General features: G+C 42.1%; 9 protein-coding genes across 10 annotated transcripts in view; 5 read left to right on the top strand and 4 right to left on the bottom strand.

Moving 5' to 3' along the window:
- Window positions 1-18,716: 18,716 nt before the first annotated feature.
- rimkla (ribosomal modification protein rimK-like family member A) lies at window positions 18,717-32,099 on the top strand. Its single transcript, XM_061075606.1, has 5 exons — window positions 18,717-18,879; window positions 27,078-27,308; window positions 29,166-29,252; window positions 30,531-30,734; window positions 31,576-32,099. Exons 1-5 carry the CDS (start codon window positions 18,717-18,719, stop codon window positions 32,097-32,099), a joined length of 1,209 nt encoding a protein of 402 aa, XP_060931589.1.
- Window positions 32,100-36,331: 4,232 nt separating this feature from the next.
- zmynd12 (zinc finger, MYND-type containing 12) lies at window positions 36,332-43,745 on the bottom strand. The gene is made up of 8 exons (XM_061074632.1): window positions 43,618-43,745; window positions 41,327-41,456; window positions 40,265-40,436; window positions 39,605-39,774; window positions 39,296-39,418; window positions 38,800-38,893; window positions 38,038-38,183; window positions 36,332-36,523 (listed from the first exon to the last, which is right to left on the bottom strand). The coding sequence occupies exons 1-8, from the start codon at window positions 43,743-43,745 to the stop codon at window positions 36,332-36,334; spliced, it is 1,155 nt and encodes a 384-aa protein (XP_060930615.1).
- Window positions 43,746-44,547: 802 nt separating this feature from the next.
- LOC133005705 (epithelial membrane protein 3-like) lies at window positions 44,548-46,020 on the bottom strand. The gene is made up of 4 exons (XM_061075474.1): window positions 45,943-46,020; window positions 45,727-45,829; window positions 45,463-45,603; window positions 44,548-44,845 (listed from the first exon to the last, which is right to left on the bottom strand). Exons 1-4 carry the CDS (start codon window positions 46,018-46,020, stop codon window positions 44,670-44,672), a joined length of 498 nt encoding a protein of 165 aa, XP_060931457.1. The 3' UTR covers window positions 44,548-44,669.
- Window positions 46,021-49,486: 3,466 nt separating this feature from the next.
- ccdc30 (coiled-coil domain containing 30) lies at window positions 49,487-63,518 on the top strand. The gene is made up of 29 exons (XM_061074631.1): window positions 49,487-49,490; window positions 49,712-49,871; window positions 50,862-50,866; window positions 52,253-52,455; window positions 52,672-52,792; window positions 53,024-53,214; window positions 53,461-53,547; window positions 54,010-54,087; window positions 54,527-54,680; window positions 55,104-55,175; window positions 55,451-55,563; window positions 55,661-55,782; window positions 55,891-56,083; window positions 56,177-56,275; window positions 56,806-56,934; window positions 57,030-57,167; window positions 57,378-57,556; window positions 58,043-58,310; window positions 58,558-58,671; window positions 59,551-59,721; window positions 59,953-60,162; window positions 60,448-60,605; window positions 60,717-60,882; window positions 61,310-61,431; window positions 61,604-61,745; window positions 61,869-62,005; window positions 62,212-62,329; window positions 62,966-63,030; window positions 63,224-63,518. Exons 1-29 carry the CDS (start codon window positions 49,487-49,489, stop codon window positions 63,429-63,431), a joined length of 3,927 nt encoding a protein of 1,308 aa, XP_060930614.1. The 3' UTR covers window positions 63,432-63,518.
- A 4,711-nt stretch (window positions 63,519-68,229) lies between these two features.
- znf362b (zinc finger protein 362b) lies at window positions 68,230-76,179 on the bottom strand. Its single transcript, XM_061074976.1, has 9 exons — window positions 76,157-76,179; window positions 73,857-73,920; window positions 73,351-73,606; window positions 72,425-72,529; window positions 71,702-72,020; window positions 70,276-70,500; window positions 69,607-69,685; window positions 69,296-69,454; window positions 68,230-68,346 (listed from the first exon to the last, which is right to left on the bottom strand). Exons 2-9 carry the CDS (start codon window positions 73,917-73,919, stop codon window positions 68,230-68,232), a joined length of 1,323 nt encoding a protein of 440 aa, XP_060930959.1. The 5' UTR covers window position 73,920; window positions 76,157-76,179.
- A 1,827-nt stretch (window positions 76,180-78,006) lies between these two features.
- Window positions 78,007-86,886, top strand: si:ch211-112c15.8 (tumor necrosis factor receptor superfamily member 1A). Its single transcript, XM_061075334.1, has 10 exons — window positions 78,007-78,376; window positions 78,982-79,063; window positions 79,162-79,287; window positions 79,623-79,754; window positions 79,882-79,930; window positions 80,756-80,847; window positions 81,187-81,333; window positions 82,395-82,432; window positions 82,700-82,811; window positions 85,933-86,886. The coding sequence occupies exons 1-10, from the start codon at window positions 78,362-78,364 to the stop codon at window positions 86,250-86,252; spliced, it is 1,113 nt and encodes a 370-aa protein (XP_060931317.1). The 5' UTR covers window positions 78,007-78,361; the 3' UTR covers window positions 86,253-86,886.
- Window positions 86,887-95,732: 8,846 nt separating this feature from the next.
- On the bottom strand, window positions 95,733-104,823 carry alas2 (aminolevulinate, delta-, synthase 2). 2 transcript variants are annotated; one of them, XM_061075049.1, is made up of 10 exons: window positions 104,721-104,823; window positions 102,841-103,170; window positions 102,622-102,717; window positions 102,275-102,497; window positions 101,399-101,583; window positions 100,844-101,023; window positions 99,789-99,953; window positions 98,151-98,419; window positions 97,125-97,287; window positions 95,733-96,383 (listed from the first exon to the last, which is right to left on the bottom strand). In XM_061075049.1, exons 2-10 carry the CDS (start codon window positions 103,148-103,150, stop codon window positions 96,220-96,222), a joined length of 1,755 nt encoding a protein of 584 aa, XP_060931032.1. In that variant the 5' UTR covers window positions 103,151-103,170; window positions 104,721-104,823; the 3' UTR covers window positions 95,733-96,219. The 2 variants fall into 2 exon arrangements, with proteins under 2 accessions (XP_060931032.1, XP_060931033.1); XM_061075050.1 differs by having other exon boundaries at window positions 102,847-103,170.
- An 820-nt stretch (window positions 104,824-105,643) lies between these two features.
- Window positions 105,644-124,070, top strand: LOC133005461 (N-terminal EF-hand calcium-binding protein 1-like). Its single transcript, XM_061075144.1, has 12 exons — window positions 105,644-105,873; window positions 109,466-109,490; window positions 115,141-115,249; window positions 116,296-116,321; window positions 116,640-116,737; window positions 119,857-120,115; window positions 120,235-120,314; window positions 121,421-121,474; window positions 121,912-122,024; window positions 122,215-122,292; window positions 122,464-122,555; window positions 122,892-124,070. Exons 1-12 carry the CDS (start codon window positions 105,757-105,759, stop codon window positions 122,918-122,920), a joined length of 1,080 nt encoding a protein of 359 aa, XP_060931127.1. The 5' UTR covers window positions 105,644-105,756; the 3' UTR covers window positions 122,921-124,070.
- Window positions 124,071-131,442: 7,372 nt separating this feature from the next.
- Window positions 131,443-139,984, top strand: part of LOC133005170 (large neutral amino acids transporter small subunit 1-like) — a 9,300-nt gene continuing 758 nt past the window's right edge. Inside the window, exons 1-11 of the mRNA XM_061074764.1 lie at window positions 131,443-131,766; window positions 132,324-132,857; window positions 132,957-133,082; window positions 134,930-135,035; window positions 135,158-135,202; window positions 135,589-135,712; window positions 135,822-135,925; window positions 136,240-136,336; window positions 136,811-136,960; window positions 139,189-139,363; window positions 139,588-139,984. The exon at window positions 139,588-139,984 is cut by the window's right edge and continues 758 nt beyond it. Of these exons, the coding sequence (XP_060930747.1) occupies window positions 131,691-131,766; window positions 132,324-132,857; window positions 132,957-133,082; window positions 134,930-135,035; window positions 135,158-135,202; window positions 135,589-135,712; window positions 135,822-135,925; window positions 136,240-136,336; window positions 136,811-136,960; window positions 139,189-139,363; window positions 139,588-139,664 (1,614 nt within the window). The 5' untranslated portion in view covers window positions 131,443-131,690 and the 3' untranslated portion in view covers window positions 139,665-139,984. The remainder of the gene's footprint in view (window positions 131,767-132,323; window positions 132,858-132,956; window positions 133,083-134,929; window positions 135,036-135,157; window positions 135,203-135,588; window positions 135,713-135,821; window positions 135,926-136,239; window positions 136,337-136,810; window positions 136,961-139,188; window positions 139,364-139,587) is intronic.

The raw sequence follows: 139,984 nt of genomic DNA, 5'->3' as shown, positions 1-139,984 counted from the left end.
TGTTAACTTGCACATTATTTTCCACACACAGTCTAGCTTTGCATAATGGGAAACTAAATATTTTGGCATGTTCATCACTTGATCCTCAACAATGCACATAACATGATCTACAATGTGAGCTGTGGATACGAAGCAGGTTGAAACAAACTGTTTTATTCCATTAATTACACAGTGGGAGGCAAAGCAGTATGGGGTAGGAGGTATGTGTTTTAGTGTCTTACTTTTCCCATTCCTTTCCATCTTTCTTTGGGCCAGCGCATCTGGGCAAGTCACCGAAGTGAAAGGTAGAGTCCTTGCCTCGTGCATGTTCACAAGTTCTTCATTTAGCCACTGCAATGGCCGCTGCTGCAACACACAAACAGAGAAAAAACCACACAAGACGATGAGCTTGCTCTGCCAGACTGCCTTCATGAGATATTAATATCACACAACCGCTCAACTGGCCTCGGCATCTGTCCAACCCGATTAAAACTCGTCTCCCTTTCTCTCTCTGTTCCCCGTCTATCTGGATTGCCTCCTCACTCTCGTTCCCTCCAAAGTGGAAATGGCAATTGGATCTGCGGAGTGACTAAAAGCTGGGGAATTGTTTTCACAAGTGCCTGCCAAATGGGGGGAACAGCTCGAGAGGAATTCCAACCCTCTGGAGGAGCTGAAGACTCGTCCCCTTTCCCTCTCCATGTAACCCCCCCCCCACCCCCCCGTCCCTCCCAACGTCTAGTTCCCATTCTCTGACTCCAAACGTCTAGTTCACCCCAATATACCCCCCCAACACACACACGCACACACACAACACTCGTATCCTTCTCAGACAGACACAAACAATGAAGAGACTCAAGAAGCCTGAACATTTTCAATTGGTAGCTATTTTTAGATTGTCGGTGAACTTGTGCAACTTGTCGGAACAACTTTTTATTTGCAATTGCAAACTCGGGACAAAACAAAGGCAATTGGGAGTTTTGGTGAGAGAAATTACTCACCAATTGTTCTTGTACTTCACTCATTAACAGAACATTTGTACATTTGTCACTACTGGGCTGAGAATATTGTGTAAATGTTACTCATCACTAACACACAAAGAAAATTGCACTCCTTTAGTGGCCAGTGCTTCCAGAAGACAAAAGGCATAATACGTTCCAGGAAAAGCAGGTAAACCGAGGAGTTTTGATAAAGCCTCAAGACAAAGTGAAGAGTAAAAAAAACTGGATGATTTTAGCCTCACCCTAAAGAGAAATCTACATCTAAACCTACATCTATCATCGCATGCAGTAACCTTCGGGTGTCCTTGAACAACAAAGAGTCTATTGGCCCACGCATTTTCCATTCATGCTCACTGTATATAATCAAGGTGGGAGAACATCAATGAGTCTGCTTACCAGGAGGAGCAAACCCCCCCCCCCTTCATTGTCTCTCTTTCCACAAATTCCCCTGGAGAGTCCAGTACACCAGGATGAAAAGGAGGAAGGGAAAAAATACACTACTGTAAAAAGAAAAAACCTTGCTTAATTACGAGTAGAAAAAAACTAATTTCTAGCAGCAGACTCATCACGCCAAACAAGCCGGGGAGAGGAACTACGGGAAAGGAAGAGGAATCCAGAGAAGAGACCTACCCAACGAGGCCTCTTTCACAACAGCACCCCCATCCCCTCCTCAAGGCCCTGCCACTGTGGGAGAAACCACACCAAACCCCCCTCTTCCAAATCCCAGGAAGCCATCTTAATTAGTGCACCTTTGTTTTTCGCTAAAGGGAAGGTAACATTGCTCGTTGTGGTGGTGGTGGTGGGTAGTTGGGGATGGGGGTGGCGACACACAAGACACAGAACAACAAGTACTTATTTTCCCCTCATTAAAAAGGAGGCACAAGCTGCAAATCATCCTGCCACAAGCCCCAACCTGCTGTGCTGCCACGGCTGCTTTTGTTGAGAAGTTTGAAAGCGTGGGCTGGCTGCATGGCGGCACGGTGTAGCTTTGCACTGGTAGCCGGGCGAGCCGTTGGGATGATGAGTAATAGAACAGAGCAGAGGAAGAAGAGGAGGAGCTTGACTTCGAGCTTCTGGGGATGGGAGCCCCCGCTGGGCGGGTAGACGCAACCAATTACCTCGTGGACTCAGTCAACTGGTCCCACAGTGACTGGGCTAACCTCGCCACAGTCTCTTTTGTTTCTGGTGTCTGCTGTGTTTCGCATTCGCCTCAGAGGCCCGAGTGGTACCAGGGGAGAGAAATGATGACTGCAGGGAAGACAGCTTGTAGTATACCACTTCTTATCGTAGGGCAATCAGTTTTCTACAGGAATCCATTGTACTATATGCATAGATCCTCGAGTGCTGCTCTCTCTAAACTGAGGGCTGCATGCTTTCCGGGAAAAAGGCTGTTTGTTTCTGTCTGGTAATTGTTCATGGTTATCAGAGTATACAGACACAGCGATAGGCCTATATACAATGTCATCTGTGTATTTGAGTCTGTGCTGATGTTCGTTCACTTCACGTTGTTCATGTCAGGGAAATGAAATAGGACTGGGAGCATCCATGTGGTCTGTCGTCATACTCCACTTACGTAGCCTAGAGATGACGACATCATACTCCATCATAACAATAGTATCAGAAGTGGTACGGCATAAGAAATCACTTTTCAGCCATTTCGAGGAGTAGTGGCTTGATGTTACAAAACAGCAAAGATGTTAGGATTTTATCTACTATGGATTTAAACATCCAAACTGTATGTTGTTTTTGTTTTTTCCACCGATTCATTAAATTATGTCCCTTTTTATAATTACCTCCGCCAAGAAGGGTAAGTTTTCCCCCCAGTCCCTGTGTCGGTCCGTGTTGCCTTTTTAAACAATTTTTAAAAAAGGCACCTGACATAAAAAGCAATTTGAAAGGGACAATGCAACTAACATATTAATATGTATGAGAACTTAAATATACGCCTTCCTTTAACCTTGGTTTTTATAATCTTTTAAATATCATGTATTGCTGTCTTTTCCTATTTTTGATTGCACTGTTCATGCTTGTGAGGCACAACATTTAGTTTTTTATGTGTATGACAATGAATAGAATCTTGAAAGTGGCGTCTGCCTGAATCACTAAAAACTCTTGAATCTCATCATCTTTTCAGACGTTTTCGTTGCCGTCCTCTATGTGTACAGCCCCTCTTTTCCATCCTGCGATATTTGTATTCTCTTAATTTTTTTGGTCTGTGTTGAACCGTCAACAACACTCCCATTCGCTTGTGGTGAATCCTCCAGAGGTTTACATTCATAGGGACTTGGCTGAGGTATGCACTCTGAGTGTCATTCTAGTTAACTGATGTTATGACAGCAATTAAAATTCTAAATAGGTGCCTGCAATTTGTTAAGAAAACCAATTACCAGATACATGTCAGTATTCTATGATATAATTATGACAAAAGAATAAAAATAAACAATTATCTGCATGTTTAGAAATAAAACTAAACAGATACTGGACATTTAATGGCACTCTCCCTGACACAGGATTTCTTTGTTGCAGGGCAGGAAATAAACTAATTCAAATGCATTGACTGGGGGCTCTTGCACTAACGACCCGATATAATACCTGAGAAACTAGATTCAGCTGCGGTTCATTGATCAGAAAGCTTAACTGACATTTCAGAGAGCTGTACTTCAATAGGATATAAACGTAGTGTAGAGGGGAAATTCTGGCAGCTGATCATACAGAGAAGCAGTTTTTCATTTAATAGTGGGAATGCGTGTAGCATATATCTGTAGAGATAGATATTTGACTAGTATAATACGGTATCAAAGGAAGTTCCCAATCTGACATCTTTTAAAGCATGTAAAAAGTTAGCTTTAGTAACTTGAGAGTTGTTAGAGATTAGCCGACACTTCCATAGAAGATTACAAGCGTAAAATGTAAGAAAAAAAAATAGGAGCAAGAATTTGCCCTTTTGTGAACAAGAAATCTTTCTCCTTCAAAGAATTTAAATACATCACTCTCCGCACTGTGGACAGAGCTTTCATGACTGGGAACATTGTCCCTTTAATAGAGTTGAGGGTCTGTGTGTGATTGAATGTATTCACCCATTAGACTTTGTGGATGTGATGCACACACTCAGCTGTGTGCATCAACCAACAGTCCCCTGCTGCTAGCAGGCTTTTAGACTGAGAGAGGGGCTTTACAGTTCTGCATTTTAATAGAGAACTTTGAATGGAAAGACGGGGGGATGGGCGAGAGGAGGGTGGGTTTGGGGGCGCAAAGGAAAGAGGCATCAAAATATTTTCAGAGGAAAATGAAGTAATGACAAAATACCCACCCGGAGTGTGCCGAGCAGAGGGGGATTCTGGGAGGAACTGCCTTGGTGAGGGGAAGGCTAATGTGTCAAAAGAAAGTCTGTCGGCGTACTGAGTGCTGTCATGTCTAGAAGTGTGAGCCATTGAAAAGGAAGGAGGAAAAGGTCCAAAAAGTAGTATTGAATGTCTTAATTACTTTCTGCTTCAGCACCAGAAAACATACCCCTGAAAAGGTTCAATTATAAGATATCAAGGCAAATCAGCTGCCCTTATAGAGGCTGCTTGCTCATCTCTCAATGGAGCCGGGTTAAGCAATTATCGTTTGATACCGTCTTATTTTGAAAGAAGACCTGCAGGGACATCGATGTAATGCACCGTTTCAAACGGAGACACATTTTGTGGACTTAGTCCGTAAAGCGAGTGGTCAGGCAAACAATTTTCTGAAAGGAATATTTAGAAGTAAAAAAAGAGTACTAAAAAGAGAGGATAATAATATATCCATGGCAGAACAACACTTCCTCCGGGGGCTTGTTTGCTGGCCCACATCCACCAAGTCAATTCAGTGACATCTCAACTGTAACAGAATGTACTGATTCACACCATTTTCCTCAGGTCTGAAAGAAAATCTGATTGAAAGAAGGCAAGAAAATCAGTCGGCTCCCCAGAATCCCCGAGGGCCTGGAATAAAATATTAACTCACTAAGCCCACACAGAACATAACACCTGAAAACATCTGCCAAGGTAGAGGGAGTTAGCGACCCAGAAGACTTACCACTGCCGACAAGGTAAAAGCTATCACAATTCCAGATTCTGACAACGGCAAACTTAAAAAGGCATATTATGTCATAAATAAAACATAGGAGTGCAGCATTTCGCCAAACTCCCCCAACGAGAAGTCCCAGGAGAGAGATGGGATGCTGTTTGTGAACTCACACTTTGCACAGTAAAGGGGCTACAGCACTGCGTCACCGCGACTCAAGCTGCATTCCCACATCCAGCACTATTCAGCAAGGACTAGTCCTCTTTAAAAATTCATTAATTTACAGCAAGAAATAGATTAAAGCGCCCAACTGCACCAACCTAAAAAGTTTGGCTTGTGAATAGCATTAATAATGGAAGCGAGCATCCCAAACCTAGAGGCCCTGGCTCGGAGGCATGGCTTAGATTGTTGTTGCGCTTTATAATGGAGAGTAATTTACATTTTTTAGAAGTACAGTATTACAGCTTTTTGATGCTTGTTTATAATTACGTTGTTTTACATGCAAATGGGCTCACAATTGTTACTCATTAAAAAATAACCAGTAGAGTACAACAACACTCGGCTTTTGTAAGACAGAGGTTTTTACATCAGGTTCACAACGGAAGCTTTTGCACTGAACCCTTGTCGCTGGCAGCACCAATGTGGAGTTCAATCCCAATGAAGGCCTTTTAAAAGTGATCACCCCCCCCCCACCACCACCCCTCCTCCATCTTATCTGTTACATCTCTCCCTTTCAAAACCATCGCTGTGCTTTCCAAACAGAATCAAAGAGGATTTTGACAAGATAAAAGGATGTGCTGCATTTGAATTCAAATTAGGTGTACTTTCCTGGGGATGAGACAAAAATCCCGGCGACTGGGAGCACTCAGACAACTTAAAGGTACTTAAAACGGGAGGAAGCCGGCTGTAATGCATTCACTTCCTCACCTAATGATGGAAGTGTTACTACGGTGTACTGGTAGCAGCTGATGAACGGTCTACAGGGACAAAGGTTTTCACGTCCACTCACTTTGCAGCAGTGGGAATGACTTTGACTATCAGGGTCATTTCAATAATCACTTTGTCTAAGTGATGATTATTGCTGATTATTGATATGACACGAGGTAATTGAAACGACCTGAAGATGGTCAGATAATTACAGCGCCGGATTAGAGGGGAGCAAAGGAGACCTTCTCCTGCCATCTTTTAATGGTTTTTACAGACAGGTGCTACAGTGGAAGTGCTCAGGATGGAGAGCAGGAGACGTCTCCTTGGCATCGGTCCGTACAACTGAAGAGGATGGTTATCAGTAGTTGCTAAAAGCATATTCTGCATTAGCATGTTCAGGTTGTTTTTTTTTGTCAGTTGAACGAATACTTCCAGGATTAAACCAACGGGGGTCAATGGTGCAGTTACGACAGCCCAACAGCTTCTGCACAGCATGTTGAAGAGACCCTTTTTTTTTTAACCTAATGAGCTGCAAGAAAAGACATCTGAACGACACATGCTGGGTTTTTCAATTACATGAACGTGTGAACAACAGAGAAACAGAGATCGTGGGATTGGGTTTCTGTATGAACCTGAACACAAATATTAAACTATAAACTACAGCACCCAAACGATTTATTGGTTGGTTGATGAAAGCTGCTGAACCTTTCACGGACATGACTTACAGACAGAAGCTGTGAATTTATTTTTACATTCTAGAGTCTATTTTCTTAATTCAAGTTCTTTGTATTTGGTTGTACTTGTGTTTTCTTTATTGTTGCTGATAATAAAGTTTATGTTTGAACTGTAAAATATCAAACATCTATCCAGTTCTCTGTCGTGAGGGTTTGATAATGACATCTTCAGAATCATTGACAATTTGTATAATATTATACATTATATTATTTAAATATCAGCCCATATATTGGTAGACTGTATATAAAAAGTGGCAGCAAGGTGCCCTCGATGCATATGCTCGACCAATCACAAGTCGATCTCAGCTGTGAATCATGAGGTTTCATTGTGCTTTATAACATCATATCTATACTATAAAAATTAGCACTTGATCAAACATCAGTGTGTTAAGAACTACCTAAAATGACAGAAACCCCAAAATTATTTGAAGTGATTTTTTTTCGGGTTTGGTACATGTCCCATCTGCTAGACTGCTAACATGGAGGAGGCAGTATTTATGACCTTTACTGCTGCCAGCCACCAGGTGGTGATTCTGGCGCTTTAGATTCACATTTGGTGAGGAATCATGTTGTCCATATTTATATATAGTCACAGTCTATTATTGGTATTGGAAATATCAGTGTTGGCTCTAAAATATCATATCTTCCGGGCTCTACTAACAACTTAACCATATGTTTTATTTACAACTTGTTGTCTAACTGCTAATCACATTTTTGCAACGAGATCAGTGCCTTGACTCTGTGGTGTTTTTAATTGGCCGGCAAATCGTCCTTGACAGACACAGGAAAAAAGTCTGGCGGCCCAACATTACTTTTGAAGTCGCACAAAAGGGAATATATTACACAAGTCATAATAAATATGCAGGCCGACCACATAAAATCTCGACAGCCATGACTGATTCACATACTGGCATACGCAGTTCGTCTTTATCAAAGAAACCGCAACGCATGTAGTGTATCCACAAATAGCCCTTAATTCAACTTTCGAAAAATGTCATTACTACACCCGCTCCTTGGCACCGCATTTGCTGACATTGGCATTAATTACGACGACCTTTCCGATGATAAAACACAAATCAGTAAAACATTATGAGGGTTCCTTCTCTCCGCGTTGCATGCGATTCGGCATAACGATTTAATGAGGCATTTAGGGGTCTATGAGTGATCTACTGAGAAAGTCTACAATGGCAAAAAGCAGCGAGTGTGGCAGCTGTTCGGCAATTAAAAAGCCAAATTACCCTCAATCAACACCATTTACAAGCGCAAGTAAATCTCAGAGCAAATAATGATGAGAGAAATCTGTTCAGACAGCTCTCATCTTGATAGGAATTAGAGGTGCATCCAAATCAGGAGCAGGGGGCTCTCTCTCAAACGCTTACTTCCTCAGCCGGTCGTACACAAACACACACACTCACACACACTCACGCCTCCCCCTTGCCTGTGTGTTTTTCAGAGAGATGAAATTGTATAGTGCTCGCCGGCTCCCACACTGCAGCAGGATGAAAGATAAGGACTCCTTTACAGTGCGAGACAGCCACCGTTCATGTCCAGGTCTCTTTTGTAGAAAGAGACACTACACTGGTCCATTTGAGGCGGCCTGTATGGAAAACAAATCCATAGCCTCAGAGAACTACTGCACCATCTCTGCTTCTACTGGAGGGAAAGGAATAATACCTCGTTTACACCAAAATGAATTGGTACACAAAGGGTTTTTAAGATGCAGGTGAACTACTTATCCAAAAGCAGAAGAGGTGTTTGCCTTTCCATCCCTCCGCCGGTAAGTCAGGTTTGACATCACGGAAGCCGGGAAGCTGTCTGATATGATTTGAAGAACAAAAATCGTAGTGCACGTCTTTCCCAAGATGCAAAAAACAGGAAGTACACAAATGGTCACGGCTTTTTACACTCCAATAATATGTTCAATGCGTTTCATGGCGTTGCGTAGAAAAAAGTAATGTGTCAGCCTCTAGAATACAAAAAAATCAAGAAAAAGACGAAATTAGCGCATTTACCCAAGTGTCATTTGACCCAGGAGTGACAGCCGACTGTGTCCATCCCCACTGCAGACGAGGGAAAAGTTTCCAGATTCATCGATTACAATGATCATGATTCATTGACATGATGAAATAGCTTTAAACATGTATCTTGTGTTATTCTCATTTATAACTAAGGAGTGAAAAAAATCGGTCATGTCAAATTATTCTGGGGGACATATGTGAGGGGGGGTCCCAGAGTGTCTCCTATCTTTGGGGTGGGAAATTATGTTAACTTTAATAAAAAAAAACTATTAAAAAAAAATGTAAATTTGCTGATTTAAATCCTTAAGACTCTCACTTAAATTATTCTAAAATACACAAGACAGTGAAAAGGTAACGTCCCTTAAAATACAGCACATCTCCTCGTAGACCAAAAAAAATACACACACAAATAAAGCCCAATGTGGTTGACGACACCTTTGCATGCACTCACATGCACACATAGGCCTCTGGACTACATTTAATGCTGTGCCACAAAGTTGGTTGAGTCGTGTGAATCCACGGATCCAGAGGGGTTCCAGTGAGTGGACTCGTTGCTCTTCTTCTCTTCTCCTCAAATTAGTGTTTCACATGTAGTAGGTAAATCACTTCGGCCATCACTTGTGAAGTGTTCCCACTCTGTGCACGCCACTGGCACCATTCACTACTTTGGATGACTGCTCCATTCTAACTCCACTTTCTCATTCACAGCCTGTTCCCTGGCGGAGCTTTACTGAAACTTACGATCAATCAGGTCCACTTCATGTGACAGCTGTGCTGAAGACGAATGCTCCAGTGTGTGTGTGTGTGTGTGTGTGTGTGTGTGTGTGTGTGTGTGTGTGCATTTAGTGACAGGCAGCGAACTTACCATAGCGCCATCAAGTCACCGCCACTGGTTTCCAGCAGCACATTGTCTGTGAACCCCCCCCCTCACCACAACCCTCCCTGCCCGGCACCCGGAGCCTCTCCCGGGCTCACTACTCACCGTCGGAGGTGCCCATGGACCGGCTCAGGTCTCGGCTGTCTGTCGGATCTCTGCTCCAGGAAAGCTCCAGACGCTTCGTCCCTGCACTTGAAGAAAAAAATCCCCCCCTCGCAGACACGAAGCTGTGGCGGCTGTCCGGAGGCGGAGGGTCGGGCGGCGGGCACGGAGCTGAGCTGAGCGGGCGTCACACTGACCGGAGCCCGGGCACTCGAGTGTCACGACGGGCGGACTCGAGCCGCTGCTCCCGCTGACTGAGCTCATCCGCTGCACGAAGCTCCGCTGCTGAGCCGCCGGAACTACTTCCAGCGCCAGCCGGATCACGTTGAAGATGAATTCATGCACCACAATGGAGAGACATGAAATCACATCCATTCAACTAGTTCCCAGGTTCCATATTGACAGCGCGTAGGCCTGCCACAATTAAACCTGCCATAAATACACAACGTTTATAATAATACCAATGGTTATAATTATTATATTATATATAATACTAATATCATAATTATTAGGGCCCAAGCACTGACAGGCACTGACAGACAGTGAGGCCCTATTGCAATTGTAAGGATTATTATTATTATTTTTCAGGCAAATGAATTGGCTTTTTTAGGGCTTTAACATGATCAAATTCTTACCAAAATTTGCAGAGAATTAGAAAGTGGTGAAAATGCTTTTTCATTTGAATTTTTTTTTCTTTTTAATTTCATTAAATTTTTTATTTTATTTACCTCCGGGGCAGAAGCTAACTGCGCACTTCCTGCGCCAAAGAAATCTGCACACTAGCAGACTGCACAGGATTCATTCAATTTTATTTAATTTTATTTATTTGGGACATTCAGATGGGAAAGAGTGGGGATTCAACCCCCAATCTTCTTGTTGGAGAACGCCTACTCTACCCACTAGGCCAAACGATCACACTAAATCCCAGGCCTCACCGCCCTTATACTTCACTGTTCTTTATGGATCTGAATTCTGCTGCGTAGTAAGAGGTGACATGCACAAGATCAGCACCTTCCACAATGGATCTTCCAGTAAAATATCCATCATCTGTCCTAAAAAGGTCTAAAATGAAAAACTTTACAAGCAGACTAGGAGCCAGAGTGTGGTGCTAGAAATCAAATCAGCAGATTTAATGACTATGGTATGAGACCTGAAACGCATACCAAAGACTGCACTAAGATGGACACCACCTGGAAAAGGCAAACAAGGACAGCCCAAAACAAAACGGTTCCCCACTGTGACGGCCAAGCTGAAAGTGATGAGTCTCAGATGGGTAGAGGACAAACACGTAACCCAAGACAGGCCCATGGAGGCAGATTGACGCTGATAACTAACTAGCTAACTCACAAATGACACAGCTAAAAAAAAAAAAAATTAAGATTTTGACTTATGTTCTATTGTAAATTCTAAATTGTATAATTTTTTAGAACAAAATGACGTAGCAATGGTCAATGGAAACCAACATGATCAACCCATTGAGGTCTGGATTCAACACCACACCGAAAATCACAGTATATCACAGGCTGATCCAAATTGCTTGAAACTCATATCAGCTCCCAGACCTTGATCAGGGCGTCACTGAGCTCCTGGACAGTGTGTGGTGGTATTTGGGAGGAAATATCGGTCCAGCTGCTGGGTTGAAGCCTTTCTATGGCACTAGTCCAGCTCTCCTTGTGTAGCTGCCAGTCTCCTGGTATCTCCTCCACGCTCTTGACTCTGTGCTGGGAGACACGACAAACCTTCCTGCGACAGCACGTATGGATGTGACTTCCTGGAGGAGCTGGAGTACCTGTGCAACCTGATCAGGCTGCAGGTGCCGCCTCATGCTACCTGTAGTGACATGACAATAGCAGAACACAAAAGTGGGAGGATAATGAGATGCAGTCCCTTCTGGTTATGCAAATCACTTAACTTTTCATAAGTATGAACAATTCAAAATGTGCTAAAGGTCAATGTGTGACTTATTTGTATCTTAAAGTCAGACACAAGTCCTTTCATGGGATTATCAGGCACAAAACTTACACATACATGCATAACTAAATTTTATGAATTATACAGCCAATCCATGCAAGGCTGATGTAAACTATGTGAGTTTTTTGGAAGTATCTCGGTAGATAAACTCAGGACAGGAAATAAATGGCGGTGGCACAAGCCAGGTTTAAATCTCTGCAGACACAGTTGGCTTCAATGCACGCCCAGCTAATGTAAAAGCCCCCCCAATCTACCATAACTCTTTGCTGAGGAGTTACAGCTCTGTGCCCAGCGCATGTGTCCAGGAAGTGAAATGGTTGACGGAGTGAAAGGAAAACATAACGACATCATATTTTGAAGTTGTGTATATATGACTCTATATTAAGCATTTTGAAACGCCTATTGAATGCAATTGCCTTGCTGTGCTACACTACTTATGATTGTTTTGATGAAGGCAAATGAAAAGAGGATGAAATAAATTCACTCACCACACGCTGTTCATTTCTCAAAGCACACTGTCACAATTGACTCAACACATGTGTGTATCTAACTTCACTGCATGATTGAGCTGCACTGTGCATAATGATGTGTGTGCAAAGATGAACATTTTTCTGTAGAAGATTTCAGCTTAAATCTGAATTTAAGTACAATGTTTTGACACCACATGTTTTGATACCATTGTTCATGGACCAGTACGAATGGAGTTGAAATTGTAGGACAAATTCTACAGGTAAGCTTTTTAATTGTTACATATCCATATGTTTTTTAATTCTTAATAGGAGCATTTTTTAACCTCCAAAAATATTTCAAGCACAGTATTATTCCCTCCAATATTTAAACAATATTAAATCTGATTTGGAACAATCTATGTAAGCTTGGTCACGTGTCTCCATCTCCACTTTATGAGTATTGGGCTCAGAAACAACTCAGTGCTGCACTCGTCTGGATGAAGCAGGTACTTGCAATTCTGGATAAAATCGAAATATAAAATGATAGATCATGACAGAGGATTATCAAAACAGCAGAGCAACCATGCTTAATTTCATTTTCTTTATGAATCGCATGCTTTGGCTGAAAGAGAGACTGTGATGTTGAGACCCCCCCCCCCCCTCCACCAAAAAAAGAAAAATCTGTGGTCCTAATTTCGAAGCAAATACATGGAAAATCAGAACTATTTATGAGCAAAGGTCCCGTTTATTATTAAAGTTTAGATTAAGTCTCTGAAAAGGAACTGTGGAATCTTGGAACGTACTAAATATTTGTATTCTGGATATCCACCACCAGGGGGCTGTCTAGCCTAAGACAATGTGTCCCCATAGTTTAAAAACACTACAGAAATCTTGAAAGTACACATACCTTTGTTCAACCTTAATTAAATCAAGGCTGTTCAAAAACTGGAAACTGTGAATAACAAGTAATGAAGCCCTGTGGGTGTTTCAGGCCTGACCCAACTTCTCATGTGTGTCATCCCGGACCAGCCCCCCCGCTGGGGAGGCTGCTCCTCAGTGCCAACAACAATGAAAGTGCTTGTGCACCTCGTGGTTACAATTTGAACTGCTGTGAGTCCAAAACATACCTTGTTTTTGTGTTGTTTTCACCTTCATCACAAAAACTAGTACCTGAGCAGTATGGTATGGAAACCATCCCTGGTTCAAGTAAACTCCAATTGCCTGTTGGGTTTTATTAGCAGAAGCTGTAACGGGATTGGATCAGACGTGCACTGAATGTTCAGAGAGAGAGAGAGAGAGAGAGAGAGAGGTCTGAAGAGGCCCGTGCTCATGTGCCCCCCGCCCCCGAACGGAGGGAGAAGGGAGGTGTTGCAGGAGAACTCGTCTGTGATCTGAGGACGAGCGGGACGATCATCAGGAGGAATGCGTGTGTTTCAGACTCCTCTGCTCGGTGGTGATTGGCTCAGCGTCGACCGGCTCGGCCCGGTTTGAAGCTGCTGTGTCTCCACGACGTCTCAGTGCGTCAGGCGGATGTGATGAAGGAAACCCCGAAGAAAGTCAGGATGAGGTGGGAGGGGGCTCGATAGACAAATACAAATAATTCGTATTTTTTATATGTAGTTATGGTAGTTGTAGTAATTAGTAACTAAGCTATTGCTCACCAGTATTTATAATTAGGTCACATATTAATTACCACATTAATGTAAGACATAACAAAAGTCTGTAAGTGTAATGCCCTTATTTTCTAGGAAAAAACGCAACTAATAATATTAGTTAGAATTATAATAATCTATAATGTAGACAATTGCAGTACAAAAATTTACAAAAAGTTTTATTTAGATTATTTGCTTAACTATTTGCCTAGATTTGTTATGGCACTACTGATTTAAAAGTAATACTATGGTCTGAACCTTAATTGGGTTCAGTAACAGACACAAGTAATTACAGACACAAAGAAGAGATGTGAAATGTTGGTTTTGTGAAACTTCTGTGTCTTGTGATGTTGAGGAGTCATCGCCAAGCCTCGCGAGAACACACGCAAAGCTCGCCACGTGTTCTCAGTAGTGCGCATGCGCGGAGTTGCATTTGCTGTGAGTGTAAATCTGATGTAAACCCTGCAGATATGAGACTGTGGAGAAGTCTCTGTTAGGATTTGGCTTTGCCTTGACGTTTGGTATTATTCATACTGATTAAAAATGTAATGATTCATGTCCAGCCTCAACAGAATCAAGCAAAAGATGGATTTAAAACGAAACAGTTGTGCATTGAAGACATTGTATAGTTGGACATTCTTATTAACATCAAGAATAACATGCAACTGCAGACTAACTTTCCTTTTTTTTTTGAAGACTATGTTTATCCTTTTTCACCATTTTTTCGAAATGTAACCCATGGAAGAACTTATTATACAGACTAACTTCACATATTTGTCAGTAACCTAAAGTGACTGCATCTATAAACTCATTATCCAAGATTGCACAACAGTAATTCAATTGAATCTTCCTTGGGCCACATCTCTGCCACACACACCATTTGAAGATGTAGGCTACATCAAAACTTGTTGCACGCAGTTTGGAAGTTTTTTTAGGAAACATGTTCGGTCAAGATCAAGATTTCTTCAGTGTATTTAATGCCAAATGTTCAATTATCAAAATACAACAGGGGGAATTTTCCAGCAGGTCAAGATTCTTGCAATGTGTGTGAGTGGAGAGGAGTGCGTGTGTATGAAGAGGAACACAAAGTACAAATACATGAGGTGAGGCAAGTGATAGGACCCTGGTATAAAGAAGAAAAACACAGGCCACAAAGAAAAACAAGATCCCTCCAATCCTACATCTTAGGTAAGATATTCACATGTCGCATAAAAAGTTACAGAAGTCTTCTCTTTAATTGGTTAATTCACCCACGTATCATTTTTCTCCTGTTTGTCTGGGTCTAGGTCACATTAATCCAATTATATCTAAATACATCAGGAGTTACCGATAGGAACTTCTGAAGAAGTGATGTAACAAATCATTTTAAGGTCATCAGGGTTACTTTCATACTCTGGTATGGTGAAACCAGGCAGGGCAAGTTGGTGTTGGATTTCAAATGACGAACCTGCGGTGATCCCCATGGAACAATACAGAACTGGATGTTGATGTCCTACTGGGCCCCTGTTTATGTTTAAAAGGCTGGAGGAGACGGTTGGTGTTCCAGAAATATAAGAAACCTTGAGATGAGAGATTCAAGAAGATATTTCCATCAGTTCTGCTTCATCTCAGAGATGAGATAAGATGTTACTCTATCCATCCTCAGGAAATTCCCAATCCACACAGCAACACGAAGAAGTAGCAGCGCAGTGGGAAAATGTAGTAATAATAAAAATAGAAATACAAAAACATATGAGACATTTTTTTATTTGCAATATAAAGATAGAGATCAAAGTTGGGTAAGTTGTGCAACTTTTACTTTTCTATGTAATATTCAATAAATACAATCTGTGGTGTGTTAAAAAATAACTGCTTTCCGTTATTTTAAATTTTTGTCGGAAGCATAACTAATTTGTAAGGGGGGGTCCATTGTGTGTAGTTATGCTTGTTTGTATTTATTATATTTTGAATGTTTTATAATCATAAAAACTATGATGTATTAATGTTTTGTGTCAGCCCAATCATTTTTTGTCTTATTTCTATGTGTGGAATAGCCTTACTCCAGGCTCTGAAACAGTTCCCATAATGCTTTTCAAATACAATGCTGTCAGTTGTGTGAAGTTCATTTAAGTTAGCACCACAGAACTGTGCCGAATCAGCGGTTAGACAACCGTGTTTACAATGCACCACTGGATTTACATAAACTACCACTGGATGACTGTGATACTGACAAAACTTTATTAACGTAATGATTATCAGGGAAGTTTAGGAGTTCTTCAGCAGCTTTTCTTCTGAGTGGATTTGCAGATGGAGATCGTGACGCCTCAGCATCTTAAACATGTGTTAAATGTCTGAATCAGATTTGACTTAGTCATCCTTACGCGCGAGGCTGGTCGCACGCTCTCTTATTGACAGGAACTGGGAGGGAAGAGACCGAGGGAAGTGGGTCATTCCCATAATTTCGCCTCATTATCACATGGAAGTGTTTTGCTGCCACTTGAAGAAAGAAACTTCCCACGAGCTGTTGGGACAGAGAACAGAAGAGAGCAGCATAGACTGTGTATATAAATATACTGTATAAAGAGGCATAGACTGTGTTTACAATGATATAAAGAGGCATAGACTATCTATAAAGAGGCATAGACTGTGTATATAAATATACTGTATAAAGAGGCATAGACTGTGTTTATAATGATATAAAGAGGCATAGACTATCTATAAAGAGGCATAGACAGTGTATAAAAAGATATTAGGGGCATATGCTGTTTATATTAAGATATATATAGCCATATACTGTATATATAAAGATATAAAGAGGGTCTGGCTGTTTATAAAGAGGCATAGACTGTCTATATAAAGATAACAAGAGGTATAGACTGTGTATATACATATATAAAAAGGCATATATTGTGCATAAACAGATATAAAGAGGCATATATTGTGCATATCAAGATATAAAGAGGCATGTATTGTAAATATACAGACATAAATAGGCATACATTCCATTTATAAATATATAAAGAGGCAAATATTGTAAATATACAGATATCAAGAGGCATAAATTGTATTTATAAAGATATAAAGAGGCAAATATTGTGCATATAAAGATATAAAGACGCATATATTGTAAATATACAGATATAAAGAGGCAAATATCGTAAATATACAGATATCAAGAGGCATAAATTGTATTTATAAAGATATAAAGAGGCATATATTGTGCATATACAGATATATAGAGGCATATATTGTGCATATCAAGATATAAAGAGGCATGTATTGTAAATATACAGACATAAATAGGCATACATTCCATTTATAAATATATAAAGAGGCAAATATTGTAAATATACAGATATCAAGAGGCATAAATTGTATTTATAAAGATATAAAGAGGCAAATATTGTGCATATAAAGATATAAAGACGCATATATTGTAAATATACAGATATAAAGAGGCAAATATCGTAAATATACAGATATCAAGAGGCATAAATTGTATTTATAAAGATATAAAGAGGCATATATTGTGCATATACAGATATATAGAGGCATATATTGTGCATATCAAGATATAAAGAGGCATGTATTGTAAATATACAGACGTAAATAGGCATACATTCCATTTATAAATATATAGAGGCAAATATTGTTCATATAAAGTAAATATACAGATATAAAGAGGCAAATATTGTAAATATACAGATATCAAGAGGCATAAATTGTATTTATAAAGGTATAAAGAGGCAAATATTGTGCATGTAAAGATATAAAGACGCATATATTGTAAATATACAGATATCAAGAGCCATACATTGTATTTATAAAGATATAAAGAGGCCTATATTGTGCATATAAAGATATATAGAGGCATATATTGTGCATATAAAGATATATAGAGGCATATATTGTGCATATAAAGATATATAGAGGCATATATTGTGCATATAAAGATATATAGAGGCATATATTGTGTATATAACGCTATAACGGGGCTTGGGTTGTGTATATAACGGTATAAAGAGGCAGGACATGTCTGCTGTGTGATCCCGGCTCTTTCCTCCATTTCCTGCCTCCCCAGCATGGAGACAGCCCTGTCGGTTTCTCTCAACCTGCCCGCACCGTCTGGTCTGAACCGGTTCGGAGAGTGCGCGGTCTCGTGCGCACTGCAGACTCCTCCGTGCACCGACGTCCACGCACCCCCTCCGCCAGGCCCCGCCCCTGTTCTCCTTCCAGGCTCCTGATTGGCCGGCGGGGCCGCGGCTCGCCCACGCCTTCCACGTCGCCGCGTGGACCGCTTCCTCCGAACAAGTCTTCGTGGGAGCAGGCCCCGCCCCTCGCCGCGCCACGGGCACGCGCAGCAGCGGAGTTGTAAACGGAGCGCGTGCACGTTTCAGCACCAACACCGCGTGGAGAGCAGCCGAACCGGAGCCCGGTGCGCGTGAAGCGGGAGAGTCCACCTCGATCAGCAGCGAGCGGGCCGAACCACCGCTGCACCGCGGGGGAGTCCACTGGAAGCTCTGCTCCGACCACAGGGGACCGGGGACCGGAGGCACAGCCCGAGCTTTGTCTGCCCCGGCGGGCGCATCGAGCCAGGAGCCGCCTCTCGATCTGCACACAGGCAAGAGGACAGTATTTTCCGGCCTGTCTGCTGAATTTGTGCGGGCTGGGTCCGTGTTATCCCCCCCCCCCCCGGGAGGACTCAATGGCTGCAGATGAAGGCGAACAAAGGTGATAGAGAACACAAGTCGTGCTAGCCGGTCCGAGCCGAGCTCCTGTGTGTAGCCACACCACCATCCTCCCGCTAGCCGAGCTCTCCATTGTGTGAGAGCATCTGTGTGCTATCCCGCTGCCGCCCGCCCGACCCCCGGATCCCGCGCTGTGCCACCCCACTCACCTGCCCCCCCACCCAACCCACCCCCTTCCACGACTACAACCGTGCGGTTTCTCCCTTTTTTTTTGCACTCACACAATCTAAAAGCCATGTGTTCCCGGGTCTGGTTCGTGACGGACCGGCGCATCGTGCAGGAGTACCCGCAGGTCCAGATCCTCCGGGCGCTGAAGGAGCGCTGCAGCGACGAGGACGTGGAGTTCCGCTCGCTGCTCATGGACCAGATCGTGCTCACCATCACCGAGGGTCAACTGGGTGAGTATCCCCCTTTATTTCCCCCATGTTTCCCCTATTATTTGAGATCGACGGGATTCTCAACGCGGTCCCGCACACAGTCTATGGCAGACGGGTATTGTTTAGGGGGGCTGCACTGGAGCGAGGGAGGGGGGTGGAGTGGGGGGCTAGCCTGGTCTGCCTGCTAGCTGCTGAGGAGCAAAGTGTGCCGTGACCGCCTAACCCACTTTCCAGTCAGAGCGATCATTCCCTGATTTCATTTAGCTCAGCACGTCTCGATCCCAACACACGGATGATACGGGGTTTAGCCAAGGTAACGGGAAGCGCTGCTAATACCACAGCAAGCAGCCGGCTAATTAGATCGCAGGCATTAAATAGAGTCGTAAAACTGAATTGGGGTCATTGTATTGCACATTGCATCACTCCAAAGTTAAAGCTGTGTATTCACTCTTGATGTGGAGATCTGGCAACCAAGTAGTCCAGAGTCCCAGAGGAAAACAGACACACGCGTGTAAACACAATGTATTCATCCGAGAAAGAGACATTTGTCCAGTTTGAATTACAAAATGAGGGTTCCATGATCAGATTTATTCGACCAATCAGATCTTAGTATCAAGTCTATTGTTTACCAATACACCTACAGTATTGGGGTTCACCAAAGAGTAAAACTATAAGCACACATTGCATCTGTGGAGCCATAACCGGGGCCTGTTTGCTATTATGACTCAAATGGATGGAGAATCAAAGCTGAACTCAAACCGCTCTAATAAACAGCTGCGTCAGGGTTTTTGTGTAATCCTCTGCTACCCACTTTGAGGTGTGACGACACATGTTCAGTCCATCCCGTGTTGACATTTTTGCACGGCCTCGCTAGGAACACAATGTCAGTGTTCTGTTGGCTGTAATATGACAGCATGGCACAGTATGGACTATGGAGGCCCCTCGGTGAAGCAATGGTGGTAGAAAGGAACACACACACACACATGGAATTCATCAGGCCTGTGTGAAGTGGGGTTGTGTCACCAGATGAGAGGTGTGTAAGTCCCAATTAACATCAGTGCAGTATGGCATTATAGCAGAGGCTTAAGAGATGGGATGAAGAGAGGGATGACGGGGCAGCGTGTGTTTTTTTTACAGACTATATGCTGTTTCTTGGTGCTCAGTCATGGGAAAGCTTTCCTCTCCACATGGGGTTTCAAACACCAGGACCAAGACGTGGCACTTAAGCCGCTAAGTATCTTAGCTAGATAATATGATTTTAAAGTATCGACTAATCTGTTGATCAAATAAAATGTCTGCATCAAGGGGTGTCTTCAAAAGGAGAGTACAATTGCCAGCACAGATTGGAAGGAAGACATCTGTCTAGACCTGTGGCTTAGCAAGCTACACACAACTAGAGCAAGGCAGTTAGCATGACCTGTAATCCACGCTGGCCCCAAGTCGTACATACAGTAAATATCCTCTGAGCCCTTGGCCTGACATCACAGATTAACAGTCAGTGGGCAGGCTGGCCACGCTGCAGGCTGGCTACACAGAGAGCTGGGGAGGATGCTATGTGGCCGGGGTCAGGCGGTGCACGCTGGCCTTGTCCACTCAGCGCTCATCTAAATATGCATTACCCACAACTTACTAATGTAGAAACTATGCAGTTGGAAGGTAATTTCCCATCCAAATTCCAAACAGGAATTGTCTGGTCCACCACATTAGTTTTATTTGAATAAAGTTGCTGATGATTTGCCTGTGCTTACAGACTGGTCCTAATGTGTACAGACACATGCAGTGAAAGAATCCAAAATCAGTACATCTGTTTGCAATCTTCTTTTTTTCTTAATCGGAAACATACGTATTTCACCACCATGTGCTCAGTGGTGCTGTCAGTGAGCCCCTCTTTCAGGGTTAGAGTTACTCACCACTGTTGACCAGTACCTTGGTCGTTCTTTTACTCTACTTAAATGTGTAAACGTTTTATATTTACATCTCGGGATGTAACAGCAAACATGTTGTCATAGAATGAATTCATAGCATTTCAAAGTTCAAATAATTTGAGAAATGGAAATGAATGGGACTGATACAGACCTGGTTCACAGATAAGATTTCAACTGGTTGCAGATGGTAAATTAACATCATAAACCAAAACAACATCAGCTTTTCTTCAAAAAGGAGACAATTCCAATAATACACAGTACAAAGGCATGAGATATTTAGGAGAGGTCACAGAGTAAAAAGCCACAAGCAAACACCTGCCATCACCAAATGATGTGTTCACAAAGAGATCATCACTGAAGTCCAGCCCCAGTGTGACACACTCTGCACTAACACTGTTAAATCCTGCCACTCAGGTAACCGACCTCCATCGTTTGGATCCACACCAACAAGCTGAGGTCCTCGGGACTCAACACTCAGAAGCTAAACATTGGTCATCTAAAAGCAATGAAGGGGAAATTAGCTGAGCCCAAGAACATTTAGGAGGAGATTGTTGTCAAGGGAGCCCTTTTCTGTATACACACATTTCTCCTGTGTTCACACAGCTCTGTGTGGTCATGTTTACTGAAATAAATGATTCTACTCTGCAAGACATTCTGGCCCTCATCCATACTTTTTTTTCAAGTATGGGCCTGACATTATATAACAGGTTATGAGGTTGAAATGCATTGACAAAAGGTCTCAAAATTCTTAATGTAACAAGACACCCTGAGGCAGTTTCTTGCAACCATTGTTTTAAGGTAGGTCAGGATGCATCATCATTCTGAAACTGATAGCATCTTTACAGCTCACTATTTCAAAGGCTTGTCATCCCTTTTGCTTATTTGTGTACTCAAGTCAGGTACAGGTCCACATTAACACGAAAGTGAATGGGTTCAGTCTGTCCTCAGGAGAAGAGATGAACATGTACATGTACACGCACACAGCATCATGTTCTAATGACCAATGATGGCCCCTCACATAAGACAGCCAAATCCAGCTAGCTGGAGGCATTTCACATCCCATGACTCGTTCTGTAAGATGTTAAAACAGAGACCGGATTTGAATTGATGTCACAATCCTTTGTGAACCCAGTGCGTGCCAGTGGGCACACTTTCACCCCAAAGATGATAAATGCAACGCGTCTATGTCAGTGAAGGAAAGATGGAACATTGATGCGGGCTCATCTTGATTTACCACCAGACATGTGAGTGTGTATCAGCACCATGATACGTGGCATTGGTGTGTTGGTCCTGTAGCTTTAATGCCAGTCCTTTAGTTATTTATGAGGCATAGACTCCTTATTGTTTGAGAAATTTGACTATATGATGATCAGCAGTGTGGCAGAGCTCTTCACTCAATTAAGATCTATAAGCTTTTGTCTGTAGCTGTTAAGTTATTAACTGTTACAGATGGTTAAAAAAAGGCTAAAATCCAAAGTACAGGCATTTGCTGGAGTTTGATTGCTGTTACAACATGCGTCCATCCATGTTCCTGCTTATCCCAATACTTCTTGGTCTTTGTGGCAATATCATTTTTAAAAAGCAAGTTATGAGTGCACAGTGCTTTTTACTGATGTATCTTGCTAACACAAGTCAGCACTACCAGAAAAAACAGTCAATTTGTCAATTAACCAGCAGTATCTGATTTCAGGTTGTCACATGCTGTCTGGAACATGGGTATTTTACATTTAGTTGTTTTTGCCAAGTAGGCTCACAGAACCTGCTTTTTCCTCTAGTTAGGGAAAATTATATATTGACATCAACAATTCTGTTCTGTATATTTCACACAAGGAAACAAACAGTTGTTTCAACTAGGCAGGGAGCTATTTCCAATGACAGTGACATTGACTGGTGTATTGTTTTGTGCACTGGGGCCGTCGGATACAAAATATTTCCTTCCCAAACTCATACCGTGTACCCAAGAACATATTCCTCTATTCCCTACAAGCAAATTGATCATGTCAAGCATTACTCATAAGTATTAATTGTAATTTATCTAATTGTTTGCATATATGTGACTTTTTTTCCACAAACATCGGAGTAGTTTGTGTTGATATTGATTCATCCCTTAACTAATGTACATGCTTGTTAACCGGTTAAAATGCAAACTGATAAAAAAAAATCAAGCTTCATACTTTCATTGTTTTATTAATCTACATACAACAATTTTCTGTCGTATGACTTTGCTAGATTTCATCTGGACCCTGCACACAGTAATGCTGAAGTACTTCCCAACCCTAAACAACACTGATAAAAGATAACTCCCTAGCCCGAATTACAGGAAATGAATTTGAAAAATGTTGTCTGAGGAGTTTGACACGTGTTGTCTCTTCACAGGCCATTCAACCTTTGCCAAATACTCCCGTGGTCTCGTGATACATCCCGTCTGCCTCTGTTAGTTCAAGTACCGTCAGTGCCAATGTAGCCAGCAGCTAAACGAAGTCACAGGGGACACGCGGGTCAACATGGACTCTGTGCTCTGTGAACAAAAGGGTTTTTCGCCCGGCCTCACAGTAGGTCTACAGTATGTGTTATTGTCTGATGTGTGTATTGATGACACATATATGCAAATAGACCATTGAAGACATTGATAGCCTAAAACCTAACTACGAGAATCCCGCTCCCCCCATCAGGTTAATTTAGAGAGGGTACCCAGACTTAGACTCCATGTGGGGCCAGCAAAACCCGACCAGCCAAAACATTGGCACAGTGTTTGTCGGCATTGCTTTGACGTCGCAGTGGTATGCACAGAATGCTTGTTATGCTGGTTAGCTTTGTCTGGCATATTGAAAATGGCCCGGGATATATACAGTGAATTGAAGCATGAAAAGATGACGTCCTGTCGTTGAGGTAAGACGAATAATGTGAGTTATATTTAAATATGGGTCACACCCACAACAGATCCCGACAAACGCGTGTTTCCTTTGTTATACACCCAAACGGTCAGCAGGGTTTGTGAGTGTTTTTTGCGGCGGTCACATGACGGACAGCGCAGTGCACACGAACACTTGCACAGATGAATAGGACTGATTCATCTGGCTGCCTCACTGGTCTCTGTTCGGTTCCCCTGGAGATGCGACGAGCACCGTGAACAGCGAATACTGTCTGTCAAAAACCATGAGACCACATCCCCTGACACTTCCCACTGTAACACCACTTGCAGTGTTCTCAGTGAGTGCACAATCAGAGCAGTGTGAGAGTGTTGAATAGGGCTAGAGAGAGAGAGGGAGAGAGAGACAGTGAATCTTCCTGCTTCTATACTGAGATTGTGAGGAGGAAGAGGCTTCTGTTTCCCCCCCCCTCCCTCCCATCTTCCGTGTTGCAGCAACAAGACATCTCTGACCTTTCCCGCCTGGTGCCAGTCTCTTGTTTCCCCTTCTACCATCCGAGCACAGAATGACCCCAAAAATCAAGTGTTGATCCGACCCACAGTGTCTCCACTAAGATGCTAACCTTTGCAGGCTATCTTTTGTTATCATCATGTATGCAGCAGCCACCAAGCTCTTTATGACCTCTGATGGTCTCAGCCACTGCCACTGCTGTGAATCTGCAGATTCTAAGATGGCTGATATTCAGGTCATGATGGAGTTGAAGTGCTCTATCATGTCTCTTTGCCTTACATTACAGTCTATGTGCATACCCACCTTCAGGTTCTGTCACCCAGTCTGTTGTGATGAGCTGTTCAGTCGCATCGCCTGCTCAAAAATCCCAAAGTGTCTCTGTTTCCTCTACTCATCCAGGGTGACAAAGTAGCACCAACAAACTGCCAAATCTTCAACTATTGCTACTGAATTTGCCATCTGTGTTTTGGCCAATATCAAGCCAATATTCTGATATTTCAAAATGTTGTTCTGTTCTGTAGATCCAGACAGCCGCTGGTAGAGACTGGAGATATCCAGTGAATGAGGACAAGTTTGAGTCTTGTTGAGAAGTTGTCTTATACCAAACAAACCTAATCCTCTCCATCTTAAGCACAATCCTCTCTTTGTCAAGTCTCCTTTGTTTCCCATGGCCTCTGCAGGCTGAGCTGCAGTGATGGCTGATCAGTAACCTATTCAGATGGGCTCTGCTAGTGAATTGTATTTACGTAGTTAACATTTGCATAACAAGAGTGGTGTAAAGTCTGAGACATTGAAGTCTATGGGTCTATTTACACCTGCATTCATGTGTGTGATCTGAGCACCAGTGGACTGTACATCTGATCGATGTTCAGGTGAGGATATATACTCTATATCAGAGACAATCTCCATCTTAATTAAATCACCTGAAAATGCACAATCACATGACAATTCACATACAATCTGCATGGGTTTGCTCATGGGAGCTGTCGATTGCTCAAATAAAAGCGTGCCTGCTGTAGAGTCAATTGTGGCGTTAAAAATTCTGATTTCAACTGGGCAACAGCTTTTAGCTAGGACCACAAGTCAGCAAAACTTGTCACTTCTGATGATGCCGTTCGGGGGCAGCTGCATTTTTAAAAGTCTCAGATTCAAATGCAGGAAATTCCAGATAAGTATGGATGTCAGGCCTAAATGTAACAAAAGTGATGTGTCTTGAGTGACCAGTCATGATCTGCTCTCACTTCCCTGCTCTCTATGCAAATATACATAATTTGTGTTGTCAAAGAGTAACCATGTGGTTATTTTGGCGGGCTGGAGGCAGTAAGGCCCCTCTTGTACCTAGTCTGCCAAAGAAGAGCAGATCAAAGTACTCAGACTTGGTCTGTTCTTTGGATTGTTCCAGGCAAACCTTACGACCAAAAATGTTTGGCACACTCATAATATACAGTATTGACACATGGGGTTAAAGTCTTTTGAATGGGAAAGTGATCTCAGGCTCTTTGTGGGCCAGGATGCATCAGTGGTGAGCAGGTGTGTCAAATGACCTTTTGACTTTGAATAAAACAAAGCACCATGTATTTCAGATACCATTGAATAGCATACAAAGATTTTTCATTGTGGCAGAATGAAAAAAAAACTGCTATTAAATCTAAAAGAAAAGTGGACTAGATTGTAGCTAGAATTATCCCCAACAGACCTAAAACAAAACAACTATTTGTTGTAGACTGGGCTATACAGTGTTTCATGCTTCTTTCCCTGGTGTGTTCATGTGTTTTTAAATTCAAATCGTGCATCCTTGGAGGCTTCAGACGTCTCTCTTCATCCCACTGGCCTACATTTAGACAAAGTAGTGTATCGTGTCAGTATATCAGCAATGATGGGTCATTCTGAGTCAGGTGAGGAAGAGCGTGTTGGCCCAAAAATGCAGAGGAGCTGGCATCACTGCAGGGGACTACTGTATATGGGTGTGCGCTGCTTGTAGATAATCGTATCAGCAGGCAAGACACGTTCCAAATTCAAGGCTTAGTACCACAGGCCTTGGCGCCTGCTGCCTCTGCCCAGTGCTGTAACCTGGCCAACTCTCAGTCAGGGCTGTGTGGTGACGACTGCAGCAATGTCCACAAACAGTCCCGACCAGAGGAGTCAACTTTTCCACAAGTGGATGATGGATTCAAAATCTCACCAGCCACTTTCACAATGTTTCCAGCCTCTCTAAATGTGCCTTTAGGGATATAATGTAAAATTCTATGTTTAGTGGCTCACAGTTGTATTGAGTGAACTTTTCTTTAAGAATTAGTTTGCCCACGCACTGGGAAGTCATTAATTGCTAACAAATGATGGGTTTTGGCTTATGCTGGTTGTCGTATATTCGTTAGAGCAGATCATTTTGGTATGTGTTCAAAGCATAATGACAGGCTTACATTTATGATACTTGCCTTCTGGACTCTCAGACATTCTCAGAGAGTCCTCCAGGTGTTTACTTTAGAAGTTCTCTGCCTTTTTTGAAATGATCCTTGACTTTGGGAATGACCTCTGACTAGCTAATGGATGGATGTAGAAGGTTCTTGCCCACAAAACACACAAAAACATCTCCGTCTTTAGTCAGAAATCTCACGGGTGACGGTATTTACCTGAAGTCATGGGCGGAACCAAACTCTCTATATAAATGTGTGTAAGACCCCGGCAAGTCAGACTTCACTATTTGGCCTGGGGGATTTCTCTGAGTTCTAGAGCTCGTCTTGACCTGTACTACTTTTGTGTAATAAACATTATTATACTTGTAAGTACTGGGTCCGCGTTCCTTACCTTCATCATCAACTTCTACAAACAACATCTACATCTCGGCTGCCCAGAATATACCGTATGGTCAACCTCTTTTAACCTTCCATTCACCCGCTCCCTTCTCCCCCTGCAGGTCTGCGAGTGGAGCAGGAACTGGTGACGTCCTATCCACAGGTGGTGGTGGTGCGGGTGCCCACGCCCTGGGTGCAGTCAGACAGCGACATCACTGTGCTGCGCCACCTGGAGAAGATGGGCTGTCGGCTGATCAACCGGCCCCAGGCGATACTCAACTGTGTCAACAAGTTCTGGACCTTTCAGGAGCTGGCCGGCCACGGGGTGCCTCTTCCTGACACCTTCTCCTACGGTAAATCAGTAACTTGTGCTTATTTTCTTGCCACTGTGTTGATGTGTTTTGGTGGCACGGTGCTGCTGCTTAGATATCTGAGGCTGTGCTGCTCCAGGATTATATTCAGCGAGTTAGATGATGAATGTGGAATGTAACCAACCTGATTCATGCAGCTACTTCCCAGTGTGTGGAGAGAAAGTACCGGAGTAGAATTGGATGATCCTTGGCTGCTGACCAATACTTGGATGTACTGGACTGAACGCCCGCTTTGCATTGTCACACACACACACACACACACACACACACACACACACACACACGCAGGCACACACAAATTTGCACTTCTATTAGTGAGGAAAGTGATGACATAATACATTCCCTATCCCCTTACCCTAACCTTAACCATCCAAACTAAATGCCTAACCCTTACCGAAACCTAATTCTTACCCTAACCCTAAAACCAGGTCTTAACCCTCAAACAGCCCATTAAAAGTTAAAGTTTAGTAAAACATTTATCTTCAGCTCTTGCCACATAAATCAGTGATGTATAATTCTAGTGAGATCAAGTTAGACAACAGCAGTAGTTTGTCTGAAACAAAATCCACATGCATATTGTCTATAAACATGACATCTACGGTCAAATGAATGTTCTAGTTTAACACCGGCACTTCCCTGTCAAGTATGTTGACAATTTTAATCACAATAGTTCTATCATAGGCTTCGGTCCACATGTGCCTGTATAACACAGATTAATAAATCATCAGTGAGTCTATCTCTAATCCACTCACTGCAATAACCAAAACAACAGAGAGAGAAAGAGTCCGTTTGGACACATGACCACATCGTCACAACTGTTTCACAAGTTCCAATTCACAAGTTCTACAACACAACTGTTTTGTTTTTTTTAACCAACTGTTTACAAAGGCAGGATATGTAGAACCCCCACCCCCACCCCCCCCCCCCACAGCACAAGCCAGACTACTGTTTCCATTTGTTGCAGCTTGTTATTTGATTAGAGCCAAACAAAAGCTGACAAACACCATCACACATTTCTCTCTGTTTTTCCAAAAATCCCCGGCTCGGTGGTGTTTGGGAAAGCAGACAGAGAAGGATGCAGACAGGGAGAAAGAAAGAATGAAAGAGAGAATGAGGAGAGGGGTGTTTGGCCTACATTCCAGTCGCCGCTCTGCACAGTAGGCCAGGCGCTGCATGCAGAGCAGCTGTAAGGCTTATGTAACACCCCCCCCCCCTTCCAAAGCCCCACCCCATGCCTCATGATTTTTCAAAATACAAATTACCATTGCCTCCCTCCGCTGGTTTAGCGCCTTAGCAGTTTGTGACGTGCTGGGACCCGCATTTGGTCCCCGCCCTCTCCTTGTCCTCCACTCGCCCCCTCCCACTGAAAAACACATGTGAATCAGTGCAAGGGGAAAGACGTCTACATCTGTTCCCTTGAGTGAATACCAGATAACACCAGACAGGCAAACTGAGAGAGAGAGTGAGAGAGGTAGAGGGCTGAGAAAAGAAGAGGACAGCAGTTTTTCATTTTTCCAATCGCCCCACGAGCCGAAGCTGAGAATGTTTAAGCACATCTGTTGCTGCAAGCTGCTGTTATGACTCCTCAGTGTCAGATATGGTCAACTTCTCCACATTAATGTGTTTTCCAGTGACAATGCTCCGCTCCGATCTCATGAATGATGCTGCAAGTAAAAGCGAAGGACAGCACTGCTGCAGCCTTGCTGTTTGGAGTCATTCTGGTTGCCATAGCAGTGTCCTCCAGATCCTCCCCACATCGTGCGATACAGATTTTAACATCATGTTCATCTCTGCATGTGTGTGTTTTTTTTCTTCTTTGTGTGCATGGGCATTTCCCAGGCGGGCATGACAACTTCCGTAAGATGATTGACGAAGCTGAGCCGCTGGGCTATCCGGTGGTGGTGAAGAATGCGCGGGGCCACAGAGGTAAGACCAGCAAGTCCATTTCTTTACTACCCCCCCCCCTACTCAAACAGCCCGTACCCTACAGCCAACTAAAGGCAGCCCAGTCCACCCTCACGTGGAATTCATTGACAGAGTGTTAAATGATTAGAACTGTGGTGTTGCAATAAAATAGAGCTCTTAATGCTCGTGGAATAGCTGCTGGGTTAATCATTTTGGTTTTGTGTTTACAAACTGACCCCAGTTTTTTCTTGTTTTGCCTCAAATTCACAGGGGACTTGTGTGGGAAGTTTCAGTCTCGCCATTAAAATTGTGCTTCCTGGAGATCAGCCCCAGTGTATGCTGACCCATTAGCCCTTTCGCTATTCATAGTTATCGACACTTGACTGACTCGGCCATTGTGTGAATCGATAACAATGGACCATGGCTGGCTCGGGCTGCCATCACAACACATTGTTAGGGAAAGCAGCCGTTGGTCAGCCACCAACACGCCGCTTTTCTCTGGAGTTCTCAAGGGTTGCTTTCTTTCCCTCTGCGGTTGACCGTTGACTTTGGCTGAAGTCCAGCTTGCCTTCCTCTTTTAGAGCATACAAAAAGGCTTGTGAGCAAATATAAATGGCTTATTTCAGAATCTCGGGGTATTAAAAGGTTTCAGCACAGTGGTTGTTTATGTGAAATGTGGTGCTCCTCGACATGGTGTATGCCTTTTGGGTGCATAGTTCATCAGCAGAAACCAGGCAACGATCACGTGTCTCCGTGATTCACAAAAGCACGAGTCCCTGTTTTTCTTGGTTTCAATTTGAAAAGTGGTACGTGTTCCCCAAGCCGTCCACTTGATTCAAGATGCTACTGAGGGATTGCCTCGTCATCTCATTCAGATCGGCGAAGCAGGCCTCATTTGCACGTACACACAACAATCACATGATTTTCCGAGCTGCTGGAACGGGGGTCATAGGGCTTGACAGCCAGGCGACAGCGCCGAGCGGTGCTAATTAAAACAGGCGTCTTCTACCCTCGGTGAGAAGCAATTTGGTGCCTGCCACGGTTGTTGCCACTTGTGTCTTGTCCATAACATGAGAAATGGGAACTGGCGTGAGACTTGGTCAGCAAAAGCAGCTAAATGTCAGGAAAGACTTTCAGGAAGTAATCCAGCCTTAAGTAACATTGCACAGATATGCAGGCCCTGCAAGCACCTTGTATTCACGTTGATGTAAAAGAGCTGACGGCCGGCAAACTGGCTCTTCTTCCCTTCTTCCCTTCTTTCCTTCTTTCCTTCATCCCATGTCTCCTTCCTTCTCCCAGGGAAGGCGGTGTTCCTGGCCCGGGACAAACACCACCTCACAGACCTGTGCCACTTGATCCGCCACGACACCCCCTACCTGTTTCAGGAGTACGTCAAGGAGTCGCACGGCCGCGACGTGAGAGTGGTCCTGGTGGGCGGCCGTGTCATCGGCTCCATGCTACGCTGCTCCACTGATGGCCGAATGCAGAGCAACTGCTCCCTGGGTAGGCAGACGCTTGAGAGGCAGTGACGACAGTAAATTACTAAACTATTGAACACTATCACACAAATTTTACATTACTGCACTTCACGGCTGCTGCTCTGGTAACAGTTCTAATGTTTGTTTTATTGTGGTTGCTGTTAAATGCCCTGGTTATTTAGATCTGTCTTCAACTAAGTCTTTCTTTCTATAGTGTTGTTTCTATTGGGGTGGTTGGGATAGCTTCACTGTTTTTGGAGAACTAAAATTACTTTGGTTATTCTTAAGATCTAGAGACTGGGTGGTTTTTTTAAGCAGTTTCCTTTCACAAAGTCAGAAGATGGGTATTTATTCACTAAAAAACCCTATCACACATTGTTTTTACAGCCCCACTATGTATGCCACATACAAGGGCTCACTGGACTCTAATCCCGTGTATGAGGACATTAGTTAACAGTCATCATGGCACCTTTCCGTGTTTATTAAAAGTCTAACACTCCATCTGCTCCAAAAATCCTTTTTTGGAGGAACCATTCCATCCAGTAACACAGCAGTCCTCGATGATGTGACTGATTGTTTTTGTCAGAGCACAGGCAGGTTTGGTCTTGTTGAGGCTGTAATGTGCTGTGACATATTTAGGACATCAGTCATCGGATTATTCCGCTGTTATGTAACAGGTCATGTTGGCACTTACTCTGACTCTGAGTGGATTAATGTGGCATTTAATTTCCATGTAATTCTGATAAATATTTGAAAATATTTTCTACATAGTTTCCCCAGACAATCTGGACGAAAATCACACAGAATGTGAAGTGAATGAAACCGTGGTTGGTAACCAGTCTTTCTCTCTCTCTTGCCATTGCTAGGTGGTGTAGGTATGATGTGCCCCCTGAGCGAGGAGGGAAAGCAGCTAGCCATAGAGGTGTCCAACATCCTGGGCATGGATGTGTGTGGCATCGACCTGCTGCAAATGAACGACGGCTCGTTTGTGGTCTGCGAGGCCAACGCCAACGTGGGCTTCATCGCCTTCGACCAGGCCTGCGGCATGGACGTGGCAGGCATCGTCGCTGACTTTGCCCTGTCGATGCTCCCCAGCCGGCTCACCCGCAAGATGTCCTTGCTCTCCGTCGTGTCAAGCACCAGCGAGACCAGCAGCGAGCCCGAGGTGTGCCCTGTGCCCGCTGGCGGCGGCGGCTCGCTGCCCGAGGCCGTCTGCAACATGAGCGTGGGCTCTACTTCCAGCGAGAGCGACCCGGAGCTGGCGGAGCCCTCCCAGTCCTCGCCCCGCCAGTCCACAGGCGCCGACTTGGCCGATCTTCCCGGCCTCCCCGATCCAGCCTACAACTTCAACACCCTTCTCGCCAATGAGATCAAGTTATTGACTGAGTGAGATTCAAGCGGCGCCATGCACACACTAACACCACAAATACACATTAAAAACACGCATACACACGCCTGTGTGCATGGCAACCGACATTCCTTAACACATATCGGCCCGATTTTTTTTTTTTCAAAACATGGGATGTTCAACGCAAACCTACAACACAATAAAACAGAACACGCATTCAGACAAGAGAAACACAAACCAACCAAAACATGAGCCTTCTCCTGCAAACTCCCTTCAACAAAAGCAAAGATCTGAGGCTGCTCCCCTGACTCTCCTGTCCGTGCACCTCGACTCCCAAACTGCAACCCCCACAAAACAAGCCTAGCTTACACTGCAGCATGGTGGTGAGATATAGTACTCAAGATAACTGCTAGATGCCTCTTCTAGTTTTTGCTTTGAAGAATAGCGAGGGTGAAGGTTTTTTGGGTGGGTGTGGGATTCCCATAATAAAGGCATGCACATGCCGTGTTTTTAATCCTCACAATTCAGTAACATCATTCTAAAGAGAATTTATGTTGACATAAAAAATGCTTTTCGTGCTGTGACTGTGGTCAGGTTTGGTGGATTGGAGGCAAAATGAAGTGTTTTTTAAATTTTTTTTTCAAAGTGGTTAGCTCCTCGTGGTCGGCACATTATACCGTCAGTTCCAATGTAGCAACGTTGTGCTTCTGTCAAGTCAACGTAACTGGATGGCAACCATCCTGCAGCTACTGGAGAAGTAGGGAATTCATGTGAAAGTGACTGCTATTCTGAATGAGAGAGATGAATCCACCTTTCACTACATCATATATGTCATACATGTCATATGTCGTGAATCCAGCTCAACCAGAATGTATACACACTTTTTACCAGGTTAAGAATCCAATCAATTCATTGTCGTGTTTATTTGAAATACAGTGAAACTCTCTCTGCTTTTACGTTAATGTCACTTGAATAAATCTAATGACAAAATCCATTTAATCCCAGTTTAAAATGGCTGGTATTGAAATGTAGGTGGAGCTGCTGCATTGACAGTGAATAAAAGGCTGATGATGTGTGCGCACTAATTACCTTTTAAGCATAAATAAGAATATTATTTATGCAGTTTACAGACCCATGGTCCTTCTGGGGGCTGACATGGTGTCCATTCATTAGTTCTCTGTTCACTGTGAATGAAGCAGGCTACTGCTAATGTGAAACTGCCCAATCTGTGCACGGTAGTTGAACTACCGAATAGCAGTTCTGTTTTTAGAGTCAAAACCCTTTTTTTTAATTGCTTGTTTGATTAGCCTTACCTGCAGCAGCAGTCTGTGGCTGCCTTTTAAAATCCATTCAATGTCTAGCACTTTATGACAAACAGATGCATTTTTATGTTCTCACTCAGACGACAAATTTTTAGGAAACAGGAGACAGAGTTTTGAAACCTGCTTCGACACCTGCAAGCAAAATATACCTCAAAACAGTGACAGTTCACTGCCATAGAACGACTGATATTCAAACATACAGTACATATCAGCCAGGATCCTTGTGGTTTTCAAATGGCCCCTGATTTACCAGCTGTTCCCTCTCATGTCTCAGAACTACAATGGTAGTTGTGTATTGTTTTTTTTATTGCTTTGTAGCTTTTTGTAAATACCTAGGTAGTGAATTAACTTCCTTGCATGCTAGAAGTCAGCCGATGAACTGGAATGGCTGCAGTAGTGGCCAACATAGAACATTTCACAAGCTTTTGTGGACAAACGTGTTTGTACAGACCTGGAACGCTGAGAGGATCAAATTAAAAGTTGGTGCTACGATTTCTGAATTTGGTTAGATGTGATCTCTCAGTCATGATCTGTAGATTTTACTTTTATTGTTTTTACCTTGTTTTTGTTTTGTCTATTTTTTTTTCTATAGGAAAAAATATAAATCATAACCCATAAAATATGTTGGCATGACATATTTTTTTGGCATGGTAGAAATAAAAAATGGAATATATTTTTTTGCTGTCTCTTTGAATAGAATGTTACTTTTTCTTTCCTTAGGGGAAAAAAAACAATAAAACCAGGGATTTCAGTGGCCAAGAGTTTACTGCTTATGGTTTTCTGTTCCTCTTGATTTACCTCCTATGCGTCCTCTGACATATCAACACCGAGGCAGGGTTTCTCCGGGGTAACTGCCAATCGCTGAGAATCATTTCCAGATCAGATCAAAAGCACAAATGCAAACATACTGTAAGCTGTGCCACAAAGTAACGTCCACGTTTTCGGCTTGTACCCCCTTTTCTTTTGAACACAACTCAGGGAAGCAGCCCGGATCTCACCCCTGACCCCCAAAGGCACGACAGATCCATCCAAGCTCAACACATATCAGAAACAAAACACACCTACAGGCAGACAAAAAGACACACAAACGGCAATGAAGAAAAGGTTGTAAACTACAGTATAAGACAATGTGGTGTATACCATGGTTAACATGCACTTTTTTCCCTGCTTGTTTTATATTGTTCCTTGTTTTCTTCCTAATTTATGGTATTTTTAAAGAAAAAAGTGGTTTGTGTGCACTAATATTGTCTCAATAAAGTGAAACCGCTGTGAAGCTTGATTTTATTTCTCTTCTTTGTAGCCCAATCTACTAACTGTCTGGAATCTAAAAAGGAGGCCTGCTTGAGGGGGCTAAATCGAAACCTACCAGACAACAGGAAAAAGCAGCTTTTAGTTAAGTCTGCTGTCGAGTGATCCCAGTGGCTCCACTGATAGAATAACATCATTTTTACACTACTGTGATGTCGTCCTCTATCAATTAATCAAAGTATCTGACAAAGAAACTGTGAAATCTGCTGATGTCTATTCTCTGACGTGCAGGGGCCGGTGAGCTTGATCACTAAGTCTCATCCCAACATCCGAGTTTCTCTTCAGTTGTCGTCCCCTTTTTTTTTTTTTTTTAAGTGTCTGTCTTTGTGTATCATTCCACTTTGTGTACATGAGTGTAAATCAAAGATCTCATATCCTCTTTGAGAAACGCCAGCCATAAGAACGGACAAAATGCTCATTTCTCTCTCACACATTTCAATATGTATTTTATACATCATCCACATCTACCCACTGAAGGTTCATTTCAATGTGCCCGAACCACTTTCAAAATGCCTTTTCATTGTCTGGTTTCCTTTGGGAACATTGATTTGAGGACCGTTGTTGGGTCAGGCTCCCGGTTCATGGGGGTTTCTTTCTATACCTCACCAGCCGTGTGAAGACGTGGATCCAAGGCATGGAAGCTGTTGAAAGAAACGGGGGCACCACATGGTAGCGACACAGGGAAACGAGAAATGTGTGTTAATCCTAAAGTTACTAAGACTGTATTTGCCTGTGTGGTGCTTGGCCAGCCTGGAATGAAGGGACATGTAGGGACATCTGGACTAGTCACTGTGTATGACAACACACCAGAGCACAAGGTTGCTATTTAACTCCAAACTGCTGCTAATGTATATTTGGCTCAAAAAAATTAAAAAGGGAATATGAAGAGATCCAAGTGTTTCCGTGTTTTGTTGCCTCACAACACATGAAAATGAATCTGAATGCCAAAAATAAGAATTTTGTTGTATAATTCAGTACTAATAACACTTGGTAGTGAGATGATTTTAAAATTCTTTGTTTTGATATAAAGAGTAAATGTTTGAGAATTGTATAAAATATGTCGGATTTCATGGCAATCATCAGGTACATTTTATGTCAATGTGTTTTGAAAACCTGAGGTTTTGCTTAAAGGTTTACAATCTGCTTTTATTTGCAGGAGGAAAATCCAATGTTTATGCTTCACTGAAATCATGCAGCTCTCTGTTGATGACATGTAGATATTAGATATCTTTAATCTGCAAATGGTGAACTGACGAAGAGGTCCTGAGCTGCTACGATGAGCAAAAGCATTGCGTTACAAAAGGTCTCAGTGAAAGCCCTCACCATTATTCTCTGTATGATTCTGACAGTGTTACAAAATGGATCCCAAAATAATGTCATTGACAGATGTGCAAAATGCTGTAAATATATATCCCTCTTTTTTTAGATTAAAATAAAGATGAGTCATTATTCAAAACTGATAAATCATGTCTCTTTCTCCTTTTATTACTCTATCAAGCATTTCCATATCAAAATTGGTTTAATATCATTAGATATACTCTGTGATCCCTAATATTTTTAATTAAGTACATACAGATAAACCCCTAAATGACATCACTGTACGTATTCACTTTTTATCTGTTACCGATGACTTGGCTTGGTGCCTTATGGCTGAAATGAAGGACTGTCCTGATGGAGCAGGTCTTCGGGTGAAGGCTGCGCTGACAAGCCGGAACCTGGACGTGGTTCTGTCTGTAAACTCTGCACCAGCTGCAGCAGGCCCTGGACGGCCTCTGTCAGGTCATGGTGTGGTATCAGCTGGCTGGCCTGCAGGGCCACGCCGCCAAATCCCAGTGCCTGGCACACAAACACAAACGGAAACAAAACACAGCAGCTGCAGCAGTCAGAGTCTCGGGGGGTGGGAGAGTAAAGCTGAGTTATATAATAATATTACTGAAAACTGAACTGCAACCGGTCAGATTAATCTATCTCTCTTTTTTTTCCTTCCGACGAGCTGATCTGCCGGACTATTACTCTGACCTCATCTTGTGTGACTGAGAGAAAATAAGGACACAAACGCATTGTTTGATAATGTTTAGAGATGGAGACGTGCCACAGCTCAATGTGGAATTCTTCGGGATTTGCTGCTGCATGCTTGGCATTCCTGCAGTTTCTTTTGGCTTTTTAAACAGTGGTGTATATGTGTAACTCAAGTGTTTGTGTGTTTCTCTCTCCCCCCTCTCTCCACCCACAGCTCATCCAGTGGTGAACACAAGGCTGATACACTAAACCACAGACTGTTATTTAATGCTACCCCCAGGACCCTGAAGAGCCGTGGAAAAAGTAAAGGAATGAAAAGCAGGATTCCCTCAATAATAACAAGACATCCTGATGCGACTGTACGTTCTTTACAGTGATGCTCGGTGCTGCATCCCACGCTGGAGCCATGACATGGGTCAAGGAAAGGGCTCAACTAAAACCAAAATACCATCATGCACCAGCACGTAAAAGAAGAACAGTGCTCATTACTAATCCACACTGAGCTGTTTCCCCCCTCCTCTTTTTAAGAGTCAACTTGAGACTTTGTGAACAGACTCTTTTCGTTGAAGGCGAGCACAAAACTGAATTTCCCCGAGGAGATGAAAGATACCTCAGTCAGCTGTGGTTTGTTCATTTAGATGTCGTCTAAGCTTTATGAGTCCTTTAGTCCTACCGCTGCCATTTTTGCCATTCCAAGAGAATACAGGATAAAACACTAGGAGGTTATTTGCTGGGCACAAAGGCCCACATGGCTCAATATTTGGGCCTCAGAGAAAAGTTACCATTTTATTAATAAAAGACTTATTATGTTTGGCTTTTTCCCAGTACGTTTGGAGCACTGTGGTAGCTGTTTGTGAAGTTAGAATTGTATTTCTTCACGCTTCACAAAATTCCCCCACAAAACCACCAGATAAAAACGGGACATGAAACATTTAAACACATAAACAGAGTACTATTGGGTTTTGTGTATTATCTGGCTTTGTGTCTTTTCACAAGGGAACATAAGATCTAAAGGTGTGTGTGGTGATCCCCTTTGTTACAGAGCGTCCTGTACAGTCAGTGCTTCGTGTACATTCACTACACTGTACCTGCCTCAGTCTTTTTAGACGTCTGCTCATTCATCCCACACAGAAAAAGGGGCAATAGCCTCCGGTGGCATTAGCGACAGAGCAGACACCAAGCTGGAAGTCTGAGTACAGAGATGTCAACACCCGCTAAATCCCACCTTACCTTAACGGCTTAACCAATTACAGCTAAGCTCATTTTGAGATGGCGTTCCAAAGACGTCGCGTGAGGAGGAAGTGGGGGGAAAACCTGGTCAGGTGACTCACCTTCAGGTGGTCTCCATTCAGAAACCACAGCATGGCGAGGCAGTGGGCCACCAGGGCGACCTGGGCCAGGTCCTTCCTGGAGTAGTCCTGTTCAAACTCCAACATGGTTCTCAACATCTCGTCCTCCTCAGCTTGTCGACCTTGGTCTGATTATAAGCGAGGGGCACCAGCAAAGATGGAAATGAGCTTTGACAGTAAATCACCACTGACATTATTTATCTCACAGCTTTCAATGGAGAGGTTGAATGAGGTTTACGTAGGTCAATAAAATTCTGATCTGTCTATTTCCTCTGTACATTTGATGAAATCTGCCCCTACAGTCACCCCAGCTAACATCTCAGGAAGCCTGGGAAAACAGTGTGGTTAACGAGCTTAGCATCATATGTAGGGCAGCAGCTGCGATACAGGGTAGTGTTGCGGATGCTGCGCAGCCAGAGATGTTTCAGCTGTGGTCTCCAGTCAGCTCTTAGCATGCTAGGGTAAATCTGAGGTTTAGCTTTCGGATTGCACAGCAAGACAGCTCAGCTAAATATAGCAACGCTGACCTTATTTTTTTTATTTTTTTTCAATGATCCACCAATGGAGCTCATGGCTGCTTAGTAGGTGGAGCAGGTAATTGATTGGAAATGTCGTTTTCTGTCTCTGCATTGATATTGAATAGTACAGTCAATAAAATAAATAAATAAATGCATGGTTTTGAATTTTTAAGCATATTTTATATCTTATCTATATATTTATCCTTATTTGGGGGACGAGACGCACCATAAGAGGGCTCAAACATGGCGTCAGGGTTTTGGACACTTTCGATGAGGGTCTTGAGGAGTTTGGACAGATGGCGGTGCCAAATACGTGCCACCTATAAAATGAGCAAAATAAGAAACTATTAGATCAAACACATAGGAATGGCCCTCAATGCATACCTCCTCACAGTGCCCTCTAAACCCACATTTAAATTCACTAGGTCCATAGTCTTATTTGAATCTGCACCAAATTGTGAGTCCCCTAAACGTCTCAAATAATTTTTTTTTTTATCAAGATATCAAGTATTTTCTAAGAAATCAACAAAAACTTTGAAGAACAAGACCGTTCAATGTTGAAGAAATAGAAATAAGTTCCTGGATCTGGCCCTGATCTGGATCCACACCAAGATTTAATGGATTTTTCATGAAGACAAACGTGCATGAAAACAATCTTCTCTGGTGGAGGTAAAAACTATATGAGTCACATCGGCAATCCCACAATAACCGCTTTAATTTACCGTAGAATACAGGGAGCGGGTAATGGAAATCTTCCCCTGTTTGGCAAACACGTCGGCCATGAGAAAGTAGCCTTCAGAGGTGACGGTGCTATCCTGACCATACTCCTCACTGGCGAAGTATACCTGAAAACATCCGAGACGTTAACTCACAGGCCACCAGGGATTTCCTGTGTTAGGGAACTTAAACTTAACTTAAAACTCATTCCTTTTTTCATTCCTTTTGTTCTTCACAATATCAATACATTTATTCCAAAAAATAGTTCATGCCCTCAATTGATTTCTGGTAAGTGTGCTACTCAAGACACATACATCATTTGCAAAGTTAAGTAGAGCAGCCTCCAGGTCTCCAGTGGCCGTGTGGAGGAGGCCCAGGCTCCTGTGCAGCTGCTGCCGGACTGCAGGACCACAATCTGGGTTCTTCAACACCAGCCACTCGGCCTGGGACAGGAGCTCCGCCACCAGGGACAGATTACCCAAACCTGGAGTTGCACACACAACCACACACACACACATACACACACACACACACACACACACAACCACGCACACACACACTAAGTTGACTCATTACCAGGTTTGGGATCCAGGCCATGCTTCAACCACACCTCCGATCACCTGACAAACTGACATTTACCTGCTGAACTCTCTTTGTCTCAGTCTCTTCCCTTTACCCATTCACCTTTTTACCTAATCCCAACCTTCATCCCTCCTTCCTTCTTTCATTCCTTCAATGTTGGGTCATAACGCTCACATCTCATTCTGGGCCTGGGATTAGCTCAGTTGAAATGAGGCCTCAGTCAGAACCTCCACTCTTATTCTCCCCTCACCCAACCAGTCTTCATTGCACTCTCACTCAACCAAATCTGCACCTCAACACCCACTCATCTCTCCTCTATGTCCATCACATAAATTCCAGTTGTTGGGGCATGGTCCTTGCTAGAGTTTAAACATGCTGTGCTCCCTCCTCACCCATGTTGACCTCTGCCAGCAGCAGGTGGGACGGGACCAGCTGGACAGACTCTGGGCCGAGGACGTCGATGGAGCTGCGCAGGCAGAACTGGGCGGCGGGCACAGCCTCCTGGTGTTTTCTCTCAGATAACTTCCTTCGAGCCTCCGACCTGCAAATCTCAATCAGCTCTGCCTGAGTGAACAAACACAACCAAGATACGCGTCAGATTCTTTTTACATTGAGTCACATTATTCATCGGACTTCCAACAATATTATGTAACAGTTCACAGGAGTTTATTAGTGTGATAAATCCTGGTGAGAGGGTTGACTCTTACAACATTGCAACCCAAAAAACATTTTCCTCTGTGGAATTTGTCCAATGGAAAAACAAAAACATGTTTTTGTGCTGCATGCAGCATTTATGTCATTCGCAGAAAAAACCCAACCTCGAGTTCAAAATAAAAGGTGAGAAATACTTAGCAGGCTGAACTGAATCTCTCTTTTTCCTTCTCCCTCTCACCCTCAAAAACATCAGCCCAGATGTCCTCCTAACTCCATATAATCTAAATGCGTCCATTGAATATTTCCACCTCCAGGGTTTTAATGTGTTTTTGCTATTGAAAATCTCTCCCCCCCCCAGTGCTGTTACCTGAAAGAGAGCAGTGTCTACACGATATATTTTTCAGAATATGTGTGAATATGTTTTTTGACCATTAATCCTCCAATTATACTTTGATTTCAAACTGGAACATTCATGGTACGTGGCTGCAGTGTCCAAAGTTCAATTCCTGGCTAGAGGACCCTTGGTGAATGTAATACCTCACTTTCACCGCCCTTGTTTCCTTTCACTCTTTTCTCTCCAGACCATTACCAATCTAACAAAGTAAAAATTCCCCAAAGTAAACAGAAAAAATCTGGAAGCTGAACACTGGGCCTTTTGAAAAGAGCTGATGAATCATAGACTTCTGAAAAGAACATTTAAAGGGTATCGTGGTGATATCCTTTTCAGAATTCGTGTTTTTCTTTGCATTGCCCTTAATAAAAAAGACGTCTAATGCCGTATGTAATATGTACATCCTCACCTTTTTGAGCCGCATCTCAATTTGTCCTTCCCGCTGGAGACTGATGGCCGTTGGGGTGCGAATGGGAACAAGCAGCTGACAGATTCTCTGGTGGATCCCCACCCAGTCGGCCTGCTGGTGCTCTGCATTACTTATAATAAAAAAAAAGTAGGACCACAACCTAATTAATTAAATGTTCCTCATTTATATACTTTCTCCTTCTCCTTTTTCAGACACCATAAACCAGAAATCCACCTGTGTATCAAGATAACACTGAAGCTGCAAGTCAAACTTCAGTAGAGTAATACGGAATATCAATCAATCAATTCTCAGGCAATAGAGTAAAAATAAAAGACCACAACCATTACATTTCGATCGTATATTTAGATTTAACGTTTACAAATAGATATAATATTTAACATTCAACTTATAAACAACATGAATTTCTGTCTTAAAAGTCAGGAAAATTATGTGAATGTGAAGAACTGGAGCAAAATATCAGTGAAAAACCTTTTACATGTGGCTTTCCCATTGATTTCTGTAGTAGCCCAAAGCTAGAGAAAGCTAACTTTTGTGTCTGCATTGACCAGCCTGTCAAACATAGGATTTTAAAGGTTTTCAGGTTGCTTGTACTGTTGTTAATCAATTTGGTATTTAGAGCAGGAGGAACGAACTGGACACTTTCAGTCCTGCTTTCATTCCACTGCAGGAGAGGAAGTAAGTCTGAATAGTTTGGACCAGTGTGGTTTCAGGGAGAGTGCACAGCTGTATCATCTGCTCAGCAGTGAAAGTTGAACTTTTGAATTCTGCAGACGGAGAATGGGACCATAGAAAGAGGTCTGTGATTCTGCAGATGGAGAGGAGGGAATTTACGTTTACACAGAAACTTTTATTATTCATACAAATTATTATGCTGTTGGTTTGAATCCTTACAAACTCTGCTTTGTAAACCCAAACTTCCCAGAGCAGAGTTTCTGTCCCACACAGGACACATCTCCTGAGTTGCACAAAAGCCACAGTATATTGTACGCCATTACATAACTGGTCTGTAATTTAGTTCATCTGGCTCTCCTCTCTTGCACACTCTGATGGAAACTGTCTTGGTTTCCTCTGCTTTTCTTCCCCCTACTGCCGAGCATGTGGGCTCAATCCAGTGTTTCTTTGGACCTCGGACAGAAGCGGCGAGCGAGCGATGATCCGGCCACGTTGCATCAACAGAGGCACTGACACACAGCTTGTGTGTGTGTGTGTGTATGCAGACAGTGGACCCACACACACACACACACACAACAGACTTGTCGAAAGGGATCGTCTCAGGATGCAGAGCTACTGCACTGTCTTGTCTCTGCTGGGTTTTGTTTGCATGCTACTAGTCAATCTGTCCAGACAAAGCAAAACATAGCTGGGGATGTTATTCAAGCAGCATGTTATTGTAATAGGTCATGGCTTGAGTCAGGCTTCTGATGGATTTACAGTCTGGTTTTTAACACTATGTGGGTCAGACAAAGAGCAAAAGCTACCTTTCCTCTTATCTGACCTCATGTGTAACCTCTTAGATTTGCTCCAGTCATAACGAAAACAGCTATTTTGGTCCCATCCATCCCTTGTTTTGAGCTGTAGCTGAATGATAGAGGCTAACATCTCTAATCTGATCTAATTCAATGCATGTGTTTGCATTAGTTTATTGGAGGGCTTAGAGGAGAGCCGGCCCAGTAAGAGGCTGTAAGCTCCCTTTAAGAGACTGGGTGTAGTGGCTCATCCCTTTACATAAAGCCCTGCAGGGAGGGATGGCACCACATGCTCCTCTCCGCCCCTCTCCGCTCCCCCCACCCGGTGCCAGCGAGGATTTCACCAAGCACCATCTTATGATCTGTAATCGAGTCTGAGGAGGAGGAGGGACCCTGCGCACACCGTCATGTTACGTTGCGTGTATATATAAAAAAATAAAAAATAAATAAGCCGATGTTGACCCATTCAAATGATCGAGGAGACGCAAGTGAAAAAAATGAAAAAAAAATCCCCTCCGAGTCACACGAAGAGAAAATAATCAGTGTGGTAATTTCATTTCCAGCTGTTCCTCTCTCTCCCCCACCCTCCCTGCCTGAGCGGTCACATGAGCACCGGTCATGGCGACGTGTTCCGCTCCGGACACACACACAGGGCCGACACTGCCACCTAGCGTCCGAGCCGCGGACACTGTTTCCACCAAGTCCACGCATTGATTAACCAGGGAGAGACGGAACCGTGACAAATGGAACCCCCCCTGAACCGATGGTGCTAACAACATGTCATGCTAACAACATGGCTCTTACCAGTAACATGTGCGCCGGCACCTGTCACACTGCAGGTGAGCTCTCTCCTGACACAGCTCACACAGCTTGTCTTTCCCTCTGGGGAAGGACAGAGGGAGGATCTGAGAAACCCTCGGCTGCTCGTCCATCGGTACAGGAAGAGTCCAGTTCAAAAAAGAGCAAGTCCAATGTTAGTTCTCCAGCTTTGAAGTAGCACATGAGCTCACACCAAAGGTTTGGCTAACACCAAAGGAGAGGAACTACGTTTACAGTTGTTATGGCAACAACCTCAGTTGTTTCCCTCTCTTTTGGTCTGTGATATGTGTCTGTGTGTGTTCGTGTGTCAATAAATAAGCATTACTATCTATCTATCTATCTATCTATCTATCTATCTATCTATCTATCTATCTATCTATCTATCTATCTATCTATCTGTCTATCTGTCTATCTGTCTATCTGTCTATTTGTCTGTCTGTCTGTCTGTCTGTCTGTCTGTCTGTCTGTCTGTCTGTCTGTCTGTCTGTCTGTCTGTCTATCTGTCTGTCTATTTAATCTATTATTTTTTGTCACATCAACAATTATTACACACATATACTATTTATAGTTTTATATATATTCCACATGCTTTATGATATAAAGTCATTTTATTTTACAATATTTTATTATTTTTTCATTAAAAATACATGATTATTATTACACATGTTACACTGTATCTTTTATTTTTATTATTAATATATTCCTGATATGAAAATTTGGTTTAGTTGATATCAAATGAAAAAACAAATGTCAATATTATGCTTAAAATATATGTAATAACACAGAATTATTATAGGATTTTAGGTAGGAGTACCTACTAAATACACATTTGAAAGAATTTGAAATACCCCAAGGTCTACAATACTAAATGAAAAATACATCATGTTTCCTGGTATTTTTTTCCAATATACAAGTATCTACAATCCATAATCACATAACATAGACATTTGGGAAATTTTGACAAAATTGAGAAGTCAGGTCAATACTCTATTTCCTAATACTGCTGTTGGCATGGTGTTTGTTGCTCTTTTCTTGTATCACTCTTTCTTACGCAGGTGAATGTATATGACGCCGCTGCCCAGCAACAACGGGACACACACCCAGGCCAGGATGTAGCAGTAGCCAAAGTGTCCAGAGGTCTGCTCTTTGGAGCTGGGGAGGATTTCCTTGTTATGAAGTGTGTAGATGAGAGCTGCAGAGAAGGCTGCCAGACCTGGGAGGAGGATGGAGACAAGTCAGCAATGTTTGCAGCTATGCTCTTTATTCCATGTGCTTATGAATTGCTGTCATATCAATGGGAACATGTGAGCAGAACAACAAAAATCATATCCATGTAACACAATATTAACTTTTTGTTGAATATGTGTCAAAGAGTTGTGGTGTTGGTGTTACTTATTAATACAGACAATCAATCAACAGGGGTATGTCGAAGTTACCATAACAGAATGGGCTTCAGAATCAGACATATACCTATCCCACTTCAACCATAACAAAGTCTAAACTGTAGAGCCACAGCACGTTATACCATGTTTTAGGTATAATAATAATAATCATACTTTTAAAAGTAGCCTAGGTTAGGGATAGAAAACTGTTCCTGTAAGAAACAATACTTTATTTTGTCCAAACCGGACTCCAACAACGTCTTGTTCACTGAGACAAAACATTTTCTCTTCTGCTCTTCCTGACATATAGAAAATCTTGTCTGTAAATTTTAACCAGACACAATTCATTTGGCTTCATCTTCAGTTTTGTAAGAGCGGGAACTGCCTTTCCTAATGTCCTCATCGTATAGACACGTATCAGCAGCACATTGTTTCATTCCGCCGTTACCTGCAAACACTTGACACAGCCCGGTGAAGTAGAAGAGTCCACCCTTAGACATGGTGAAGAGCTGACCCAGGAACACCAAGAAGGAGATGGAAGAGAAGACCACTGACAGAACCATGAGGACCTGCACTGCCGGGAGCCACTCTGAGAAAACATCACCATATCCTCAGAGAAAAAGACTTGGCTCTCAAGTTTGACCTTTTCTGAGAGAACTGTTCATGTAAGGCAACGTTCACGGAGGCCTGAAACAATGAAACTGCCGTTTACCGGATTCTTTGGAGGATGAGCAAAGCCAGGTTCCTGTGAAGTTGTCGAACCTACAGTTGTACCACAGATCTGAGTTCTCCAGGCCGTCCCACACCCACCAGGACTTAAAGAGAGAGAGAGAGCAGACATGACACACACAACTGCATATGTCGTACTTATGACATTATAATAATAACAATAAGAGGACAAACATCATGCCCGAAATGTGATTATTACCTTCTCCATGGTTGCAATGAACAGCATGGCCAGGGTGATGAGATGCAGTAGGGTCACAAACATTAGCAGGTAAGCCATGTTCAAATGTGCTGCTTATTAAAAACAAACAAAAACAGGTTAAATATGGGTTCAGGCTACAACCAGCATCCACCACTGAAATAGTGTGTGACTGGTTTTACACATTTACAACTTCCACGGGGGGAAATAGCTGTTGGGGCACTTTCCTGTTATGCCTTGAAACACTTAATGGAAAATTTGAGTCGTGCTGAACAAAGTATACTCTGTGTTGCATAAGACCCTGCTTCCAAAACAGAGCGCAGCGAGTTACTTTTAAAACTTCTCTGGGACTGTGCTTGTGCGTCGCCGCCTTTTAAAGCAAACCTGCAGAGCAACTGGGCGGCCCAATCGAAAATCCAAATGGTGCCAAAATATTTACCCAATTAAACTCCTCTGAATGGTCGTGTTTGAGGCTGTAATTCATCTTCCATTTGGATTTCATTAGTGCTGCTCCACTTGTAAACTTTCAGAGGAAATTAAAGTCTGACGGAAAAGCCTTTGAGTCTCAATCTTACGCCGCACACACACACACAGAAATAAGGCACAACAAACAAGTTAGTATCCTGTGAAAAGGAAAAAATATAGAGAGGCAAATAAATAACAGCATGAAATAGTCCATGAAGATCTCTATCTGTAGGAGAGGTCCATCGGGGTGGGCCTGTGGAGTCCCAGTCAAATTATGTCCGAGGAGTTCATCCATCACATCAAAAGGAGTCAATCATTCAGGGCAAGTTATTAAAAAACAGAACTGGGTGGTTCTGAAATAGTAACTTGAGTGTAAATAATCTATCAATTAAGACACAAACATCACAAATATACAAAAACATTGTGTTGTGTTGTTGCTCAGTTGGTAAAATAAGTCATTTCAAGAGCAGTGGTAATAAAAAACTGGATCTTTTGATGGCAGGAGTTTTTGCCCATTAAGTTTAGAGTATTTTATAAGGATATGTGATCCAAGAGTCCCTATCTGTGTTGATACATAAACAGCTTCCTCTTGTCACTCTTGTTTGTTTCACTTCTAATGTATATAGTGTTTTATCTTTTTATATTGAGCTCTTTTGTGTTATCCAATATGACTTTTCTCTCTTTTTTTACATATGACATTGCTCTCATTGGATTTCTGAGCTGACCTATGCTTCTCACCCAGCACTTTTTACTGTGCTGTTGACCATGGGTTAATCTACATAGGACAAATAAAACTTGAATGTATCTACTCGTACCACGATTTATCAAGATTAATATTGAAATTCTATAAAAAGTCAAAGAAATGTCTACTCACCACAGGTATCGTCGGTTCCTCTGAATCAAACCTCTTATGGGCTGTTTCACTACTCTACAACGTGTGTGTGCCTCTGTGGTCCTCTCCCGTCTGGAGTTGCCACACCCCCTCTATTTTTTTCAATCACTCCATCCAAACTTTCCGAGGAGAACGCCCATTTCCTCTGTGCAGAACAGAGCTCCCTCTCAGTCCCTCGGAACAACATCACCATCCAAAAAACACTGAAATGAGAGACCCACCCATGGGCAGCAGAGGCACGTAAAAACCCACATGAAAAGACCTCCTCTGTAAACAGTCTGCTGGAACCACTCTTTGGTATAATGAGCATACACCAACCATGCCTCATTACATTCATTACTCTTCTCGGTGGGTAGTTATGAAAAGTTATCACATAGCTGCAACATAGCTCACATTTCTACACTGGGACATGATGAGTAATCTGAGTGCACTGGTCACTATGAAAACATCTGGGTGGGACACAGTATGCAATCTTAGCCTGAATGAATGTTGTAGCTTCAGTGGAGGCAACAGGAAAACAACAAATTATCAAGTTTTAATACAGCAATTTTACACTGGGCACTGATTTAAGAGCATATTTGGACATATTGAACTGTACAATGTTGTGTATTTTCTTTAATCATCTTTTTTTTAACAGATTTACTATAATAATTGTAGTCGACAAAATCGACACACATGTGTATCATGACCAAACAAACCAAAAAGTCTATAGGTGCAATTTGAAAAAAGCAACAGGAGCCTGCTTTTTAGCATTTAGTGGCCATTTTGGCCATATTCCACATTTTTACTTTGAGGTTCTTGTCCCAGGGCTTACATCAGATCAACTTCAAACTGAGATGAGTGTCATCACAACAAGATGGAGATACAAACTAACTCAAAGATCGATTTTTCGTCACACGGTGTGACTGTGGTGTGGCGTCAAAGTTTGATTACACGCCATTAAAACACGATGTTCGCGGACATACATGGACCATGAATCCTTTGATGCTGAGCCGTAAACAAACCACTCTACTCCTGCATTAAGAGCGAGCGAAAACCAAGGTGAAATGTTTAATCAAAGGGTCTAATTCAATCATTTCTAGATTTTTGAAGGTAGCTTGCAATAAAATGTTTGACTACAACTCAATACACTGTACTTTCTGTAGCAGTAAACCAACTAGCACCACTGATGTATGCCTCAAGCGTTCACACTAGGTCTATAGATAGATAGATGGCGAATAGTTTAGACATACATTTTAAATGTTAAAGTTAAACATAGATTTTAGATCTAAATGTTAATTTTAAAACTAATTATCAAACGTTAAACCTAAATGTGAAATCTTAATCTAAATGTTAAATCTATATGATAAATCTAATAAATGTTTCACATCAAGGCAAAACAAACAGAAATGTACGAACTTATTCCTGTATTTGAAACCATGTATAATAACGTGCATATTGCTCCATTCATTCCTATTATATTTCATGTTATAATTTAAATATAACACTATATGAATGAGATAGACTAACGGCAAAATTCTAAGATAGAAATGATCAAATAATATTAAGCTTCACAGGAGCCTTTTTTAATTTATTGCGTGCACTCTATACATGCACCCCACAATACAACAATACATACAATCATCTTGAATTACAAGCTGTTTCCCAAGGATGAACCCAATTTTGAGAAATGTTTATTACCCATAAACTTTTTACAGGCCTATATAAACGGAGCCTGGCCCTCAAGTGTAAACCTGTCAGTTACCTACGTTTATTGGAACATATTTTTCTTGATTAAAAGAACAACATTTCATTGGTTGCAAATTCCAGGACCGACTGTAGGGTTGCCAGGTCTGTGTGATAAAAATCGTCACTTTTTTAGAATATAGACTAGATGAATATCCCTTGGATGATGCAGATTTGACCCCATGGAGTTAGTTTCATAGACATCGATCATAAAAGCAAATAATAATTTCAACAGATGTTATTTATCTGAAACACGTAAGGAATCATATACAGTGTAAATTCCGAGGGAAAGCCGCAGTGTATCTGGCAACCCTGAGTGCAGCTGTCCCCTGTCTCTCCTCTGAATGGTATGATCCGGTGTCCCCTGTGTCTGCTCCAAATGGTATGATCCGTTGCCTAGGTAGCAGTACAAGCCAGTTCACTCAACCACGCCTGTACTCGAGCTTTATTTTCCTCCTACCCGAGATGGGTGAAGACCCGCTTCTGCCCTGCCTCTGATTGGACCAGGATTAGGCTCGAAGAGTGGTGATTGGCTACAAGTAGATACAATATCCGGAGAAGCCAATCAGAGGCACGGTGAGGACGGCTCTTCACTCAACTCGGGTGCAACTAAATGACACCGTTTCCCTGCGCTTGGCTTTTCATGTCGCTGTTGCCGTTTGAAAGGTGAGTCAAACTGTATCTCCTCAGGTGGTTTTGAGCTCCATCACCTCCAGGGAGCCAGCGGTGAGGCCAGAGTATCCGGGCCCGGCACAGAACCCCCCAGGTCCGGCCCGGACCGAGCCGAGCGGCCGCCGGAGAGAGCCATGGCTACCGCTAGCCAGCTAGCCGAGTGTGGAGCGAACCCACCGTAACTTTGCCTGGAACTTTGCTAACTAGCCCCCGCTGCGGCTCGTCCCTGGTACCAGCTCGGTTCTGTACCAGCGGGTCAACACCAAGCGGGTTAACGGGACCGGGGTTATAAAAGCCACGGACGTCTTTGTGAATCATAATGAGCCTGCGTGGTCAGAAAAGGAATGCGAGTAAGTGGCTGTTGTCCGACATAAAAACAGTTGCTCCTCCTCGTCAGACATCTTGGGGCAGAGGGCTCAGCTTGAATTTAAAGGTCTTCGATCGTCCCCCATAAAGTGAAAGTCTTCCTTCAATGGTAACAGAAGTGACAGTTGTCTGCACATTGTAAGAAACTAGTGTTTTACTATATACACCAGAGTCAGGAAGACGCCTGAACAGGGGATGGAGCTGTTACTGTCCATCATGTAAAACTCTCCATGATAACACTGCTGCAGATAGCAGGTCAGCATGGAGCTTTGCATGGCCTCAGGTGATCTAATGTAGCTCATCTGCTGCTCTGGGTGTGTGCACTTGCTTGTGGGAAAGGAGGGAGCTTCAGTCGAATCTAAAATTCACGAGCCTGCAAGTCCTGACACGACCTGACAGCATTGTTCTGAAGTTTGTTGTGTTTTACAGGTGAACACGTGGACGAGGGACGTTGTCATGGACGAGCTGTAACAACAACTGGGAGTGATGGAGTATGAGGACGAGCTGATCATCGCTGCAAATCGAAGCTGGTTCTGTGTCGATACCATGTAGGCTGAGTCGATTCCACCACCGAGGAAGAAGTCCATCCCTCACATGCAGCTTTGATACACTGTACACAGGACCATGGATCAGGAAGAGGTGACTTTAAGCTTTAATTTATTCACAGATAACACTGTTAATATGCTTTGTTTTCAGCAGACTTTTTTTATTTAACTTTAACAAACTATTTCAATCTGCACACAAGTGACATTATTATTATTAGTTTCCTCTTGTTCTCTTATTTCGTTTTTCTTTTTGCTAGGGCTGGTGGGATGTGACCAAAAATGATTCTCATATCAGTTGAGATCAATGACTTTTGCGATTAAAGATGACATTTTTATTCCTTTTACATTAAATGACTGGAATTTTTCCACCGACTGAAGGGTGTGTTTTTAAACTCCTCTTTTTGGGCAGAGAATGACACTTGATTAACATCAAAACATAGATCAATCCTGTGTTATACCTCCTTACTGTTCCTGCACAATGTATAAGCATTTTATTGACTTGGATCTTTGTCAGATTATTATTGATGGCAATTTTGCTACGATAATCTTTGATCTTGTTGCCCAGTCCTAGTTTCTGCCATTTATTGGACAATGGCAAGAGGCTGTGGCAGTTTGTGTGATGTTTAAGTAAACCAGCGATGGGTGACCCGATCCTCAGCTGAAGACAATATGTGGCATGTTGGTGGAGCTGTAATTGCTGCTGTAGTGGTCTAAATTCTCCATGGTGGGGCCGGCTCAGGTTACAGCCCTACACAGCACACAGTATTGAATTCAGTAACAGGTGTTTAGTGCTGTCGTGCCACACTGTTGTTGTGTCCGTGTCCTGTGTGTCACTCATGATCAGATCAGTTTCCTGCGAGGCTGGCAGCCTTGATGTTGAACGCTTGTGTCAATGCTGTAGTTTGCAGGATAGTTTGTTGTATCATTGTTTGGCGTAAGTAAGAAACAAATGTACAAACAAGTAGTTTGCTTATGTTGCAGGTTTAATGGCGTGACATATTGGCGTGAGCTAGAATGGCACTCTGTAGAGCACATACCTCTGCCAAGACCCATCGGACCCTTTTTAATTTCATTCAAGCTGCACCAAATTTCACATACCTGATTTCTCTCATCAAGATCCATGTATTATTTTCAGGGAAAACTGTGAAATTTTTGAAAAGCACTTATCTCGCAATGTTACAGAAAGTGAAGGAAATCCTGGATCCTCCCCTGATATGGATCTGCACCAAAGTTTAATGGGTTCTTCCCTGACCCATACCCTATCCTGGAATCATGGAAATGTATGACGTAGCTTTTGTGTAATTTTAATTACAAGCAAACGAATGGAGAGGGTTGAAAACATTCCCTCTGACTTGGTGGTGGGAAAAAACAGCCTCTAGAAGACTACAACACCACAGTGCATGCAAAAGATGAAGACATTCGAGACTATCTAACCATGGAATTTTCTACGCCTGTCGCCGTGTGAAGCATGAGCTGAAGAACAGCTGTGCTATAATAAGCAAAGCTTTACAGAATAACAACAAGCCGTGTGCACAAGGCTACACATTTACAAGTTTAGTTTGTTGGTATTTATCCTTACAAGCTGCCACTTAATTCAAGAGCTCAACAGTGTACTGATTAACACGATATCAGATCCCATAACATTCAGCCCCTCCTCTGGGTCCTCAGCTGCCGACGGAGCTGGACCAGATTTCCATGCGGCTTCAGGAGGATGGCTTGCCTCCGGCAGCCAGTGCGGAGGAGCGGCAGCGACATCTGTGGCAGCAGCTGCTCCGAGGGGAGACGAAGCTTCGGTCAGTCACACAGGAGCTGCAGACCTTACGGACACAGCAGGCCAATGAGATGACGGAGGTGAGACCCTTCAGTGATTTTAGTTCATCAACAGCCTCATAAGTGTTACAGACCCATCGACCTAAAGTTTGTGTGATTGAAGTTTCCCAACTATCCAGCTTCATTGAAATCTAACTGGTAAAGTTAATGACTGGGCTACATTTAAAATATTCTCATTGTTCTTTGAACTGAAGTCACAGATTAAGTTACTTGTGTTTTTCTCTCCCTGTTCGTCAGGTGGAGAGCTATGTTGCACATATTCGTGGTCTGCTGGAAGAGCGGGAGTGTCTGACTGCAGACTACGAAAGAGAAAATGAACACTTGCGACACGAGCTTCACCAGATCAGACAGCAACAAGGTGAAGTCAGTGCAGATGTAGTTGGCGCTCTTTGCTTTGGGTTGTAGCATTGCTGGGATTGCCATCGAGTTTCTTAGCTGGATGTTCTTAAAACATGCTATAAGCTAATTATTTTTTTCATTATCTGTCATTTAGAGTTTACAGCTAATTTGTTGCTGTTCTGTCTGGTCCTAAATGTTTATTCTTCAACCTGCCGCACCAACAACTGACCAGTGTAAACCTTTACTTCAGAGAGCCAGGCCAAAGAGCTGGCGGAGATGCTGGCTCAGGAGGACCTAGTGGAGATAGGCTTGAGCAGCCCCAGTGAGCAGGTTGCTTACCTGCTGGTGGAGAGGGCCACGCTGCTGGAAAGGTTGGAGGCGGCTGAGAGGAGACTGGAAAGTCAGAACCTCACAGGAAACTCAATGGAGGGCCACCACCAGGTAAAAGACTGTCCTACACCATCAGGGGACTGTTCCTCATGATGTGTTATTCATGGATGGCTATCACATATAACCACTTTGAAATATTGATATAATATATATGGTATGTAAAGCAGTCAAGTCAATTTCCACCATCACTGTCTTCAGTCATAGAACATTTTCATACTTCATGCTGAACTATCCAAGGCAAATCCTGAGGCCTCATAAACAAGGTAAAGTGAGTCTCTGTTTTTTCTATGGAACCAGGGACAGCAGCACATTCACCACATGATGGGCGACGAGCTGCGGCAGCGGAGGGAGAATATGCAGAAGAGCCTAGATAACATGACAAAGGTGAGTTGACTCTTACTGTGCCCTGGCTACAAATCCTGAAGATGTTTAGTTTAGGGCTGGGCAAGTTAACTCGTTTCAATTGAGTTAACTCAAGTGATGAGTTAACTCGATTAATTATTTTATCTCGCATTCACTCAGGTTTGATTATTTATTGATTTATTGTGAAAGTCAGGCTTTTATTTTGTGAAAGTCTGTTGCTGACTGCTGCAGAACAGGAAAAAAGAAAATAATGCTGCAGAACAGGAAAAAAGAAAATAATTGGCGGATAAACAATCGAGTTAACTCATCACTTGAGTTAACTCGATTAAAACGAGTTAACTTGCCCAGCCCTAGTTTAGTTTGATTTAAGTTTGTGAAGAAAGAGACAAATTCTAAGTATTTTTTCCCAGTTAAAGTACAAGAATAGTTTGGTAGTTATTTACTGTCTGTTGTGATTCTACCCACACTGGTGTTTCCTCTTAGCAGTGCCCATCCCAGAGTCCGTGGAAGAAGCTGTTTGGGCTGCGTAGGTCTGGTCAGAGCAAGCACAATATTACCCCTGTAGGTCTCCACCTCACAGCGTATACTAACTCCGTAACTAACACCAGTGTTGTGATCAAACGAGGGCATCACTGGCCTGTCTGAAACTGGTTTGACCTTTTTGAAATCCCACACTGAAAAAGGTGCCTTGAAAGCTGCACTGCCACCATGATGCAGACAACCTCCCTTGTCTCTGTAACGTGCCTGCCAATACAATTTTCTAACAACAGATGAGTGTACAAAAATGGTGTCTAGGCAGTACAAGCATGTCGCATGTGTACTTTTTGTCCCACTGCTTGGATGCTCGTTCCTTTCCAGGCCTGCAGCGGTGATGAATCTCCACCTCCAAAATGCATGTCTCTCACAACAGCATGGGCCCCCTTTTTTTTTAGCTCCCAGTATTCTTTCCCGCTGTACTCCTCCCACCACACACCACGCCTAACTGATTCTCAAACATCAGGCCCACAGCGAGGAGATCTCACAAGAGCGGAATGAGCGCCAGCGTCTGGAGCGGGACCTGGAGGAGGCGTCCAGGAGGCTGGCGATGGCTCATCAAGATATCCGTCGACTCACCAATGAGCTGGATGTGGCCAAAAACAGCCTCGACTCAAATGGTATGTTACAGACATAACAATGTGTATCCATGAAAGAATCATAAGTAGACTTTGAACGTTGTATTGATGTTTTTTCGGACTGATTACACTTACAGTTAACAATTATCTCTAGACATTATTTCTATTTTAGTGATTATAACATTATTACATGATAGCAGTTACTATGAATTTCACAGTACATGTGCAGCCCCAGTGCATTAATGTTGTTGCCTCAAACCTTTTTAATATGTTTTGATTTCTACATACTCTTATAAGATTTACACTAATAGTTAATTTATAATCAGGGTATGTTTGCAGAACTAGGGTGTTAATGTACTGCAGGAAATAATACAGAGCACAGGCGAAGTAAAGCTTTAAAATACACTGTTTATCAGACAGCATATTATCTGCTTCATAGAGTTTAAGATTTGCTTGTAATCTCAGGGTCTGGGCTTCAGGGAATGGTCCAAGAAGTAGAAAACCTCAGAAGGGAAGTGGACAAACTGAAACACTGTGGTGAGACAGACGTGGGTGTGATGTAAAATACTGCAAAAGACACCACCTGAGTAGGAACTTGATTTACTTTCACATGTCTCTCACCATTGGCGATTCTATTATTCTTCTTCTTCAAAAATATTCCCCCTGTCTCCCGTTCTGGCAATGTTTTGTCAGACTTGTACTTGTTCTTGACAAATCGACCACTTGCCTTTAACAACCTCTGTGCCCTATAGATGTTTGAGGTTACACTTACATATATAGTCATAGTCTGAATGTTTTTTTTCTCTCCATAGATTTGATGAAGCTGCAGCAAGCGAAAGAGCAATACGACAGACTAGATGTGGAGAACAGAGCTCTGAGGGAGAGAGTGCGCGCCAAAGAATCAGAGAAGAAAAATCTCCTTCAGGTTGATATCAACTAAACTTATTTACCAAAGTAAAAAATTAGAAAGACACAGACGTTGTTACAGCTGCTTGGTTTTGTTTGTTGTTGTGTTTGTTCAGATGACAATAAATGACGCAGACCAAGAATTTGTAGCTGAGGAGGATCGAAAAAGCATCAGCATCGAACCACAAAACAATCTGTCAGCCTCATCAGCTCAGGAAAAGGATCTCATTCACAAACGGTTCATATATTAAATCCTCAACTACTTCAAAATATTCGAAATTAGATTCTCAACCAGAGTATTCCCTACGGCTAATTTCTGACTTGTATCATCATCATTTGCCGTTAGGTGTCATGAGGCGATGGAAGATGGGCTGGTGCAGGTCAGAGAGCTGCAGCGGCAACTCCAGAGGCTACGCAAGCAACAGGAGGAGCTGGAGGAGAGGAACGAGGAGCTGGAGGCCCTGCTGGGGGAGGCCCAGAATGCCAGCAAGGAGGAGAGGCATCGCCAGGAGGGGGAACTGGAGGGGCTTCACAGGAGGGTAATGAGCAACACTTAATTCTTGCTTGATTTCTCAATGTGATTTAAAGATTGCTCTCTAATTGCTGAGAAATAATCTGAACTGGTCGTACAGATCAGAAGCCTGGAGGCAGAGCTGAAGAAGCAAGACGCACATGAAAAAATGATGAGGAACGGAGAAGAGGTCAAAAGCACTGAGTCCTACCTACAGCTGGTAAGATCTGTAAGGTTTCCTCTGTGATTATTTAATAGTAATGTGTCTAGAAAGAACAAGAAAAACTCCCTCTGAAGTCTGAATGCTTTTAATGCCAATATTTAGAATCTAAAATTAAGTGAAAATAAATGTGATTGAGACAGGGAATCGCTCTCTACACATAAATGAATCAGGTTATTTATTTGTAGTTTTATTATTGATTAGTGTTGGTAGAATGCTAACTTTGAGTCTATTTTTCATTTATTTTTATAACTGTTTTATTTGTATTTCTTTATCTTTTATGTAAATTCATTGTAAAGCACTTTGAGCTACATGTCTTACTGAATAAAAGACACAAATGAAGTTAATATTATAATACATTTTAATATGACTAATACTCTTCAATTTAAATATTACTATATAGCTCTCTCTCAGTTTCTGCCATACAAAGAAAATGTTGTGAAAAAATTGTAAACATTAGAAGAGTTAATATACTTCAACTTCCATTGCTCAATGCCACCTGTAAACACTTTGCACTCTCCTGTGTGAAGCACTTGAGGGACAGTAGCCAGGAGAGATTGGCTCTGCTGGAGGCCCGGCTGACCGAGGAGAAGGACTGGAGGAAACAGTTGGAGGTGGACCTCAGTGCTGCTCAGGCTGCCCTCAAGAAAGACAAAGGGGTAATAAACGCAAACGGAAGTCGAGACCTGATGCACAGTTGTTAGTTTAAACCATACAGTAACTGCATGTGATTACTTCATTCTCTACACCAAAGGCTTTGCAGATAGGTGAGCGAGAGCTGAAGAAGCTGAGGCTGGAGGTCAACAGCCTTCAGACAGAATGTCAACAAGGGAAAACGCTCATCAAGAGCCTCACACAGGTCAAAGGGGAAAAAGCAGTTCTGGAAGAAAAGGTTTGTTCAATTTACATCACGGGACATATTTGAGTTGAAGTAAAAACAAGAAAGGATAAAGAATTGAAAATGCACCACTAGAAATTACCAGTAAACCCAATAAGCATAAAGGGAAAAGTCTCAGAAATACTACTGCATGCATCATTTTGACATGTACTCTACTAAAATAAGTTTCTCTCCATTTTCCGTCTTGGACTCTGTTCCTGTCAGTTGGCCCAGATGGAGCGCGCCCACAATCGACTCCAGAGCGACCTAGAGCACCGTGTGGACAATAACCGGACCCATGAGGACCTGATGGAAAACAGGCTTCAGGTGGAGCAGCTGCAGGAGCAGGCTGATCGACTGAGTGCTGAACTCCGAAGCCTCCAGACGGCACACAACAGCCTGAGGTCTTTTGAGGCTTTTAGGAATTTCTTCAAATTGTTGACCAGTTGTCGCTTCGACTAAAAGATGAACTGATTCGATTTTAGTGTTCAAAGGTGTCAGTGACCTCATAAGTTTTAAAAAATGTATGTAGACTCAAACGGTACTGGTTGGCAAAGGCACACAAGCACAGGTTTGTAATTAAAATGTTCTACGGGGGAAGTGATTCGAGAACTGTAGAGCTAGTCTAGCTTTATCCTTCTACAGTTTTTTATAAATGGAAGTTGGTTGGAGAAGCAGGGAAATAGGACCCAGGTTTAGTCATGTGACTGCTGATGACCCCATTAATGTCTTGGGCATTTTCTGAATCTTCATCTGGAGGAATGTAAACGGCAGCAACAAACCCACGGCTGATTTCATGTGTGTTGAAATAGATTGAGTTGGGCTAGTCATAAAGTAGGACTGGAACACCGGCTCGTACTTGTGTGGAATGACTGTGCATGTTTTTCCAGGGATGAAATGGTTTCTGAGCGGCGGCAGAGTGCAGAGCTCCAGGCCAAGCTGAGCTCCAGTGTCCAGGAGAAGCTGGCAGCTGTGGGGGAGAGAGAGAGACTGGAGCTCAAGACCGAGCGACTCAATGAGCAGCTCAAGTGGCATCAAGAGCAGCTCGCCTCCACAAAGGAAGCACTTAGTAGCAGCCAGAAGCTGGAACTGCACACAGCTCATACTGAATCCAGACTAAGTCCAGTGGAGAGGACCAGGGATGAAAGCTTGGATCAGGTATGTGTGAAATCTTCTTGTCTGACTGTTTAGTTGGATAGATGTTTAGCCATTTGAAACAACAGTGCTGAGTAGAGAGGTTGTTCTTCAGCATTGCTGCTCAGTTTCAAAGTGATGCTGTCTGGTATTGATGTGTTTTGAGTGAGGCACCAGATCCTCAGTGAAAAGTCATGTTTCTGCAGCAGATCAGTGTTGACCTGCTCGTAACGATCCTGTAGAATTCACTTATGTGTTGTGGGGTTTGCAGCTTTCATGTCTGAAACAGGAGCTGAATCATACGCAGGACAAGCTGGGAGAGGAGCGGCAGCTGGCCCAACTGGCCCTGCAGGCTCAGGTCAAAGAAGCCCAGGCACGCATCAAAGTACGTATGACACGTACACAACTATGTCCCCCCCCCCCCGTCTTTGTTCAAGAGCAGCCTTTCAGTTTCAGAGGAGGACTTATTGATTTCATGCTCAGAATATGTAATGCTCTCACTCAAAACCCTGCACTCCTACTCAAATAGCCTCTGCTTGTGTTAACATCTGCTCTGCTGGTGCACTCAGATATTTTTTTAGCTTGGACAGATTTCCTGTGCCTCAGCTCTTATCCGTACAGGACTCTTATAGAAGCAAAGCTAAGGCACCCACATGAGGGCGAGGCAATTTAATTTGTTTTCCAATTTCAACAGCAGAGGAGAACTCGTAGAGCAGATGTTTCACATGTGCACAGAAGCTGCGCGAGTGTGAGGAGAAGAGCTGAAGCTGGAGCGCAGGATATCTGTCCGAGTACCGTTAGTGTTTACATGCAAATGTAGGGTTTTAAGTGACAGTATTACAAAATCTGAACCTGACAGCAATGCAGTTTCTGCAATTGAATCTAATTAAGGCAAGGCCTGTTCAGTATTTTGATTTCCAGTTGTCTTTTGGTTGCTTTAGTTTAAAAATCACTACAGCAACATTATACATCGATATTTAAGGGAGTATACAACTGACAATTGGTGATTTGGATAAAATGCAAATAATGCAATTAAATGTTAACATTTATAGCTTAGCTTGTAATATCTTCTCTGTTTTCCGTTCATAATAAATTCTGATGGTTATCAGAAAAGCTTCAGGCCTCCCAATTGTAGTGATTTGTAAGGATTTAAAATAAAAACAAATCTTTTCTGAAGCTGAAGACACTTTAGGCTACGTGTAGTGATCTGAACTCCCCTGCGGCATGAACCTGTCTGAACCTCATCTCTTATTTTCTCCTTCAGTCCCAGGACTCGGTGCTGAACCAGAAGACAGAGGAGGCCAAACAGATGAAGCAGGACCTGCAGAGGGCCCAGAGCCTGTTCACCTCAGCAGAGAGAGAGCTGCGCTATGAGAAAGAGAAGAACATGGACCTGAAGAGACACAACACGCTGCTGGACCAGGAAAAACTCAAGGTTGGGGTTTGATTACCAAACACTCGGAATGGAACTCTTAATCACTCTCTTAGTTTCACCTCATGGTGAAGGTAAATTACCATGAGCAAACAAGAAAATATAACACCAGCCTTAACAGGGAAGGAAGGTGCTGCTGGAAAAAAACCCTCTAACTGTTAGAACAGCTGTGACAGTGGTGTTTAACATCTATTTTTGGTTTTCAAACTCTTGTGCTGCATGTGTTTCCTTTAGCTTTGTGCAGAGCTGAAGCAGGTCCAGAACAAGCTCGTGCAGGTGGAGCAGACTCTCCACGCTCAGTCGGCTCAGAGCGAACGGCAGCAGCAGAGAATCAGGGAGCTTGAGCTGGAGCTGGCACGCAACTCCACGAATCGCAGCGCCACCACCAGTCTGCAGGAGGATCTGCAGTCCGAGAGGGCTCAGCTCATCGCAGCTGACAAGAAGGTCAGTGCTGGAGTGAGTAATCAGTGCCCTGTGGTCCCAGGGTTACTGGATCGAGGATATTTTATCATCAAATAGATCTAACTTGACCCTCAGTCAACCTAATTTAACCATGAGGATCAACTCTTAGATCATTGTCAGAGAAACCTACATTTTGAGATGTGGTTTCCAGTCTCCTGGCAGCAAAAGTTATGATATTGTAAATGTCTCCATACATATTCCCTTCTTTGGCCTGCATATTTTGTGTAATTTCCCTGAGTGAATCATGAGACTTTGTTGCGACGGCAGGTGTTGGAGCTGCAGCAGCATCTTAAAGGTGCCCAGCACCAGCTGCGTGTGGAGGAGGCTCGGGCCGGAGAGAGCAGCCGCCTGGAGCGGGACAGCAGGGACCTGTCTGACACCTTGTCAGCCCTGAGAGCCAAGCAGCATGAGGAGCACATCACCAGGTCACACACACACACACGCTGGTGCTGCTGACACTGCCCACTATCACTTGGTCCCAGTTGTGGTCAAATTGGGCCATAATGAACATTGCGACTCTTCCTGTTGACCCTCAGGAAGCTGTTGGAGCAGCGTCAGGAGGAGCTGCAGCAGCAGGTTCGCTCCCTTCGGCTGAAGGACGCCTCTCTGACCAGGACCAACACGGAGCTCAGCCACCGTGCCCAGCAGCTGGACACCCGACTGGCCGTCCTGGAGGCCGAGCTCAGCAAGGCCAGGGAGGAGGTAAAGAACAGTGTGCAGCAGTTCACTAGATTCCTTCTACAGTAAAGTGACTTACTTTTGGCAGGTACTTAGTTTGTACTTAGCTTTGAGTGTCATTTCAAGTACTTAACGTTGAACCTTGCATTCCTCATCTCACAGGTAAAGTAAAAACGACAATTTCCGTGCTTAGCCTTTTTATCCAGATCTGCTCCAAAATGTTATGGCTCTTCCTTGGGTCATGGCCCACCCCCGCACAAACTTTCATGGAAATGGTTTTGGTAGTTTTTGAGTAGTCCTGCTGATGGACAGACAAAAAAAGAACATGAACAACAACCTCCTGTCAGTCTAACGTACCCACAAATTATTTTGTTTTACCTTTGCCCCAAACTTGACTTATTCCAGTTAAAATTCTAAATCTACATGTGTGTGTGTGTTATGTTTCTTTCAGGCGAGAGACAGCCAGAAGTCCAGGCACAGACTGCAGGAGGAGCTGGCAGCCAATCAGCAGGAGTGTGACAGGCTGCAGGGAGAGCTGCAGCAGGTTCTCCTCCAATTTGACATGCGCGTCAGGTGAGACACATAAAACATCAGTGTTTTCATTGAATGCAATATTATGAACTTAAATCTTGTACTTGCTATATAATTTTTGATCAGCCCAATGCAGTCATAGCATAATCAATAATTAGAAGATGAGATGCTAGTGCCTTTCCTGCGATTAAGTTCCTTTGCTCCCTCAACTCAGGAAGTACGACGAAAAGCAGAGTCATCACAAGACCAAGCTGCGTCAGGCCAAACTGATCTTTCTCAAGGCGACTGCACAGAGGGACTGCACCATCCAGAGACTGGAGAACGACCTGGCGTTGGCCTCCAGCCTTTCGCACAAGGTCACAACCATCTTACAGGATGACGTTTGAATCCCACACAATGATATTTGAGCTTGAAAACAAATTCTAATGTCTCTCTTTTGTTATGTTTCCTCCTCTGGTCTCCTTGGTGGTGTCTCACAGGAGAAGGAAAGGATCCACACGGTGATGGAGGAGAATGAGAAACTTTTAGAGGAGAAGAGGGAACTGCTGAGGAACATGAGTGACGCAGAAGAAATGGGCAGCAAAGGCATGAGGACCGCTTCGACCATTCAACACAGGTATGTTCACACACATTTGTTTATCAGAATTATTAATCGTGAGCTAAAATAATCAATAAAGTAAAAAAAAACTAATAAAATGGGTTATTTTATGTAATGAATGTTTTCTATCAAAAGCAAAAATCAGGAATTCATGGGGTTTCAGTGAGGACATTAAAGACACACTAGTTCAATAATTTTCATGAATGAGTATTGATCTTTTCAAGGGTCAACGTCTTAGAAGTGGAAAACAGACAACTACAGGATCGGACCCTGAAGCTCTCCAATCAAGTTAGTTCCCTAGAGCGTGCCCTGAGGAATTCCCAGTCATTCTACAGCCTAGAGGTAAGACTACACAGCTAGTATGTTTATGACATAATGGGACATGCCACTTCACTGGTATTTTTTTAACAATTTTAAAACAGCTCTTACATCAAGTTTAAAGGAGATATTTGGCTTTTTCAGTTTTACCCGTTCCTCTAGTGTGTTATAAAGTTTTTTTGTCTGCAAAAGGTCTGCAAAAAAAACACAGTCTGTAGTAAAGGGAGCTGCTCCACCCCCACAGAAAAACTGCTTTGTCAGTAGTCTGACCGATTTAGCGTTTAGTCTGGACGGCCCCTAACAAAGCCGGGTAGAGCGGAGGGCAACATTTTCTGTATGTGCGAGAAGAGGTGGACCAATTACAACAGAGTGGACCAACTAGCCAATCAGAGTTTAAAACCAAGCATTTCAGACAGACGCTGAAAATAGGAGCTGCAGCAATGCACATTAAAGGGAAAGTGATGCGTTTTCTGAACATTAGAGCATTTAAACCTTTTCCTGAAATAACCCAAATTTAAATCATCAGCCCGAATATGAGCATAATATGTCTCTTTTAAGTGAAAATGGTTGTGGCAGATCAGCTACCATTAGCTACAGAGAAGTAGCTGTCTGTGTCTTCTTTTGTTTGTTTGTTTTGTTAATGGTGAATATGCTCAACAGAATGCCAAGAAGATGCACCCCTCTGAAAGTCTCTGTGACAGCATCCTACATGCATCTACGCTAAGGTAAAGCAGTTCATCGTTTTTGCTTTAGCTTCATATCGGAAGATGATAGAAAATGTATTCAGCCATTTTGTAAAGATTTGAAAGAATTCCCAACTTAAATACACTCCGTCATATCACACTGGTTGCATTCACATAGACGTGTATGCTTGTTTGTGGCTTTTCCTTCCTCAATTTCTCATATTCGTGTCACCAGTCTGATGTCAGGTTCATGTGACCCACTGGACATCCTGGACAAACTCTGCCGTGGGAAGGTGGGCGACCGAGCGGTGATGGACAGCACTCGAGCTTCTGTCTCCTCACACCAGCTATCGGAGCAGGGCTACCTGAATCTCACCTCCCCTCTGGTTTCTCCTGAGGCCAAGGGCTCGGAGGAGAGCTCTAGTAATGGTGACAAGGTATGAAAGCGTTCTGACTGCGGCTGTGTTTGCAACAGCAGGAACGTGTGCTGTAACTCAACATGTTTGAAAGCACTTCGTATTCGCCGCCTCCGCTCGAATTAAAAATCTGATTTTAAAAAGGGTGAAAAAATATGTTGAATTGATTATAATAATCAATAATTTTCAATAGAGTAATAAAGAGTTCTGCTCAGGGTGATATCACTTTTGTATTGCAACGAAGATTCTTGTTTGACTTGCAAGTGCTGCATTTTGATCCAGGTACGAAAAATTTATTGTATCGGAAAAAGATAAGCCAGTGTAAGTGTCAATCAAATGTTTGGTGGCTATGATTAAGGGAAAAGGATAAAAAGAGAGTTTTAATTTAGAGGCTGACACAATATTGTTTGTATGTGTTAATACGCCTGGAGAGCTGAGGCCTGTAGTCCGAAGCGAGTTCAACATCCACCGGATATGTTTGTGTTATCCAGCTTCTTTTAACCTGACATCAGACTGGATAACCTGTGCTATGAGGCTGGTTATCAACTATCTCATTTAACTCTGGGTTTTCTTATCCAGCTATGAGCTTGTTCATGTGGAAGAGGTGGAGTTGTTACTTACAGTATAAGCCACTTAGTCAGAACCACAAAGAAAGTTGAGTTTTTGATTCTGTATCTTGAACTTAAACCTTATTTACTGACAACTCAGAGTTAAACCTGACGTTAGCTAGATAACCATAGATTGTGCTGCTTTGGAGTACAGACCCCAGGTCAGTTGTTTGCAGCAGTAAATCATGGCAAATCTGGATTCTTTGAAAGCCTTGTGTTTTGTTTCATGGGAAGGATATTGCTTTTTTTTTTTACCTAAAGATACTGGGTAAGACACTGTACTCCACACTAGTGCAGTAAATGTCAAACACACGTTTCACCTGTGGATTTGAATAAGTTTAAACTGAGCACTTTATAAGATGTTTGACTTGTGTTTACATTTGAGATAATGTAGCAGTTAGATTTCAGCGGCACGTATGTCTCCCCCAGTTAAATTGAATCTGGGCAGTGTTTTCTATGAAAAAAGACCTGTGGTGCTGTATGTTTATGGTTTAACTGTGTCAAAAAAACCTTTAAACATTGATAATGTTGTGGACCCACTTTGTCTAACATGACACTGTGTGGTAAACGGTCCTCCTCCTGTCTGAGGAGCGGGTCAACTGGTGCCACTCCAGTATTTACATCGTGCAGCTTGGCTTGTGGTTTAAAAAAAAAAAAGAGAAAACATCCAAAATGTGGGAAAAGCCACAGAAATCCAGAAGTTAGTTTGGTCTATTTTGAGACTTCAGAGCTGTTTGTTTCTTTTACAACCTCGAAGGTTTCTTCCAGGGGGCGCTCAATCACAAAGTACTTGTACTTGTATTTTAGCCACAAAGCAGAGAGGTGAGTTTTATACATAGTATTAATGAAATGTCATTAATTACCACTTTTAATATGCTCCGTGTCAGTAAGGGTTTTATACAGTGGACGCTTTATAGTCTATTTTGTTTTCAATGTGCCTGAAATGATGAAGTGTTCCACTTTAACTTGCTGCTGCCTGCGTGAACCCATGTAACAACAAAAGCCTATAACGCGACAGACATGTAAGCTGTGATGTAGATGTGTAAATATGTTTTTTTTTCAACAAGATTATTTTCGTAAATAAAAGCAAATAAATAAACAGAGTACTTGGTTTTATTTTCCCTTCCCCTCGCTCTCTATAATAAAAATAGAACTGTTGGCAGGATCACGTCTCAGTAAAGCCGAGTTATCACCGACGAATTTGTAACAGTCTGTTTATTAAACAAGGTAAAGATACAAAGCTTTTTTTTCCTTTTTTAAACATTGATAACCTTAGTTTAACTTCTCAGTCTTGGCTGTGCATATTTAGTCGTTCTAGAAACTGTATATGAAACCACAATGCAAGACAGGAAAAAGTGTAATAAATCTACGCAATATCTTTTCATCGAGAACATGGGTTAAACAGTTATCATACAGTTTACAGCTCAGGAACTCCATGCGGAAGGAAGGAAAATAAAAAATAAAAATGTTTACACGATTGAATACTGCAGAACACAATACAGAGTCATGGAAATGGGATGATAGAACAGTTAAGGCTTACATGGAAATAACTGATATAAAACATGAATATTAATAACATACGGGCAGACTAAAATAATTACAGTAAGTCCATACATAAGCTCTTACAAAAACCCAAAACAGAGCGTGTTGATGAAAACTTAAAAATAGGTTCTATAAATGAGTAACATGTTTTACAGTACAGCAACATGTACATTTTCCCACTATCTCAGAAGAGAGTAAAGTTGAAGAGGCAGGGTCTGTTGTTGGCGTAAAATGTCTTGTTTTTCAGGCCAGTGGCTTGAGTAATAGGTTGTTTTTTTTTTAATTCTTTTGAAAACATACTATATACTGTATATGTATTTTACATTTTTCTCAGTTCCATCTCAAACATAACATCTAGCTGTAGCACCTTATTTTTTTCTGAAGTGCCCTGAAGAACACAGGGTACCCTATTAGTACCATCCAGAGTTTAAAGTTACAGTAAAAATACAACAAACAATACTGTGTACACATTAAAAAGAATACTAAGGAGAACAAAAATAATCAAAAGGAGAAGCATCCCCTCCACATAAACTCAAAATATAGGCCTATGGAATATGACTTATACTGCAGTTTATTTAAAAATGGGTAAAGCTTATTAAAGACTTAAAGAAAAGATCCTAACGGGGAGAGTCAGAGTTCGTTAACTTCACATTTTGGTCCAGCGGCGACATTTAAAAATTGACCACTCGATTTAAAATTTGATGTGTATTCAAAAGTAGAGCTGGCATCGATGCGTGTGCAATGTTTTCAACCTCTGCGACAAAATACTTCTAACACTAAGTAAAGAAAAGCTTAACTGAACAGAGAAAGCCGACAAACACGATGAAGAGAACTGCTTCCTCTTGGAAACAAAGATAATTGTGTATGGCACGAGTTCTGAGGACGTGAGGGAGAACCTAATGTAAAAGCAGTGTTTGTCTGATCATGTGTTATGATCATAAAAGGTGCCGTAAAAGTGAAATATGTCAAATATGGAGTGAAAGATATTGGAGATATAAAATAAAAAAAACATTCATCTTTCTTCCCTTCCGTGTTGCTCTATTTTTTTGTCTTCCCTCCCCAAATCAACAGGACACCTTGTTAATACAATCATGAAACGTTGAAATTGTCATCTACCGATTGCCTTTCTTCAAATTTAGACGACCCTGTAAATGTGTACTTGCACCGAAAATGCGAGTAAAAGCAAAGAAAGTAACAGAAACACTGTTATTTATACACAGTCGGTACTCTTAGCTGCCACAAGTAATGCCCTTTGGCATTTTCCATCCAACAAGATTGAAACAATTTGAGCCAAAACCACGAGGCCTAAAAGTGCTTTAAGATTATCTTTGGATGTCTCCAGAATACACCCAGCAAACATTTTCTTTTTTCTACTTTCTCAATTCTTTATAAGGGCAAATAACATCTGGCACGTTTTAGAAACCCATTTTATGGAAGAGGAAAAAAAACAAAACAAACTCAAACATTTCTGATGGCCAATGCATCCGGCAGTTTACATGACGCTTACGAAAGTGCTTATTAGATCTGACGCAAGACATTCTTTGCCACTCGATCCTCAGGACAACATCTAGCTGTATTGTTACATTCACAAAATAACGCTGTGCTCATTGACGACAGGCGGCCTGTGTCGGGACGAATTGAGGCGGTCCGCTCGCTCACAGCGCGTTCAGGGCGTTTTCAGACCTCTTCACTGTTTTCACAGTTTAAGTTACAGCCTCGAGCTAATGTAGTTTTAAATTCTTCATTAATCCCCTCATCAATCTGCACTGAGCAGCCCATCATCACAGTAAAGACAGAGTCCTCTTTCAGATTTTTCAGATATTTCATCTCAATTGGTGGTAAATTCCCCTGATCCACTAACAGGGTTGTGTTCTCAGCCCTGTCTGTGTGTTGGTTTGTTTGTGAGCAGAACATAAAAACTACTTCACAGATTTCCACCGGACTTGGTGGAGGGACGGGACATGGTCCACTAACAACTCATTCAATTTTAGCCAAGGATTTGCACGAAGGGGCAGATCTAGGAATTTATTATCTGAAATAAGGCGGTTTTTTTACATTTTAGTTTTTCACCATGAATAATTCATGGTTCTTGATGAAAAAACACCAGTCACATTTAGGGGACTGATATTTAAGTGTGAGTGCAAATCCACATAAACAGAATTGGGGCAGATGCCTGATTTCTTTTGGATCTTGAAGAAAAAAATCAAGCACAATTTGGGGACTGATATTTATGATGGTGTGCAATTTTGTGCAAAATCCTGATAAAGTGAATTTGAATGTGGTTTCATGAGGGGACAGTTGGCCCTTGATAAAGTTAGTTACTGCACTGTGCTATACGTACATGACTTGGAAGGCGACACACCCGTTCACTTTAGGTAAGCTCAAATACAAATTTTCCACTTTTGCTGTGTCATAATGGGGCACTTAGTGTAGATTGATGAGGGGAAAAAGTTGATTTCAATGATCTTAGCAGGACTGATTACAACATTAACATCGTTGTAACGTGAACAAAAAAAAGTGTATAGGTCTGAATGTACTGAATGTATGTCAGCTGTCATAATGCCAATGTAAGCTTTATGTAGATGGCCATGGGTGCAGGGCCTCACAAGCTCCAGCCGAACATAGACTCCGAATCCGACCTGCTGCCGGGCTGTCAGGGGTTGGGGGGGGGGTGCTCAGATGAGGGAGATCCGTATGGGGATGTTTGGGGACTCGGTCCGCTGGGGCGACTGGTGGCTCACTAGGTGCTCCACCACCGTGTGTTTGGACATGTGCTTCATAAGGTAGGTCTCCTGCAAAGACGTGGAAACACAGCAAACGGTCACGAGACGACATGAATCACATTTTGACGTTTGACCCTTTTACTTTCCACAACCATCAGCTCAAACACGTTTTATCTACTGTGTAAAATATGACAGAAACAAACGCAGCACATTACAAACACCACCATGTGTAGAGTCAGACATTTGATATTTTAAAAACCATTCTTTTTATGTGCCAATTGTCGGATTTATAGCCTGATGGGCTTGAAGACGGAGTTTAAAAAGGTAGGGTCTTAAATGTAATTATCTTAAGGCCTGACAAAGTGCTCAACACATTAAAATGTACCATGTTTTAGAAAGGTCCTCATAATAATTATGTTGATTTAAAGTTTCTGCCTGTTTTAGTTCTTTCTCACAGACACAGATATTAGCTCGCTGTAATAAAACTACAAACAAGACCAACTTACAAACACCAGATCGATCTCATAACGGTAGAGTCGATACCGGCTCTCCTGCTTGTAGTTTCAGAGGTAACACGGCTACTTCACTTTATCTTGAATTAAGGTGAAGTGTAAGTAATTCTGGGACTCTGATATAAACTGTCCTGCTTGACGTAGATCTTGAATTCTATTTATTATGGTTTTGAAAAGTTTAATTTGGTCAAACCTGCTGAAACCCTGAAAGATATATTCAGTGATGGGAGGTGGTTTGATTCCAAATGAAAATGGGGAAAAAAAGAGATTAAACATAAATCCTCACCACCCACTGTTTACTCGTAAAAGTATTAAAGTAACTGGTATTTATTAAATGCCAAAATGAGAAGTGGACCCTGTGGGTTATATAACAAGACGTCGCTGCTTTTCTCTTGAACTAAAGTGAGAACATGTTGTATGTTTAAGAATCGCAACAGGAAACGCCTTTCAGACCAGAGTGTCATGGAAAGGCCATGGAGATAACGGATCAGTCGGGGGTTACTCACTGAGGTGTATGCCCGGCCACACATGCTACAGCAGTAGGCCTTAGCGTTTTTGATGGCGTGCGCTGACAAGTGGATCTGCAATGAAGCGGAGTCAGAGTAGGCACGGTAGCAGTTCGGACATTTGTACGGCTTGTCTTTATTGTGCTGCCTCTGGTGAGACTGTCAGGGGGGAGAAGAAAAGAAAACAGACGAAAAGGTGTGAGAGCAGGAATTTCAATTTGAACTCATTTAGTTGATTTAGATGTTTACTACAAAGTTTTAACTGGGTAGTTGGGTAATAGCAGAAGTAAGATGTGGGATGATGTACCGACCTGGAGGTTAGACAGCTGGGTAAAAGCCTTTTCACATCCGGGGTGAGCACATTTATAAGGCCGGTCGCCGGTGTGGATTCTGCAGCAGATAAAACAAAGTCAGATCAACACCAGTTTAGCATTTTACAGATTTAGATGACAGGGATATCAACAGCTGAACCGCAGAAGTGCATCAAAACAAGGCCGAAGCAATTTCACAGCAGGGTTCACGTCCAGAAACTTATCAGTGCATATTTTAGGCCAAACCACAGACTGTCTATAAAGATGGACGGCATGGCTCGACGTCTCGATCGCCCCCCGGTGGCCGCATGCAGTATAAGTCAAAAACCCTGCCTTCTCTGTGTTGTTGTATGGGACATGGACCAAACTAAAAAGCCGAAGAACACCTCAAATAAAAGTTTCTCAACAATGGTGTCTGTCATTTTAGGTAGTTCTTGTCACACTGATGCGATTTTCTGCTATAAAACATCATGATTGACAGCTGAGACTGACTCATGATTGGTCGAGCGTGTGTATCCATACGTTGGACCTCGATACCAGGTTCTGATTCCAAATGCACAAGATGGCAGCGTTCATATCAGGGAAGACACATCGAAATGAATTTCCAAAATGCGGCACACATTTCTTAAAGTCTTGAATCCCCCCCTCAGTGTTCCCAGCTGGACCGACCTGGTGTGCTGCTGCAGGTGTGACAGCTGACGGAAGGAGTTCTCGCAGTAGGAGCAGTGATAGGGTTTGATCCCCAGGTGGATGCGCAGGTGCTGCGACAGGTAGGAGGCGTTGGCGAACGTCTTGGTGCAGTGGGGACACTTGTGTGGTTTGGCCTCCGTGTGAGACTTGGAGTGAATCTGCATCTCGGACTTGGATAGGAAGGTGAGTGGGCACACTTTGCATCTATGGGACACAGAGAAAGGGGGAAAATGCAGAAACGGGATCAGACCAGGCTGCTTCAGTCAATTTGAGGAGGACTCTCTTTTTGATTAAACTGAGATAAATTGTCTGAATTAAAACCTTAAAACAACCATTCTATGTAAAATCATTAAAGTATTGCTATTTCCATGCAACAAACTGTTCTTATTTTCGAGACAAAAAATATAATCAAACTTAAGTCATAGTCAATTATATTATTCACTCTAGTAGAACTGGTAGAAGTCCTGACCAAACCCAAAGTGGAGTTTCATTCTAATGAATTAGAGAACTATTTAGTTTCTAGTTCGGTCTAAAGGTATCTTCTGTAGCTCTGGTCCTGGTGTTAACATCCGTGAGATCCGATCACAAGTGGTCACCTCTCAGTCCGTCTGTTCACCCCTGACATTATAATGCTTCCTGAAAGAATCTCCTGATTCTCACTTCCCCTGCTCTATATGCAAATGATCACATAACTCATTTGTCAGACTACTATATGTCATTATGTTTGGGTCTGTGTCGATATTGTGACGGTGGCCACAAACAATTCAATGTATGGATACTGAGAAGCATAAACATACGTGCATACGTCAGACATACGTCATTTTGGAACTGTGGAGGGTAAGAGGTCCTTCATATGTGTCTCAGGACTTTTGCGTTCACACAGAGAAAAACAATGTGGCCACATGCGTCACAGACCAACTCCCAAATGTGATTTGAGTTAACAGATCTCAGAATCCATTCACGATAAGTTTGGGTTTGTTCAGAACATTGTTTAGTGCTGACCACTTGTGATCTGATCCCTCAAGGACAGTTATCACCTGGTCTATGTAACCTCGGCCAACCTCACAAATTTAGTCCAATTCTTACGAGCACAGTTTTTGCAATTAAGTTTTACTCTGGAAGGCAAAAACTGAGAATTGATTAAGTTTGGCAGCTGGAAGTTCGAGGATTTAGATAATGATGTGACTCTCTGCTTTTGAAACCTACTGAAAAATGAATGAGGTCTCACTTATGACGAGCGCAAATAAATTATATTAAATCTACTTAACATCGAACTTGTCTCCGCCAAATAGATATTGATCCTTCGCAGACCTCGGTTAAATCCACCGTTTGGCTTTGCACTGAGAGTAAACCTCTTTCCCTCTGTGATTCAGTCAATTCTGAAACAACGTGCCCTGTGTCCCACCTGTAGATTTTGCCCTCTTTGGGTGCAATCGTGACACAGCCTTGGTCAGCTAGAATGGGGTAGGGCACCACCAGCAGAGGACCCGATTGGTTTTCAGCTTTGATCTTCTTCCGTCCCCGGGGGGCCTTGGGTGGGGGGCCCAACAGTCCTGCCAGGCCGCCGACCTTCATGTGGTCCATGCCCGGACCGCTGGCCAGCCCAGAGATGATGTTCAGGGAGGGCGCACCCCCGAGGCGGTTCTGGCCGCTGGAGGTCGGGGTCGTGGGGGTCAGGGCCTCGGACATGACGTGGCTGTCGGGTCGGGATGAGGGAGCCAGCGCTGGGGAGAAATAAGCAGCAAGTTCCACTCCTGGATACATTTGATTAACTATCTGATCGTTAAACTTCACAGTTAAACACGATCAAAGATGTCCTCCCCCACAAAGTCATGTGGTTCTTTCCTGATATTTAGGATAATGTGGGGCTGATAAATATTTTCATTGTTTGTGATCAAAATAACTTAATTTTCTTAATCGTACTCCTCACACAAGCCTGAAAATCAGAAACAGTTTCTGTCAGTATTAATCACCAAGGTTTGTTTAAACACTAACTATTCATCCTGCACTCTACGTAGTCTCTTTCTGCTTTAAGCCTCAGGCCTGATTTGACTAAAGATCTCAATGTTTAATGTTTGAAATTCACTGTGTGGGTGTGAGTGTCAACAGGGCGCAGAGAGCGACTGACCTGAGCGATGGTTCATGCGGCCAGTTTGCTCGCCCAGCTGTCTCAGGTGCCAGTCCTCCCACAATCCTTTGGCCTTCACCGCTGACTTGTCGTCCATTAATCCATCTGGAAGTGGTCATGTGATAGCGTTTTAATGGGTGATCCGTTATTTGTGTTTATGAAGTAGACAGTAGACAGACTGTAGACTACACTCGACGTGTAGCTTTGGCTTGTAAAACTTAAATAAATCAAATAGTTTTGACAAAGCAATACATTTAAATACAGACAAACTCATATTTAGGACAATGTTATTACTCTGAAGCAGGTATTTGAAGATTTAAAAAAACCTGTGGTTTAAGTTTCACACAGCAGATGAGGTTTGCTCTGGTGTCATGAGCGAAAATACATTAAGTGGACAATAAGGTAAAGATTTACCTCATTAATCCATCTGGAAGTTGTCAGATGATAGCATTTTAACGGGTGATTCCGATATTTGTGTTTTTGAATCAGACAGAACTCGAACTGCACCATGTGATCCACGGAGACCCTCAAACAACTCGTTGCATTTTTCTGCTACCTGCGCCAATATGGCAGCTGTGTTTTTGTTTTTCAACCTAATTCACTTCACATTTACATTTGTTGTTTTACAAAACCCCTCTTTTTCATTTGATAAAGAGTGCCGAACAACCTGGTGCATTGGTGTTAAATGTTGTGTCGATAAGCACAGCCATACAGGCGCCTCTCTAGATAAAAGACGGACTAAAATTAGCAGTTTCCTCATTTAAAAACAGAAGATTTCTGATCAAAGAATAGACAAAAAAACAAAAAAGACTAAAAATCTGCACACGGTGCTAACTTTTGATGCTCGACAGCTTTTCACACTGCATGCTAGTGACACATTTGGGTCTACATTTAAATATGTACTGGGGTTCAGAATCCAGGCCTACCCTGTCCCGAGCTGGAGGCGGGGCGAGCATGCAGAGCGATGTCCGGCTGTCCCGAGCCCTGTCCCTGCGGGTGGTGGCCCGACAACTGCTGCTGCTTTTGCAATGACATACCGTGCTGGTTGCCCCCGTCCTGGGTCGAGGTGGGCAACAGCAGGGTCTGCTGGGAGGGGCTGGAGGTAGGCGGCAGGTGCAAGGGTCGGATCTTCTCGGCCATCAGCTGCTCCTTAATCTTGTTAATGAGCACCAGGTTATCCAGCTGAAAGGGTCAACGTCATGCTCAACAGACAAAAGGGAGAACCCCAACATCCCAGGACAGAAACACGCACAGTACAAGCCATTTCATTTTGTTTTTCCTTTTTCATCTACGAGAAGGAACTGGGGCTGATTCTCTGTCTCAGAGTCAGTTTCTGTGACGCACTGGAGCCGAATGGCTGAAAAGATATTCACACATGGAAACACATGGCAAAGAAACGTCCCAATTCACTACATGTTACATGTGGACTCACCTGGCCTGGCATGGATGGCGGGGGCGGCCAGAAATACGGGTTGTTAAATCGTGGCTCTGCCATCCTGCAACATGGAAACATTTACTTTAGTCACATTTAAAAGTTAAGTTATATATAATGAGGTGTTGGTGTCAGTACAAATATGTCGGTCTGGGTCAGAGATGAGATTCTGATGCCAAACGCTTGTTTTTCATACTGCGACGTGTTAGAATAAAGACAGAGTAATGTGTGTTAATGGGACAGAGTGGAGCTGTAAATATGAACAAACAAGGGTTTATATTTACTAGAAAAACAAAGCATTTCTCTTTAGCGCCAGTGTGGAATACAGTCTACTTCTGATTAGTTGTTACCACATTCACCGTCATCTAGCGGTGCAGGAAACTCCACCGGCTGTTTCAAAGCATGAAGAAGAATTTAACTTTCCTAATAAGAGCAGTCTTTGCTAAAGAACTCTTTGTGTCTGCACATTGATAAATGTTGTGTTTCACAAGGTGAAACTGGCAGTTCCATAAAAGTTACTCATGATTTCGAAAGGACTCGCATAATTACACATTTGTCAATTTTCAATTTAATTTTGGACAAACACTAAGGTTATTTTAATGACCCGTAAGTACAAAGGTTGGCTTCATCAGCAAAACAAACTTTATCACCAGCAAGTGTGGGCATGAATGAGGTTAAATATATAGGTAGATAATTTGTAGCTTTGGCTTGTAAACCTTAAATAAATCAAATAGTTTTGACATAGCAATACATTTCAATACAGACAAACTCGTATTTAGGACAATGTTATTACTCTGAGGCAGGTATTAGAAGATTTAAAATACTGTGGTTTAAGTTTCACACAACAGATGAGGTTTGCTCTGGTGTCATGAGCAAAAATACAGTAAGTGGACCATGAGGTAGATTTATTTTACAGCAGAATGCATTCAAGATATAGAGAAGAGTGGATCTGGGACCTGCAGCCACATTGGAATAGAAAAAGAATAAATTAGAAACTAATAATAGTTTGTCAAAAGCTAAAATGTCACTGCTCATTTTAACAGTGCAAGAATAATACGGTGTTTCAATGTAAACTGTCACCAGATCAAACTAATACATGTCGAAAAGTTGAATTAAAAACGAATAGTTTGTCATTAGATATAAATGCCATAGCTCATTTTCACTAGTGTCAGAATAAAAATCCAATAAGTCAATTAGGAGCTAAACTGTCACCTTTAAATTAACACAGATTCAACTAATAAATGTCAATCAAATAATTCAAAATCTAACAACAGTTTGTCATTAGATAAAAAGAACACAGCTCATTTTAGACAGTGTAAGAATAATAACCCAGTGTGTAAATGGGGCCCTCGGTGTAAACTGTCACCTTTTAAATTAACACAGGTCAAACTAATGTTAAAAAAAATAATGTCATCGACAAATATTTCCCCTGTGTTACAAATCGAGAGAAGTGTGGCGGAGCTGCGTCTCCTCAGTGTCTGTGATCCTTTTGTCTGGGGCTGAATTTGAGGGAATAAGTGCACGTCGCTGGGAATGGGCAGAATAAGCAGAAAGTTTCCACCGTGCACTGGTCGGACTGGTCTGGGTCTGTGTCTGCACCTCTGGCCGCGGACTGATGGAGGACAGCTCGGCCGGAGCCTCCCCCCCACCCCCCGGTGCTGTCTCAGACATTCTCAGACAGTTTGCTTAAAAACATTTCCAGACAAAAGGGAAACAAAAATGGCAGCCTTATTTTTTTTATAAGGCGGGACGCCATATTCTGCAGACCCCCCTCACCACCAAAAAAATATTTCTGCAGTGAGCGGGTGTCGGCGGGGAGGCTGGCGGGTAGGAGAGGCCACCGAGGCGGACACAAAAGGTGTGTTGATCGCGTCGAAGCCACGGAGGATTGTATACGGCTGAAACGCAGGTTTGAATAGCCCGGCCTCCCCGGCTCCTGCAAAAAAAAAAAACCCTGACACTTCCTCCAACAGCCGTGCACACAGACAGCAGCTCGGACTCGAACCAGATGCAGAAACACATCGATTCTCCCCCAAAAGAACCACCACCCCGGCGTGGAGGTGGACACGATGGCACGCCGCCGCGCCTCGGCGCACGGACGCTGTGCCATCGGCTCCGAATCTCTCACTTTTAGGCTCTCGGTGCTTTTTTTTTTTTCACATCCTGCAACTTTTGAGCGAATCAAAGGACAGCGGCTGCGTTTTTTTTTGTGCACGATCGCACGCATCCGGCGAGCGTTCGGGGGCTAATGTGAGAAATGCACACGGCGGCGAAGAGGCGAGAGGAACATGCACAAATACCTGCTGTGTCCCGGCTGCAGAGATACACTGGGTCCTGGCTGCAGCTTTAATAGAAAAGCTTGATGTTCTGTCTGTGCCTGCCTCCAGTCCCACCACCGCTTCCGGGTCGCTTTGTTCACTTCTGGGTGCTGCTGTGTTTCCAGGCTCGATGCACACACAGACACACACACATGCACATGCACACACACACACATGCACACACACACACACACGCGGAAATATTCTGCTAATGTCGCTTTGGGTTTTTTCTCTTTTTTTGCACGATTGACCTAGTTTAGTTTATTCACGTCTAACGGAGCCCCGTGCCTTCCTGGTGCGTTGGACCAGGTTTCTCTCCGCCGCGTGTCGGGTGGATGTCAGGCTGCACATCCGACTCCAGAGCCTGAAATAGCACAAACCACAATACTCCAAAATACCAGCGTTTACAAAGACATGAAGCCCACTACTGCCCTCGTAACATCCCTGTAGTGAATGCGGCATGGCAGCTTCATTTATAAAGCTCCTTTCATAACCCGGGGATTCAAGGTGATGTACAGGGACATTCAGAACGAAATAAAATTTAAAAAAAATGCAAAATAAAAAGAGTCTAAGAAATTGGTAAAAGGATGCAAAGGAATAAATTAATAATATAAAATGTGAATTTTTTTTTTAGATTTTGCATTTTTTTTTCTATAAAGGGATATATCGTTAAAGTATGCACGGACAAATATAGTTTTTTTAAATTTGTTTTAGGAAACACATACATAATAATTGCATCATTACATTCTAATGAGAGTTTTTAAAGGTCCAGTGGGTAAGATTTAGGTGAAGGGGATCTATTGGCAGAAATGTATTTCTTTAACCTAGAATGAGCCCTTTATATTTAAATACTTGATATTTACATCTGGAGCGGGTCCTCTCTATGGAGGACGCCATGTTTTTTACAGTAGCACAGACTGGACAAACAACACTTTTTGAGTTTTTGACAACTGAAGGGTGCCACAGGTTGTTTGTCACGTCTGGAAGGGGAGGTGCAACTTCACCACTAGATGTCACTTAATACTACACACTGAACCTTTAAAGGTTCACTATGAACCGGTTCAGTGTGTGTGTGCTTCTTCCTGTTTGGACTTTTCCCTTTAGGTATCGCTGGCAGACCACTCCTCAGTGGTCTCACAGGCTGTCCTTTTAGTTTTGGTTCAACTCCTCCTTTACCTTGAATGAGTTGTAAGTGCCTGATTGACTATTCAATGAACTAAATGTAAAAACTAACTATCACCAAGAAAACCATGGTCAGGTTGCTGAGCCTGCTCCAAGGGATGGTGTAATTTGAGATTTATACTTTACGATCTCATCCTCAATATAATGCTCAGTATGAGAAATTCAGGTCAAAGCACTGAAGGAAAACAAGCAGCTATAAGTGACGAAATATCTAAACCATTGGGAGTTCTGCTATCTTTTTCAGGTTTACCTCTGTTTAACCAAAGGCACAGCATACAAACTTAATTACAAAAATAAATGAATAATAAATAATTATAACTTCAGTATTATCAATAAATTCAAAACAGTACATTCTGTTACCGGCAAATGCAACAGTCACATGCTTCAGAGGAAGAAGACGCAAAGGGAGAATGATGCTCTACAGTATTTTAGTGGTTAGTTTACATGGACACCAGTATTCTTACATTAACCTGATATGACATATTCTGATCTTATTATGTAGACATGTATTTTCAGTTTTCATTCAACTACAAATTATTTTACTATAAAGGCATGTCATGATCAAAGTGATACAGAAACCGATACAGAAAAGACAGTAATTAGTAACAAAAGAAGTATACAATACAATTTTCCTCATGGGGACAAAAGAGAAGTACCCGTAATGTACATCAATACATTCTAACTAAAGACATGTTGTAAGCCACAAGTTCAGGTAAGGTTTGGTGGTGGGCATGTGTGTGCGTGTGTGTGTGTGTGTCTGTGTCTGTGTGTGTTTCCTGTTACAAGCACTGTTTCTCTGAAGTTTCCAATGAACTGACGCCAACAGGTTGTGACACACAAAATACACTGCAATTGACTCAGCTTCGCAGAAATTCACAGAAGTCTCCAACGTAAGAATGCCGGCGTCTTTCGACGGATTTGGTCGCATCCTCTCCTGGTGATCACTCTACTCACACTCATCTAATGTGGTCTGTTTAACCTCCTCGCAGTTTACACTCTTTGGACATGGACGTTGTCTTGGTAAGTTTATCCAGTTCAGTTGTTGAATTTGGATCTGCTCTATACGTCACATTACTGCTGATGCTAAGAATATGTGATGCAGTGACCTATGTCCCATCATTACTATAGGAGGGCAGTGGAGGTCAGTAAACGTGTGACAGCACGGGTAAACCTACCACCAACCTCACTTGAGAACCTCACTGTTGTGACTGGTAATGAAAATAGAAAAATTCGAATTTAAAAGGCAAGAGGAAAGATGCTTTTACTGATGTATATGTATTATTATTATTATTATTATCGGACAGCCAATTAATGTCCAAAGTGCAGTCGCTCGCAGACAATGTGAAGTGGCCTTTCGTCCTCTCTTTTCTGTCTGTTTTCTTACTCTGATACTAGTGTTCATATATGGTGTGGATTAAGGCAGGTGATACGTATAACCTGGGAACTCAATAGAAATAAAATTTAGTTAAGAAACAGAAAACCTGCTAGATATCAAAGGTGTATGCACATTTTGAAAAAGCCAAATTTAGATTCATTTCAGTCCTTTTGTGAAGCAGCTTTTGTGTCAAAGTGACATTTCCACATCGTCCCTTAGATCCTCAAACCTCCTTTCTTGTGTATTTAAGGATTTTCTTCTGATACTCGTCGTCCTTTCCGGTGGACAGAGTTCCAATGACAGTAAACTATGTGATTCAAAGTGCCCAGCTGGTAAGATATGAGGAGGTGCTGCATGCATTGATTTTGTGTTGTACATTTATAGTAAAATGATCATGCTAACATATTCCTTTTCTGCGGGTCTCCACCAGGGTACTTTAAAAAAACAGGCGGCGACAATGGAACTGGATATTGTGGATGTCAAGAATGTGGAACAGGGACGTTTACAGCGATAAATAACACTGCTAAGACATGTCTCCGGTGTAAAACCTGTGGAAGTAAGTATCTCACTCGGGTGGAGTGATAGAAACACATGCTGAGTAGCGTGTGCGATATTGTGCACTCTCATAACTTCACCCACATATTGGTTATGTTTTTTTTTAAATGTTTTTATCTATAGTTATTTAAGTGAAAATATGATGAGACACATGTTGCAGGTAACATTTGATGTTATTCTCATGAGGTTTGGAAAATTATAACAACCCCAAGTGCAATTAGGTTTGTAGATTTGCTTTATTTTACAGCAGGAAATTCTGTAGGCAGCTTCTCAGGACTGTGTGTTAATGCTGTGGATTGAGAAACACTGTGTTTAGATTATTTATTTTCTCCCCAGAGTTGGAGGTAATAATAAGGCCCTGCAACTCAACCAGTGATACGGTGTGTGGATGTAAAGAGGGACTTTACTTGGAAGGCAGTAAGTCAAACGGAGGATTCTGCAAACAGTGCAACTGTCAATATTGTCAAGGTAAGTGCAGTCAAAAAGGGAGTGAAAGTGTTAGTGGGCATTTACAGCTGCAATATTCATTTTAATATGATATAAACTCTGTGCCAAAGGAAGCTGTGACTTCTCATATTCTCTTGTTCTAATTCAGGACCTAATGAAATTCGTGACTACGTGAAGAAGTGCCCGTCATGTGAAAGGTGGGAGATCTAACAAAATGACAGACGAATAAGAAATTATTTTATCCTGTCTTTTTAATTTCTCTTTTTTTTTCAGGGCGGTGTTAATATTGGCACTTTGCAGTTCAGCATGTTTCTGCTCAGATCAAGTTTCAGAAAATTGAATCTGTTTCTCAAAGTTTATGGACATAGAAAAACTCATCTTGTCACGATCTAAACAAACAGGTCATATCAGTCGCGGTATGATTGGCCGTCACGTGTTGACTTAGTCGTGAAGGGAAGGAAATGTCTGATAAAGGCTCTGCATTAGCTGAACTGTGCTGAACACTGTGGATTGGATAGATAATCAAAACACAGTAAAGAACTAGTTCAAGATGCCCATATGAACACTGAGACAGTTTTTTATGTGACCTAATCACTCCTTCAGTTCATACTGGCTATTTAAAGAACCTGTTGTAATTTGGTTCAAAGTCATGCAGGACATGTATTCAGAAGTTTAAATGAAGCCAACGTGGGGCTGTGGTCGTCCAAGTTCGACAAATCAAATGACTATTTTTCAAAGTTGCATTTAAAAAAGTCAAAAAATTCAGACAGTGAGACACTGCAAACACAAAGTAGGAATTCAAAAAGACGGTAACCTAAACTCAGATGACTGAACCCTCGTATTAGCTTCTACAACAAACTCTTTTGCAATATATTTCTACACACAAAAAAATATCACATTAGAAAGGACATTTTCTAGTTTACTAGAATAATTTTTATAACAAGCGCCAAGTGTTTCGATGTTCGCAACCATGTGACATTTTCAAAGTTTCCTTTTAAATTTATGGACGCACCTTTTTTCAGGGCATGTGCAGGAACTCCAGTTCCACCTCCCTCTACTACTACACCACCAACCTCAACTGGGAAATTAATGGCGAATCCGAGCAGATCTCCCAGTTAGTATAATACATATACTGTTCTTAAACAAAAGTGACACTTTCACAATGGTTGTGGGTTTATTTTAATTCAATGCTCAAAAACATTAAGGGAATGCCTATATCCAACACATCAGATCTTGATGAACGAGTTATTCAAGGTGGAAATCTTTACTGATGTAAATTGTATAATTTGTTGAGAACAACATGACGTAACAACGGTCGGTGTATATTTGAGCCTCGTTTTGTGTGACTATCTGTAGGTTCATGATTATTCTCATCATTGCAGAGCCAGAATTGTTGAACATGATGCAGATTGAGTCGTGTTACGAGTTGTGTTTCTTTCTTTGTGTCGCACAGTAGATAAGTCTATGTCTATGTGGCTGTCAGTCTTGGTTGTCATGGGGATAATTGTGGTTCTCTGCGGGCTACTGCTGCTGTTGCTGCACCTCATCCGGACAAAAAAGGAAAAACCAAACATGGTCCTCTGCTGCAGAACCAACATAGGTATGGAGCTGCATGCCGACGACTCCAAATCCAAGGGTAGCCAGTGGGGAAACATTCACCCAATTGCTCGACTTCAGTAGAATTTTGAAGTACTCTTACTTTTCTTGAGTGCTTTATATTATTGCAACCTACACCTGCACGCCAGTTTATTTCAGTAGTTTTTCCTCTTTTGCATTTATTTGACATCTTAGTTGCATTAGAGATTAAACAAAACATTAGTCTGTAAATATGACATCTGTTATACATATTAAGATACACTGTTTATGACAGAAATATTTAAACTACACATACAATCCTGTGCGTTATCGAACTTGTTATATAGTAATGAACTATAATAATAACTTAACACTCAGGAGCCGTACTGCCTGAAAATCAGTATTTTTAATTTGGATACTCAAGCATGATTTTGCTGTTACATTTATAATACAAGACGTTTGGCAGCGTTTTGGAAGTTTGGTATTTCTACTTTTCCTTTGATTATTTCTGGGCAATTACCTAGATCTAACAAACGTCTATTTAATACTTCAGAATGTCACATGTTAACATCACTATAGCACGAATACTGGCTTACACTGAAGAAGATAAATTACTTGATTCCCTTATCTCAATGCAAACATAGAACAATGAATACACACTGTCCTCTGAAGAAATATATAATTTTTTTAGATTCTGAAGTACAAATTTAAATCGTTTTTTTGCACTTCCTGGTTACAGCCGAACGAACTAAGATTTTACAGTGCAAATAAAGAGTATTTTGTCAAAAGTGAACAAATAAGATCAATTTCAATACAATATTTGAAGTGTCGCAATAAGTTAGTTATTATGTATTTATATGTCCAAAAACAGAACAGAGTACTTCTTCCACCTTCAACAGGAAAATGAGTAGCTACATACATTTGCTAACTTCATAAAAGTACTAGATGTACTGAAAAATTATTAAAATACTGTTTTTATTCACCTCTGAGTATTTTTCTCCGAAATGTCAAGATTTTTGTGCTTTCTTGACATGTTTAAGCAGGAAGCTCACTGATTATATCTGCTTTTTTTTGTTTCCCTTACAGAACAAGGCGGTGATCAAGGCAGCAGCTCCACCACACTGGTTTGTGTTTAGTTCCATGCGCTTCTTTTTTGTGATAAAGATCTAGCCCAGCGTCAGCACTGCAGTGGGCAGTCAGTAAAGTTCAAGAGAGCAAAGGTTTCCTGTTGATCACATTCAGTTGGGTGGATGAAGCTGTGTTAAACAATCAAGATCTCCGTCAGGTGTTTTGAAAAAGGCGGGAAGTTTTCACTCAACACTGTTTAGCATCTTAAAGAATTAGCTGCAACAAACACACTGATCTTCTTTTTCCCCATTTGTCTTCTCAAGAGATTTAACATTTCTGAGGATTCTCCCATGATGGATCTCAGTCACTGTCCAGCCTCTCCGCAACACCCTGCACCCCCGACCCGTCCTCTGCTGCCAAACGTTGAGCAAGGAGGTCAGTGTCAGTGTTTGAATCTCAGCCACAATATCCCTGCCTCAGTTGGACACATTAGTTTGATGATGTGTTTTGGTAGAAGCCTGCGTCGGGTTATGATATAAGACAGAAATAGATTAAGTGAGATATAGCCAGAATGGTCAACCAAGCAGACTATATAGTATCATTGCATGACAGTGTTGCCACTATGACAATGTTAATGTAGTCAAAAGATTATAAATGGAGAGGGAAAGTGAGCATGAAAGGCAGCTGAGAGGAGTTCTGATCTGAAATCATCACTCGACCACCAGAGCTGTTTCGGTACTGAGACGTGAAGTCAGGCTCATGCTATTTCAAGAGCATTTTTCCAAATTGAAATCAGAAAAAATATCCTCGACGAATGCACTGAAATTGGTTTAAAATAGAATTATATAAAGCCTTTGTTTTTACAAATCTTTATGAAGCAGCTTGTTTGAAGTGGGCTGGCACTGCCCCAGAAATAAAGAGAAACTAGTCACTTCAAGAATAGAAGTAGGAGGAAGAGTGAAAAGGTCATGATGGGTGAAACGTTTGGATTGATTAGAAAAAGGGTTCATGAGGAACAAGTTGATTTTTGAGTCGAAACCCTTGAGATAGATGGATTAAACTGTCGCAAGCAATGGTTCTTGGTCTGAATCTCTGACCAACATGTTATCTCTGGTTTTCTTACTCTCACAGTCCAAAGACATGCAGGTTGGGGTTAGGTCAACTGGAGGTGTGAATGGTCTTCTGTCCTTTTCAGGGAAAAGCAGAGTAGATGAGGGATAAATCTGTTTTAAAGAATAATACACATATGACCATAAAGTCCCACCTTCTGCACCAAAGAGATTTAGTTTCTCTTCTTTAAGTCTCGGAGTTGCTCTCAATACAAAATGAATTATATGTATACATGGATTAAAAGTGTTGTACGAGGTCATAATTGTATGAAAAGTTACTTGAGAGACTTGAAATCCTGCTTAAGATAATAAGTAAAGCATGTGAGAATGTGAGAATGAATTTAATAATAATAATAATCTATGCATGCCACCAAAAACAAATAAAACCAGTAAATAAATATATTACAGACATAAAACCAATAAAAAGAACTCACAACAAACTCACATTTACAGTTGGAACTTAGTTATTTTCCTTGACGTCGTTACAGTACGAAAAAAAGCTCTAAAATGCCTCCGATAAGTGTAAGGTGTTAAATCAGATTATAAAACTGGAATTTTGTCTTTAATGAAACTGACAAGAGCTTCTAGACAACTAGACATACCAGTATTCAAAAATACAGTAGCATCATTTATATCTGACGTGTAAAAGAGTACTCTTCGAATCAGCAGTACAGGATTTAGTGCTTTGCTTAAGGACACCTCGGTTTCTCCCTGAGTTTGCTTTTCACACATGCACAACGCAGCGGGAGGATCTGTGTTCACAGCAGCATCAAATCCCCCTTGTTATTCAGGCTCTTATCCTTAACTCTCTTCATATCTTCGCTGTTTTTTTTTTTCATGTTTGCGTCCGTCGCTTTTTAAAAATAACACAAGGTTTTAACCTTTCCATTCTAACATCACATTCAAAGATCGATATCATCGTAATTTCCTTTGCACAGAGCTGAAGGTGGTGCCCCCACACCAGCTCTCTATGAATCCAGCGGGGGAGTCCCTGCTGTGTTCAAATCCAATTTTCGCAACTTTCTGCAAACTTTAGTGGGCCAGGCGTAGAAAGTCTGCAGAATATCTGGAGACTCTCACTCTGAAGGTGCAGCGAATCTCATTGAAAACAAATGATCTGATGCTGTGGTTCTTTCACTCTCAACATTCACGCTGCAGCCTTTACATCTGTGCTCATCCGGCACATTGCTTATCACCGATCACACATGTGTTCCAGACAGTTGAGGTGGAAACTGCAAAACAGCTCAGTCAGCAATTTGACATTAGGGGAAACGACAAATCAGATACTGAGTGGATCTCACTGTTAACTGAAGAGATCCTTGTATCACAATGTTCTCACAAAGTGTCGATCTTATCAGCTTCACACATATCATGTGGTTTGGAAATGACCCAGGGAAGATGGTGCTATTTGGACATGAGATACGTTCAATATTACCAAACTTTGAAAAAACAAACAACTAGTCATGGGTCTCGGCTGAAAGAACAGGTAGGATTTGGAAGGTTTAATGCAATATGATCCCTGTGATAGTAGAACCATTAGGGGCTGTAACCCCCAAACTGGGAGAGTGGCTCCAGCAGATCTCAAGTCTCTATACAGAAGTGTGCAGTCCTAGGACCAGCATATACATGTGTTTATATTTAAAGAGAAAGTAATACTGCCTTCACTCAAGTTCTATGCAAGAACTTCAGTACAACTGGCTTTCCCGTCAGTAATGACATCAGGTTGTTTGTGGTTGTGCTGAAAACCCCTTGTGGCTGTTGTGCTATTTGCGGCGTGGTGAGTGTCGCGTAACGTAATACTACGTGCCTGTTCACCGCGTTCGTTATCATTATTTTGCTGTATTCGCTTGGTTTTTCATGTCTTTTTTAGGCGGGAAGAAGATTTTCCATGCACCACATGTTAAAAAGGAAGTTAGAAAGCTTGCATCTTTCCAGTACAGGTAGCAGTGGTTTTCCTCCTGTGTGCGTCAGTGTTCATTTACTTGTTTTAATAAATCTCCACTAAAAATCTCCACAGGATCATACTGGTATTCTTCTACACCTACCATAAAGACATTATTCTCCCACAGAGGGCCAAAAACAATAATGGGTCAAAGCACAATCTAAAAAAAGAACATGTCCCTCATATATAGTTTCATGTTTGAAAAAGGCTCAGTAAGTTCCTTTAACAGCTCGTCACTATAGTCTGAGACATGGTCGTCTCAAATGTCTCCGTATAGTGTCTGGATCTTGATTAACCTTTAGTTAATCTTGAAAAACTAAGAACATAACATTGTGCAGGATGTGTTAAATCACAAAAAGGGGAAACTTTAGACATTCCTTTAAGCAGCAACACGTTTGATCTTATTGTGATTAAGCAGTAGCACATTGGACAGATTGTTCACTCTTTCAGTTGACCTTTTCCCTCAGCTGAGTTTTTGTGAGTGTGTGTGATTATCTCCCCCCAGCTGTCAGACAAGATGAGCAGTCAGAGCACTGGCCGGCCATCGTCCTCTACGCCATCATCAAGGAGGTGCCCCTGCGTAGGTGGAAGGAGTTCTTGCGTCTCCTATTGGTCACTGATCAGCAGCTGGAGCGTGTTGAGCTGGAAGCTGGTTTGGGCTCCATGGAGAAGCAGTACGTGATGCTGAGGCTGTGGAGTCAGCGCTCCTCCGCGAGCCTGAGTGACGTCGTCTCGGCCTTGCACCACATGGATTTATCCGGATGTGCCCAGCTGCTGCAGGAGAACCTGGAGAAGCTGCAGGTGGACTCCTCGACCAAAGTATGATTTCTCGGCCTGAAAACTACCAAATAGCGTCAAACACAGCTTCCCTCAGCTTCTCGAGTGGCGCCTCTTTAAAGTCAGCGGTGGAGGGCTGTGGTTTTGAAGTGCGCCTCTAAAATGTAAACATGTGAAACTCTGATTGTGTGTGCACGTCAGAGATAAGCAGGGTGTGGTGAAAATTAAGAAAATGCAAGTTACAATTTTACTTTATGAAATTGAAATTGATCTTTTTTTCTGGCGTGCAACCAGTCATAGTTAGGACTCCTGTTCACTCTGATCTTTTGTGTGAACTTGTCAGTGTGCATTTAAGTGACGAATGTCTGCGGATCACTTACCCACTAAAAGACGTCACCTTCCTGACATTAGACATGAAAGAAACGTTGGCTACTGATTCCTGTTGTACGCCCTCACAAGGGAAGAAGACTGAAATCCCCGTAGATCATCAGATTATCAGTTTCCTGCGCATAAAAGGTGACCAGGCTGGGTTTTTCCTCAGCACACATGCTTTTGTTGTGTTATGTCTCGTTTTGAGATGTTTTTATTGTTCAGTTCAGTAACTGACGGTTAAGAAGTTGGAATTTCCAGTTTATTACTAAATGTTTTAATATGAATCTGTTTTTTTTTGTCTTTGGGTTTATGTCTGTGTATATTTTATAAATATTATTATTCATTTTATATGTTTTTTTTTTTTTTTTTACCAAATCCAAAGTGTTTAGGATTTGTATTCTCATTGGAATCACCGATGGAACAAGTGTATGGTAATATTGTAACCAAGCGTCATCCTATGGCCTGTGTCATTAATACATCTGTCGACCACAAGATGGGAGTGTTGGCTGAGTGTTTGAACAGCAGCTGCTGCAGTATGGAGCAAAGAACCCAAACAAAGAAAGAAAAGGAAAGAAAGCAAGAGGGAGGGGAAGATGTTGGCAGGGTGAGAAGTTTTTTAATCTGGAGTGAGATTAGAAGAACTCATGAATTGCAAATTCTGCTTCAGCACAGAGAACAGATGTCCAACATCATTCATATCCCAAAAGAATGTTCATGTCGCAATATGTTTACAGACATCAACAACAACTGCTATTCTGAGAGCATGTTTATTTGTGTAATTTTTTTACATTTTTAATCAACATAAAACATGCTGCTAAGTAATTAGGTTGACGGCGGTCGTTTTTACAACTGTACGTGAATGCAGCATTCAGGTAGACGTTTCTGTCCGTCCAAGTCTGTTCATATACAATATATCGACGCCAAAATGTTTCATCTACTATTATATATTGAATTAATCAACTTGGCTTACTGCTATTGGCTACATTCTGTTTACAAAGTTTTGTTGAGTTGCCAAAAATTGTTTTGTTACAGACCACTGTATAATAATAACAATGTAATATACTACTAATACTAGTATTACTATTACTACTTGTACTACTACTTCAATTAATATTAATAGTAACTATAATGCTAATAATAAGAACATACATGATTGTACTGTATATATAATTATGTATAGAATGTAATAGAATTGTGGAATCTTAAATGTTGGACTCATTCAGCAGCTGAAAACATTTGAATAGTATTTAAATCAAACACTGTTGGAGAAGTTCCCTTTCTTTCAAGTTCTGTGCAGTTAATAACAATAACATTCATCAAAATAACAATAATAATCATAATCGAAATGATTATTTGGATTAGAAAAGTTTATTTGCCACTTTATGCTTCTGTGGAGAAAGTAATGGACGCTGTTCTGCTGTTATGTTGATGACCTTCCTCTTTCACCAGCCGCCTTCAGCTCTGTGCAAAGGAAATTACGATGTTATCGATCTTTAAATGTGACGTTAGAACGGAAATGTTTAAACCTCGTGATAGTAACTAAGGACCAGGGTTAGTGGTTGCCATTGACAACCGGACCCGTGCTGTCTCGACAACAACAGCTCGCGCGCACGGTCTCCAGAGAAGCCGGAAACCGGAGGGAGTTCACTCATGTGAGGATCGTTTATCTGCTTTAATATATTTACTCAAGTAACAGAATCAATCTAACTAAATAAACTCCTCTGTAGTATTTGTGGGAGACAGAGTTTGACGAATGAGCGGACGGACACACACACACCGCGTTTTCCTGGCATCCTTGCACGACAGCTATTGAATTACAGAAGCGGGGCCCAGACACTCATAGAAGTGTTCGAAATGTCTGAATTTGCAAAGTTTTGTTGGATCTGCTGTTGACGACAAAGGCCACATGAGCAGGTAGGTGAACTACGGGTCTAAAACTCCTCCACACAGGCAGGAGGGGCTATAGACAAAATATTTGTTTCATTTCTACCAATTTCTATTTGCCATTTACAGTAGCCTATATTTATGGTCAGTGTAAGAGTACAGGACTATTGTTTCCCTTTAATAATCTCCTTAAATTTGTAAATGCAGTACAATAAATCCATCACTATAAAATACAATATTTGTTTACTGTAAACCTATATTCCATATAGAGCATATAGTACCAGTACTGCTGGGTACATCTGAACATTCTATTAGCAGGCAGGATGGATTGATGGATGAATTCCCTCCTTGTCTTGTGTCTCTTCATGTTATCCCACACCGTCTGCATGATGCTGAGATCAGGTCTGTGGGGGTCACATCATCTGTTGCACGACTCCTCATTTTTCTTGAGGCTGAGGATATTTCTTTATGACTCTAGCTGTATATGTTCAGGGTCACTGTGCAGATTTGGGGTTGATCAGACACCGCCCTGCCGATATACCATGATTGATTATGAGCCTAAAACCTTTGCACATTGCTTCTCTATATATATATACTTTTAAAGGTTAATATATTATTTAGATTGCTTTTGATTAGCTCTCTTACAGTAGGTCAACACTGATGGAGTTTGCTTTTTATCACCATGGACTTTTTCACCATGACCTGTTGTCATTTCATGGTGGGAAAAGCACGTGTGTAGTAAAATCAATGACCGCTGAACTTCATCAAGCTGCTTGAGTTTCAGGGTCCTGGTATTGTGTGTGTTGTCATACTGTCACGACTTACAGAGCAATTATTAATATTATTTCAGTCTGGAGAGCCTTCAGTTGAAAAGTGAAACAAAGATATTGCCGTGTACCATAAGAGAACAAAGCAATGTTATATGAAGGAGAGTCCATTTGGCGCCAAAACCCCTCGCGATGTCATCAAAGCTGAAAGGGGGGTGAGGCTGTGCACATTATATGAACCCCCCTCCCCTCATCTAGACACGAGTATCGGTTGATGGGATCCAGAGGATGTTGACGATCTGAATGAGATGAGTGAACTGTGCAGGCTCCAGATGATTAGGGAGGAGGACAGACAGCTGACCGCAAGAGAGGAGAACAGATACAATTTTTGGCATAACAACATGATTGAGATCATGGTAGAAATCTGATTGGATAACTGTATACACCCAACAGTCAGCTGATTAGAAGATGCGGGTGAGTGAGGGAGAATTGTGAATGAATGGGACATAGAGACAGTCTCATGTTCAATCTAATGCAAAGCTTCATCAGTAACACACAGTAAAAAATGTCTGCTGTGAGAAATTCATGTCTTGCTTTAAACGTCATGGTTATACTAATGTTGTGTTCACTGTGACCAGGTGAAGAGAGAGAAGCAAATCGAGAGGAGCGTGCTGCCTGATTATGACGGCTGTTGTTCGACCCGGAGTCAACGTGTCAGGGCTGTGTGCGGATGGAAACAAGTTCCTTGAAGCTGGAGAGCTGGGCCGGGCTACCTCTCTCTACATGTCTGCCTTCAGGACCCAAGCTGCCTCCACCATGTCCCATGTGCGGAAACTGGAGGAGCCCTGTCTGGCTGGAGTGATCTATACCCTGGAAAGTTGGCTTGATGGTCAGGGCGAAAACCTGCCTGCCGAGGGTCTTAATAAAGGATTGGCCGCGGTATTTCTGTCCACACTGTGCCCCAACAATCTGTCTGCCACCATTTTCAAAATGGAGGCTCTCCTCCAGAGTGGCCAGCAAGGCTGCGAGCAAATTGTTGCCCGCTGCACTGCTCTGCTCAAAGGGAAGAGAAACCCTCACCCGGAAGGGCCGACTCGAATGCTGTTGGAAATAACTCGTGCTCTGGCCTGCTTGTTGGCAGAGCCTCACAGTATCAAGGGGATTAGGCTTTACCTTAAAGCTTACCAGAGAAACAAATCTGAAATTGTCATGCTGGTGAAATCCAGACAGGATCAGCATCTATCAAAAATAGTCAAGGCCTTTACTATCCAAATACTGCAAATGCATCCTTTTCTGTTGTTTGACAGCGAGTTGGCCGTAACGTCAAAACAGGATGATAAGCTCAGTGCAGAGGCATCTTCTGTAATCATTGAGTTTCTGTTGGCTATCTCCCCTGTTAATAGAGAGGTGCAGGAACTTCAAGCAGCATATATGTTTTTGACAGGCAGGTTTGGGGACAGTGCAGAAGTCTACTCTGCTCTCCTGAACCGTGGTCACTGCCAGAAAATGTCAGCGAGTAGTGCAGACAAGCCTGTCCAGGACAGTCTGGAGAGGAGAGCTCGGCTCCTAACTAGTCGAGCAGCTGCTTGCTTCTCAGCAGGTGGACGGACTGCAGAGGCATGTGGGGATCTGGGGGAGGCGTTTGAGATTCATCCTGCCACTGCCCGAACTTATTTCCAAAAGCTCTTCACAGATCACGGCACAGGGATGGCTGCTCGCAACCATCTCCGTCAGCAGGCAGAGAAGGGCCTGTGCGGTTACAGAGAGAGGGTCCTGGTCCGTCCAGACCTGCGGTCCACCGAAGGAGTTGAACTCCTGGACCCTGCCATCACGCAGTTACGGACCCTGTGCCATTTACAGCCTGACGGGGGAGGCAGAGAGCTGCGGGTACGACTGGCCGATTGTCTTCTCCTCAGAGGGGAACACAAAGAGGCCCTCTCTATCTGTAGCCAGCTAGCAGCTGCCCAAGGTCAGCAGAGCTACCAAAACACAGTGCAGGTTCTTCGAGGGTATGCAAGATTGCTCTGCGATGACCACAAGGGGGCGTTAGAAGACTTCCAGGCTGTGATTGAACACAATGCCCCCCACCCTTCCAGCTGCGTGAGGGCACTCTGTGGCAGGGGGCTCCTGCGCATGATGGGTGGCTCTAACTATCTCACAGCTCTGGACTATGTGACGGCCAGCAGGCTTCAGCCTCAGGAAACAGCACTGACCGTTCGCTGCCTGGTGCCATGGAACTGCCGGGGACTGCTGTCCACTGTTTTGGTGGAGCAGGGACGAGTCATGCTGGAGGGGACTGGAGAGCACGAATGCAAGTCCAGATCCACTGAAGACTCCCAGCAGCCTCAGCAGGACGATAAGGGCCCTTCAAAGAGAGACAACCAACGATCAGGGTATATGATGTTTGTGTTTTGGACTATAGGCCTTTTGGCATTCTCACAATTTCATTTACCTGTCTCACCTGCTAATACACTGTCATCATGGCATACTGGTAACTTGAATATAATGGAGATATATTAGATATCTTGGTAACACCAGTGCTTTCCTACTATGACAAGTCAAAATGTCTGTCCCAGTGTGTTCACATCCTATCTCACTTAAACTACTGCATTTGTTAGGACCCCTGCTGGAGTCCAGTCCCTGGCGGCTCTGCTGATGGAGCTCCAGCCAGGCGCTGATGGGCCTCAGATCCTGGCAGCTGATGCCTTGTACCAACTTGGCCGGGTGGAGGAAGCCTACCGGCTACTGCTCTCTGTTGGTCCCACCAGTCCTCGAGCACCCATTCTGGCTCGTCTCGCCCTGCTGCAACTGCACAGAGGCTTTCTTTATGACACCAATCAGGTTTGTATTGCATGGCAGACTCCTAATCCTAACCCAGGGAATTTTTGCAGATCTTGATAAACTACAGAAACATGATGAAGTACAGAGCGGTCCGGCACATGGGAGAGACATCAGAGTAGTCAAAGTCATCTGTGGTATCACTCATATGGTCAGCCTCAAATCAATTTATTCAGTTTCACTCTTTTCACTAATTCATTTATTTCATACAATACATGTAATAAATAATCCTTCCGCATCAATTAAGTTCTTACTTATCCAAGCGATTTTAAGGTTTTGAATAGCATTTTTGATACATATTGTCATATTGTTTAATCTCAATCTCAAACAATCAGCTGAACTGAATAACATTGTTAGTTATGTACATTACTCTGAAGGAATGCAATTACATCAGCTAGCTTAATATCTGTAATCCTTAGTTTAACAGCTTTTGCAGTGAAAGAGATCAAATTTTCACATCTGTCCATTTCTACCGCAGCTGCTGAAAAAGCTTATTCAGTGCGGTGACACGAGCTGCTTGCGCTCCCTGTTGGCGATGGCGCAAAGGAAGGACCGTGTGTTACTACAGGGACACTGCCACTCGGCCGCAAAACGCATCCTGACCAATGCAGGAGAGGAGGGTGCTGTCAGGGAGGCTGTGGCTTATCTGTCCATCGCCATCATGGCATCTGGTGATTACAATATGATTGATTAGTGGTCTAAATCTGATTGTTGACTTAATTAATTAGAACGATGTAATATTTGAATCTATACAAGGGGAAAGGGGAGTTAAGCTTTGTGTCTGGATTTCAGCAGAGGTTCGTGAAAAACAGATTGTTTGTGGATTGTTAAAACCAGCAAGACAACCTGTGTAGAAACCTATAAATGTCAAACTATTTCAATACATATCCTACCTGCTTTTCTTTGTATTTGGATATTTTTCATGAATATAATAATATCTTCCAATCACGAAAACAATAAATGTATTGCTTCTTAAGGTGGTGAGGCAGCAGACTCCTTGCTGGAAAGAGCGAGGTGCTATGCCGTGCTGGGTCAACGAAAGACGGCCATCTTTGATTTCAGTGCCATTCTGAAGGAGTACCCGAAACACGTCCAGGCCCTCTGTGGAAGAGGCTTCACCTATCTCATGCTGAATCAACACAAGGTATTTTCAGCTGAAACACTTTGTAAATACTGCTTCATGTATCGGGCAGACTTTAATCTTACTTTTCTTTTCTTTCCCAGTCAACTTTACAGTAATAGGTAATGGCTTGAAAAGTTGAATTTCAGTAGTTCCAATGTGTAGTTGTGTAAACTGCCAATATCGTAGCTATCATGATCAATGTGGGCCGGAAAAATGTTAATGAATCAATCGCGTTGGCAGATACGCAAACACGCTTACAATACAGAGGCTTTGAGTAAAAGGGGTTCACAGGATCTCAGGTTGCAGGATCCTGTTTTCTTCAGACAGTTGTGCTTTACACAAAATTGTCTGGTGCCGCTGTTGGGCTTTTTCTTTTTCCACAGGAATGCACTCATGATATCCTGGCAGCCCTTCAGATAAACACTGACATAGTCACCAAAGACATCCTGTCACTCAAGGACAAGGCACAGAAGCTGGTCTGTGATTGGCTGCATCAGTTCTGTCGGACCAGTCTGTCAGACATCCTGGTAACTAGTGCCGTCCCCTGCCACGAGGAGCAGCTCAGAGAGGCTTTTACAATCAGCAGAGCTCTGATGAGGACTGACTGCAGAGAGCCCAGATGGCATCTCCTCTACGTGGACTTGCTCTTAGCCAAAGGTGAGACGGGAACTTAAAGTCATTGGAAATTGAATGTACAAAAAGAACTACTGAAGCTGGCACTCCTTGTTTACAGTAATCCTTACTCCTGATGTGGTCCATCCGCCTCAGGTGACCTTAAGGCTGCAGGCGCCCATCTGTGCCAGGTGTTCGGCCAGGAGCCAAGAGACGCAGCGGCCCAGGGCAGGGTGGGCGTGGTGGAGGCCTGGCAACAGAGCTACCGCAGCGCAGCTTGCAGGCTCAGCAAACAGACGGAGAAAGACCCGTCCGGTCTGGACTTCCTGCTGGCTCTGATCCCATCCAATCAGCGAAAGCACACGGCACAGGTAGGCCTCAGCGCTGGAGTCCTCGATGATCAGTTTTAAGAATGAGAATCAAAGGCAACAGGATTTGTTCTGAGATTATGAGAATCAAATTCAGAAGACTGGTTTTATCATTTAGCTTCAGAGACATTTCATCATAGAGGATAAATGTACCCACATGTCCTCTTGTAGATTGACAGAACGGAAGATAAATGACTGTTTCAAATAAATAGATAAACATATTAAATTAAATAAAGCAGTTAGGATTATAATATGTAACAGTAACATGAAATGTTATATGTTGTATGTACTGTACAGTATATTTATACAGAGTACACTCTCACACAGAGACAGAATTAGTCAAGGACCACCTTGAGAACGAGGTGATTTTACTCCTGTTAGTAATTATGTGTGATGACGAAGAATTTCATGCTGTCTCATAGGTAGTGTTGTTATTCAGTCTAATCACACTGACAGAGCTGAGCTGTCTGTAAAACCTCCTGATGTCCTCATGTCTTATTTTACCTTACATTGTATTTTATTTATTCTTATTTACTTTATTAAAATAAAAACTGCACAGAGCAGCATTGGCATGATGCGTATTTCACATGGTCAGCAAGTTCAGAGAAGATGGAAAATTATAGGTTATGGAAAAAACGTACAGCATAACACTTTTATAACAATTAAAAGAGCTTTCCTTCATATTGCTTGTATTGCAGTGTATTTACTATGCATTTGTTGACCACACATTCTTTTCTATGCATAAACATCAACACAGGCAGCAGCACAGGAGGCCAGTGGTGTGTCATCAGGTGGCCAGTGGGATCAGGCCCTCCCTCTTCTGACTGTAGCTGTGAAAGCCGTGGGCAACCACAGACTCCAGTATTTTCGCCAGCGGGCCGCCTGCCTTGCTCAGCTGGGCTTGAATGAGCGAGCGATAGCTGACCTTGACATCGTTATCCAAAAACACGGTGGCGCCGACTCCAGCCGCTCCGATGACCAAGTCTTGGCGGAGGACCTGTGTCGGCGGGGGCGCTGCCTGGTGCTCTGTTCCAGAGAAGGAGTGGCCCTGAAGGATTTCACTCAGGCCCTGGAGCTCCACAGGGACCAGGCCATCCACTGTGTGGAGGCTGGTCTGGGGAGGCTGCGTCTGGCTGAGTGCTTCCTGCGGGGGGCGCTGCAGCACTATGGCGAGCAGCAACTCAGCAAAGCCTGGACATTGATTGAATATGGCCTTGCTATGGACAGTGAGAACCCAGAGCTTCGCAGACTGAGGGCAAAGGTCAAACGGGAAGTAGCCAGCCCCTGCAACGTCAACTAGCGTTGACAGTGAGAGGATCAGACAGGACACAGCAGCTCCAGCTGAGTTTATAAAATGAAACCATGTCAGTGCCTGAACCCGATGTCATGTTGTGGAGAAAGCGTCAAACTAATCGTACGTGTTATAGGACATTCGCTGGTTCTTTAACGACACAGTGTTTGAATTAATATAATGTTCTCCAAGAATGAACTGCATTTGTATTATTCAATATCTTTATAATCACAGCATGACAGAACATTGAATAAGATAGGAAACTGTGAATCATGGATTTTGTAGATTTCTTTTATTGTCTCTTATTAAATGAACCACTGAACTTTGTTAATTCATACATTGGATCATTGTAACATCACTAATTGAATAATTTTGGAAATGGAAACAATACATGACGGTCATGATGATATTATGGCATCAAGAGAGTCACGCATCATGAAATAGATAGCCGGGTTTATTTCAAACCATCACACTCTGATAAATGATTTAAGAAAGTGCCTGATGTGCAGGGTTTATCTAAAATCGCAGAAGGCACAATTTTCTTTAATAATATTTAAGCATAATTTGAGTGTATATAAAAACAGGAAAACAGGAATAAATACTGGAATTTAGTTCGTACCGCTGACGTTAAAGAAGGATTTAAAACAAATACATTCATTACTACTCCTTTAGGTGCACCTGAAGCAGACATTTTAATTTGGAATATAGCTTTAAATGCTCACATAACCTGTGTCACAGGTGTGTAGAAAGTACTCTGGTGTTACACAGACACAGTGATGTATCGTGGTTCCATGTTTCCGAAGTAGGATTTTTCCCACTCGCTCATGAGGTCAAAATGCAGCGGGCGGTCACAGAAGGCGCAGGAAGCCGTGGCCGGGCTGTTGAGCTGGAGCCCCACCTCCTGCCAAACCTCCACCAGGGAATCTGTGAGTGGAACACACACGCACATTAATGTGAATCGGCAAACAAACACTTGCACAGTTGTGCAAGTTACAGCTACACCACACTACGATTATGATGTGAGATGACAACTTGAGGATATTGTAATTTTTATTGCATTGCTGTATTTGGAAACAGATGGATGTGCTCAGTAAAATCATTGATCATACAGTCCCCAGTTGACATGATTTCAACCCCTTGTTGACGAATGTCGCGAATTCGCCTCAAGTCCCATTCCGGTCTTTTTATCACACTAATGCCTGATGGTACAAATACTACACATACCACAAAGGTATTGAAAGTACTCTTCCGCCATCTAGTGGTCGGAGTGGAAAATACATACTAGCCCCTTGGTACTGTGAAGCAAAGTTATTTTGAGATATTAAGCTGTATTTGAAATACTGTGATGATGGAACAGTAATGATTTTACAGAAACATATGTGGTTATTCAATTGCAAGCAAAAGCAGCATCAATATAATTATCTACATACCAGAGACTGGAAAATGTGTTAAATTACGTGTATGCCCCATTATGCCTAATGATGCTAATTTGCCTCATACCTAAATTTTATATATATTGTATATGCTATATTGAAATTAACAATCTCCGCTCAATTTAGAATCTGTATGACATATATTTTTTTTATATAATTGGAAATTAATTCAGGCAATAAGGGGTTAACATTCATTTCAACAACTTATATGAGTAAGGATCCCCACACTCACCCACAAAGTACTCCATCATGGCCGGGTCGTGATGAGGAGACGGAGCCAGGCGCAGCAGCTCCTCCCCACGAGGCACTGTGGGGTAGTTAATGGCCTGGACATAGATGTTGTGTCTCTCCAGCAGGATGTCGCACACCTTGGTGTTGAGCTCAGCGTTGCCCACCTAGGAAACGGACCAATGATGCGTGACATTAACCATTAAGAAGATGCTTTTTATCTGCACAATCAGGTTACACATCTAGAAATTAAAGTCAGTAGTGGGATATATACTACATGAGTTTAATTTTAGACTCAGATATTTGGCTATCACTGGATATTAAAGTGATGCATTTTGAGCAATGAATTACATTTACACATAACCATCAAAATGATGCAATAACAAATAGAAATTAATAAATTGGTAGTATCACAAATGGAGTGACGCCAGTTAGCTAGTTTAGGCAGCTAACTCCAGCTGTGCTGCACCACTCATGTGACATACATCATGTGACATACCTCACTCTCCACCATCATCTATAATACAGAAATTTCCCATCATCCCCTTTGCTCGCACTGCTGCTGCAGTATTGCTACCAGTTGCTTCAGCCCCTCAACAACCCCAGCATCCACCTGTAAGCTCCAACGGGGGGGCTTACAAGTATTTGCTCATAACTCCCATCATTCCTGTGTAATCATATGGGGGAGTGACTAAGTTGGAGCCTATACGCCAAACACTAAACCTGTTGTACTGCTGCAACAAATGTTGGGTACGTGTGTTGTCTGACTGAAATGAACTAACTTAATCGTGTATATATGTTTTTTCTAAAATGTATAAGATGAATTCTAATTAAACACAGAGAAAGTCTATACTTGTTTGAGTGGTGCACTTCAAATCCATGTGTTCTGTGCTGAAAAAATGTGTTTTTCACACCAAACTTTTTGATTTGTCACATAGGCAAAGTGCAGGTCTCACTTGTATTTTAGTAGGGAGTTCACAGAGAGAGATGATACAGTAGTGGAGGCAGCAGCAGTGCTATGTCCCTGTACCTGTATGGGGATGATGTGGCTGGGGCAGTTGAGCACAGGCAGGCCGTTATCCAGGAGCAGCTGCCTCATGTGCTTGACGTTCCTCTGGTGGGCTCTGCGGAGCCCCTGCCCCTCAGGGCTCTTCAGCACCCGCACAGACTCCAGGGCTCCAGCCAGGACCATCGGGGGCAGAGCAGTGGTGAAGATGAAGCCTGCTGCGAAGGAGCGCACTGTGTCCACTAGGGCGGCGCTGCTGGCGATGTAGCCCCCCACACAGCCGAACGCCTTTCCTGGAATACAAACGGACGACAGGGTTGACAAGAATTAATCAATGAGAAGTTAGGAAGAGCAAATCAATGAACATGTTTTAGTTCGTAGTTTTTCATTTTTTCTACAGTCTCAGATTTTGGAGAGGACACATTTTTCAGCTAATATTTACAACCAATACAATAACATGACAAATGACACATCTGCAAGACTAGTTTCATCTTTAATATACATATTCACTGTAGAGTATATCTTTAACATAATTTTGAATGCAGGACTTTTAGTTGTGACTAAACTAAACTTTTGAATTGATGTTTTGCTACTTTTAGGATTGAAGAATTAGTTCATTTATTTGATAGGGACAGGTGTAAATGAGCCAGAGTTGAGTTTGCTGTATAAGCTTATTTTCATACGTTGTCCCTGTAGCCAGTTCTTACAAGGCCACCCAAAATCAAAAAATGATATACAAATATCTATGAAAAATTCATGTGCGTTATGCAGATCGTCCATACTAGCTGTACAACAAACCCTTGATTAAAACACTACAGCCAATACAAATACAATACCATTGATGAAAAATATGTTTAACAAAGAAAATAAGGAAGAGCATTAGATAAAACATTAACAATACAATGTATTTCTCAAATACTCATGTAAATTAAAATCTTTTCTGTAATTTAAAGAAAGGACTTCAACACCACACAGTTATTTCTGCTGTATTTAAATGACTCGGCTGCTTACAGTCACTTTTTGAAGTCCGACTTGATGAATGATTAATAACTTTTTTTTCTCCTTCACATTATGAAATTGCCAGAACATATCAAATCAAACTTTGAATTATGGGTGTTGATAATATGCCACGGCCAATTTGTCATCTCCGTTTTGGCCTCTTGCTTTATTTATTGCCAAGAGGGAACACTTGCCCACATGCCTTGTTAAAATCCATTGGGGTCATCCAGGGTTAGTTGAAAGTGACGTGTGGTTGACAGGGGATAAACCTTCCAGTCGTCATAAAGGGACTCGCAGCACGGACTCTGTGATGATGGTTTTTATCAGTGTGGCCAGAGAGGGAGGCTGGCCCCCAGCTGATAAAACCTCTGCTTCTTTGGATGAGAGCTCTCCTGCCCTCTTTCTAACCAGCACGGGAGCGGCATCATGCTTGCTGAGTCCTAATGCTGCAGCATGAGTAGCATTGTGCGAGGTTGTGAATGGGAGTTTAGCCAAGAGGAGAGACAATTAATCTCTGGCAGTTCGAAGCCGTTTGCCTTGCCCTTCTTGGTGCAGTGGCAAAAGGAGTGGTGGCCGACTGATGTGATTGTTATCGGTGAGGGAGTGTGCCTTTTAATGTCTTTAATAAAACATAACGGTGGGTTTTCCTCATCATGTACTCACCCAAGGTCCCAGACACAATGTCGATCTTGTGCATGATATTGTCCCTCTCCCCCACTCCAGCTCCGTGGAGTCCGTAGAGGCCCACGGCGTGAACTTCATCAACAAACGTCAGAGCTCCGTAGCGGTGAGCAACATCGCAGAGCTCCTCCAGAGGACATATGGCACCTGAGAGCCCCAGAGAAAGAGGTGGTGTAATTAGAAGTGTCAAGTGAAGGTGAACACATGGAGATTTGGACTGCAAATGTCACCACGGTGTGATCTCTGCACACATATTTGTGTTTTATAGCAAGATGAGGATGTTTTTCTCTATGAATCATTACTTCTTTCTATTAAAAGTCTCCTGGATATAGTCACAGCCATCCGTTCTGTTCACTTTTGCTTGTACGTTACGAAGCTGTCACTGGTGTGATGTCAGATGGAGAGAAAAAGCTGAGAGTAACATTATTTCCTCCCATGGGAGCCAGTGATGGATGAGCAGATACTGCATACTGAATAACTGTAGATCATAGAAACAGACGACCAAAAGTTGAACAGCCCAATTTTTCCAGTTTTTATTGAAGTTTCAGCAGGAAAAGCCGAGTGAAAAACCTTAAATGAGCATGTGCATCTGTCTGTTTGTACAATGGCAATGTGGAATTTGTAACAACAAAATGTATAATAATAATAATGCTTATGATTGTTAATAATAATACAATCATACAAATCCTTCAATGTTTCTTTAAAAATACAATTATTGTGTGAAAAAGGGCTTTTGATCCATAACTGTAGCATTTACAGAAAACAAATACAAATCTTAAGATATAAAGAAAATACAATTGATTCCACTTCAAGGAATCAAATCAAATTTTAATGACCGTTTATCAAATAACACTGATATTGCATGTTGTACTACAAATTGTCAACATTTCTTTTTGCAGGATGTCAGTTTGATCTAAGTGATCGTACAGTTCACTTCCCATACACATAAAAAACTACTTACATATTTTCAATAGATTCCTCCACTATATATTGAAGTAAATGTTAAACTAACAACTCCGACACATCATCACACTCACCGTCCATTGAGTGCACTGTCTCGAAAGCCACTATTTTGGGCGTGTTGGGGTCGGAGCTCTGCAGCAGCTCCTCCAGGTGTCGGCTGTCGTTGTGACGGAAGATGAAACGCTTTGCTCCGCTGTTCCTGATGCCCTGAATCATCGATGCATGGTTTCCTGCATCTGAGTAGATCTCACAGCCTGCACGTCATAGAGAACACAACAAACCAGTGGAGATAGAGCATCAAACCTTAGACACCTATAATGTATGAATCATGAGATGTATATATATTTTTGTCCAGTATGTGAGTCTGTAAATATAATTACAGCTCATCTGGAAACATGACAGTGACTTGTCCTGGCTGTCATCATCTGAAGTAGTACTTTACTTTAAAGTGTGTTAGTGTACAAATAATATTACCTTCTGCACTGAAAATTGTATATTAAGTTAATATTCCCTTTATTTTAATTTCTTATTATGGTTTCTCGTCTACCTCATTCAGATTTTCTGCTGCTGTAACACGTGAATTTCACGCTTTGGATCAATAAAGTCTAGCTTATCTCATCTATATTTACCTGGCAGCATTTTAGCTAAGGTGAAGAGGGTGGAGTCGTTTGCTACGAAGCAGGAGGAGAAGACCAGAGCTGCGTCCTTCTGGTGCAGCTGGGAGAGCTCCTTCTCCAGAGACACGTGGAAGTTACTGGTGCCTGAGATGTTCCTGGTCCCACCGGCTCCTGCGCCGTGTCTGTCCAGAGCGTCGCTGAGAGGATCCAGAGCAAAATGGAAAATAAAACACCAGCATCACAAAATCCAGGCCAAGTCCTGACACTTTCTTTTAAATGTTCACCTGAAACATCAAAATAACCTCTCAAGATGCTTCAGCTGGAACCCTACGAATAAAAACATCTCCTATTCAGAAAGATAGTAAGAATGGACAGAACCCCAAATCTACATCTGCCACTGAAATACAAACTGTGCAATGGCTAGATTCGACTTCAGGTTTACTGTTAAGCTTTTTTGTTTTTGCCGGAGCCAGAGATTAAACATAGAAATACAGTAAGAAACAAGATAAGGGGAATTTAAACTAAATTTACTAACTAGACATTTGACACCTTAACTTGACCTGAGACATGACAGAAAGAAAACATTCAAGTCACCAATTAAGGCCTGCTATAATCTTGGATGAAAAATGAGACAATGACGGTACTGGCAATTATTAGCCCTATGCATTAAAAGGCCTGATCTCTATTATATATTGTATATAAATACACTATTAACACAGCTTTGAAAGGAAATTCAAAGTCAGACTTACAAATGTCTTGCAGCTTACTAATTAATGTGACTTTCCTTTTCTTTGACAAGCCATGGGATTTAACTTCCTATCCTCATCTCCACTGACTTGACACTTGCTGTGGACTTCCCTCTTAACACCTTTGTCTGTCTCATTGTACCTGATGCCCCGGAGGACCTGTGGGTGCCGACTCATTCCCAGGTAGTCGTTGCTGCACCAGACGGACACCTGGGAGCCCTCCCTCCCACGGACGGAGTAATCCTCTGCGAAAGGGTAGACCTGGACGCTCCTGTTCACCGTCTTGAAGACCCTGTACGTGTGGTCCTTCCTCTTCTCGCCTATCTTCTCAATGAAGAAGCGGTCGTAGTCGTAGCTGGGCCCAACTGCAAGGTTGATGAGTTTGACTTTAAACATCTGATTAAGCAGATATAAATGTTGCACAAGACATTGCTGAATTAAATTAGCTGTATTGGAAGCTTTCGGCCCCTTTTAAGTGTAAAAACATACCCATGTTGTCTGTAAGGAGGTGGGTGATGGTATTGGTTTGAAGTGATTTTGGGAGAATTGAATCTTTAAACCCCTTGACCAGAGACGTCATCAAACCTGTGAGAGAGCAGAGTAGGTCTGTCAGTATAGAAGGTTGATATTTTTAATCTTTGCTTCTTCTAAAGTTCAATTTCAGTCACTCATGGTGTTGTGTATGTTCACTGCAGCATCACTGCGTACCCCGACCTTCTTTGACGTCCTCCTGCACTTCCGGACTGGCTTGGACCATCCCAATCTGAGAGGACACGAAAGGGCAGCCCTTCGACACGGACTCAGCCAGCTGAGAGGCCGTCTGGGTTGACATCATCCTTTGGTCCATCGTGGGCGACAGGCTCAGCTTGGAGTCCAGGGAGGCCGAGGCCCTAACGGTGATCTGGCGAACGATGATGGGGCACTGATCAGCCAGAGACAGCAGGGAGCCTCCTGTCCTCCGCAAAGCCGCCTTAGGGACGGACTTCAAGAAGGGGCAGTGGTGGAGGAAGGCGGCCATGGTGCTGCAGCTGTTTAACTCTGAGTTAAGACATGAACAATGTTTCAGCATTTGCAGTGTATTTGTTTGGTGTAGTCATTGATTCAGACCGCAACATTAACAGCCACACTAACACAATTAAATAGTCAGCTTATTACATAGTCAGCTTATTATCACCTTAAAGGGATAGTTCACCCAAGAATAATCTTATCTCCACTCACCACTATGCCCATGGAGGGGTGGGAGAAGTGTATTCATCTCTTTTGTGTTCACAGTCTGTGACACAGCTGTTTCCAAATGTTGACACTCGAGTCCTCACAAACATTAAGAAAGTGGCTTTTATCACTGCAGCTCTGAGATCAGTCTGTCAAAAAAATTGGCTTTGAAATCCGAAAAGATCTTTTATTATCTCTATGGAACGCTTTTGATTCATTTTAAATGACTCTTAAAGTTGTCATAATGGCTTTTATATTCTATGTAATGCACTTTGAATTCCCTTGTTGTTGAAATGTACCATACAGATAAACTTGCCTGGTGTGAAACAGTATGAAATGTTTATTTTTCCTCAATAAATAGTTTCCTCCAAAGAACAATTTCAGTGCAGGGGACCAAAATATAAAATTGCAGGAGTATGACTGAGCTTGACAAATTGTTTCATAAAACTAAAATCCCATCATACTTTTCATGGTTAAAATGTTTAAAAAAAGAGTCTGTAGATGTAGGAGGTGGTCCAGTTTAACTCCAGGGAGCAGCAGGTGCCTCCTCCAGGGTGCGGCAGGTTGCTGCTGCTTATCTTCCCCCTGCAGGCCCTGACAGACGTCACCCGCTGAAGCTGATCTCTGTGGAACAGCTATCAAACATTCCTCTATAAAACACAGCAGGGATGCATCTGCTGCAATCCACTTTACTATTGTTGCAACTGCTGTTTAAGAAACCTGTTTTGCTCCAGACTCTGAGGGGGTAAAAAATGAATTTTGTCTGAAATAACAATCGCTCCATAAATGAATGATGCCAAAATAAGACGAGTGCTTCTTCCAGACTTTAATTTGTTGAAGAGCTCCTTCATGTGTAGTTGAGTTTAGAAACAGAGGCCCGGCCCTATCATTTCCCTCACAATAGGCTGCGGTCAGCAGATAAGGCAATTCTTAGAATCTGTGGATTTCTCTTGTGGTCAGATGTTATCGTTAGACGCTCTGTCAAACACCAAAGCTATAAACACAACAAGTAGGTCAAACTTTATTACAGCTTTTATCGTCGACATGTGACTAGGAATAGGCCCCTTACAAAAAAAGCACTACATATCCTTAAATTATCTATGGACTGTTATATACATGTATATTAATTATTTAAACCTTTCAAATCCTTGCTCATTATTTACAAAAGGCAGAAAATGCACGATATGTTCTCCACTACATGAATAAATACATAAATACCATAAAGAAGATATAACAACAGCTGACACACATTTGTATGAATGCCACCACAACCTTTACTTACATTTGAAATAATAGCAATAGACATGATAATAACCACAGTAATGATAATAATAAAATAATTATGATGAGGAGTGAAAGCTGAGGAAGAAGCTCACCTGTTGACCTGCACTGAGGACGAACTTTCAAACAGCAAATAGGCAGATGGTCGGAGAGTGTCAACAGTTACTGGTCATTTAGTCCAAGTGCATCATGCAATCAGCTGGGCCCCCCCCCCCTCAGAGGTGTCATATGGGTGGAAGTGTGTAGGGCCACCCACTGAGTCCTGTGTATGTGTCTCGATGGGAGGTGCAGAGATGCTGATAAGCTTCCAATAAAGTGTTTGGACTCCCTCCGCCGTGTTTCATCACTCAATGATCCACGTCTCATTTTGATGTCTGATTTGTTAAATGCAGAAATGCTGCATTTTCCAATAACAACTTCATAAAACTGCACAATAATGTAGCTGTTGTAGAGAGACACTGATGTTTACCTCCTGTGACACAAGGGTATCATGTATGTATGATGCCTACCATTGTGTTTTCAAATTGAGAACATTTTTACTCAGGCACTTGATTGTCTTTTATGATTATTGCTGCTTTTTTTGTAAGTGCACACAGGTCCTGAGACATCCAATTTCTTTCCACTTTATCTTTTACATATTTCCCTTGATTGACATAAATTAACTTGACATTTGAACTGACTTTTACATCCCTGTGCTTCCCTGTAATATGTTTTTTATCTTGGAAAATTAATACCGTTTTTAATAAGTTCATGGGAAAATAATGGGAGTATTGAATCGTCAGAGAAGTATTTAAATGGCACTTCAGAAAATAAAACGCACCCTCTGACCCTCTCATCCTACACTGTATGTGTGTGTGTGTCCTCGCCAGCAGATGGTGCATTCCTCAGGATCTTCTTGTTCCACTGCTGCTGCTCGTGTAGAGGCGGAGCTGTCAGTTGACATTGTTGGGCATCGAGCAAGAGAGAGAGAGAGAGAGGGTGGGAAGCAGCATCAGCATCAGGACTCTGTCTCATCCTCACTGGATCACAGCACCAACAGCCTCAACACCAACATCCTCCATCACCCTGACAAGGACATCGCTACCCGGGGACACAATCTGCAATTTGGGGATCTCATCGAAAGACGCAACCATGCTGGCGTGCACAGAGATGATCACCATGTGTCTCCAAGCCGGGAAGCACGAACGCTTGAGGAGACAGCAGGAGCTGGACCACAACCAGAACCAAGGCGCCTCTATGTTCCATGATGTAAGTCTGCACTGTTATAGCTTCAGCCGTCACACTGTTGTCGGTTTCTTTTCACGGTTTAGAAATGTGGTTCATTTTACGCACGGGTATCAAAACGAGCTTTTTCCATGAACGGTTGACCTGAACGCATGATGTACAGTAGCCCTATTATGAAAGAAAGGTGAGAGCCTGTCCGTGCGTGAACAACAAAAGACGTGCCCGTCGTCTGACACGCACACGCTTCTGATTCTCTCCAGGTTTTTACGCATTTTACTTGGATTTTTCCCCTCATATGATAATTAGGGTCATGACATTGGTCGTGTGCCCTGGATGATGAAACGTGAATAAAACATGAGTTGGTGTTCAGTATATTACTAATGAGAAGCCTCCCCATCATAAACATAAAAAATAGAACGTTGTCACAGTTTGAATTATTTAATCAGGATATTGCATGTGCAGTTTACAGAGGGTTGGATCACACACTCAGCTGCATTAACATACAGTACTTCCATATAGCTATGTGTGCATGCAGTATTGTATTTAAATCTTTATATGATGATGTAGCAAAAAAATTGAATTAAATTAAATTCTGTTTCCCCTTCAGGCAGATTATTGGCCAGCAAAGGGAACATCAGACTCTCATTCATGAGAAATGCAGCATTGGGCTGGAGAGAATGGATGCTAAATGCATTTAAACCAAATTGCTGCAGTTAGCATCCTTTCTCTCCAGCCCAATGCTGCATTTCTCATGAATGAGCTGTATAATCATTTATTCTTGTGTCATCTCACTAAAGCACCTTTCCACTATAATCTGTTCTATTTATATATTTGTATTCTGCCTGACAAATAAATTATCCTTATGTGTTCTGCAAAACCAAGGTTCTTTTCTTCTGACAAATAGCAGAACTGCTCACTTACGACTTGAAGAAGATTTTCTGTGTTTTTCTTTATTGGTTCTCACTGTTTGTCTCTTTAGGAAATTAGATAAAGTCTCTAAGTGGTTTGGCTGCCGTGCGAAGGCTGTTAGAGCTTTTACGTCCCCGAGAGTCATTTTTCTGCCGATTCTGAGATAATGATCTCCAGAGGCTGACAGGAAGCTGTGTTGTCATTTAGTGCTGTTTGGTGTGGCTGACATGCTGGAGATGTCCTCGCAGTGTGGGTAACACCTCTGTGCCTTGGTTTTCATGGTGATCAGCAGGACACTGTTTGGCATATAACTGGCCCCTGGGACCGGCCGAGATTGGACGTATACAGCCGAGGCCTGAGCAGCATGCTGTTTAACTAATATTACTCTTAAAAGATCTTCATCAGCTCTGTGGGATGAAAGCACCTCCATGGATTTCCTCCGTCCTCTCACTTAGCAGCTCAGAGGAGGAGTGAAGGCCAGTAAATCTCCCTTCCTCAGATTTTCTCCAGGGGCCGATGTTTATAGCTCTCATTTTGTTTCCCACATTTTGTGGAGCGGCTCCCTGTTGACTTCCTCTGATGCCTTTTAAACAGGATGCCCACATCAGCCCTTCTACAGTTTAGAGGAGAATTTACGGCAACAGGTCAGTCTCAAGGTTCGATCCCGTACCCTGCGTTCAGAAGCTGGGATCCTTGCTCATCACATCCAGACCACACTGTATGTTTATTTGTTTTGGACCTTTCACAACAGAATGACTTAGATATCAGCTAACCTGTGAAATGTGTTTCGAACCTGATCAATACTTCAGGACCAGTCATTTATTATCTCATAAAAGAGATTGTTGAGAACCAAGGGTTAGCAAAGAATCGCAGACACAGAGATGCCAAAGAAAGGTTTTGAAAAGATACTGAAGTTAAATCTGTTAGATAACGATTTTAAAAGTTTTCCTGTAGCTTACAGCTAAATTGACTAAAGATTAATTTTACATTCATAAGTACCATCCTATATAGCCTATATCATAGGCTTATCCTCACTTACACACTCATTTAAGTACTGATTTCTGTTACTTTAGCTGTCTGAGTCATACTTTTGTCACTGACAACACACATTTGTTTTTTTATAGATGTTATTGGTCCTAGTTGAATTACTATTGACTGTTAGCATTTAAGAATTACAGTTAAAAGTCTATTTTTCAACTACTATTCAATTCAATAGCGGATATATCTTGGTGACAACCCTTTGGAACTCAACTATTCAATGACACTTGAGTTGTGTAATCCATTCATTCTTTTCAAATAAAAATGTCCTTAAACTGTATACACATCACAGTAAAAGTCAATGAATTCAGATTTTCACTGTGGGATTTTTACACCCCAAAGAAAATAATTGTAAAAATGTGTGCACTATTGAAGCATATATACTTGATTTGCAAATGCCCCTTTAAGTCTACTCTGAATAAGACCTTATACCTCAATTACAGGTTATTTCAAAACGCCTTACTATCATTTGTGTGGTGAATATTTGTTCAGAGCTATTCTTACTGGAATGGATTTTCTGGGAGTCTCAGATGTCTTGAGTGGATGACGGATGTTGAGCAGAGTGTGTTCAGGTCTTCACACACTTTAGAGCTGACAGCTGGATGTGAGTGCATCGCTCCACTCATTAATCAACCTGCCACTGGACTCTCTCTGTCCACACGTGATTGGTGATGAAGCAGAAATAAAAAAAGAAAGAGGTGCCACTCTGATCTTACACGCGACACCTCATGCTCCACGAACGGTGACTTCTCACAGGTTCAGTGTTACATTGCCTGGAGGTCGAAGATTTCATTAATGCTTTTATTACTGTGTTCACTGCTTAAAGGTTCACTGTGTAAGAATTAGGTGAAAGGGATCTATTGGCAGAAATTTAATATAAAAATGTGTTTCATCTAAATTTTACAAATTGTTGATTTATTTCCCAAAGCATGGGCCCTTTATATTAAAATACCTTATAATTACATCGGGAGCGGGTCCTCTATACGAGGGCGGCCATGTTTTTTACAGTAGCCCACACTGGACAAATTAACACCTTTTGAGTTTTTTTTGACAACTGAAGGCTACCTCAGGTTCCCTTTAATGTTTGGAAGGAGAGGGTGAGGTGAGGGGTATTCAGCTGCAACATCTAACTTCACCACTAGTTGTCACTAAATTCGACACAGTGAACCTTTAAATGAAAGAACAAGAAAAGCACTGTCGCTTCCTGCTCTTGCAGGTTTTGCTCAAAACTGTGTAAAAATATATCTTGAAGGGCACGATCGATTCCAGTGCTCAAAGAGAAAGAAAACTATCGTTCCAAAGCTTCTCCCTGCTGCACTCAAATGTCAGCGTCTCATTTCCTGAGATTTCTCATGTCAGGTCTCCTTTGTTATTGAAATGTGGAAACTGCAGCCCCTCTTAATGTTCTCTTTTGGATAAAAGAAGAGAAATTTATGAATGTACACCACTGCTCTAATAACAACAATTTAATTGGCATGTGTTTTGTATTTTATCTCTTTTATATAACTACACATTTGCAAGCTTTTGCTGGTGCACGAAGACACTGTATTTCATTGTAATTGCTCAAAATCTTATATAGAGTTTGTGTTTTTAATTTGTCCAGTTTACTTTGTCTTTAGTGCAAATTCTCCAGATCTAAAAATCTAAACATGATCTTCTTTAATTGCAGATATTCCGCCGGGCAGACAAAAATGGTGAGTAAACAAAATGCACAGCTAATTGGGCATTATGCGGCTAATTAAATCTCAACTGCACACACAGAAACGAGACACGAAAATGAGATGCAGAGGAAAACCAGGCACAGCTTTGATGGCTGTGCTCAGACAGGCGGTCTGTGTCAGCTCTGAGGGGATTGACATGACCCAGCTGGATCTTATCTTTCTGTTTTGTTGTCATCCCTGAGAAATCCACACAGGAAGGACTCAAATAACCAAGGTCAGGGGCAGCTGCATATTTTGGGGGAATTGTGATGTGGCTGGAGTTTGCAGGATGAACTCTCCACGAAATATCACACAAATAATGCAAGACATGCATACACAATTTAGCATTGGAAATAACGTTGCTATTCAGTAGATTTAGCCTCAGGTGTCACTTTAAAACACATTTGCACCTGATGTGAATTTAATGCATTCCCCCCGCAAACGTGTCACTATTACGTCTGATTAATGTGTTATCGTGTTGCATTCAAATCCCCTCTTTATTTTAAAAGACACCCAAGGTCTTCTGTGAAAAACACATGGAGCATGAAAAGCAGCCCTGGCAAACAGGGACAGGTTTTTGCTCTTAATTTTGTTTTCATGCGCTGCATCTCCATTTAATGGAGTGTAAAATGCAAAAGAGGGAGGTTATTAATGCACGTATAGACTATATGTACTCGACTGCGATCAATTTCTTATGTAGGAGTGGGAATCTGTTACATAAGAACGTGTGCTGCAATGTGCAGAGGTTGTTTGGGGTGGCTCACAGCTCGTGTCAAGATATTTAGATACAAAAAAATCCTTCAGTTGAATTATTGAAGAGACTGTGAGATGATGACGATGTGTTTTCTTTTGGGCTGTTGTTACAGAAGTGTGTTAGAAGTAAAGGACTGTTCTGTCTCGTCTCAGGTGACTCGTTTTGTCGATAAGCAGTAAAACATAATGACAAAGGTAGCGACATTTTAACACACGTTGTGTTTATATTAAATGCATTTTTTGTGCAGCTGCGGGCGCCATGTGTTCTTCAACCCCAGCGCTTTCATCTTTCCCTCTTTGTAGAAGGAATGAACATGAGGAGAACTCAGTCGTACGTTCGGTGTAGTTATCTTTAATTTGCAGCCGAGCTCTGTTTGCTCCTCGTCCTCTTCACAAACTCACTGAGTCGTGCACCCGTGAGGAGAGGGCCTCCTTCCAATCAGCAGTGAGTGGGCTGCCATGATACGCCTGGAGCGCTGCAGACTTACCACATAATGAGGGCTGCCTACCGACCTGATGTAATGAGGAGTTTTTAATAAAAAATTGGTTTCATGCAAGAATATGAAGTAAAGATCAGAAGCTTTTTTTTTTGCTTTCCAGCAGCCTCTCAGCCTCGTGCTGAGATTCATTTCTTACACATTTATGTTGCTGCACATTGAGCACAGAGATGCACACGTGGATTCACAATGTGACGAGATGAAACAGAAAAGTGTGATCAATGGTATCTCATTTTTTCAGACAGACAAACAGAATATTAGCCTCTGAGTTGACCTCTTAACTCCAGCAGTGAAGTGAAGAAATGATTTGTCACGTCCACTAACCCCTTTAGTTTTAAAACGTGAACATTAAATCCATCATTATTGATTTGTTCTTATTGCATTTAAAAAATAAAGAAGCTGCTAATATATTAACCTATCAAATTGGATTTGTATATCTCGTATTCACAATCATATTTTGCCTCATCTATGGCTTTACAAGGTGCTACACCCTCTGCCCTTAACCCCACACTACCGAAAGCTCCCTCTTAAAATACATGTCTAACCTCAGAGAGAGTCACATGTGAGGGATCCCTCTCCTAGGACGGACAGAAGTGCAATAGATGCCATGTGCACCGGAGCTCATCAACACAACAACATTTACAACATTCATAAGAAAAGACAGAGTCGAACATAAATGGAGAGTGTCAATTTTTGAAGTATTTATACAAAATAAAATATCTGGCAGGGATGAAGGGAGCAGTAATGACAATTGTAAGGAGGTTATCCCAATAATAGTATATGTGAGTAGGCATTTTGTATATTTAATCAATCTGGTTGTAATTGTAAACCACGCTCAGCTGACACCATCATCACTATCCATGATCCACGATCTGCAAGGCCTCCTGGGAAGAAGTTGAGTCAGTAACATTCATTAAGGAATCGTTAATGTGATAATAACAAACTGATACAAAGCACGGGGAGGATGTTTTATAAAGGTGGCAAATCAGTCTATAATGTGCTTTTGCATTTAACCTCTAGATAGAAGAGGATGACTATCACTGTGAGGTTTCCCCTCCACTAGTTTATTCACTTGCAGTCTTTTAATTAATGCTGTATTCAGCGCTGCAGCAGAGAGGATTGTGGAGCACAGAAGAATCCTCTCAGGATGCAGAGACGAACAAAAGAGCTGCAGCTCTGGATGCTCGATCAGTCATCGGGATTCAGATCTCATTTATCAGTTCAAGCAACATTTTTCTCTTTATTAGCGTTACAGTGTTTGGTCTCTATTTCGAGAAGCTTGCATGCATGTTTTTTAATTTGCTTGTGTTTTTGAAACATATTCATCTTACTGTTATAAAGGACAAAGAAACAAAACCTCACCCTGGATAACGTGAAAATCTGAGAAATTATGAATTAACAGTATAATAGAATAGTTTATTGCAGTCCAGTCCAAACATTTTTGTTTGGTTTTACTTCGCTAATATGAATTAAGAATTTTATTAAGTTATTTCATCATTTCATAATTTTAAGTTGAACTCTCCAGTATTTTGTTCCAAAGACATGTTTTAAACAATTAGTTTATGTTCTGTCTTTACTTCAAAATGCTCAGGATTATGTTTAAAGTCTGCTTTTATTTTCAAATCAAACAAATTAAGAAACTGTAAGAAAGGACAAAGCGACTATAAAACCTTCAACTTTGAGAAGCTGAAACCCAAGAAATGAATAATTGATCATCATAATATAGATATTTTGTTATTATTTTTTTTTCCATCAATTACTTTTTGCAAATCTAGTCCAAACATTCGAGGGAACATGTACAGGAAGTTCAGAACAACACTGATTAATAACTCATAACTTAATTTCAATGTTTACTCCTCAGTCTGCTTTTATGTCTGCGCTGCACTGCAGGACTTCATGTGTTATTGTTGCTGCTTTTGTTTAAGCAGTTTTAGCTTTGGATTCCCTCAAGGAAATGTGTTCCTGGAAAGATACGAGCTTCACTACAGGGGGACATTTTCATTTTAGGTCACAGTTCGATCTACGGTTTTACTCAGTGTGAAATGAGACAATTAGCTGCCGTGTGTCTGTCGTGAGACACTGATTTATCACCCGTCTGAGCAAATAACAAGATTTTCCCACAGAGGTGTTGAACAGGCAGTTGTTAGCCACGGATCTCTGGGATAAATTACAGCAAAACGTGAATGTTTTCTAATTAAATCTGACTGTGTGAGAGCTGAATGCTGAGAACATCTACCACTTCTTTTCTCACATAATACAATAACATAAATTTTGTCTTAGAGGAGCAATGAAGTTGACAAATCTCATTGTATCTTCCCATTTCTGCATATTTCACAATGAGAAAAAGACCTGTACTTGGCATTAATAAAAACTAGGCAGTATTAAATCTCTGAACTGGTTTTATCTGGTGGAGGGAAATGTGTTGTCTGCTTTTATAGCAGCACATAAGATGTGTACATAGTTATTATCTCCGCAAACCATTTTTAATCAGCTTTTTACATGACTGAAATTTGCTTGAGAAATGAAAATTGATTGTTAAAATTATTGCTGATCCACGAATCCACTTAATGATCCATGAACAGTGTCTCTCTAGTTAAGTTTTAGCTAAGTTGAGGTTAAGGGTTCACTCTAATTCATATTAAATGCAAACAATGTGTCTACTTGAATCACTATTATTAATTTAATATTTATTGTAAGATATATACTAATCTTTATTAAATACGTTTTTCTACTTACTCCTTGTTATTTTTTTTTAAACATACTTGTTTCATTTAATAATATGTACTTCATTTTAGTATGAGCTCAGCTTCCCAGCATGCTCCGAGGCCACATATTGTTATCGAACCCGGCCAATGCTTTAGTTTTCTTCAGGACGAGGCTGCACTGATTGAATACTATTGAATAACTGTTTCTATAATAAACATGGTGTTTCTCCTCCAGTGCTTATTTCTGCACATTCTATTTCGATGATGAAATCTGCAACAAATCCTCCCCATGCCGGACAGACAGCTTTCGAGACGACCCCTTGTACCACTGCAGCTTCGCTCTCTGAGAAACAGTGAACACTTGCATAATGAACCATCTGAGCTTTATGTGCACTGTGACTTGTTTGCAGGGTGTCTAATTTGGTGTGAATCTACAACAAGGCAGCTCTGATGGAGAAGTCTGCAGAATGAGTCAGAGGTTCAACAGACTGTGTTTACTCCTACACCATGTGGAAAGACAATTTATTTCACAAAGTAGTTGGAGAGAGGAATTATGATTCTGCCTCCTGTAATAGCTATATAATTCCAGCCGAGGTTTATTTTAGCCAGACCTCAGCAAATGCAAAACACTTCAATATTAATTTTTACATGCAGACTATACCAAATCTCTTCTTGAAATATGAAAGGTTTAAAGGGTTCAGCGTGTAAGATTTAGGTGAAAGTGTGGAAGGGAGGGTTAGGTGAGGGGTATTCAGCTGCAACATGCAACTTCACCACAAGATGTCACTAAACTCTACACACTGAACCTTTAAACAAGCCTTTGCTGCAAAATGCATCATGTCTGGAGCCGTCCACAGTGTGTTCTTACCAGCTCACAGATGATTTACTGTTGGCTCAGGCTTCTATCAGTCAGAGCATTGCAGGCTGGCAGGGATCTGAGATCCGAGTCTCCGAAGGATTCAGTGCTTACAGACCAAAGCTGATGAGATCTCATTATCCTCCGAAGTTGGTGTGTTAAAGGGAGCTCAGCTGTGACTGCTCAGCCTTCAGTCCCTGCATGTTCCCAATTTCATCAGTACGCCCCGAGCGCTGCAACAAACTGTCCCTGACACGGCTTCTCAAAGGCAGACAAAGCTCACCTTAATGAAGCCTTTGTCTATTGCTGCCATGGAGGAAATATAATTGGTTAAAGCTCAAATCGTCTGTATGTGGTGGTGCAGTGGTTAGCACTGTCGTCTCACAGCAAGGTTTGCATGTTCTCACCGTCTGCTTGGGTTTTCTCTGGCTTCATCCCACAGTCCAAAGACATGCAGATTGGTGTTAGATTGACTGGAGTCTTCAGAATGTGAGGGGTGAACAGTTATTTGTCTCTGTTGACCCTGTTATACACAGGGCGACCTGTCCAGGGTGCATCCCACCTCTCGTTCAATGTCAGCTGGCTCCCCTCACGACCCTGAAAAAGGTGTATAGATAATGAATGGGTGTCTCACAATTAACTAATCAAAAATAAAGAGAAGATTTCATGACAAAGCTGATTGATGCACTGATACTTTCATTTGCAGTAGTGAATCCGTATGAGCCTCATCCCATCATGTTAAATGTTAAATAATTGATAAACTCTTCATTAAGGTGATAAAAAGGTCTCTGGCTTCGGTGGGGTATCATTTTAAAAGGTGTGTCTCCTTTCAGACGACGGGAAGCTGTCCTTGGAGGAGTTCCAGTCTTACTTCACTGATGGTATCCTCACTGACGAGCAGATGCAGGAGCTGTACTACTCCATCGACAGGAAGCAGACAGAGTAAGCTCATCTTCGGTTTGGACGTCTTCCAACTCTGCAGCCATCTGCGGCTCCTCCTGCTCTCCTGCTGCCTGGCTCCGAGACGACAACACTTCACTTCAGTGGAGATTATGTCAATATTCCAGAGAGAGCCTCAATTCTGACATGAAGCAGTTTGCATCACAGTGTTTATACACTGACGAGCAGAATTAGATTTTCAAATATGTCAACATTTGCCTGTGCCATCGGCTCACAATTGTAATGATAATGAACATTTGGCAGCATGGCATAGGGTGTCTCTACACAACAGTGCAGTGAAATGTCATGATGTCCCTTTGCCAAGGCTGACGTACCAACCAATCACAGTGAAGGGCACGATGAGCTCACATACCTCTGGCCACTTTATCACTACATTGAATGAATATTGAGATCAGGTAGATCCTTCCACAAAGTTTTGTGGTAATCAGTCCAGTATTTTTTTACATAATCCTGCATACAGACAAACAAACAAACATTGATAACCTCCTTGGCTGCAGCTCTAACACCACTTAGGTATGGAGCTTTATCTCTGGCCTTTTATATGTAGCTCGACTTAATTTGCACGTTTTCAACTTCAAGGACATATTAATACATGTTTATAAGGGAAACAAGAAAAGTGCATTTGAAGTGCATTAAATCAACAGGTACAATGTTTACAGCGCTAATGTAGACCACCTCATTTTATTGTGTTGAGCATGATAGTTAGTACAACTCAGGCCAATATTTTGTCATACAAATAATAATAATAATATTAATAATAAACTAAATTAGATTTGGTATGATAATGATAAAAAGTAGAATTATGTAAAATCGGGAATGTGTAATGAGAAAAGTGTGTTTTATGATTTGATTTAAAGGAAGCTGCCTCAAACTCTTGTTTCAATATATCTGTCCGTCTTAGTCTTCAAAAAGACAAAACACCCAAACCTGTTTGGGAGAGCTATTTGTATTTCTATCATCTTATGTTCATAACTACAATGACTCTCTCTCTCTCTCTCTCTTCTTTCCATTGCCATCCTTCTTCTCAGGAACCTGGACATAGACAAACTCTCAGGTAATTATGTTTCATTAATGCATTATCTTATTTAGCGTTCAGTCAATATCACTCGCCAAACTTCACAGTGCAAGGTTTCATGGGTTTAACTCTTCCATTGGGCTTCAGCTGCCTGCTGATGACCATAACTCAAGCCCAAGCATGTCAGTGACTCAGTATTTAAGATGTAATTATGGCGTGGGCCAAACAGCTTTAATTCTATTTGATGCCATTAGTGTCAGTATTGATTCACTTCCCTCTTGTGGGAAAACACCACCGACCAGTGTGCTGATCACACTTCATCCACATTGAAGGTGCTTAACGCGTTTTCTCCTCCAGAGTACTTCAGTCCACATCTGGGAGAATATGTCAACGTCCTCTCTGCTCTGGAAAAGCTGAACGTGGCCATCTTGAAGGCCATGGACAAAACCAAAGAGGTGAGCGATTTCTTCTCGGCACTGTGTTGAATTTTTTTATGTCAAGACATTTCAAATGTGATGACGAGCAGACTCAAAATCACTTCAACAATTTTCAGAGTCAGTATCTTTCAGGCCTCCGAGCAGGCTTTGTTTGTTATAGCATCATCTGACAGTTTGAAACGCTCTCAGAGGACCAACTCTAGCTGCTTCTCTCTTCACTGACGAAACATGCAGAGGTATTGAGCACGTTACTTGGATGATGACATGAGCTCAGGAAAATATTGAGCTTTTCGAACAAAAAATACTTTTCTAAATTGTTTCTAAGTAATTTGACCAACTAATCGGATATATCCTTCAACTTATCGATTAACTGTGTTGAGATATTATCATAACTTTCATCTCCCTACACAGTAGATTGATATGAATTCAGTATTAACATGAAAATGTCCTGGTATGTTGTGTAACATGTGGCAACACATGATTACCATAATATACACATTCAAGCATAAATCACCTCACATAGGAATAAGACTCCCTCAAGCAATATATGACATGTTTTTTCATTTTTTTGCTGTTTACGCTTGTGTGTTTTTCATCTTCACAAGATCACATACAGCACAAAGGAGGTGGAGGAATTATCTGCTTTTCACATAAAAACACAGACAGTACGATTTTTTAAAATGTATTTAAGTTCTTATACCCATGGTTTTAAATATGTTCCTCTTTAAATGTATTTAAAGAGGGAACATTTATTTATGACAAGGCTCTAGAGTTAGATAGAGAAAGCAACTGGTCAATACAAATGAAAAAAAACACAGCTTTTTCTTGTTTTTTCAAATAATGAGACACAAATTCCCATCAGATATTTACCCTTAGATTGTGAAACATGCTAATCAGAGTGATTTGAAGTATTTGTTCTGCTTAGCTGAGAAGAACTGTAAACAATGAGATACTGCAGGGCTTAAAGACATGATGAGAGCCATCCTGCTGTTGAGGGGAAAAACGCAGAGTTCAGATCATGAGAGAACTTCCACTAAGACATAATCGATAGTTCAGCTCCGTCTTTATCAACGCTTACATAACCCTTCACGTTCAGCCAGCTAACAAACATGGGGCGCAGGCTGTGAACAGATACGTGTGTGGATGTGGACGCAGTCGTATAATGAGCCTGTTTCACTGCAGTGACTTGTTTTCACTGCAGTGCACGGAGTGGGTTTTACTGATGGCGGCGAGAGAGAGAGGAGTTAAAGTGAGAGGAGAGAATAGATCGATCTGATGTGACGTCAAATCACCTCCACAAAACTGCACCACAAAATCTCTTTTCATTTCTCAGCTGCTCTCATCTCTTCTTCTTTCAATTTCTATCCCTCTCTTTAAATCAGACCATAATTCAGTCTGACACATACTTTTCCCTCTCTGCATTGTTATCTTCTTTTCTCTGTTCATCCATCTTCTCTGATATTATCTCCCTTTTCTCTTTTTCTTGTCCTTCCCTTCTCTAGATATATACGGTAGCCCTGAGGGCTCAAAACAAACGAGAACATATATTTGAGATTAAGGAAATATGGACAATACTTGTCTCGTCTGTGATTGGACAGAACCCAAGTCCCAGACGCAGACATTTTTAACGTTTTGTTAGAATGGAAGAGGGGGTTGAAATCTTTAGAGGAGTATGAAGATGTGCCCACGTTGACTGAGGTCTTTGCTTTTTCCTCTGAACACGCTTAATATTCATTTTGATTTGAAATCAACCTTTATTTGTATTTCATTTCTATGTTTAATTCTTATTTCTGTGTTCAATCATGTTTCAATGGAGGACAAGCAAAGTAAGAATTTCATGGTGTGGTGCCACTCCTGTTTTTACCGTTGGCTACACATGAATCTTGTATTTAACTGAAGAACTTTCATATGATATATTTTTCGATATGCTTTCCAAATATCATGGCATCATGTCCCAGACAGCATGCGTGAAACTCTGAGTTGTTTCAATCACAATCCAAACAATATATATTTTTTTTTTTGTGAGATTTTGCTGTTTTCTGTAACTTTATTTTGTATCTTGATCATTTTGGCTACTATAGTATGATCCATGCCTTCCAACGCCTCATAAGTAATGTTTTCAGGTTGTGCCTCAGTCCCTGAGGTTCCATATTTTGTTATCCTGATTCAAAAATATTGGTGCATTTTTTCCACAGACTCTGGTTTATAAAGCATTCGTAATGTATAAACTGGATCTCCACCATGGTTTGGTGCCCTGATATAAACAGAAAATATCCTCTGTGTTGTCACAGCTGCTCTGTCTCTGAAAAGAAAGCGTGAGAAATTGAGAAAAGGACTGAGCTACATCACTCGTGTAGGACAGTGTCTGGTCTCGGCTGCCGAAAAAACAAAACCCTTAGAAACAAGGATTCCTTTACGCTCAATGGTCATTTTTCAAACGTCTCCTTTTCATTTTCTCCTGAACCCAATTTATTTGCACCACAGGTAGCTGGTGAGGATGATACGCTCCATTGTCCACAACTACTGATCTGGCAGAGTTGTCTTTATTGTGGAGTGAAAAAAACACACAAGCTGTTACACTGAAGCTGAGAAAGGTCCTTGAAAACCAGGACCAGGCATCCATACATTATTATAAAAGCTCTTTCCAGCTATCGGAATACATCATTATCACCTTTTGTGTTTTGCATCCATTAACTGTGACATGCATCACCATGCATGTTTGGACTGTTTTAAGGGGGCAGGTGGGAATACTGTTATTTCAACTCAGCTCCTCTCGTCAAATTACTGCAATTAAAAATAATACAAAAAGAAGCCAGGAAGATTTCTAGGACCAAATAGAAGACTTTTGTATCTACCTCTTGGTGGATTATGAACAACAACTGACGGAGCGTAGCACCTGTTATTCATTAAACCAATTGAATTTTTTCATTTTTGTTCCTTGATATCTACTTTTTCCTCATGTCATGACCAGGATTGTTTTTGCAAAGCCATGCTCTGAGGTTAAAGAGTGAAACCAACGAAAACCTTGGATTAGAAAGAAGAGGCACTGCAATATTTTCATTTAGTGACCAGGATCTTTTCCCAATGTTTTTTCCCCTCTGTATTTGGTCAGTCATTTTTTCATTTATCCTCTACAGGAGTATCAGGGCTCATCAGTGCTGGGTCAGTTTGTGACGCGCTTCCTCCTGAGGGAGACCACCACCCAGCTCCAGTCCCTGCAGTCGTCCCTGGACTGTGCGATGGAGGCTGTTCATGACCAAGGCTGCACAGGAAAGAGGATACTGAAAACGCCCCAGGACCTGCCCATCCAGAGGGTGGCCAAGCGCCCCGGCCGCCGCATCCAAAAGAACATGTGTCTCTCTCCTACTGACCCCTACTCTGGCATGCTCACCACAGGTACACAGCAAGGTTACATGGAAATTAAGATACTGGAAAAGTAAAGTGCAAAACGTTTGACAGGACACTGGAGTCCTCCTGTTTTTGTTGTTGTGCTCATATCTTGTTTCTTGGTTCAGGGGTCAGTGTGGAGCCGGACAACCACTGGGGCTCTCAGATCTACCAGCTGGAGGAACTCATAGACAAACTGGAGTGTGAGGTTTGTACGAAATCTAGTTTGTTCGAGTGGAAATTGCAGCCAGAAGCTTTGGCTCATGAGGCAGAATTGCTCTTTGCAAAGATCAGGTTTAACTACAGAGGCTCAGCTGTCACAGGCGGAAATGTCAAGCAGACTGTAGGAGCTCTACTCTGTTTGTGCAGATGTACAGTGTTTGCTCTGTTGTCAGAGCTACCATGTTGTCACAGAGAGAGAGGATTTAACGATGGCCAAGACGTCTCATACGAGCAGATTACCAGAAAACATGAATGTAAACATGAAGCAACACAACGGAAACACAACCACAACAGAAGTGACCAACTACGGACACGGAGATACATTCTGTTTTTGAATGAGCCGTCGTTTGTAAAATTGAGGAGAAAACAGCCACCGCGTTAAATGTGATGCTTGTCTATTTGTGGTGATACGGTACAGATGCCTTCCTCCTTTTGGGGCGTTCCATGCACCTATACCTTAATACCTCAGATAGACAAGCATCAACTTTTACGCCACGTCTTGGTTTACTGGGTTTTAACAACCGATGACTCACTTGACCACAGTACGAAACATGTTGCCGCTATGAGGCTTTTGTAGTTGTATTGTGACTTTTGCGTTTTCCTGTTTATGCGACGTCTCGGACAACGTATGATTTACACAAAAATGCATTGCTCGACACTCAAAGAAAAGGTTTCAGCGAACAATGCTTAACATATGCATGCAGATACTGATGCATCAGTCTGGGATCTTGAAGTATTTCGCCTACAGGTTTTAAGAAGGACACATAAGTGCTGCTGTCGAGATTTAACTCAGTTGGAACTTTAAAAAAATCCATCTGATATCACAGAAGAGGCTTTTTCCAAGGATACATATCAGCACTGCAAGGATACACATCAAACCAGCTAATGCACTAATAATTGCCATTTCTTATCGTGGCCATGTAGAGAGGAATGAAAAACACAGTCTGAGTGAGGCTGATCACTTCCTCTGTGAGAGCTAATGCCTTGTGGCAGACTGTAACCAGAGGCCATTCTGCGCCTCTGCTGGACTCACTTCACTTCTATTTCTTGTTCTGCTCATGTCTGACTGAAATATTTATGCCCCGTTTTCAGAGTCCACATCTTGAGCCTCTCAAAGAGGACACGTTAGCAGGAACGTATAAATCGGTGAGTCACCTCAATAAACGTTCATCAGTGTGTACACAGTATTTGTCAATTATGTGTTTTAATGCATTATGTGTACATTTTGAACGATTTTATATCTGCAACTGACATTATAACCTCCACCAGTGAGGTTATGTTTTCACCCCTGCTCTTTTGTTTGCTAGTTATTTTTGTTTGTAAGCACGATTGCACAAAAACAACTGAATTGATTTAATCTAAATTTGGTGGAAGGATGTGGTGCGAGTCAGGGAAGAACCCATTGAATTTTGGTGCGGAGTCGGATCCGGTCCAATAATTTGTTCACTTTCTTTAACATAGCGAGAGATCAGGCTCATTTAGGGAGATGATATCTCAGGGGACTGTTGGGCCTTGGCAGAGGTGCACGCTCTGCCGAGTTTGACAAGGTACCCACTAATTGTTTTTCTCTCACTCTGCTCTAGAACATTCTTCTGGTTCAGAGGCAAATGTCTGTGAAGGAGAGAGACGTGGAGCAGGTTCAGCAGGCTCTCAAAATCTACACAGACGCCACCAACAGCCAGCTCAACAACCTGCAGTACGTCCCTTCATGTGCCTCGGTGCCTTTGTTTGTCCCCGGGAGCTCTCTGTGATTTTCAAGCAGCCACTTCCAATCGTTTCAATTTTCCCAAACATGCACCTTGACCCTTCCTTCCCTTCCCCTCTCTCTCTCTCCCTCTCTCTCACTCTCTCTCTCTCTCTGTCTCCCTCTGTGTTTTTATTTTCAGCGTTTCAGTCCAGAACCTGCCAGACAGATCATGCTTCATCATGTATGAATTTTGGCAGGATCGTCTCTCCTGGATGAGGTAGGATCACACGGGGTCTCCTGGCGTATTAAACCAAGAAAAACACATTCTGTGAATTTCAGTGCATGAACCAAACGGTCCCACTGAGCCCGCAGGTTCTCTTTGCCACATTATTTTCCTTGCTTGGAGGCAAACAGCAGTCTCACGCTTTCAATCCCTGTTTCCACTCAGCTACCTGCAGTCGTCCATCAGCAAGACTTTCCAGCGCTGCATTATCGACTCACTGGAGGATCCGGAGATGGTCTCCACCATGCTCCTCCCAGGTAGAGATCAGACCTTTAAACCTTTTAACAATAATCTCTAACTGAACTCTTTCAAACACAAAATCTCACATTAATTTCTGTAAAATTGCATAAATAGAGTATAGAATACTATGGTCCGTGTCATTTTATTTTATTGCATATACCTCAACATCCAACTTACATAATATTTATACCATGCAATACCTACCTTTACCTCTGTGCAAATCTTATTCGGTGTAACACCTTCCCCTGTTTAATTTGGGATTATTCTTCCCATGGAATACATAAACGTATTGTGATAGATTTTTCTGTGAAAAAGAACATAAAAAATTATGTACAATTTGTTTCATTTCACAGCCTCTTGGTGGATTATGAACAACAACTGACAGAGCGGAGCAGCTGTTATTCAACATCATTAAATCAATTGAATTTTTTCCTTTTTGTTCCTTGATATCTACTTTTTCCTCGTGTCATGACCAGGATTGTTTTTGCAAATGCTCTGAGGTAAAAGAGTGAAACCAACGAAAACCTTGGATTTGAAAGAAGAGGCACTGCAATATTTTCATTTAGTGACCGGGGTCTTTTCCAAATGTTTTTTCCCCTCTGTATTTGCACATTTCTTGCTCCCGATTAAATAGACACACAAGAAATTAAAAAAGAACATAAATATTTGCATGCTTTCGTATTCCTCTGTGATAGTTTATTTCTACTATGTGCATCTTAGAGTAGATATAACGTCAATAACACAATAATAGAAACACGTGAAGAACAACTGATCTGCCCATCCTTCACTATCCGTCACTCATTCTTCAGTACAAACAAAAACAGATGTAGTGGCAGGGTTCACCTGCATCCTCCCTCATTCTCTCTGTGGCTATGTGCTTTGTTGTCCACTTCAAAGCTTCGCTGCCAAGTGTCCGTTAGTTGGAACCAAGTGAATAAATGAGTAGGGTCTGCATCTCAACTTTTATCATCCGTGTGACACTTTTGCACTTTAGAAAAAAGAAGAAACATGGACCTTATTGTGACAAACAGATGTTTATTGTAGATTGTCTATTGAAAATGTAGAATCAACTGTTTTATTAAGCTAAGAGTTGGACTGGAGTGTAGCCAGAAAATATAGCAGACGATAATTAACCAAATAACTGCGCAGTTTGCCTGTAATGTTACTCTATACATAAAACTCAAAAAGCCATTATTTTACATTTGCAGTGTGTAATCAGAAGAGTTAAACGGCACACCCGACACACACATAGAGGTTTATATTTTGAGTACAGAAAAGAAGCAGAAACAGTTTAATGTGTAGCGATATAAGACGTAATTTGAGTAAAGATTGTGTACAGTAGATAATAAAAGCTATGAGATGTCAGTAACTGTTGTACAACACTGGTAAATGTGCAGTATGATAGTTTAGGAAGCCTGATAAAGAGATGAATGGTTGTGTTCATCCTTTGTTTAATTTCTTTTATGAATAATATACAGTGGTTATGTGGATGTTATGATTGTTTTCTGGCATGAAATAAAGTTCATGACACATTGATGACATGAAAATATGCAGTACATGTTGTCTCTTTGAGTAAAATGCTTGTGAAATGTGTAAATTACAGTTAAAGCAAAGTGAAGTGGCCCATTTATCGACAAGTTAATTAAGTATTTTGTATATGTTTACAGGGTTATAGGTTAATTTCAACAGCAGTAGTAAATAATAACTTCTCATTAGAGTCCAAGCTTTTTATACTGCTGCAAAATACCAGATTTAAATTGTATTAGAGTCCAATGTGAAACAGCAGAAGAACAATTATAGAAATTATTTTCTTCTACTTCACTGAATAGAACTGCTCATGATATCAGCTGCTAGAACCTCTAGGAAAGGTCTTTTGAAAAAGAAAATGGAGCGATTTCAAACCCACCTTGTGGTGAATGTGGGGCAATTAGCTGCTTTTCCCTCTTCAAAGCCAGTCGGTGCTTCCTCCTCCGACACGCAACATGAAACAGCTCTTTCACAGAAACTTGATTGTCAAAGTTTCCACTGCAGCAGCAGCTGACAGCTCATAGTCACAACCTATATTTGGTCATAATGTATAAACATCAGAGTGCATACGATTTCCCAGCATCTTAAACTGTCCATCTATTATCTATACTGTTCATCCATCATACATACAGAGATAAATAACCATTCACACTCACATTCACACCTATATTTAAGTCAAAGTAACAATTTAAAGCTAACTTAAAAATAATCTGCATGTCTTCGAGGGAGCCTAAGAAAAATCTAGTCAACCACGGGGAAAAAATGCAGACTCTAGCCAAACTGGGATTCAAATGGTCTTGCTGTGAGGCGACACTGCTAACCACAGAAACCCAACCCTTCAAGTGTCTTCAGAGTTAAATTGAAAGGGTTTTCTATGATGAGAACCGGAGGAAGCGTTGGTGTTAAAGGCAGGAGGCCTGTAATACCTGCAGCCTCTCATGGAAATAGATTCTTACACGCTAATCCTTCCCTGCTGCTGTTGACAGAATGATTTCTCTAGGGACAGATATTTGTTTGTGAATGTCTACAATTAAAACATCAAATTGGGTCTTATTTAATAAAACATGTTAGAATATCTCACTGGAGAGGTTACGATATGTTGATGCCATTCTGTCTTCTTGTGATATTTTCTAGTTGGCATTAAACAGAGCAGATTGTTTTCACAGCAGATCAATTAGGAGCTTATGTGCATGTGTTTGTGCCTGTATGTGATTAAGAAGGAGTAGATAGAGACAATGTTCGAGGAAATACAGAGGGCAGATGGAAGGAGAAGAAATGTGGAAAAGGAGGCAAGAGAAGAAATAGTGTGTGAAGAGACGGGGACATGCTGGCAGAGGAAAATCAGGGTCAACTGTCAGAGCACATCGACACTGAAGGGAAGCAAACCTGAGCAGAAACCCTGAACAGGAGGATGGATGGAGGAGGGAGGAAGAGGAGTGGAGGATTCAGATTCAGAGAATGCAGCGAAGGGTAGAGTTACATGTCTTCTAGCATTTTCCAGGACAGCTCAGTGACAGTTGATCAAGGACGGACTACTGACGGCCCGTGGCACAAAATATATTTCCGGAATCGAGAGGCATTTGATCCGTCTTATCAGATGGGCTCGGCTTCCTGCTTTTCGTTGGCCAAACGCTGGTTCGAGCACCAGATGATGCCAACATGAGCGGAGGAGTGCATCGGCTCATAAACGACAACTGTCGAGCTTGTGGAGACGTTTTCTCTTTAATGGTGCGGAGCTGAATATAACAAGACATGATGCGGCCTGACGAGCTCCTGGTGATAAGCAGTGAGGGATTCTGGGCTTTAAAGCAGATAAGAAAAATGTGAATTAAAAATAGTACGTCAGTGCATTGGAGCAACAGCACATCATTTGATTTCAATGGCTGTCTCAAGTTTAATGCAGCTACTTTATTAGGTCTCTAAATGACTTTCCAACCAAGTGGATACAAAAAAGAATAAACAATAAAACTGCAGTGAAATATGCTTCCCTGCCTGACAAGCTTCAGATCACTCAATAAAAAGCCTGGGGTATTTTTGTTCATTTACTGAAAATAAGAGCAGATCACAGTTCATTAATTATATGATGAATCATTATATGGATTGTCTCAGGAGAAAACAGAAAATAACCAGAGTAATGGAGAGGTTCAAAAGGATGTGAAGCCGAAATAGTGAAAAAAGAGGACAGGTAAAGGATTATGACACTAAAACGTGAAAGGTTTATGGAAGTCGTGAAGACAAAGCAGGAGGAGGAGGTAAAATACATCTTGCAGTGTCATCATCCTGCAGGGGGGCATTAACGGAGGGATATGCCTGATATTTCGGTGGAGGAGGCTGTGAAGAACAGACTGATGAATAGAAATATGAAACAGAGTGGAATATCGGTGGGTGGTGGCAACAGGAGGTGCTTGTTCCTCGAAGAGTGGAGAGAGGGTAAATTGGCTCCATGGAAAGAAGGACAAAAAGTCAGGGAGAGGAGAGGAAAGTGAGGGAATGGAAAATGGGGAAACCCTATGGAATGAAAGAGTGTGTGGGGGGTGAGGTGCTAGTGCATGCAATTTGAATGGCATGTATTAATGTGTGGAATAATGGGAATAATGGATTTAATAGTTTATGAAAAGGTTGCAGAAAATCCTGCTCAGCAGGGAAAACCAGCAGCAGCCTATTTTAACAATCTGTTATAACACCTTCACCATAAGCGGTGTGGACATCCCTGTGCATTCAAATTGTGCACTTTTGTGGGGCTGTTTTATTTCCCTGTTTCAAAACGACAATGCCGCTGCACACAAAGTGAGGTCCACAAAGAAATCCATCCTTGCATTATTTATGCTGCTTATCCCTTGAAGGGGGCAGGGTGCATCCCAGCTGTCATTGACCCAGAGGCGGGTTGCTCCCTGGACAGGTCACCAGTGTACTACAGGGCCAACACACAGAGACAAACAATGAAGCTCACATTAATATTTAATGTCAATTTAGAGTCTTCGATTGGGGCTGGAGCACGCAGAGAAAACAAACGCCACAGACGGACCGAGGCCAAACTGAGATTGGAATCAAGAGCCTTCTTTGCTGTGAGGCAACAGCGCTTTAACCGCTTCACAAGTCTGCCGCCCACACACAGAAACATACACACATGATTTAATTTAAAATAACACAAATTGTTCCCCCAACAGACGACAGGCATTGTGGGTCTGCTTTGCCTTGTTCCTCCTATATTTCTATTTGTACCTATGTTCTGTGATTTTGCACCTTTCTTCTGGTGTATTACTAAAGACATTTCCTCAATATTTCCTCATAGGCCTGCAGAGAGGAGTGGTATAGCATAGCATTATATTACTGCAACTCCATGATTTTAAATATCAACATGGGGTTTGTGTGTCCACATCATAGACTGGACATGTAGATGGATGACTACCAGGTGGTTATCAGGACACTCTAGCTTCACTTTTGGGAGCTGTCATGTCACCCATCTTTATTTACAGTCTGTGGTCCTGATCTATGTTTTCACTCAACATCTTAAACAGTGATTAACATTATCACTGTCTCTTTCTCACTTAAAAAGCGGAACACCGCAATGAAATATTTTCAGTAAAACAAATGGATGGAAGAACGATGGAAGATGAATTGAAAGACAATAAGAAATAAAAAGAAACTGTATGGCAAGAATGAAAAAAATAACACAGAGAGAAATGTTTCCTGCGTAATCTAACAAACTTTAACAAGAGGAGTAATTAAGAAGTTGACCAGGGAAACGCAGACTGCAAAACAGCCTTCCTTTCTGGAAAAGAGATGAAGGGTTAAGGAAAAAAGACGACAGGATCAAAAGGTGAAATCAGAGATTGAAGCAGTCAGTGAAATGAGATCCCAGATAAAAGACGACTGTAACTTAGAGGGAAGCTGCAGGGATAAAAAAAAGCAACACAAGAACAATGAGAAGCAGTAAAAATAGTCAAGCTAAAAATAAATGAAAGCAAATCAAGAGCCAATAGAAAATGACATAAGATTAGGAAAGAAAATCTGATGGATGGAGACGCATGTAGAAAGAAAGTAGATAAGAAAGAAAGAGCTTGTGTTGAGTAATGAAAAACAGATGAGAGATGAGAGTCACTTCTCAAGCTGGGACATATTTAAGGACATACATATTGTGAATTCCACTGCTACAGTCTCAAATGGGCTCAACTCAGATATTTTTACTGCAGGGTTGACAGGATAAAAATTCTAAATATGTCCTTAGCAGCTGACACTGAAATGAGCTTTTTTGCACACAGCCCCTCTGGAAAAATTCAAGAGAATATCCTGAGTTCAGTGCATGTCTGAAAGCTGCTCTACAGAAAAAAGCCACCACTCACGTTCGCACCTACAAGCGATTTAGTCTCCTTTACTTGTTGGCAAGTTTATAAACAAGGTTGAGCGTTCATCTACCAGTGGAATTGTGACTTTTACGTAAGTCAGGATTTTAATTATTCCTCCACCCTGGGCTCTCACTCTTGGTCTTCATTTTGAGTGTAATGTCCACATCAATGCAATCGTCCATGTGACTTTTTTTTCACTTAATTCACTTATTGCACTGATAACCAGAAAAACATATGAGCTTTACACCATTTTTATTTTATCAGATTTTATCTTCATTTGTAAGATATCACAGTGAGAGAATTTTCAGCACTGGTGAAAAGTAACTACGTAGCATTTATACAAATTTGCACTCATGCCCACTGCTGTCTGTTGAAACTCTGTCAGGTTTTCTTCAGTGTAGAGAAGGTTTCCTTTCTCTAGCTCCTCGACAGTGAGTTTTCCCAAAGATTGGATTGTGTTTGTTATGATTTAATCTCATAACAAACACAGAAAGTGAAACATAATAACAGTTTACTTCCGTGAATACAACCTGCCTCTGTACTGTGTGAACAAACAGGATATGTTCAATCGACAGGAGGCTGGTCTGTGGTAGCCATTCATTTAGCTCGTATACCTTTAAGTTTTCCCATGATCCTTCACTGCATTCTTTTAATTCAAGATCAGCAGAAACAACGGAAACAACAACGAAGACATTTGGAGGTCGACGCCGTGTTTTACTGAACAACAATCACATTTCATAATCTTAGCGTTACACTGAAAAGCAAAAAAATATATATATTGACACCCTGATAGAAAGAGAGTGGTCAATCTCCCGCTACTATACCGCGGCGTCGCCATGTTTACATCCGGGCATTCCGAAGACTTGCACTCTGGGCTACCAGCAGAGAACCGGTTTCTCCTCTCCCCGCCCAGGGGAAAGTCCCCGGACCCGAGGCAGAGAGTGCCCTGGTGGGAGCCAGCGTCGGCCTGTGCTCCGCCACTCTGGAGCCGAGACGCTCTTGATGAGCCGAGCTCGGTGGTCGCAGGTCGACTTTGTCAGCGGTGATAGACATGCAAGTACGCTTCACTACGCCGAAACACAACGGGGCTCATTCTCAGAATGCACATTTTACACGGTGCTACGGAAACACAGCAGAGATATGAAAATACTTTATTTATCCCAAAGACAAGTATCGTACCAGTTTACGCCACCATTACAGATACGTGTATCGAGAAGAAATAATTTTGAGTCTAAAGAATATAAAAGTGAAACTAGAAATATAAAGTGAGCAGGAAATAACAGGAAGTTTTTTGAGACAGTAAACTAACACTCAACTAGTGGCAGTATGTAGTAATGGAGTATTTACTATGTGGATATTCCACATGAAATTAAATATAATATGATGAAAAAAAAACAATAAAGTTACTTATCAATAGTTGGACATGTAATGTTAGACATGAAATATAATAATAGTATTTGTGTTATTTGTGTCTAATGGTGTCTAATATATCAAACTGAACAACTAGTCCCCCTACTGGCGGGAGGACCACTGACAATCAGACACAGATTAGACACCATTAGACACAAATAATACAAATACTATTATTATTATATTTCAAGTCCAACATTACTACTGATTAGTAACTTTATTGTGTATAACTTTATTATATATATATATAAATAAAGCACTACTATTAAATAACAAGAAAATGATTTGCAAACAAACTCACTCTTTCCTCAGGTTGTATCACCTTTATGATTCCACACGGGTCAAAGGTCGACTCAGTCTGTCCCTACAGCATCGCAACAAACACTAGTAACACTGTTGGGTGGACTCTGTTGTCTGTAGTCAAGTTTTTCCTATCAGCGAGAGTGGAACACACCCAAAAATAGATGCTTGAATTCCTTCTCTCCCTAAATAAAGAGTGTGAAACTCCATTGTGGCTCTATCGACAGCAAGAAGGTGTGTGTTGACTTCTCCAGTTTGTTTAGGGCGCCATCTAGTGATCGAAGTGTGACGTGCAGCCCACTGGCACCAAGCCAAGTGCCCTCCTGTAAATTTAGGCCAGTCAACCTGACAATAAGGACAAACAATGTTGTTACAAAACCGAAAACTCAAGCATAAGTACAGGCTGTTCCCTAATTATTACCCTAACCCTAACCCACTAAGAAGTTTGTGTTTTCATTGGTGTTTGTTTGTTAGCAGCATAACACAAAAACTACAGACTACAAATTTTGTGGAAAGATGCAGTAGGGCTCATGGGAGAACCCACTATGGACTTTCTTTAAAATTAAGACAGATTTCTTTTTTTTTAAGAGTAAGAGTAACTCCTGGATCTCGATGAAGAAAATCAGGTATAATTTAAGGGACTGATATCAATGGGTTTGTTAGGTTCTGGTTACATTTACTTTATACACATTTGTACGCTTCACTTGTACTTGATTCTGCAAAACAATTTCTGACCGATTTTTCTCTATTCTATCTATCACAGTTTGCCACTGTCCTTATTACGGAGCAGCCTGAGGACACCGGCACTGTTGAGATGGGAAGGTCATGACCTGAACTCCTACCTGACGATGACGTCAGCTAATATCGTGCAAGTGGTGGGTGTCAGGTGGTAACAGAAGCATCACGTGCCCCATCACTGTTATTCTGCCTTGAATGGGGCCAATGCGATCGCGTGTCACCTTTCTGCACTTGAGATGAGAGAACAAAGGCTGTTGTGGTTCCACCTGATCACCACTAGAGGGCGCACCAGCCCTGCAGCATCTCTCCCAGCACACACGAACAGGCACAACAACATACTGCACTGGATTAGCCAGTACACAAAAGGATTATAGCGTCACATGGAGGCCCTCTCCAAATGGTGCCTGCTGCTAACCTACTTCCCCCCTCTGAGATATCCCATCATGTATTTGGAGTGGGTGTGGGCCCTGCATCACAAAGGTTCAGCCCCTCCCTGCTGTATCCTGGAGACACAGGGGGGAGGGAGGGAGGGAGGGAGGGAGGGAGGGAGGAAGAGACAGAGAGAGAGAGAGAGAGGATCAGGGTCAGATGAATTCCAGCCTGAGTGACGAAGGCAGTGTGTGCAAATGAGGAGGGGAGCGTGCATGCATGTGCGTGAGCGTGGACGAATCAGAGCGGGCTAGAGACAGAGAGTGAGGGGTGGATTGTGTGGGAGAACGACAGGAGGAAATCCAGGCAGCAGGAGGAAAGGGGGCATAAAGGGAGGAAGGAAAAAAGGGGGGCAGGAGGAAGAAAGAAGACAAGACAAGGGGACCCAACCTGAGAGGGACGATGGCTGAGCCGGAGCTGAAGTCACGGAGCAGTAGTGAGCGTGTGTCCAAGGCGGCGAGCCAGGAGAAGCTCGGGGGTGAGTACAGTGCATGCTTGAACTCCTGTAGACACCACATGGTGCAGGGCTGCAATAATCCGCCATCCGCTCTGATGCAACGTTGCCTGATGCAAGAGCACAATCTGATGTTGCTATGGCGACGTGCATCCTGCTGTGGTAGATGTGTGTGTTAAGGATAGGTGAGCATATTGGCTCTTAACCAAGATACATTAGATACATTTTTTTTATTTATCCCACACACATTCACAGACATGCACAGACACACTCATGCAATTGAGGGACATTTGTCTTCTGCTTTTAACCCGTCTGGTGCAGGACACACAGAGTCTACAGAGTCCAAATTACTCTGCAGTGTGTCTTCTCTGTGGAACAGAAGGAGGTAAACATTAGGGATAGGTAACAATCTTGAGAAACCAGTTCTTTACCGGTTCTTTACCTGTTCTTTCCATGTGCATGCCAAAGAATTAAATATAATTGCTGCTCTCGAATTTCCATAGACAATCTCTCACACAACAGAAAAGTTTCCCTTTACTTTGCCAATTTCTCCTCGTTTGCCTGCTCCTCTTCTCCTCCAGCAGCCGATGCAGACCCAGACCCAGATGGTCTCATCGAGGAGCGGCCGGCCTCTCCATCTGCCTCCCTGGTCCCTGCTCCAACGGCCGCCAGCCCCACCGACGTGGCCCCTGCCAAAGGGGAGAAGATCGAGCTCAAGCGCAGCATCACCCTCTTCAACGGCGTGGGGATGATCATCGGCACCATCATCGGCTCGGGCATCTTCGTCTCCCCGTCAGGTGTGGTCAAAGAGACGGGCTCCACCGGGCTCTCCCTCATCATCTGGTCGGTGTGCGGAGTGATCTCCACCATGGGCGCCCTGTGCTACGCCGAGCTGGGCACAACCATCACCAAGTCCGGGGGGGACTACACTTACATCCTGGAGGTGTACGGCGAGCTGGCGGCCTTCCTGAAGCTGTGGGTGGAGATGCTCATCATTCGGCCGTCGTCGCAGTACGTGGTGTCGCTGGTGTTCGCCACGTATCTCCTGAAACCTCTCTACCCAGACTGCCCTGTGCCCGAAAGTGCTGCCAAGCTCATTGCCTGCCTGTGTCTCAGTGAGTTTTGGGCTCAGTCACAGACACAACTTTAGATGCAATATCTTCATTCAATGTAGTCATCCTTTTATTCTTCTTCTTATCTCTCACCTCCTTCAGCGTCCCTGACATTCGTAAACTGCATCAGTGTGAGAGCAGCCACCAAAGTGCAGGACTTGTTCACGGCCTCCAAGTTGGTGGCTCTGCTCATCATCATCCTCTTTGGCTTCATTCAGATCTCCACAGGTATGTAAGTACAGAAGCAGACACACAGGCACTGGATCTTTAGTCCATGTGAGGGCTCTGTGTAAAACTGTGTTTGTTCTGTGGTGACATGAAAACCCTAAAGGGACAAAAATCAGAGCTAGACTAACATTATTAACATAAGAGCAGATTAACACTCTTATGTTAATACGCAACTTGATATCAACCAGCTGGGTTTTTCCAGTCCTGTCACTTTCTTTATCTGGTATAATTTCCAGTTTTATCAATGAATTCTTGATCACAAGCTGATGATAAACTCGACAGACAAAAACAAGTGAGACAAACTGATATTTAATATTAACTTAACTTAACTCGTATTAACTTTAGTATAAATGAAAATATAAAGTTCTATTTTGTGTGACAGCTATAGTACAAATATCATAATTTATCTCTATTGGTACTCTGATAATTACAAGTTGAATTAAAATCTCCTATAATGATCGGTAAAACTCTGCCATGTGATGCATTAGTAATATTCTGTTACTGACTCATTGTGTAGATATTCTTTCTGTCTCCAAACAAGATCAACTTTCTTCGTCCTCTGTTTAGATATTAAGTGCGATAGCAAAAGAAGTGTAAATAAAATATGCTCTTACAATTTGTAGTTTTCATATAACTACGCTCTTTATTATTTCATCCCAACCGTCTTGGTGACTATATCTGGGGATTATCTCTTTTGTTGCTGATGATCAACAAATTGTTGATTAACGCTAATGAGCCCGACCGAGCGGAATGCCCTCCTTTCTGCCTGTTTGCACAGTAGCTGAGTCTGAGCACAAGGCTCGTCTGTGTGCAGCCATGTTGCTCAGTCTGAGCAGGAGTGCAGCCACGTGCACGTCTGTCTGCACAGGTGTACTTTGCATCTGCTGAACACTACGGAGCCTCGTTGGTTTCATACATGGCTCGTCTGCACAGTAGCTTACAGAACACGATAGAATAGATTTAGTCATGTCATTGAAATTGTGGAAAATGTATATTCTTGGAGAAATTTATCACATTTTTGACTGAATTTTCAATATCACTGTCTTAAACATGGCGGGAAAAAATCCCGTGACTCCATCTTGGGAAAAAAAGGAACATACTCTAAATTATTTTCAAATCTGAAGGAGCAAATCAGCCTCAGTCACACCATCTGAAGTAAAACCAGGCGAGAACACTTCGTGACCATCACTCGCTCCGTGCTACATCTGCTGCTCGCCCCCCCTCCCTTTGGGAAGCCATGCTCCACCGCCATTGTGCTCTACGTTGCGTTTCCATGGAGACTGGGCGGCGAGGCTTGCCGGCTGTTGTCACACTGTGGTCTTTCAGAGGACTGCGAAAATAATGAGGGTGTAACAGGCCTCGTGGAAAAGGAAAGTCATTACCATCTGAAAGCGACAGGTAGACGGGAGAGTCACCCGGAAGCAAGAGTACGAGCATGCACGCACACACACACACACACACACTCACACACACACACACACACACACACACACACACACACACACACACACACACACACACACACACACACACACACACACACACACACACACACACACACACACACTATTGCAACTCCTTTTGCTGATGCACTGGTTTTTGTAGCTGCTCTGAGTAAATGGGTGGACTCAAAATATATTCTGCTCATATTTAAATGTCGACCAGGCAGCAAATCAAATATGTCAGTACTGGCTCGCTGCTGGTTGAAAATGTCCAACCTGTCAAATGACAAGCAGCAGAGTATCGGCCTTGATACAAAAAAATGAAAAGCGCCAGGAGCCCTAAATGAGAATCGCAAGACGTGAAAGGTCAATTATTCCTTAACCTCTAATTTCTTCTCTTTGCAGGTGATGTGCCGTACCTTATGCCAGACAGGGCATTTGAAGGCAGCAAACTGGGGGTCGACAACATTGTCTTGGCGTTATACAGCGGCCTCTTTGCTTTTGGAGGCTGGTGAGGCATTTGTGACCAATTTCGATGTAATAACAGTCTAGAAATAGACGCCTGTTATTTTGCAATACACATATTTTTCACCAATTGCTAAAACAGTGTGGAACTCTTGTTTTCTTTTCTAGGAACTACCTGAATTACGTCACCGGGGAGATGATCAATCCAGAGAGGTGACTTAAATTTGATGATGGTTGAACTTGTTTTGAAGATTGAACAGATTCTCCTGTAAATATTTGTCAACAGCATGATGAACCTCGTCCGTGCTTGTTAACTGCAGCTGATTGCATGGAAACACAGTGAAGACAAAGGAACAGGAACACCATACCATATAATGCATTAGATTGAATTTTTATTAGGTGATGCTTATGCTTGAAGTATTATATTATATTATATTATTGCAAAACTGATCACTGTACACAACTATTTCAAACTGTCCTTGGTCATCTTCACATGCATGAATCTGATCACTAACTAAATGATCACATTATAAGAAAATAAGTGGTTAAGATGTTAAGAGGAGCGCTTCACCAATGACCTCTGACCTTTCCTTCCGTAGGAACCTGCCTTTGGCTATCATCATCTCCATGCCCATAGTGACTGTGGTGTATGTTCTGACCAACCTGGCCTACTTCACCACCATCTCCCCTGAAGTTATGGTCGAGTCCGAGGCTGTTGCCGTGGTAAGAGTTATGCTTCTGTCCAAAACATCCTGAGACTCAGTTTATTGTATATTTTACTAAATGTAAGCTTATAGCCTTCCTATGTGTCACTGGCTGTGCTGTCTCGCAGAGTTTCGGGGAGTACCATCTCGGCGTGATGTCCTGGCTGATTCCTGTCTTTGTGGGACTGTCCTGCTTTGGAGCCGTCAACGGATCCCTCTTCACCTCAGCACGGTGCGTGTTTACACATAGCTCCCGGTGGGAAGCGGAGTCAGGCAAGTCCGTTTAATAACACCCAGGTCAGTTAGGAGCATAATATTCCTGTGCGGTGATGAAACAGGAGTCAGGATGTTTTGAGAAAAGGATACTGGACTTTAGGGTGTGAGCGCTCAAATGTTTTTGAGAGGATGTGAAGTTCCATACGATATGAGGGTAAGGGGTGGGTAGGGGGTGTGTTCCAAAACCTGGGGCTGTTATTGGCTGGAACTGTTAATATAGGGCGACTGTTTTATCAAACAATAACCATGAAAGAGCTTTCTCTCTTCTAGGTTGTTCTATGCTGGAGCTCAAGAGGGTCAACTCCCCGCAGCTCTGGGATTGGTTCACTCAGACCTTTTCACTCCAGTGCCGTCCCTCATCTTCACAGTAAGACCCCTGCTACTAACAATGATGATTCAACAGTTACTCTTGTGTTTTACAAATCAGCACCATGAGAAGTGCCTGATTACATCAAGAACCAAGGATGACATCTAATAGAATCATGGTTAATAATGTTGCATTAAATCATACATGACCTTTATTAATGCAGCCAGCGTTAACATGTTTCTGGCAGTTCAAAAACAAATTTTTGAAAAGTTATTTTTAATAGACAACATTCCTTTTACTCTCTGATATTCACATGCATTCAATGGGTATTTTGATATGTGCTACATTTAGCATTTGTCACACATATCTCACAAAGACACCTGTGAACTAGAATGGCCCACGACCTCTGCCACGGCCCAACAGTTTCCTTATGAGACAACATTTGAATTCACTATATCTGGATTTTTATTTGGATCTGCACATGAATGTATGAAGGACTGACATCATGTTGTTGTTCCTTTTCCCTGATATCAGTGTTTTCTGTCCATGATGTACGCCATCTCCAAGGACATCTTCTCTGTCATCAACCTCTTCAGCTTCTTCACCTGGCTCTGTGTTGGTATGGCGATCGCAGGTTTGATCTGGCTGCGCTTCACCAAGCCCGACCTCAGGAGGCCAATTAAGGTAGAGCATCCATGTCTGATCAGGTGGCAACTATCTCACTGCACAATCTATCTGAGAAAAGTGAAGTGTGAAAGATTTGAAACTCACTGAAAGGTATCTTGACCTGAACCTTAAGCCACTTTCTCTGTCTGCCTCAAACATAAATAGAGACACGTCCCCCGGTTTCATAAAATCTGTCTTTTAATAAAACAACTATTGTATCACAACGCTTATTATTGTGGGATGTGGAACCACACTGTGATATCAGGATGGGAGTGGTGTCTGCACGGATACATGGCTCTTTGTTTCTGTTTCATCATGGGATTATTACTTTGGTTGACTGGAGTCTTTCATCTCTGCTCTGAGCCTGAGTTCTCTCAGCCTATTTGTTTTATAAGATGAACCTCTAACAAGGAACAAATGGGGCTTTCTTCTTCATGTGTAAACCATTCATGAATCAAGACAATTGTTCGTTTTTTTCACGTCTAAATTTATCTTCTGTCACAACAACAACACATTTCTCTTCATCAGCGTACAAAGCTCAACTACAGAAGCTGAGCATCTGTATTCTATCCACCTACCTACCTACCTACCTACCTACCTACCTACCTACCTACCTACCTACCTACCTACCTACCTACCTACCTACCTAACCACCTACCTACCTACCTACCTACCTACCTACCTACCTACCTACCTACCTACCTACCTACCTAACCACCTACCTACCTACCTACCTACCTACCTACCTACCTACCTACCTACCTACGTACCTACCTACCTAACCACCTACCTACCTTGCTACCTACCTACCTACCTACCTACCTACCTACCTACCTACCTACCTACCTACCTACCTACCTAACCACCTACCTACCTACCTACCTACCTACCTACCTACCTACCTACCTACCTACCTACCTACCTACCTACCTACCTACCTACCTGCCTAACCATCTACCTACCTTCCTACCTACCTACCTACCCACCTACCTACCTACCTACCTACCTACCTACCTAACAACCTTTAGACCTCTCTATCTATCTGACTAACTAATCATATTATTACAATATTGATGGCCTTTTCTTTATAAAGGATGGGTTCTAGCTAGTGGCAAAAGTATTTGTAATTGTACAAAATGTATTTGTAATACAAATACATTTGTATTACAGTTACAAATGTAGTGCAGTGAAAAGATAAGTTTTTTTTAGAGTAGAAGTAGAAGTACCTACCTACCTACCTACCTACCTAACCACCTACCTACCTACCTACCTACCTACCTACCTACCTACCTACCTACCTACCTAACCACCTACCTACCTACCTACCTACCTACCTACCTACCTACCTACCTACCTACCTACCTACCTACCTACCTACCTACCTACGTACCTACCTACCTAACCACCTACCTACCTTGCTACCTACCTACCTACCTACCTACCTACCTACCTACCTACCTACCTACCTACCTACCTACCTACCTACCTACCTACCTAACCACCTACCTACCTACCTACCTACCTACCTACCTACCTACCTACCTACCTACCTACCTACCTGCCTAACCATCTACCTACCTTCCTACCTACCTACCTACCCACCTACCTACCTACCTACCTACCTACCTACCTACCTACCTACCTACCTAACAACCTTTAGACCTCTCTATCTATCTGACTAACTAATCATATTATTACAATATTGATGGCCTTTTCTTTATAAAGGATGGGTTCTAGCTAGTGGCAAAAGTATTTGTAATTGTACAAAATGTATTTGTAATACAAATACATTTGTATTACAGTTACAAATGTAGTGCAGTGAAAAGATAAGTTTTTTTTAGAGTAGAAGTAGAAGTAGAGTAGAAGTACAAATGAAAATACTCAATAAAAGTACAAGTATATGTGTACTTAGTTGCCTTTCAACAGCTGGTTTCAACTGAAGATGTGATAAAAAAAAACACAAAAAGGCAAAGATGTATGTTATTTTATTCATATTAATTCATATTCAACATCCAGTGAAAAGACAATATTATGAAGTAATAATGAGATGTTTTTCATGCTGCAGTATCTGACATATGGGCCATGTTACATATCTAATTTCACAATTTCTTATATAATTAATGGAATTTTGTATGAACCTGAAATTCATTTCTCTGTCACTTTGCCAAACAACAATAGTATTTTATGGATTGTCCTCTATGTTTTTGAACTGCAACAAACCCTTTCTCTTGTCTTTCTCTGTGCAGGTGTATCTGTTCATCCCTGTGACTTTCGTTTTGGGCTGTATCTTCATGATCATCGTGTCGTTCTGGGCGGCTCCCTTCGAGTGCCTGATCGGCAGCGGCATCATTCTCACAGGTATCCCAGCGTACCTACTGGGCTTCAAGTGGAAGAAACCCCATGTGGTCAGGAAGATGTTGGGTGAGTGACGCGGCATTCATTACACTTTGTTATGAGATTCAAGTGAAAATATCTGTGGGGGCACTGAGTACATTTAGCTTATTTACACAGAGGAAGCCAGAGAATGAAACCAAAGTGTTTGATAAAGCTTATACATTTTTTTTATTTCTTCTGCAAAAACATGTGCAGTAATGGAGCCAAAGAAAACAGACATGTTGTTGATGTGATGAGTTGTCTCTCCTCAGAAATCTTCACCACGTCCTGTCAGAAGATCCTCATGTCTGTTCCCGAGGAGAGGGCGAAACACGAGGCGGTGGAGTGATGCTGCACACACAGAACAAGATTAAGGACTGACGCAATCACATTTTTGTCTGAACATTCTCAAAGTGTTTACGCTCATTCATGCGTGATTCAGCTACAGCAGTTTATATTTTGAAACCTTTATTTAACCAGCCAGGTAGTTGGTATATCAAGGAGGAGCCTGGCCATCTCGGTTAAAGAGTTTTTATTTATGTATGCTCTTCTGTACAAAGTAAGTGGACATTTGTTTATGAAAACAACAATGTTAACAATTGAAATTCAGACATTTTACCGGATTTTTGTTCAAAATCTGTTACACAGTTACATCTCCTGTTAATGCTG

Source organism: Limanda limanda, chromosome 7 (assembly GCF_963576545.1).
Source record: "Limanda limanda chromosome 7, fLimLim1.1, whole genome shotgun sequence".
Taxonomy (NCBI): Eukaryota; Metazoa; Chordata; class Actinopteri; order Pleuronectiformes; family Pleuronectidae; genus Limanda; species Limanda limanda.
The sequence above is the reverse complement of the archived record's forward strand: the minus strand, read 5'-3'. Positions and strand labels throughout refer to the sequence as shown.

Bases quoted from the DNA above. Each gene is read 5' to 3' on its own strand.
- znf362b (XM_061074976.1), bottom strand. From the start codon at position 73,919: ATGGCAGAGCCACGATTTAACAACCCGTATTTCTGGCCGCCCCCGCCA. The intron at 73,607-73,856 runs GTGAGTCCACAT...TGACCCTTTCAG, and splicing joins CGCCATCCATGCCAGGCCAG to CTGGATAACCTGGTGCTCAT. The intron at 69,686-70,275 runs GTCGGTCCAGCT...TATCTGCTGCAG, and splicing joins CACCTGCAGCAGCACACCAG to AATCCACACCGGCGACCGGC.
- si:ch211-112c15.8 (XM_061075334.1), top strand. The intron at 79,064-79,161 runs GTAAGATATGAG...GGTCTCCACCAG, and splicing joins TGATTCAAAGTGCCCAGCTG to GGTACTTTAAAAAAACAGGC. The intron at 79,931-80,755 runs GTGGGAGATCTA...ACCTTTTTTCAG, and splicing joins AAGTGCCCGTCATGTGAAAG to GGCATGTGCAGGAACTCCAG.
- alas2 (XM_061075049.1), bottom strand. From the start codon at position 103,150: ATGGCCGCCTTCCTCCACCACTGCCCCTTCTTGAAGTCCGTCCCTAAG. The intron at 102,718-102,840 runs GTACGCAGTGAT...GCTCTCTCACAG, and splicing joins GGACGTCAAAGAAGGTCGGG to GTTTGATGACGTCTCTGGTC. The intron at 97,288-98,150 runs GTACAGGGACAT...TCCGTTTCCTAG, and splicing joins GCCACATCATCCCCATACAG to GTGGGCAACGCTGAGCTCAA.
- LOC133005461 (XM_061075144.1), top strand. From the start codon at position 105,757: ATGCTGGCGTGCACAGAGATGATCACCATGTGTCTCCAAGCCGGGAAG. The intron at 115,250-116,295 runs GTAAGCTCATCT...CCTTCTTCTCAG, and splicing joins ATCGACAGGAAGCAGACAGA to GAACCTGGACATAGACAAAC. The intron at 120,116-120,234 runs GTACACAGCAAG...TTCTTGGTTCAG, and splicing joins CTCTGGCATGCTCACCACAG to GGGTCAGTGTGGAGCCGGAC.
- rimkla (XM_061075606.1), top strand. From the start codon at position 18,717: ATGTGTTCCCGGGTCTGGTTCGTGACGGACCGGCGCATCGTGCAGGAG. The intron at 27,309-29,165 runs GTAAATCAGTAA...GGCATTTCCCAG, and splicing joins TCCTGACACCTTCTCCTACG to GCGGGCATGACAACTTCCGT. The intron at 29,253-30,530 runs GTAAGACCAGCA...TCCTTCTCCCAG, and splicing joins GAATGCGCGGGGCCACAGAG to GGAAGGCGGTGTTCCTGGCC.
- LOC133005705 (XM_061075474.1), bottom strand. From the start codon at position 46,020: ATGGCTTACCTGCTAATGTTTGTGACCCTACTGCATCTCATCACCCTG. The intron at 45,830-45,942 runs GTAATAATCACA...TCTCTCTTTAAG, and splicing joins TCATTGCAACCATGGAGAAG to TCCTGGTGGGTGTGGGACGG. The intron at 45,604-45,726 runs GTAAACGGCAGT...ATGTTTTCTCAG, and splicing joins CTCATCCTCCAAAGAATCCG to AGTGGCTCCCGGCAGTGCAG.
- zmynd12 (XM_061074632.1), bottom strand. From the start codon at position 43,745: ATGGACGAGCAGCCGAGGGTTTCTCAGATCCTCCCTCTGTCCTTCCCC. The intron at 38,894-39,295 runs GTAAATTAAAGC...CTCATTTTATAG, and splicing joins CCCGCTCCCTGTATTCTACG to GTGGCACGTATTTGGCACCG. The intron at 36,524-38,037 runs GTGAGTCACCTG...TTTGTGTGCCAG, and splicing joins TGAATGGAGACCACCTGAAG to GCACTGGGATTTGGCGGCGT.
- ccdc30 (XM_061074631.1), top strand. The intron at 52,793-53,023 runs GTGAAGTCAGTG...CCTTTACTTCAG, and splicing joins CCAGATCAGACAGCAACAAG to AGAGCCAGGCCAAAGAGCTG. The intron at 57,557-58,042 runs GTCTTTTGAGGC...ATGTTTTTCCAG, and splicing joins ACGGCACACAACAGCCTGAG to GGATGAAATGGTTTCTGAGC.